A 144,179-nucleotide genomic window follows, 5' to 3' on the forward strand; every position below is an offset into this window, starting at 1 on the left:
CGGTCAATTGTACTGTTCCAAGGTCTTTCTACCGCCACAAAGGTGACCGGGGCCCACAGGTCCGTCACCTTCCCCACCTGCGCTCTGCATGAAAGACCCTAATCCTCTAACCCATCTCTATGTACCTATTCCTGATAACTGCACTCCATTAATGCGATACATCCCCTCACCGGAAAATCCATTTGGTGCGGGATGTGACACCAGCGGCCCGTCACTGAGCCCACCTGGTCACCTCCAACCTTGTGATACCTTACCGGAAAAATCCATTTGGTGCGGGATGTGACACCAGCGGCCCGTCGCTGAGCCCACCGGGTCACCTCCAACCTTGTGATACCTCACCTCTCCAAGCGGCCCACACTGAGCGCGACTTGGGCAATTCCTACTTGAGCCGCCTCACCGAGACATTCCAGGCTCCCGACATCTTTCTGGGGCCGCCCGCCCCGACCCCGGAACCCTGTTCCCTTCAGGCCTACCGGCCATCCCACTCGCCAATGCCATAGTCACCTTGCAGCTTGTCGCATGAACGAGTGCCTCGTGCCACCACCACCTTCGCGGGCACACTACTGAACGGGAGAGAAATAGAAAAGTCAAGTATGGTCATTGGCAAATCATTAGCATTTCTGACACTACCATTCTGGTCCACTGGGTCTCATGCCCCCGTTGGACGCCCAGCGCCCGGCCTATTCCATTGTGCTGTCTGTAAAGCCTGCCTCTGCAGTCAGCGTCGCCCTACCTATCCTGCCTGAGAGGGCCGGGTATCCCAACACGCTCAGTCCCAGTCCCGCTAACACTACTCTGAACGGCCTGCTTTGGTACTGTTACAGACAGTCAACATCCTACAAGTACCCCGGCCTGTCCAACTCCTGTTGCGCGCCAGGGAAATGGCTCTATACCTTTCTATGGAAACGGCCCACCCGTTTTATCCTGTGTATTCCTGAGACAAACTAAGTGAGCCCGAGTGACTGTATAGTTTCATGCTCTTGGGAATCAGGGCCGTCCTGTTCCGGGGATGCCGGAAACTAGGCGGAGATTCGCGGTAGACTTCTGTGCGCTCGCTGAGCCATATAGCCTAATGTAGACGGAGAGGGAGCATGGAGGCTGTCTGCCTCAAATATAATCTATGATATGATATCCCAACTTGACGGACCCACCTAGGATATATGGGAACTAAATGCCAATTGAAGGCGGGGTCCTGAGTTAGCAGACAAGGCGACCAGACCAGTGAAATCTAGCTCCCTCTTTATCTCTCTGAATCTGGCCTACCTTCCAGGATGATAATTGACATGGGGGGGGTGGAATGAATTAAAACGCAGCTTATCCTATGGTTTCCACTCCTGAATTAGCAGTACCGTGTACCGTATGTATCTGATAGCCTATGAACCCCTGAGACTACTACGCAAGGTACCCCCAAGGCGCTATCCTCCTTAGTCTCCCGTACTAGCAATAAACCTCTTAACTCGATGGTAATGGAGCACCCCTGCCCAATTTAGATCACACAGAGCCAAACTTCGAATCCTGCAAGTTCTGCCCCCACTAATCCCTTTGTCCATTAATAAATACCCATTGAGAACCAGTAAAGACTTGCCCCCCCACGACAGTCTGCTCCCATTAAGTTCCTCTCTGGTCATATTGTGGATCGGCCCACCATATGCCCTACCAGCCAAACCCAGCCATCGGGAGCAAGATGTGAACTAACAATGGCCCTTACTTACATCCAGTTTTGATTACCGAAATTTTTCTAGGAGCAGACACAAAAATCACAGTAATTTAGTGGGGGTCCATTACATTGCTAAAACCACAATTTTCGAGGAGATAAAACTCGTCAGCCTTTTCCTTGTAACATTTACACCTCGAGAGCCACTCCTCCGAGGACATCTTTCACGAAGCATAGTTTAGAATGATTGCCAATACCGGACATTTTTGCATTCACCCCTTGGATGAAAACATTTCAGTTCCCCACTAAAGAAAAAGAACGCAGTAAATTATGACACCTTTTCCTCCTGTAATAAAAGTGAGTCTTTCGTATTTTTGCCACTCTAATCAACAGCATATCGATTTCTTGGACCATAGTGTGATGTTCCATTGCCCAGTACCCTTTTTTGAAGCATTATCCTGGGACCCTGGTAGGCTGATCCATTCGTGTTCTTATGGCACCGCAATAAGGATGCAACATTTCTCAAGACATACACCGAACATTATGACGTGTCAGGCACGATACTGAGTTCCTAACTACATCACTCATATCCTAGGTCATGCTCGCACTTTACATCCTATACCAGGGATAACTTTATATGTGGCCTATGTTAGCAGCTGAGGGTTAAAATTCCCTACATACTTCGTAACTACCTTCAAAACAATTGACAATGAACAATTAAAGAACTTACATATTTGTCTTTAAGACTCATGGGCAATGTCATGGACTCCATATGTAACCAAAGTGTGCGTCTCCGTTTCCATTTCTCCCTTTTTCAACTACAATTGTCGATCTTTCCATCCCAAAAAAGCCCTCGGAGTGACGAGTTTCACGACATAAATTAAGGCCATTTTGATACTTTCACTTGATATCCCATGTGTAAACTGCCTCCGTTTCCTGTCTGATACCCAACTATTTCGAAATACCGCTACAGAATGCATTAATGTCGTTTCTACGCACTATAGAGATCCACTATTACCATTGGGTAAATCCTAGTATTCAGTTAGCAACCTTTAATGTCTAAAAGGCTGAGTCAGCATAGCAGAAAAGCAGACCCGTTATCGGCCCCTCGCAGCATACCACGTCACTAGCTCTTTTCACTGAGTCATCCTGCTATGTCTGTGGGATACCACAGTACGAAGTCTCACATGTGCCAACTTTTGCCACGCACAACTCTCCAACTGTTATATTATGGCCCCTATCGCTCAAATTGCTGTGCGGAACCTCCTGGGATAACAATGGGTGACAGTGACAGCTTGATGTTACATTCGTACTATTTATAGGAACGCATCTTGCACTACGCCCTAACAGGTCTCTGCATCAGTGCCTAGAATATGGCTTTGTTGTAACTTGGCTCGTTTTGAACACGCAGAAATGAAGCACCTCTTCCCTACCTACTTGCTGCTGCAGCCACCCGTGGACCAGGTGGTGCCAGATCGGACACCGACAGACGGACGGAAGGGAGTACACATAGTCCCCAGCAAGCTGTGTGCTGTGGCGACACAATCCGCGCACAACAGTGTGTGGGCTTTGTACTGATATCACAAGCGCTACAGGGGAAGAAGGGACCCGCAGCCCTGGTTACTCTCCCACACGTCTCCTCAGTTAACACAGAAATAATTATCACTGCCTTGAAAGGACCTTGCGCTCACTAGCCTATGAAGTAACTCGCACACGGTGCTATATTTTATCCGCGATGGGACCCAGCATTAGTAGGTTGAGTGCCCGCCGCCGGGATCTGAAAATATCTCGCTCATCACAATCCCTCGCTAGTTATTAGTACAGAAATAATTACAGTCTAAATAAAGAAATGATTAGGAAAAAAAAACCCACAAATTCTAGGATGTGAAGCGATTCCGATAAGAATATCCGGTATTTTCTCATTTTTGAACATGAAAACCCGGCCCGTTTAGGCCCCACACCCGCGGTATACACTGTCTCCCCGCCATCTAACCACCATGATGGACGGCTCACTCAAGTGACCGCTGCGCCCTTCGGCGCGATTGCATAGTAACACACATGGACGCTCGAACTCGTTGAAGCTCAAATTCCGTGACTCATTCAGTAACCCAAAATTAAACCATCGTGAGCGTCGTCGAGGCTGGGCACAAGTGCCGCCCGCGCACCCGCGGAATACACTGTCTTCCCGCCATCTAACCACCATGCCAGACGGCTCACTCAAGCGACCCCTGCGCCCTTCGGCGCGATTGCATAGTAACACACATGGACGCTCAAACTAGTTGAAGCTCAAATTCCGTGACTCATTCATTAACCCAAAAACTATCGCGAGCGTCGTCGAGGCTGGGCACAAGTGCCGTCTTCCCCAATCTACTGAGGAACATCCGTTGTGATGCTGGATAGAGGCCTTTGCATCCCCGACTTTCACGTGCGTAACACCCGTGCTGTCCCTGTGACCAGGAGCTTCTCTCTTCTTCCGCTTAACTGATCTTTCTCTGGCCTTTTATATACACAAGATGCATGTGGACTCGCCTGAAAGCCACGCCATCCCAAGGCTTGAACCCTGGTCTCCCCTCCCGGATGACTGGACATTTAAAGATGCAGCCTACGCTTTAGGGCGGGAAACGCCGAAGCCCATCTGACTGCGATCGCCCTTTGCCTGTACAGGGCCATCCCGCCCCCCTCAGCCCGCCCACGTCGACCAGGAAGGAGCCCGTAGGCCCAGGAGCCCTGCCGGCAGCCGCAGACCACAGGAGCAGACTTCGTACCGTCGCCCGCCCCGGATACCCCTCCCGCAATCCGCGGCTACACACAAGGCCCCCTGGCACCCCCGACTCCCTACCTGGCGAGATGGACGGCTGCAACTTGACGCGCCTCTCCTCCCCGTCGCCTCTCGCCACGCGCTTGGCTGGGGTGAATCACACCCGATGAACCTCCAACTCCGGACGAGGGGATACGAGGAAATTTAAAACGGAGTTTAAAACTATCATAAGGGGCTGTAGGAGGGGAGGACACTTCTGGGAGGCCGCCACGATCCGGTGCGATAGAGGAAGGAGAGGCCAGGGTCCCTGCCCCAAGCACCTAAATAGGTCACCAGGCTCCGCCCTCAGTCGCACCGGAAGTGCGTCCTCCTGCCCCGGAAGTGATAAGCGGCCGGTCGCCCATTGGGGCAGACCGGCCGCCCCTATCTAGATCAAGTAGGTGGCGGGGGCCGGGGGGCCGGGGGGCCGGGCCCTAAGTGCGCGCTTGCCGATGCTCTGCTCGCGCTTGGCATACGCTTTTGATCCTGATGCAGCCACAACACGTTTCGCCCCTTTACATAGCAAGCCTGGGGCTTTCTCAATGCTTTAACTCTTTCTTTTTGGGGGTGGGGGGATTCCTAGGTTGAATTTAAGTTGTATAAAAAGTCACTTTTGAGATCCTCTCTCTTCCTCGCAATGTTTTTACACTCCGTTGCGGCAGGACCGCAAAGGCGGGATCACGTTTGGGCATTCGGCCTGAGACCGACGTATGACACAAAGTAAAACATTATCAGGAAGTCAGAGGATCACAGAAAATGACGGCAGCATAAAATCGCTCAGCGCTGCATGAGTGCCCACAAAAATCTTTGTAAGTGTAGGCCCTTTGCAGAGCATATGAAAATCAATCCTTATGTAAATGTATTGCAAGGAAACTGTTCAAAAGTATATACAATCATTTATTGTTGAAAGTGGTTGGTTAACTTCGTTGATGTATGTAATACCACCGTCATATATTTCAAACGCTCTGTCAAAACATAAAACACACCAGGTGCACTCTCAATTGTATACAAAACGTTTAAGGGATACATGTCTTGATGTACAACATTTCTATTTTCAAAAAGTGATCGCAAATTGAGAACTCACTTTTTCTGAATGGACAAGAATTGTGTGAACAGACCTATGTACTAATAGATTGAGTCACAAAATTCTGGATTGTAGTATGGGACAATCTAACCTACCACATCAATATTTATGAGGTACATCACAAATTGCAATTCGTTACGGTGGGCTGCCATCAAATGGTTGGTGCCCTGCTGAGGTCAGTAGACTATCATGTCTGTGATCACATACATTTAAGTCAAACAGGGCTGAAGATAAAAAGAAATGTTCATTATGTTTTTTTAAGTTTGTTTGAGAGTTGCCCGGGGTGCTCTGGATAATTGCCTCTTTTCCAACAAACCAGTTTTCTACAGTCACAAAGGGGAAGGAGCCCCAAGTAGCTCTCTACCCTTTTGATAATTTGTTACTACCCCAACCTGGGCATCTGTAATTTTTTTATGTTTTTGTGACCGGGTTTCAGTTGCAAAACATTGATACATACTATAATAAATCTCTATGTAGAAGGAATGCCTTTTACTTGCCCCTTCCACATAATCAGGCCCGGACTGGCCGTTGCGGGCACCGGGCAATCCCCCGGTGCGCCGCAAGGGTGGGGGCCGGTTTTGGGCCTAAGGGGCCGTTTTTGTTACAGGGCCGTTTTTGCAGCATAGCTGCGAAAGCGCCCCTGTAACAAAATCGGCCGAAAACCGGCCCGACAAAGAGCTCGGTCGCACCCCCAGGGGGCCGGCCGAGCACTTTGCCAGGGCCGGTTTTGGTACTCAGTCCGGCCCTGCACATAATAATTTATCATGCAATTCTAAACCCATTTGGTGATTCAGTAACCTGTTACCAGATTGCAAAATGGATTTAGTACATTAAAAGAAGCCATTTGGAGGTCACAAACTCTGTGATTTGGTCAATTGCAGGCTTTACAAAAACGGTTCTGAACACCTGGCCCGAAGTGAGTGCCATCAAAATGACTACAGCCATAAGCTCATGGTTATACGTTCATCTCCATTTCCAACCCTTAACATATAGACTTCTTCAATCTGCAAGCGGAAGGTTCTGCATTCTGTGGGGGGTGACAACAAGCCTGCTGATCTGGTTTTCTACATCAGCTTGAGGTGCACATTTTTTTTTCTTTTCACTCTTGGAAAAGAAACAATTACTTGTAAAATTATTTTACAGCATTAGCTGCCAGGTTTGACTCTAAAGTAGAATGTAGGGACCCTGGCGGAACCTTTAGATGACTTTCATTGGCCTCTAGTACTTCCGGGGGCTAGTATATGGAATTCTGTACATCTACGGCGTTACTATTAAGGAAGTTCAAGTTCTAACCTTGGAAGAGTTTATCTTTGTATAGTGGTGTTCTATATTTCATTTGGTATTTTTATTGAAGCAGCGGATATTTCCTTGTTCTCTGTGTTCTGGACACATATAATAACATTTATAAAAACCCATATAAGCCACAACTGGAACCATTTGAAATGGGTGGACTGGAACTCTCATGGTGATGCTGGTTGGACAATTTCCCCCTCATTGGACTGAATTACAGATTTTAAAGAACAGATTCAGGAAAATGATGTTGCCGAATCATTCAAATGAAAGCTCTAAGGAAAGGCTGGTTTGCACATTTGCTATTTTATTTTAAATATATGACAAGACCTAGGACATTAAAGGCAGGTTTGTTCTTTATTGAAGTCCCCGCGGGGCACAGCTGTGAACCTTACACACTTCACCCAATTTCTCCCATGTCAGCTTAACCTCAACTAACATCTTGTTCAATGCCTTCCGAAGGGCGCTCAGGATACTGATAAATATTGGAGCAGTTTGACACCTCATCTGTGATATGAAGAATTATATAAATAATAACATTTTACAATACAGTTGAAATCCTTCCTCCAGAAGTGAACAGAATGGGCTGGCGAAAGTGCTGTACCGAGAGCGGACAAACCAAAAATGCTACAAAAACCTATTTGGCCGAGATCCACACCTAGTTTTAACTGAGGACGACAATGACACCCTTGAAGCCGATATCACGGCTATGGAAATAAGGGAGGCGATAACTAGGCCCCAGGCCCAAATGGTCTCCCAGCCGAATTCTTTAAGATGGAGGCAGACCTTTTAATACCTCACCTTCTGGCACTGTATGGAGACGCAACCCAAGACGGTGAGCTCCCGCCGGACCTAAGAATGGACACGATTGTGCCGATCTATAAACAGGGCAGGCCGTCAGACGCCTGCGAGTCGTTTAGACCGATCTCTCTCCTCAATGTGGAGGTCAAGTTACTGGCTACGGTTCTGGCACTCCGATTACGCCAGGTGATTTCCGGACAGGATTCCTACCGGATAGGGCGACAAGGCAAAACCTCAGACGGACTCATAACTGGCTCATGGAGGTGAAGCAGAGGGAGGACCCACATATGTTCCTTTCATTAGATGCCGAGAAGGAGTTCCATGCGGTCCATTGGCCCTTTCTGGAGGCAACACTGATCAAGTTTGGAGTCGGCCCCAACTTTCGAAGATGGGTGGGCCTACTATATACGGATCCCAGGGCTCGGGTACAAATAAATGGTGTATTGTCGGAAGACTTCTCTGTCCGGAGGGGGACCCGCCAGGGATGCCCCCTGTCCTCGCTACTGTTCGCCCTCACGGTCGAAATAGTGGCGTGTAATATTCGTCAAGCGGAGGGGGTACACGCAGGACCAACAGGAGGAGAAGATCTCGTTATATGCGGACGACATCCTTCTATACGTGACGCAGCCGACGGTCACGATCCCGGCGCTGTTTGAACTTTTAGATAGGTATGGCTCCTTCTCAGGCTACAAAATAAATTGGCACAAATCACTCTTATATAGCCCACGCCCGGAAGAAGATTGGCCCCCACTTCCGGGAGCCTTACAGGTCACCCAGTGTGGATTTAAATATCTGGGGGTCTACCTGACAACTGAGAAACAAGTTTCCTATCAAAAAAATATGCTTAGAGTAATTCTGAACTTTGCAGAAGATGCCCTCCGATGGAAGTCCTTACCTTTGACGATACTAGGCCGAGCAGCAATGTTCAAAATGATCACGTTGCCACGATTTCTGTATGCCTACAGAACAAATATTTTCCCCTATCCCGACAGACGTTCCAGGCAATTAATGACGAACTGCGCGCCCTTCTCTGTCTGGGGAAACAACCTAGAATAGCCCTAGCTACACTCCAACAAAATCAATATAATGGGGGGATCGCCCTGCCGGATGTGGAAGCCTATTACTGGGCTGAGCATCTCGTACCGATAAATGAATGGCTGCATGCACCGGCGGACCACCCGACCTACAGGTTAGAGAGGGCCAGCATGGCGCACCGCACTAGTCTGCACTATTTGTACGGGGGAACTGGGAGGCGACGGCTACTACCGGCCACACAGCTTACCATAGATACATGGGACATGGCGACGAAGATGATGGGGTGGACACACAAACCGACTAAACAGACACCGATTTGGACTTGTACGTGGCTGAAAGAACTGCACAAGCTTGCCGGCTTTGTTGGGTGGGACGCCATAGGGATTTCAACGCTTGGAGACTTAGTGAAAGGGGGAGAGCTCAGGACATATGAGTCCCAGAAGGCGGAATATGGGCTAACCCGAGCGCAGTTCTTCAAATATGCGTGACTGCGTCATGCCTGGAAGGCCGAGACGGCGCAGGTATCACAGCTACCTGAGTATGCCCCCCTGGAGGGTCGACTGCTACAAGAACAGGTTCCCAATTAACTGGTATCCTTGACATATAAAACATTGATTAATAATGCACCGGACGGGTTAAGGAAATTGAGGAAGACCTGGGCGCAGGACGTGGGCGATATGGACACCATAGACTGGGAGACGGCCCTGATGCACCACAGGGAGGTTGCGATCAAGACCTGATTACGTCTCATCCAATATAAAACACTGCACAGGGTCTATTACGACAGGGTTAGAATGCACCGCATGGGTAGGGCTAGCGATCCTTGCTGCTTGAGATGCGGATGACCGCAGGGAATATTTTTCCATACCTTGTGGGAATGCCCCGCCATAAACACTTATTGGACACATATCCTGGGTGAGCTCAGTAAAATCCTGGAGGTGACGTTACCGATGGACCCTAAGTTTGTGTTACTGGGAATCACTATGGAAATAGATCTGACTCGCCAGCACCTGATCTTTGCCCTGCTAGCCCTAGTGGTGGCAAAGAGAGATTTGGCACGTGAATGGGGAGCTCCATTGCCCCCAAAGGTGGGAGATTGGCGGAGAGGAATGGACATGTATATGGCAGCAGAGAGAGTGACATATAAAGCTAGGGGCTGCCCCCGAAAGTTTGACAAGGTCTGGGTGAAGTGGAGGAAGTACCATGGATTTGATGCAGGGCTGGGCACTGCCTGAGAAGCTACTGGAAACATTGGCCAGGACGTTGCCCTTGGTCCACGGCCTGTGGCTCAAGAAACTGGGCATACAGTTGCCCCCTTTGGCAGAGGACACATGTGGGGACATGGTGCTCGACGGGCCAGGAACGGACAATGCTGAATTGATGCAGGCACTTCTAATGAAGCGGATGAGCGGCGGGGGGACGGGAGGGTGCTTGGTGAGCTGGAAAATTAACTGTGATGTGCCAATTATTTGTGATTTGATTCAAAATGCCAAAACAAACAGTTTTTAAAAAAATGCTACAAAAAAGCAGAGCAAAGGGGTTCCAGTATCAGGTGAGTGAACACACGCCAAACCTAATGTGCCATAGAGCACAAGTGCTACGTATCCATCATGTACCGCTGGAACACTGTCGTTTCTGAAAGAAGTCCCCAGACATGATTGGACGTGAGGTGTTGGCAATCAGCTCCCCGTTCATGATTCCTGGGCTACGTCAGTAAATTCCAGCCACTCTCTGGGGATGAAGAAGAGGCATGTAAGAGGTGCTGAAAAAAGTTGTACTAAAGTAACAATCTCTAAGAAGAAGCCAGAAATGAAAGAATTTAACCACATAAGAAAAATAGTGCATATAAGAATTAGCCCCTGAAAAAGGTTATTAGAGTGTGTGACAGAATTTTTAAAGTGCAGAACGCCCCGCTGGGGTCTCTTCGTGTGGGTCTTAACTCTGTCCAAGCAAAGTGTAGGTCCTCAGCTTCTTCCTGAAGTCTACTCAAGTAGTGCGTTGTTTGATGCAAGGTGGAAGACCGCTCCAGAGTAGTGATGCCTGGACAGAAAACGAGTGACCGACACAATCATCTAGATTAAATTTGTGTACCCGTAGGCTAATCTATTGAATGCTGTGAAGATTACAAAACTTGTCTAATAGGTTGGTGCCTGCTGATTGAAACAACATTTTGGAGGTTCCAAAGAAAATGTAAACTCCCAGATTAAAGAAATATATAGAGTTACATGATGTTATTTTATTAACTGATTTCTAGAAAAGTTATCATAAATTGTCTGTTGGAGAAAGAACTGAGTTGCTTTTGACGGATGGATTTAACAGATCACATATATATCAAAGTGTTTTCAGAAAAGCAGAGGCCATGCAGTCAAAACCATTGAACAACTCAAGAGATCCAATAAACAAATTCAGAACGTGGGTGCCTCAGTGAGCAAACCGCAAGAGTAAAGGTTCCAATTGACAGTATGGAGAGGGCTGGTCTGTCTGCTGAGAGTAAATGGAACGTTCTGCAAGGTCATTTTACGGCCAGCGAAAAACTTTGTTGAACAGTTTTAGACACGGTTGTATTAAATACAAAGTGCAACAAAGGAATTAGATTGCAGATATGAAAATGCCATGCATGAAAGCCAGAACATTTAAGAAAACAAAGACTCTGAACTGAAGAACTGCGCCTAAGGAACGCTCATATGGGGGCGGGCAACGCTCCCACGCCCCAACAGAGGAACCGCCCCTGGTCACAGACACAGCATGTCAGTGGCTTGCTAAAAGGAGCTGCTCAGAGGAAAGTGAAGAAAGACTCCTGTGTCCAAGATAAAACACACAGGCCAGTTAAATACTGTAAATCCATTCCAGCTGGAAGAGAAACTGGAGGAATGCTGTGTTTTGGTGAGGTGACTGTATACTGCTGCAGAAGATGAAAGGAAACAGGTGCCCAGAGAAAAGGGCACATACATGAAGGAAACAAGCTAATGGGAAAGCTTGACTTGGAAACAGAACTGAAAAAAGAGGAGAAAACCGAGGGCACTTTGAGCATTTCTAAAAAAATTGTGAATTGCATTTAAGAGGATTACTGTAGAGTCTTGAACAAACTAGGGGCCATATTATCAAGAAAGGGCGATACATTATCGCCGCTTTTATCGGCAGGAAACTGCCGCTAAAGCGGCGATAATGGGCTTGATAATATGCCCTTGTGAATTCCCATAACAGCTCAGGTTATGGTGTTAACCTGGGCTGCTATGGGAATTCACAAGGGCATATTATCAAGCCCATTATCGCCGCTTTAGCGGCAGTTTCCTGCCGATAAAAGCGGCGATAATGTATCGCCCTATCTTGATAATATGGCCCTGAGAGCGGAAACCTGAACTCCAGAATTATGTGCAGTTGCTGAAAATGTTGTCTGCAGCAATGTTTTGTTGAAGCAGTTTCTACAGTTGATTGGGCCACAGCCGCTATGTTTTTAAGAAGTATGTTTCTTTGCATATCTAAGGTAAAACTAATTGAAAAGAATATGATACAGCAAGAAAAAGAGATAGATTCTTAGCTGATGATTATAACTAGGGCTCCCGGTTTTATGGTATTTATTTTTTTAACATTTCCGTCTATTTATTCATATTTATTTTTGTTCTGTTTTATCTGTATTTTTCCATATTTATTTAGTGTTTTGCATAAAAATGAAGTTGTAAAATGGTACCTTTCCATCTTTATGTAACTGATCGACATGCACCCCTACTTTGATGTCTGTCGTGTTTTAGCTATTTAAGCTGCCAAATATTACATAAAAATACATCCACTGGTAAATATTAGCAACATACCACAAATGTATGTTGACATATTCCATTATTTAAAAAATGTCATCCTGTTTTTTTCATTTCCCATGCTGTTTGGCTGTTGTGAAAGACAGCACGGAGGTTCACTTAAAGAGGCACCATTTTTTGTATTTATTTACTTTAAAAAATAAATGCAGACAGAAAACACATTGTTTTCTCTCTGTATTTATCTGTAAAAATCTGTAATAATGGAAAACAGGGAGCCTTAATTATAACGTAGTTTTCAGGCACGTGACAGGAAGATTGGGTAGCAGATTATGGATTCGATTGCAAATACAGCAAGCTCATAATTATGTGAAAAACTCTGCAGCCGCAAAATCACATCATTCCAGCTGCCCTGTGTAAGAAATGGGGGTCTCTAGTTGGCAAGGGGTTGCACCTTTGTCCAAGTAGGGACCCTTCTTCCTATTCAGGATAAGGGAGTTACACTCCTAAAATAACCCCTGCTCACCCCCTTGGTAGCTTGGCATGAGGGGTCAAGCGTATCTTAGAGGCACTGTGTAAAGCATTTGCACAAAACAAACAGTAATACAATGTAAGCACTACAAAAGGACACCACACCAGTTTAGAAAAATAGCCAATATTTTTATATATTTAAAACAAGACCAAATACGATAAAAATCCACAATATGGTACTTAAAAAATAGTTAATTCTCAAGATGTCTTTAAATTGCAAAAATACGTTGAAAACAAAGTTCGTACGAGTCAGTAGCTCGGTCCGAGCCTACAGCAATGCTGAAAATAACAGAGTCTCGCAGTTCCAGCTGACCGCGTCGGTACGGGCCAGCAACAGCGTGAGCAGACTCGTTAACAGTACCTTTCTTAGTGCGGCTCACACGGAGATGCGAGTCGGTCTTGGCATCCGTCGCGGTTGCGATGCAAAGTGGAAGCGGTGCAAGGTGCGGGGTCCTCTCGATGCGGTGCGAGCAGCAGCTCGGTGATGATCGGTCAGACGGCATCGGTGAGACCAAGGCTTGCGGTGCAGGGTGAGACAGTGCTCGATGCAGTGCTGGCAGGTTGCGGTGCAGGTGACAGAGCCGGTAGTGGCATCTGTCGCGGTTACAGTGCAAAGTGGAAGTGGTGCAGGGCACGGTGTCTTCTCGATGCAGTGCAGGCAGCAGCTCGGTGACGATCGTGCAGACGACGTCGGTGAGACCAAGGCATACGGTGCAGGGCGAGACGGTGCTCGATGCAGTGCTGGCAGGTTGCGATGCAAGTGACAGAGTGCTTGGCGGGAATTGGCGCTGGCGGAGCCAGACAGCTGTGTGCGTGACGAGGCGATCACGGGTGTCGAGCCAGCAGCGATAGTGTCGGTAAAACCTGGTCAGCGATGTGAAGGGAGGTGGTGCTGGCTGTGGTGCCTCTCGATGCGGTGCAGGCAGCAGCTCGGTGACGATCGTGCAGATGGCGTCGGTGAGACCAAGGCATGTGGTGCAGGGCGAGTCTGTGCCGCATGCGGTGACTTCAGGACACAAGGCCAGCGACAGAGTCGGTCGCGGTTCCCTCTTTTCTGTGGCAACTGAAACAGCGGTTCCAGGAGTGGTACCCCGAGGTTGGTGAAGTCTTTGTAGTCCCTGAGACTTCTTAACAGGAGGCAACCTCGGTTTCAGGCCCTTGGAGATACTCAGCACAAGTAGAGAAAGTTCAGTCCAGTCCTTTCACTGCCCAAGGCAGAAGCAGCAGCTGCAGGCCAACCCAACAAAGCAATGACACAGCAAAGGGGCAGTACTCCTCCTGGCAGCTCTTCTTCTTGGCAGGTTCCTTGATTCCAGCGAGTTCTCTGAAGTCTTTTCTATCCCTGAGACTTCCAACAGGAGGCAAGCTCTACTTCAAGCCCTTGGAGAAAACTCTAACAGCAGGATGATGAAAGCACAGTCCAGTCCTTTCCCTACCCAAGACAGAAGTGAACACTGCAGGCCAACCCCTCAACACGCAGCATATGGGCAGTACTCCTCCTCCAGTGGAATGTATTTGTGAAGACCCGCTCTGAGGACACAGCTCACAGTAGTCACACTGGCTCCTGTATCTCTCAGAGCCACCACCATTTGTCCATTGATGATGATACACTGCCTATACTTGGAAGTATTTGTGGCATGTGGGCTTTTGGCACCATCTCTCCATCCCCCAGGGGCACTAAGGTAACCTCTGTCCTCTCCGTCAAGGTAATCGGGACCACCTCTTCCCCAAGCGCTACACTCACCAATCCAGGTGTCTGCCCACTGGTGGGGCTGATCCTTATTTAGACATTTGGTGACTCCCTTGGAGCCCCCATACATGCAGCACTGGGGAACAAACCTCCTTGTCTGCTTATCATATAACCCCTGCCCAGGCTACTTACTGTTCCCTTAGGAATTATTTTGAGGGTTGTTAGAGTACTCCTTGTTTTAAAAATGTTCTCTCCCCTCTATCGTCTGTTGGGAACCCTGACCACCCTTTTGGGAGTCCCCCCAGATACCTTCTTGTGGACCCTGGTGCTGAGCCAGTGGTCCTCTTCCTTAGCAAACTACCCGGGATCAGTGAGCTTACTATCCACTATGTGTTGGCGCAGCTGTGAAAAACAATTACTGATTATGTGCTCTCTTTCAAATAGATTGTACAGGCCCTTGTAATCACTCACATCACTGCCCTTCACCCAACCATCCAGTAAGAACCAGAAGGAATCCACGAAATCGACACAGGACAGCTTCTGTCTGTCCCTAATTATTTGCCTGTACTTTTCTGAGGTAAGCCATTACTTTCTGATAAGGGTGTCCTCCATTGGGGGGATACCTCATCCTGACACCCTTTACCAGGGCCAGTGGGGCATCCCTCACCTCAATAGGTGTGTGCCTCCTGAGACTGCCCCCCAATCCTCCTCAGGGACCCTATGCATCTCCAAGGCAGCTTTATAGGCTTCAAACCATCTATCTATGTCACCGCATAACAAAGTTAGGTACCAGATCCTTTGGAATGTAGACCCTCATGTCTCCAGAGGGCACTGTCAGTACGATGCCACCATTTCTGCTGGATTCTTCCTGCCTGGCTCTGATATCCAGCTCTCTGGGGCTCCTTTCATGAGCCAGACGCTCTCAGGTCAGTTTTTTCTCCGTGGCTAGTTTCTTTTCAGCCAAAGCCATTTGAGCCTCAGCCTTTCTCTCTTCTACTCCTAAATGTCATTTGGCTAGCTGCAACTTGAGCTCCCTCTCAGCTGTTCCATCCTACAGCTTCTCGTAGGACAGACAACAGAAAGACACACTGCTCTCTGCCTGACAATGGTATCCACTCCTGGGGCTGAGTTGTCCTCTCACGCCAAGTGCAGGAGTTGTGACATGTGTCCCGGTCCTCCTCCCAAACCCGGTCCAGGTCCTCCTCCTACTCCTCCATCACCCTCCTCCTCATCGTGGTCCTCTGTTGTTGCCAGCAACTGTTGAGCTTTGTCCAGGCCTTCAAAGCCTTCTGGAGCTCCATCTTGGTTGGAAGCCCCCTTTCCTTACAGAACTGATGAGCTCAAATTTCATTCTTGCAGGTATGGTCACAGGTGCATACATGTAGAATGGGAGTTGATTTGGAAAAAGCAAAAAGATCCACTCGAGGACAGCTGTCTGCACTGAGGGTAAGATGAGTTGCACTGGGCCGAGGCTTGCTTCATTGTCAAAGAAGCCACCGGGGCTGCCTGGGCCTTGCACTGTGCTGCATCGGTGCCGAGGACTAGATACTTTACGCTGGGCCAGTGCCAGAGGTGAGCTGCTTTGCGCTGCGCCAAGATGCGAGGATTTGCATCATCATCAAAGAAGTCTGTTGTATCCCTGTGGCATGGAACAGGGGGCCTGGCAACGGACCCATGTAGACTTCCTGGAGTCTGCACAAGCAGCCTGGATTCAGCAGGCCAGCCCACAGTGGCAGGAGAGTCTTGGTACAGCAACAGCAGTCTTTGGTCAGCAGAGCAGGGTTTGGGTAGCAGGGCAGACATCACAGCTGGGCAGTCCCTCCTGGCAGAGTCCACAGCTCCAAACATTATCTGGAAAGTTCAGTCTGAAGGTTTACTGTTAATACCTAGTTCCCACTTTGAGGTGGGAAAAACGTCTAGAGTCCTCCCCTATAGAGGTGTCTGGAATTTCCTTACTCTGTGCCCTGGCCCCAGCTTGTCTGGGGCACAAAAGACTAGTTTTAAAACCCTTTGAATGTATGCTTAGGCACAGTCTTTGTGATGTGTAACTTTGGTAGGTGACAGCCTCTCCCCCTCATCCTGACAGAGATGGCTCATTCTAGTAACACCTGTTCCCCCTTTGGCTCACTGTGTGGGAGTAATACACCAAGACCAACTGCCAGCTACGCCTAGTCATGTGACCCAGGATACAAGCTACATGCACCAAATGGCTGGGACAAGAAAATGCCTGTTTCTAAAGTGGCATTTTCAGAATTGTGACTTAAAATCCGATTTTACCATTAAAGAGGGTTTTAAATTACAATATTTTAGAACCCAAACTCGGCTTTCCTAACTGCTCCCTCCCAATTGAAAGTTATAACTTATTCAGTGCAATAAGGTATTCCAATGTTATCCTACGGGAGAAGCAGGCCTTACAGTAGTGAAAACCGAATTTAAGAATGGATAAGTACCATGACATGTAAAAGGTAAAAGTACATATCCAACTTTTTAAGTGCACTGCACCCTGCCCTATGGGCTGTTTAGGGCCTACCATAAGGACGACTTATATGTAATAAAATGGAATGTTTAGGGCTGGTGAAAGGTTTATTTGGCCAGGTAAAAATGGCAGTCTAAAACTTTACACACAGGCTGCAATGGCAAACCTGGTACATGATTAAAGGGTTTTTTAAGAGGGTGGCACAATCAGTGCTGCAGACCCACTAGTAGCATTTAATTTACTGGCCCAGGGTACATGTTTTACTACTTTACTAGGGACTTACAAGTAAATTACATGTGCCAATTGGGCAGCCGCGGCCGGTAGTGGGAGTACCTGCTGGGCGGTGACGTGGGGAGGGGGAGGGCAGGGTGGGGGTAGTAATGTATGGACTATGGAGCTTTACAGGTAAGTAAACATATAAATAAATAAAATGAATTTCGTTGCGGGCACTGCATCACCATATGCGATGCAGTGCGTGCGACGAAATTTGTTTTATTTATTTATATTTTTACTTACCTGTTGAACTCCGTAATCCATACATTACTATCCCCCACCCTCCCCACATCACCGCCTGGCAGGTACTCCCACTACCGGCCACGGCTGCCCAATTGGGTGTAAACCAACTTCACCATGTTTAAAGGAGAGAGCAGAAGCTCTTTAGCACTGGTTAGCATTGGTAAAATGTGCAGAGTACAGAGGCCAGCAAAACAATGAGTTCAGCAAAAACAGGAGGAGTAAGGCAAAACGTTTGGGGGAAGAGCACACTAAGGCTGACAGGTCTATCAGCCCCAAGCACTATATTTATGGGCATGGTTTTGTTGGTGGTTCTACAGTGTGCACACAGACAGGAGTGTGTGAGTGGCTGTCAAGTGGGTAGTCAGACACAAGGGGGGGATGTTTGTAAGTAACATCTTTCATTACTAGTGGATGACGTTGATAGCTTCTGCAGGTGAGTTTATGAGTGTCACTGGGCTGGTTAGCGGCTTCCGGGATGTACATGTACTCTGCTGGTCATTGGCAGTACCTACATACACATTGGTAAATGACATTGGTGAGGTATACGTAAACTAGACACTGATGCTGTGAGTGGCATGCCTGTTCACACAAAGCACCTCTTGCAGTTGGTACCATAGGGGTACATGAATTGCATCGACAGCCCGGTTGTAGTCAGCATCCCACACAATGTATGGAACGCCCCTCAGCTGTGGTACCAGCTCATATGCATGTCGTATACACATGTGGCCAATCATGATAGTTACAGCCAGCGCCACCTAATGCAATACCAACCTCCATGGAAACAAACTGTGCAGACTGGAAATGTCCACTCGGCAAGGCATGCAGTGACATTGTAGGTGTGGTGGTAGTGACTGCCCTCCTAAAGCATGTACTTACCCAATGTGTGCACCCACTTCCTGGCCTTGCAGAAAAAAATAGTCTTCAGCAAAGATACCCTGCTCTGGCACTGGTTCGCTGCCCGGTAGAATTGCCTGGTACATCATATGCCTCTGGTCTGCCACTGTGGATATGTTCCTCCTTGCTTGGCAATCTATTACGTACGTTAAGATCTCGATACGCCCCTTCGCGATCCATATACAGCCCAACAGGCTCCCCCTCTCCCCGCCATATCTCATCCCCCACGCACAGCCATCCACCACCAACAGGAAACTCAATTCTCACCCCCTACCCCTCCCTCCAACCACCTCACCTCCCCCAGCCACAGCCCCCGACCGCCTCCTACGACAATCACCTCCCCGCCAACAGGCAGCCCCCAGCCAACGAGCCTCCCCTCGAGTCTCCCCCCACCTCTCAAACCTCCCCTGTCTAATCCTCCTCCTGTCCCTCTCCCTATCTCTCCCATGTCTAAACCTCCTCCTAGCCCTCTCCCCACCCCTCCCTCGCCCTCTACCCCGATCCCTATCTCCCAACCCATCCTCTCGAACCATAACACGCTCGGCCCCACTCCTGATGCCCACAACCCCTCCCTTGATTCCATAACAAAGCGTCTCGCAGCCCTTGAAAACCAGGTCGACACTATCACCCAAGGCTTAATAGAAATCCTCTTTAACCTCGGTATAGCCTGTAATCTCCACAAACCCCCTCACCGAACCCCCCTCCTCGCCAACATCACCCAGGGGCCCATAGAAGCCCTCAGTGCCCAGCCTATCGATCCCCATCCCAAGGTCCTGGCTTCCGGTCCCCAAAAATCTGAATCAACCGGATCCCCATGCACCAGGCCCTTGACCTCTATCTCATCTTCCACCCTAGCGGGCTCAAAACACCTGACCTCCAGGCCGCTTAGATCAGAAGCTCCTATGTCAGACAGGGAAGCAGCCTTACTAGCCGCTAACTACGACTCTCCCATTGCAGATTCACCTAAATCCAAAATCCAAGTAATCACGGGTCACCGGAAAGATCTACCCATTTTCAAACGACAGAGATTACCAGTCCTCACCGCTATACCTAGAGAGACTAAAGATAAAACCACTAGCAATCAGGAGAAAATCACCAACTGCCTTCTAATCAATTGCAGATCGGCCTCACTACACGCAACGGACTTAGCCGAAGCTATCCTCACTCATGACATCGACGTTGCGTTCCTCACTGAGACCTGGCTAAATAAGTCATCTCCTCCCTGCCTAGACATGCTGGTTCCACCTGGTTTCTCCCTCATCTCCAAAGACAGGATAGAACAACGAGGAGGTGGGGTCGCTATCATCCACAAGGACAGCTGGAACATCACAGAAACCTCCTCCTTCGAGTACGACTCATTTGAATGTCTATCCGCCGTCATCAAGACCAAAGACAACGACTCTCTACTGTGCCACCTACTCTATCACCCCCGGGCAGAAACAATGAGTTTGGAGAACAACTATCAAACCTGATTGCACAAGACACACTCGGCGATTCCAAAAACTTAATTCTTGGTGACTTGAATCTCCGATGGAACGAAACTCATAACCCTCTAATCAGATCTCTATCCAGCCTCCTCGCTGATAACAACCTTACTCAACACTGTACTGAGGAGACACATTACAAAGGAGCCACACTGGATGCCATCATTGCACAAAAGAATACAATCATGGTCAACCACTTACTTCCCGTTGACTGGTCAGATCATCATATGATCTTATTTCATATTAATCACCCCACCATCCCGCTTAAACCTCCTCAAGACCCCCTAAATGGTCGAGAAACCTCTCCCAAGTACCCCAAGATATCCTAGAAGGCCAGCTTAGTTCACTTCTTCCAGACAACACTCTGCACCTCTCGCCTAATGATCTCATCGACCACTACAACTCCGAGCTAGTCTCCATTCTCGACAATCTAGCTCCTCAAAAGCTCAAAAGAAGCCGTGCCACCCCATCTAGAACCTGGTTCAACGCGGACCTCAACGCAGAAAGAAGAATCCTGAGAGCCAAAGAAAGAAAGTGGAGAAACAACCCAACCGCCATCCTTCGCCTACAACTAAAAACAGCCCGTAGGAAGTATAACAACCATATCAAAAACAAGAAATCCAGCTTCTTCCGAGAGGCATTAGTCAAATCCAAAAACAGACCGAAGGAGCTCTACAACATAATCAGACATCAAACATCCAAGCCTCTGCCCCCACCCCTGCAGGCGTCCAAAGAACTATGCGATAACTTCGCCAACTTCTTCAACGATAAGGTCTTAAAAATCGAATTATCTCTAGACATCAACAACTTACACCTCCAGAAGAGCAACTCGGCTATCCCACAGGCCCTCCCATCCGGCCCCTCTCCCCTCCTTTGGCTAAGCTTTCGCCCTGTCCATCTCGTTGATCTCGACCTCCAAACCATCAGCACACATCTCAGACCCCATTCCTCCCTCACTAATCAAAAAAATGAAGCTCACCTTAGCACCTATCTGGGGCAAAATCATAAACAGCTCCTTACAAAGCGGAGTGGTCGCCGATTGCCTAAAAATGGGGCAAGTCACTGAAAGTCTGCTGAAAAAACCCGGTCTTGACTCAACTGACTTGAACAATTTCAGACCGATATCTAACCTCCCACTGCTTGCTAAAACACTGGAACGCTGCGTACTCCTGCAATTGACGCATCATCTGGACAACATCAATCTCCTGGACCCCCTCCAATCCGGCTTCAGACAAGGCCGCAGCACAGAAACCGCGATGCTGAACATCATAGACGACCTTCATGGTTCTCTTGACGCAGACAAGTGCTGCCTCCTCATACTCCTTGATCTCTCCGCAGCTTTCGACACGGTGGACCATAAGCTCCTCATCAAGACTCTTCAAGTAAGAGCTGGCCTCGGCGAGGTAGTTCTCAAGTGGTTTTCCTCCTTTCTACATAACCGCTCGCAAATAATAAAAATGAAGAACTTCACCTCCGAAACCCAGCTAGTCAACAAGGGTGTCCCCCAAGGATCAGTGCTTTCTCCTCAGCTCTTCAACATCTATATGGAACCGCTCGCCAAACTACTCAGGAATGCCAACATCCACTTCCACCTCTACGCGGATGACACGCAGATCTACCTGGAAACCTCTTCGCTTAATGACATCCACAGAGTAAATGATGTCCTAAATGATGTTCAAGATTGGCTGACAAAGAATCACCTGAAACTCAATCCCGACAAGACCAAAACACTTCTCATCTCAAACACAGAAGACAACCCCCAAATCATCGAGTGGCTGAATTCGATCGATGCTCTTAAAGGTAATCTCACGCTAGCTGACTCCGTAAAATCTCTGGGTTCCACCCTAGACCTCAAACTAACCTTGACAAACCACATTAAGAACTCGGCAAAAAGTGCATTCTTTAATCTCAGACTTCTGAACAAAATCAAACCTTACATTCCCAACAAGGACCTCAAACTAGCCACACAATCTCTAGTTCTATCAAGACTGGACCATGGGAACTCGATCCTAACAGGCATCCCCAAATCGCACCTGGCCCCACTAAAAACAACACTTCAAGCGGCAGCGAGAATGATCACAGGCTGCAAAAAATCTGACCACATCTCCCCAGCACTCAAAGAACTCGAATGGCTCCCTGTGGAAATGCGTAGTACCTTCAGAACGGCCTGCCTAACCCACAAGGCCCTCCATACCGGAAAACCAGAATACTTGGCAAACAAGCTCAAAAAGGCAGGCCAAGTTAGAAATTTGAGAAGCTCTAACTCCCTGCTGCTCATCCTACCAAAAACCAGAAAGAAGAGAACTGCGGACTGCTCCTTCACAGGAAATGCCCCCAAAATATGGAACTCCATCCCCTCGCACATCAGAACTATACCGTCCTATGCGGAATTCAAGAGCCAGCTCAAATCCTTGTTCCTTATCCGTTCCCTAGGTTGTGGGTAACTAGGATCAGCAAGCATCCCCAGAACTATGTGGTATCTCTGTATCCTATTACCAAGAAGTCCTGCTGTCCGAACTTTTCCTCCTTCCAAATTGTCTTTCGTTGATCGCTTTTACTTGTTACGTGTCTTGTTGTTCACTTTTTCATTCCCTTTACTGTAAAGCGCTCTGCTACCTTTGGGTCTTGTTAGCGCTATAGAAAACTTCTAAATAAATAATAATAAAAAATAAATATTACAATACCAAATGTTTTGTCAAGTGCTGTAATGTTTGTGTTGAATTGTATTATATTTTAATTATTTGTATTTATTTATTTAATTTTTGCTGTAGCACGAACCTTGACAACCTTGTCAATGCAATTGAAGTATTGGCCACAGATTTATAGGGAATCTGTAATAAGGCATCATAATGTTATAATATTAACTTACATGCCTACACAGCTGATAAGCTGTCTGGTCAGCAGACACTGGTTCAGGCTTTCGTGGTGACTTCAGAAGAAATTGATGGACGGATGTTCTGCTGATGATGATGCTGTGGGGACCCAAGGTAACCGCTTCTGAAGTCTGTCGCAACTCCGCTACCAGTCTAGGCATTCAACACCAGAACTTTCTGCGTATTGCCCTTACCTGTCCTTTTGGGCTATAGAACCCCCACTCTCGATAGTACCACCTGAAAAGCACAGAAAACTTCACATTGTGCAAAATCAAAATGACTGTATCTTTTAAAAACAAGTAACCCACAGAACCATAGAGAGCCAGCCTTAAGATGAATAGCTGGTTGCTAATGATGGCCAGTGGTTGCTTGTGAAGTCACAGGCAGTCTTCAATCTCCTTTGTGTAGGGCACCCTACAGGTAGAACCCTCTACGCCTACCAGCTCGCACAAAGTCATATTACCCTGTGTGTTCCCTCACATCTGCTGGCGTTTGTAAGCTCAATTATACCTACATATTGAAAGACGACTTGGCCATCAACTGTTCGCTGTGCTGGGCCGCATATACAGGAACACCCCGCCCAACGATTAACTTCCATAAAGATTCTCTCCCTGAACATTTAGCGGGCCTCCTGACCATGCATGCTTCTTCTCTTCGTCAAAAGATGCATTGGCCAAGTACCTTACTTCCAAGGGTAGAGGTGGCCAAGCGCAGTAAAGGACTGTTTACGTCACATTACGGGAAGGAGCTACAACAAATGAGGAAGTAAAGGGCCAACAAGTATGTGGTAATGTTTTGAATTGTATGATGTAACTGTGATTCAGTGGAACTGCATCACAGTTAAAGTTCCAATGATAACCAGTATTGAATTGTACAGCTGAAGGTTGCTGCATGTAAATCTGTACTCCATTAAAGATACTTCAAGAACTAATTTGAAGCTTCCTGCTTGGATTACTACATATTTTGGTGACGAGGACCTGCTCAGAGGGCAGGAAAGAGGCACAACCTTCACCCCTGGAACACAGCTAAATTAAATTAGAGCTATTGAAGAAGGAAAAAATTCCCGATTTGTTTTCTTTGAATTCATCTAACTGTGAGTGTTTATTTTTGCACTGTTTATATTACTAAACGCTATTTAAAATCTCAGTTGTTGCATGTAAATCTGTACTCCCTTAAAGATACTTCAAGAACTAATTTGAAGCTTCCTGTTTGGATTACTACAAAGTCTTTGATATTAATCCAATGAGAATCCGACACATCATTGACTTGCCTGATCAGTTAGCGGCCTCGAGGGAAACATGTAGTGTCCTCAACGCATCTCCACAGACTTCAGTATGTTAAAAATCATCAGCACAGAACCACCCCGCAAGCTGAGGTCACGATATTGTTATGTTGCTACAAAAGTGCAAGAAACATAACTTTTCCCCCCATAAATACAAGCTAACTGTGTACATGATCTAGGTTGCCCAGGGGACTGTGACCTCCCCCTCTCAGGCAATCCATAACTTTTAATGGTTGTTTCAACTGTTCTTGCCCATGCAAGCTACTGGAAATATTGTGCTTGAAATCAAAAATAGCATAACTAGGTCTCTCTATTCTTGCACTCTCGCTCCCAGTATGATGTGGGACACATCTGCATGGCTTGTGCGCTTGAAAGCAGGAGTCAGGTGTTCATCTGAACTTCATCCAGCTGGGGTTGGATTTCCCTAGCCCTCCAAGCTGGTTCACTGTCAGATCTTCCAGCTGGGGTTGGATCGCCCGAGCCCTCCGAGCGGATTCACTGTCAGATCTTCCAGCTGCGGATGGATCGCCCGAGCCCTCCAAGCTGGATTGCTGTTAGATCTTCCGGCTGGGGTTGGATCACCCAAGCCCTAAAAGAGGGATCATTGACGGATCTTTCAACTGGATCCTGCTGTACAAATGATAGACAAGTGCCTCCAGCCGGGTGTGAAACCTCTGAAAATGTTCAAATGATGCAACATCCAGGAAACTTCCAGCCCTTAGTCAGTGAATTTTCACACATATAGGAAATAACTTCACACCCCAACCTTAACTCCTATATCTGCAAATAGCTAGTTTAAGGAGGAAGTTCCATCCAAAACGTTTTTGGCTATTGAATGCCCAAATATACAGAATCCAAGTAAAATCCAGCCATTTGATTTTTTCCAATGTAAATTCTGTAACTATTTTTCAGCTTTAGCAGCTGAAACACTTGGCAGCCACCATTGTCTTGCCACCTTGCTATTCACTGCACACTGTGAGTGGACGAGAGGCACATCTTACTTACTCTTTCTCTTTCACTTGGTTGGGACAATTGTCCCTTGGAAGATCCACAATCCATGCTGCAGACATTTTACTGATGTGTCTGATGTTCAACATAAACATTAACTCTTCTCTACTCCCACTCCCCACACATTCCACCCAAACCCCGCGGCATATTTACAAGGGCATTGCGCTACTGGAGCGTCACTTTTACAGACGCTCTGGTGGCACATTGCCCTGCTCCATATTTACATATTTGTAAATATCGTACCCTTTCACGCAGGTATCTGCGTGAAAGGGGTGTGCAATGGGTGTTGCTATGGGCGTTCCACCGCAACACCCATTGGTTTTTGACTCTGCTCCAAATTTTACAAGGATGTGTAAATCTGAGGTAGCGCCAAAAACTAACACCACTGAAAAGCAAGCGTTAGAGTGGCGCAACAAGGAGAAATACTCTTAATTGTCCTTGTTTTTTGCTCTTTTAAAGAATGTTTATGTGCTGGAAGGTGTCCCTTACTGCCCATAAATAATCATCCCTACAATGCAGGCACCCTTGCACCATGACGCAAGGGTGCCTGCATTGGTGCTGGGCCGCTTTTTTAGCGATGGCGCAACGGAAAACACAGGGTGCACATTATTATTGTGAAGACAACGCATCCCTGCTTTTTTTAAATGATGCAGCACGGCGCTGCATAATTTCTGTGTGAACATGCCCTTCTCCTCATTCTGGAGCTCCTGTGCTGATCCTGTTTCTGATGAAGGACACCTAAAAGAAGCTCACAGTCTTCCTCCTCTCCGAAGGTGTCAAAGAAGCCTACCTACATCTTAATTTATCTTCAAAACCTGCCCCTGTGCAAGAAAGACACTCTTATTCAGCCAACTTCACCTGTGGCATTTTATATTTTATTTTCCAACCAGATCCTTTAAACCCTCACTCTATTGCCACTCCAACATTTTTTGCTACTGATCCTCACCACAACCCATTACTAAAAGGTCACCTGAGGATCATTTCACCTCTCAACCTATCCAAGAACTCTCTCCTCCACTTGATATATAAATCCCTTAAAAGAGAGTCATATGCTGTGTGACAACAACAGTCTCTGCAACACCCTTCAATTGTGCTGTTGAAGAATGGATGCTCCCGCGTGCGAAACCTCTTATCCTCATTCAACCACAACTATCTCTCCTCCCAGCTGATCTTCCCTCACCAATCCATGGTGCATCACCCCCACAGCGCTCTTGGTTAGAAAACCAATCTAATTCAACTTCCTTCTACAAATGTGAGTCCACCAAGACACAGATCTTGATCCACCAAATGTATCTATATAACCCCTACTGGAGAGCAACCCCCTCTCTAGTTCTGCAACTACATATTTAATGAAGACAGCGAAATCTTACTCTCATTTGAAGATCGTAAATGTTTCCTCAATCCTAACTGAACTGCTTCTGTGGCATTGAAGATGGAAGGTTAAGACCTGTGTGATCAATAACCGTGCAAGGCCAGGCTCGCCTTCTTCCTCTCTTTGGCTGTACCCAGATCCCTTCCATTCTCCCCAACTCCATTCTCCTTTCTCCCTCCGACCACAGCGTTGATGTTAACTGTGACCTGCAACATTGTGACATTGTCTGTGACACCATCTCGTTGCTCGTTGACATGAGCATGATCCTTATGATCAAAATGATCCACTCCTTGATCCACCCCTACTTCACCTTGAACTCAGTCGGCGCCACGATTGTGTTTCCAGCGCTCTTGGCTTCAAGCCCTAGAAAGTCTTTACTACACCACCTGTTTCCTTTTACCTTGCTGGGTCTAACTTCCCCAACCTCCCCTACAGATATCAGTCAGGATGGATAAATATCTTCAAATAGTCAAATCTAATCTAAACTTGGCCTAATCGCAACCTCCATACTCCTGCTCATGGCCTCTGCTTGCAAGACCAATACTACCTATTTAACTATGAGTCCCATACCCTGTGCTTCCTCACTACTCGCTCCGTTTTCACTAATATCGCCCCATTGCTGGTCTGCTAGCCCTTTAATGGCACCACATAATAATAATAATAATAATAATAATAAGCAAGCTTATAAAGCACATGGCTACACTAACTAGTGTGTCCCCACGCTGCTGCCCAAACTCGTCAAAGAAGCAATGATGTGACACGGCTTAGAGGAAACCTATAGGCGGAAGAGCCATGTTTTTAGTTTTTTCCGAATTAGTGACTCCGATGGTTCCTTACGGAAAGAGAGAGGGAGGTCATTCCAGTGCCAATGACCTTAAGAAGGCCCTCAGAAACCACTCACTGCAACTAGAGAATACATCCTCCACCCCAGCCCCACCATCCCCTGGGATGAACCCACATGACCTGTGGTCATCATCATGAGCCCAAGGACTGTGCTGCTTATGAGATCTTGCTCTGTCTGATGATCACTCATTAATTCTGTTGCAAAGCCTTGTAAAATGAGAAGATTAGATTGTTGTAAACTGTGCATCATTTCCAGTCAAGATGTTGCATATAATAAATAAATATAAATCATAATGGCTAACAGTTACATTTCAGCACCCTTCGTCTAAACATGGTTTCCAAAGAGATCTTACTAAACATAAAGAACATTTAGTCGTACATCATACATGAGTAATCGACCTGCTGCGCCTAGTCGTCATGGCAGTACATAAAGGAGCAGTCACATCTGTTCTTCAGCGAGCGATACTTTTCTTAAGATACCTTTTCATTACCCCTGTTTCTAGTAATACACCTGGTATGAACCTCATGCCTATCAATAAATAGTACAGCAAGGCAACTCATGGTGGCATTAAAACTAAATGCCATTTATTTCTCCTTCTTGGAATAATAACCTTCTAGTTTTAACTAGTTGTAAGACAGCTAGCAATGGTTTCAACTCAATGTCTTTGCTGAGGAACATGCAGATGGAAGAACTAAAGTGACATTGCATACTTGTTCTAAAACAATGCATGATAGGTATTATCCCCCACTCATAGGTCTTTAGACAGCAATGTCACGGGCATTGCTTCGGTGCATGTGTATGACATGATGGTGCACCTCTCGGTCTCCGGTAAGGGTCCAGCTGGTGATTTCTTGGGATCAAGGTCCCTCAGATGGCTTTGCCCATGATGAGCACACTCATGAAGAAGACCATGATGAAGAAAACCCACATAAAGAATCGGTCCATGACCTTGGCCACTTTCTTCCACTCTCCAGTCCTTATCTGAGCCGCCTTCTGCTCCCGGAAACAGTTGGCCATATACTCAATGTTTTTGAGGAGACTTTCATTATGGCACAGGCATTGGGTTTTGGGGCAGCTTTTATACTTGCCCTCCTTGCCACTTCCGCACAGAAATTCTGGATCGCCCAATTTGTCGCTTTCTTTCAAGTTGCTGTGAGCTCCGTTGGCGGCTTTGCTGTTGCCTCGCTCCAGCTCATCTGCTTTCTCTGACGCTTTCGGTCCAAGGTTCTCAGGAAAGCTTTCCGCCTTGGGTTTGAACTCCTGCTTCTTGGCTTGCCCATTCATCACCTCCACCTTGGGCATCGTCTCAGGTTCCGGCTGAGACTTTGGACTTTTACAACTCTCGCCCACCTCGTAGACGAAAAATATCCGAGACATGTACTGAAGGATGAACTTCTTGGCCCACTTGGGGACGGGCTTAGCCTCTGGACCGCAATGGTGAATGTTCATAATGAATATAGTTAGAGCGGTTGAGGCTGTGATCATCGTCATTGTTGCGATGTAATACTTGCCTAGAACAGAAAGGATAATAACAAGTTACTGGTGTATTCTCCACATGATCTATATTTCTTGTCAAATCATCAACACAAGCACTATCCGCTTCTGCAAGACCATTCCCATGATGTACCACCTGTCGGCTAACGCACAAAACGATTCAAACAAAATAGTGACAAAAAGACCTAGGGGCAGATTTACAAGCCCGTTGCGCCACTTTTGCGTAATTTTTAACATGGGAAAAGTGATGCAAGAGTGGCGCAAGGGGCTTGTAAATCTGAACCCTAGAGTAAATCAGACAGTGAGAAGAGATCTAGAGATGATACGTCTGTGAGTAAAAAAATCATTGTTTAGAGAGGACTTCCATACATAAGGCAATGTGGGAAAGAACCAGGTAGAATAGGGCTGTGCAAAAATAATTTACATAAAGTTCTGGGTGTAGAAGAACCTTTTCCTATTTTTGATTATTTAAAAACAAAAATCTTTTGTGTTTTTTACAAACCTGGAGAACATGGATCCATCTTAATCCTTTTCATTGGTTAGGAATGCATTTTAGGAAGCTGGTGACCTCAAATACTGTGTCAGCCACTAAAAAATGTCTTTCCAGCGTGGTGGTTCCTGTACACCGGTGAGGATTGTGCATCTATTATATTTTAATAGTTTCAGAAAGTTAAACAGGAATGGTTCTGCTGTTAATTTACATTTCTTTACTTCAAAATATATCTGTACACGCTTAAAGTTTTTACATGTGATATCTTTTTTCCCAGAGCCATTTTTTCATCTGGCCCTTGACGGCACAGCTGTCAAACAGGCCTATTGTTGCTATCAAACTTAGAGTGCGTTTTTTTTTTTTTGCCAACCTTTTTCAGGCATTGGCTGGAGACTTTGTCAATCAAATCTGGGCTCAGTCTATAGGGCTCAGCCCATAGGAGTATTTCTTTATCTTCTAATGCTGTGAGTTTTTTTGGATGAATATTTTCACCTCCAATGAAGAGCTTGCATTGAAGTGCATTTTATAACTATTCCTCTGTGTGACGGCTCATTGATACTTGCCCCCACGTCTTTCGCTTTCCCTTCTTGTGTCCACTCCTGCTTGCTCCCTCGCGGTCCTCCCCCTTTTCTATGGGTCTTGCTCCTCATTTGTCCTGCCCACACCTCCCTCTGATTCCTCCCTCTCTTCCTAATCCCCCATCCTTTCCTCTTACCCCTGTGTGTTGCTCTTCTTTCACCTGCCGGCACCCCCCTCGCATCCCCCCCCACAGTTTCTACCAAAATACTGAGGGGCAGATTTACAAGAACTGACGCATCTCTGCATATCAGCAGAGATGCGCCAGTTAATTTGCGTCACACAAAAAAACCCTTGTGCCACCATGGATGCATGCATTTATAATGCGGCGCACCGTGGCCCAAGGATTGATAGATGCGTGACGCATCTATTGGCATAAAGGCAATGCATTGCTGGAGTCGTGTCGCAAGCAAAACCCAACTCCAGCAATGCTTCGGAATGCCTATTTCTATTAAGCTGGGTCAGTGATGCAGTGGCATCGTAAAAGTGACTCTGTGAAATCTTGTAGTTTTCACTGCATCACTTTTATGAGGCTTTCTTGCGTCAGACACCCCACCCTGCATACATAATAGCTGACGCTGGTATAATGTAGCGCAGGGCTTTACACCGTGAGGCATCTGCCTAGATGCGTCACGTTGTAAATGTGTCACAATGTGGTGCATTGTTTATGACGCCGCTGTGTCACAAAAGTGACGCAACGGCGGCAAATTAGTGTCACAAGGGGCTTGTAAATCTGCCCCTGAGATTTTAATATTGACCTACCAAACTATTGTGGGCAAAATATTGACTACCCAAATATTATGAAACTAAGTATCTATAGGTGAGTATAGATTTACTCTTCTCAACTCCACATATGTGTCCTGATATACATATCTTCAAGGTATGTACATTTGAAGTTAAGAATAATACCTCTATACTTGCTACCCATACTTACCTCTATATACTTAATTTCATAATATAATAGTATTGATATTTTGCACACCATATTTTCTTTGGTCGATATTGTTATCCTCAATATTCTGTCACAATCCTCTCTCCTGCCCCTCCCTCTCTCTGTGTCTCCCAGTGCTTAATTTGAGCCGGTGGTATCCGATGCTGGCACCAAGACTTAATGGTCAACACCGGAGCTTGACAGTTTGCCACAAGGTGGCGCTGTCTGGCTCACTTTGAGATTACCACAACAGCAGTTAATTATTAATTAAATATACATAAAAAAATGACTACGTGCCGATCAAGCCATTCTTTTAGCTTTGGGGGCCTAAAATAGTCCGAATTGTCAGACTTGTAGGAGTGTGATGGTTAGTAGTTGTGTTGGTACTGTCATTGGCAGCATGGTAGGGGCAATGTGTGGTGGAAGCTGCAGTAACCTCCTGACAAGAGCCCTGGCACTTGTTTTTTTTTTTTACAAATTAAGCACTAGTGTCTCCCACTTCTTTTCCCCGCCCCCACCCCAAACCACCACCATTACATGTTCCTCCTTCGCACCATTACCTCTTTCCCCTGAGTGTTGCTTCTAATTCTCCCAAGATCCTTACCTTATTGGAGGACTCCTTAATGCTGCTTGGGTAGGATACTAATTTTCATCCTTTTAATGCCTGTTTAAATTAAAACTTGCTTCCCATCCTATCTTGTTTATTCATAGCAACAAAAGGTGCTGGGTATTGAAGGACCCTCTGCCTTCATTACAGTCCGGTTTTATACCTATTTGAAATTAAGGTTGGCCTACAAGAGACCCATCATTATAGCTGTTTGTTTCTGTGAGTAGTCGAAACTAGGTTAACCGCTTACAACAAAAATGTAAAAAATACCACACAACTAGGTCAAGGGCATCCATTCGTTGATCAACTCACCTATCAGTGGCACATTTTCAGAAGGTGGCATGCTCTCTGCCACCAACAGCTGGAAGACAGTGAGCGCAAGGAGGACCGTCACGCCCAGGGAGACCTTCTCCCCAGAGTCGGCAGGCAGGTAGAACCCCAGGGGTGCGAGGAAGGAGATCATGACGCAGGGCAGCAGGAGGTTGAAGATGTAGAAAGAAGCCCTCCGCTGCAGGATCAGGGTGTAGGTGACATCTGGATAGGGCTCCGAGCAGCAGCCGTAGGTGATGACGTTCTTCTTGGCCGGCATGCCCAGCACCTCCCACTCCACGTTCTCCACAAAGTCGGTCAAGTCGCCGGTGTCCAGGCCGTTGAGAATGTCGATCTGGTTTCCATTGTAAGTCCACGAGCCGAAGGTCAGGCGACACTGTTGGCCATCGAAGGGGAAGAAGGAGACGTCCACCTTGCAGGAGCTCTTGGTGATGGCGGGCGAGTCCCACATGATTTGCCCGTCATACCGAATGACGACGTTTGTCTCCATCGAGCCCGTGAATTGGTCATCTGCGCTGAGGGTGAGAAAAAACAGAGACGCAAAGATGGGCCAAAGGACATCACTATACAAAGATAGGATAATGGTAAAACCTCAGCTCCCCAACCATGCAAACATCATCCCTTTATTATAAACCCACTTCAGTGATAATGTCATCCTCTGGACCTTAACAATACAAATATAGCATCTCTACTCTTCATCAATTGAGTGCTGTGACCAGGAGGAGCATTATTATTGATTAGGTACTGCCCATTGGTTCAGGTAGTTTGGTTTCTACATAGGTAATGATAGGGCCATCCTATGAATAATTAAGGGCCTAATCTAGATTTTGGCGGACGAGTTACTACAACATAACGGTGACGGATATCTCATCCGCCAAATTATGAATCCCATTATGTCATTCATATCCTATAGGATTTATATTTTGACAGACGGGATATCCGTCACTATATTGGCAGATTAACCCGTCCGCCAAAATCTAAATCAGGCCTAAAGTCTCCAACTCATGCAGACATCATCAAACAAAGGAACATCCTGGAATGCCTATTGCTGATGATTATTAGAGATGCAGAACTGGGATAGAGAGACCCCTGGCTGTCTCTTTAATTTTGTGCTTAGGTGGGATTACCCGTAGAACTGGTCAATGGTGTGATTTACTGCCCACACAACCATTTACGATTACCAGTCTGCAAATGCTGCTACTGAGCCGATAAGGTTGGTGTGGTTTCTTCTACTACTTTCACGCTCTGAGAACCTCTCCCCTGGGATCTGCAAGCTCTCAGGGCATCTATCTTCCTTACACCATGGTGGGGCCACTAGAAGACCCACATTTGCCCTTCTGTGGAATACTCTCTGATATAAATATTGTCTGACATAAATATTGTTTCCTTAATATTGTTTACAAAAATATTACCCTTTGGTGATTCTGTATTGAAATTTGTGACCTACAACCCAAAAGATATCACACCCCGAGGAGTGGGCAGGGATGGACTCTCCATACAAAGGAGGTCCCCGTCGATGGACAGAAACCCACTGGAGTGCTGCGGCAGAGGCGTTTAGCACCAGCGACACACTCCTCAAGGTACTAGCAGTCCTCCTGTAATACTTAGCAGCTTACACTGAATATATGCTACCAGCATTTACGTAATCGGCCCAAAGATGAATAATACGGGGCAGCACGATGGACAACAACTCGAAAGCCGCGTGAAGCCCAGCCAAGGACGCAGGGACCTCCGCTGCACCAGTGGCTCCAAATACCTTTTTTGCCCCACATGAGAATGTTTGAAATAACTTTCCAAGCAAGAAAACTCTGTGTGATAACCATTTCCAGCAAACCCAAACCTCATGGCTTGATCCCTTCCAGCCCAGGACACAGCCTTCCATCACTGAAGGCTTCCATCCACACTTGAACCTTTTCTTGCTGAGATTTTAAAAAGGCACTTAAAGTAAACTTTATTTTTAAAAACATAAAACCACTAAACTATATTAAATAATACGACAGTTTTTAATCCTTTTCGAGTGTTATTGTTTTTCCCATTGTCACCTTGTTACTTTACTTGTTTAAAATTTCCTTTAATGTCCCTAATTTTCTCTGGGCCTGATATATGGCTGGGTAAGAAAGTGATGTGCCTGCGGGAGTACAGTGGAGGAAATTCTACTGGTGGATTCTCCTCTGTTGTGGCACAATTCTGCGGCTCTCATTCTGCATGAGCTGAGAATAGCAATGGGGACTCTTGCATCTGAAATTAACAACAAATTCTGCAGTGTGGTAATTTCATTGTATTCTGATCTGTGCCCTAGTTATCCCCTGTGGGAATCAGTTCTGTGGTAATTCCTCAGACGGTAATTTCACTTCTAAAATAACACCCATACACTGTGGCGTTCCTCAGGGTTCGTCCCTGAGTCCAACTCTTTTTAATGTTTATATGTCCCCCCTTGAGAAGATTGTCATCCCATTTGGTATCAAATTACTAACTTACACGGATGACACTCAGCTGGTTGTATCCTTAAGTCAGCAGGACCATTCCGCTACCAACCTCTATTCTTGCCTTGGGGACATAGCCAAATGGATGGATAGGTCCCATCTGAAATTAAACAGTGACAAGACGGAGGTCCTGGTCCTGGGCAATCACATTTTCGCCCAGAGACCTTATGGCCTCCCTGCATGCGTCCACCCCCAACCCCAAAGGATGAAATTAAAAGTTTGGGGATTTGGCTAGATGAAGGCCTCACCTTTACCACCCAAGCCAGAAAAACCGCTGGTATTTGCTTCGGCCTCTTACGCACCACCTGAAAAATTCTACCTTTACTTCCCACCCAGTCCCAAAAGTTGTTGATTCAGGGACTTGTATTGTCCCGTTTGGATTACGGCAATGCCCTGTATCTTGGGGCCCCTAATAAGGTGATGGGAAAGCTCCAGGTTGTGCAAAGCGCTGCTGCCTGACTTCTTACGGGCACGAACAGTCGGTGCTCAGCCAAACCAGCCCTCAAGTCACTTCACTGGCTACCCATTCAAGAAAGGGTGCATTTTAAGGCCCTCTGTACTACTTACAAAATCCTGCATGGGAAAGCACCTCCCATTCTAAACAAAAGTAATAGAACCCTTCGTTCCACACACCTGCACCTGACATATATACCCAGGATCAAGAAAGTTCGATCTGGAGGTCGTCTCTTTTCATATAACGCCTCCAAATTGTGGAACGCATTGCCATTATACATCCGGGCCCAGCCTAATTTGCTTTCATTTCGCAAACTTCTGAAGACATGGCTGTTTCCTTAAACTATCCTCTGTCATCCTTTCTGCTCTATCACTAGCACTGGGACGCTCACGGGCAGCCATGCGCTCTACAAATCTGTAAAATAAATAAATAAATAAATAAATATCCTGATTCTGACCCTACTTTTTGCCAGGATTATCTGATGAAATGTCTGAGGGAATATACTGGGTTAGTTGGAAATCTGATTCATCCAATAACTTCAGTTAATACATTTGGAACTATGGGCCTTAGTAAGAGAGGGACTCTTATCTCTTAAAAGTCTTATAATAGTACATTTCTAGGACTTGGCCTTAAGCTTGGCCACGCTACCAAGAGGAGAGCCGAGGGAAACCTTAGAGCGTCTTTGGTGGGGCACTGTTTTGATGAGCTAAGCCTGGGTGTTGTCGAAGCTTAGCTAGTGATTATTAAGCCTTTTTCATCTCTACAAGTCCTAGAATACCCACAGTGTGGCGTCATGTGTTGTCTACGGTACTGCAAACAAAAAGTTAAAAACTGACTGTGAAATTAGGGTATATTATCCTAGATTATATTTTAGACTTTTTCCTAAATTCTCAAATGGTTCCAGAACTCTTCCTGCAAAGTCTTTACTGCTGCAGCTTTACAGGATTTCTCAGAAGCATACTCATTGACTCATATGTAAATGTATCTAAGTGTAACAGGTTATAGTCACCCATGAGTTCACTTCTGTTTATAGTTACATCTGTTACATTTGCGGATGAGCAAATACTCAGGCATTTGAGCGCTCCTGAGAAGCTAAGACCCATCAATAACATAACGTGGTTTTGTAAAGCACACATTCACCCCTTAGATTGTCTTTGTGCTGAATTACAGGTGTTTATGAGATTAAACACAGCTTCCTGCAGTGGAATGGATTTGTCCGCCGAGTCACCGGACATGGCTACATACATGTAGCAGGCGCACAGGCATACGCTGATATAACACATAACCTCATTGGCTAAATTTTGTGATTCTCCACTGGGAAAATATTTTTGCCACTGAAGGAACCACTTCCTTGCTACCCTTAACCAATTTTCGTGGTTTTACCACCCTGTCCATGTACTCCCTAGAGGGCTACTGCTGCCCTCTGCAAGAATATATCTCTAATCATATCCAGGGTGGGAACCTCCCCACTGAAAGATTGAGCATGCCCAGAAACCAGCAAAATTGTGGGAGGTCACTAACATAGACACGTCTCCACCCGGTAACACCAACAACCCACTTTGAAATCAAAGATGCTCATTTGTATAATGACCTAATACTGCTATTAGTGTATGTGTGAGTAAATCCATTTAGGTACCAAATAAACCCTTAGTTAAGATTAAGAACACATATTTACCTCGCATCAACACTAGGCGTCAGTAAGAATGTGGCCAGAGATAGAATTGCATGTCATTAGGGTTTGACTGCAGCAACTAAACGGTTAATGGTGGATGCCCCGCCCCCTATGCTTTCTCAGAAGAGATGTGATGCCGACAGGGACTTAAAAGCACCCTGTGAAGCCAAGGGAAAAGTCTGAGGGCCTGATTTGGATCTTGGCGGATGGGATACTCCGTCACAAACAGTTATCTAGTCCGTCGTATTACAAGTTCCATAGGATATAATGTAATGGTAATTTGTCGGACAGGGTATCGTTCTCGTTTCTGATGGAATAACCCTGTTGGCCAAACTCGTAATCAGGCCTTAAGTAATGGCATGCAGGGTAGCTATCACCATTGGTGCATGGTTGCGACAGCCGGGGGGTGATGGGATTCTGGAACTACAGAACAAGACATATCCATCTGTGGCACCAGCCCACCAGCCCCTCCTGAAACACCTTGCTTATTGGAGGTCTCTTAGTTAAAGGACCCCCGGCTCCCAGGAGCTAACGAAGTGCCACAGCTCTGGGAGTAATTACCGAGTTCACTCGTGTCCCAGCGCTTGAGTTTCGGTGTCAGTGGGGTGTCGTTGTATGTAGTGTACATACCGGAGGAGAGATGGGAGAAGGGATGGATTTCAGCTGCGTAACCCGGCCCAGGTGTTCGGAGAACGGGTGGATATCACAGACCGCAAGAGGTGAACCTGATGCTTCTTGGGAGACCAGACACCAAGATTGGGTTACTACCTGGGGGCCTGGTTTCTCTCCTTGAACTTTTGTACACAATTTAAACAGGAATGTATATTCTGGTAGTGAAATAGATGTGAACCACCTAAACAGCCTCTGAGCATACTTTCACTATTACAGCATAGGATAAAATTAACTTTACTTATGTGTATATATATATATATATATATATATATATATATATATATATATATATATATATATATATATATATATATATATATATATATATATATATATATACAATGTACATACATATACACACACACATATACACACACACATATATACAGATAAATAGATAGATAGGTAGATAGATAGATAGATAGTTAAGATAGATAGGATAGATAAGATAAGATAGATAAGATAGATAGATAAATAGATAGATAGATAGATAGATAGATAGATAGATAGATAGATAGATAGATAGATAGATACATAGATAGATAGATAGATAGATAGATAGATAGATAGATAGATAGATAGATAGATAGATAGATAGATAGATAGATAGATAGATAGATAGATAGATAGATAGATAGATAGATAGATAGATAGATAGATAGATAGATAGATAGATAGATAGATAGATAGATAGATAGATTACTCCCCCTACGTGACGGTATAAGGATATTGCAAACTCACCTCTGCAGTTCATGAATAGACAGAAGAATTTATACGGTTGGAGTTCTCCAGGGTGACTTGAACTACCCTTAACCCTGCATGTCGAAGGGGGTCACTCATTCTGGATACTGAGGGTCACTAGGATGACGCCATTCCCTGGATGCAGGTTTATCTGTGTAAATTTACACCAGACCCACAAAATCCACCATCGCCCCACCATTTTCAATTATTATAAAACAAATTTTGCTTCTAGCTCTACATTCCCAGTTCATGGACTTCTAAAGCGCTTTTTTTTCTGCATTAGGAAACAGACTTTGCATACTTAAATGTAATTCACATAGCATGGAAACAATGATTCCTTCTGTTTCAAGAAAGTGGTTTGCTCTGCAGTTCACGCAGATTCATGTTTCCACGACAGACGCTGTTCTGAAAGCTGTGGGGTCTTCAGTCATTGTTCTAGAAGCAGCAGCTATTTCAAGAGCGCTCTTTGTCTTTAGAACAATCCCAAACATGCTGACGTGCTTCCTAAGGTTTGAAGTCTTGATGTAAAGAAGCTTCCTTTTATTATTATTAGAATTAGCACCCCTGAAAAAGCACCGGATAAAATCAGGCAGCAAAAAGGCTCCCTGGTTCAATGATGACCTTAAAAAATCCAAGAAGCTATGCCGCACCCTGGAGAAAACATTGAGAAAAAACCCAACCACCGACAACATGGCCACCCTCAAGGCAGCCACCCGCAAACACCACCAACTGATTCGATCCGCCAGGAAATCAGCATTCAAGGATCGTCTAGACAACAACACCCACAACAGCAAGGAACTTTTCAACATCGTCAAGGAATTCACCAACCCCACCGCAGCATCTAACGACATCACTCCCTCCCAAGACCTCTGCGATGCGTTATCCTCCTTCTTCTACAACAAAATTGCCGCCATTCACAACAGCTTCAAGAACACTCCCAGCGATCAACCCTCCCCGCCCCCCTCAGATCCCACACCGCTAACTAACAACCTCAGAGCCTGGAACCCAATCACTACTGAAGACACCATCCGCCTAATGAACTCAATCCACTCTGGCTCACCAACCGACCCCTGCCCCCACCACATCTTCAACAAAGCTGACTCCATCATCGCACCCCATCTCCGTGATGTCATCAACTGTTCGTTCAACTCTGCCACCTTCCCAGAAAGCTGGAAACACGCCGAACTCAGCGCCCTCCTGAAAAAACCCACAGCAGACCCCTCTGAACTTAAAAACTACCGACCCATATCCCTCCTCCCTTTCCCCGCCAAAGTTATTGAGAAAGCCGTCAACAGCCAGCTCGCCGCCTTCCTTAAATCCAACAACTCCCTCGATCCCTCTCAATCCGGATTTCGAGCCAAACACAGCACCGAAACCGCCCTCATTGCAGCGACAGACGACATCCGAACACTACTGGATAACGGAGAAACAGCAGCCCTCATTCTACTCGACCTCTCCGCCGCTTTCGACACAGTCTGCCACAGCACCCTTATACAACGCCTCAGCAACATCGGCATACAAGGAAAAGCCTTGAGCTAGATCATCTCATTCCTCGCCGGAAGAACTCAAAGAGTCCGACTTCCCCCATTCAACTCAGAGGCCACTGAAGTCATCTGTGGAGTACCACAAGGATCATCACTCAGTCCCACCCTCTTCAACGTTTACATGAGCCCACTCGCATCCATCGCGCGCCAACACAACCTCAACATCATCTCTTACGCCGACGACACCCAGTTAATCCTTTCCCTCACCAAAGACCCTAACACCGCCAAAACCAATCTTCACGAAGGCATAAATGAAGTAGCCGAATGGATGAAACATAGCCGCCTAAAACTCAACTCAGACAAAACGGAGGTGCTCATTCTAGGATCTTCCCCCTCTGCCTGGGACGACTCTTGGTGGCCTTCCGCCCTGGGCACAGCACCCACACCCACAGACCACGCACGTAACCTTGGCTTCATACTAGACTCCTCTCTCTTGATGTCCAGACAAGTCAACGCAGTCTCATCCTCCTGCTTCAACGTACTTCACATTCTCAAAAAGATCTTCCGCTGGATCCCCCTCGAGACTAGAAAGACTGTCACCCACGCACTGGTCACGAGTCGACTGGATTATGGTAACACACTATACGCCGGAATCACAGCAAAATTACAGAAAAAACTCCAACACATCCAAAACGCATCAGCGAGACTCATATTGGACATCCCTCGCCAAGATCACATCACCGGACACCTAAAAGACCTCCACTGGCTTCCCGTCAACAAGAGAATTACGTTCCGTCTTCTCACCCACGCACACAAGGCACTCTACAATTAGGACCCGAATGCCTCAACACTCGACTGTCCTTCTACACACCCACCCGCCAACTAAGATCGTCAAATCAAGCCCTCGCCGCAGTCCCGCGCATCCGAAAATCCACCATGGGTGGCAGATCCTTCTCCTTCCTAGCTGCCAAGACCTGGAACTCACTCCCCACCCACCTCCGCCTTACTCAAAACCACATCTCCTTCAGAAAAGAACTTAAAAACCTGGCTATTCGACAAATAATGAACCCCTTCCCCAAGCGCCTTGAGACCCTATGGGTGAGTAGTGCGCTATACAAATGCCCGAACTTGAACTTGAACTTCCTACTAAAATACATACATGGGAGTATGAAATGTACTCTAGTGCTCTGGGCTCTTTCTGGGTGGACTTAGAAGCCTCCTGGGCCCGATAGAGTGAATAATGCAGTGGACACTGAGAGCAGACAAGTTGAAAAAGAGAACTGGGATCTGTGCTTAATTTGTAAAATAGTAAATGCCGGCACCTTTTCAGGAGGCCACTGCAGCGTGCACCACCCATTGGCCCTGCCAGCGCCGCCAGTAACAGTACCAACACAACTACTTAGCCTCACACTCCTACTAATGTGACAGACAATTCAGACTATTTCAGGCCCCCAAAGCTATAAAACTGATGTGAGCAGCAGGTATTATTCATATATAACGTATATTGAATTATTAAACATCTGTTCTTGTACTTATCTCAAAATTAGGCAGACAGCACCACCATGCGGCAGACTGTCATAGGTACCCGAGTGCAGGCACCGAGCACTGGATCTAATTAAGCACTGACGGTATGCAGAGAGTAATAGGCAAATGTTAAATTAAAAGAAGTGCATTGTGGAGGTAAGGGCATTTTTACACAATAGCAACCCTGTGATTCCCTGGAAGACAGATTCATTATTTGCAGGTGAATGACCTTGGTTTTTTTTTTAGGTTTCGCTGGAGGGCGGAGCTCTTAGCTCCGCCTCCAGAGAAATCTCTTGATTTCCAGTAAGGAGAATGGAATACGCCCCCCTGTCCCATTGGCTAGCTCCATAAATGGAGGCTAGCCATTGGAACAGAGATCTGTCCGTCAAGGCCGGACCAGATTCGGGGGCGTTCCCGAGATTTTTTCCCAGGGCGGAGTTACGTTTTTTCCCGTTCCCTCCCCTTTCACTGATGCGATGTCCATTTCCGCCCCCCCCTCGCTGTCCTGTGCACGTTTCCCGCCGTCCGTGTCCGCTCCCGCCCCCTCCCGCCGTCCGTGTCCTCTCCCGCCCCCTCCCGCCGTCCGTGTCCACTCCCGCCCCCTCCCGCCGTCCGTGTCCACTCCCGATTGATTGTTATCTAGAGCCGGTGCCCACCCGGCATTTGCCCGTAAAAATCAGCCCCCGCCTGCCTACCTAAGGAGAAGGGCCGCTGCGCTGCCCGCAGCGACCCGGAAGTGGTTGGCCGGCCGGCCAATCCCAGCGCGGCCGGCCGGAAGTGCCCGCCCCCGCAGCCCGGGGGGAAGAAAGAAGAAGCATGGCGGCCGGTTTGCAGGGCTCCCGTGATGCGAGGGAGCCCTGCTGCATCTAGGAGAAGAGCCCAGGAGGAGAGGAACCCCGCCCGCGGCCCCAAAGCGACCGCCGGAGGAGTGCTGCAGGGAGCAAGGCTCCCGTGTGAGGAGGAGAGCCCCGCCAGAAGACAGTCGGTGAGTGCGCGAGCTTGATCCGAAGGTATCAGAGCGCTTCACATGAGCACTAGTTGCATTACAGACGGACAAATGCATTGGGGGGGAGGGTCCTAAGTAAATTGCCCACAATCACAGGATGCTGTGTCCCAGTCGAGACTCGAACCCGGTTCACCAGTCTCGAGGTTGACTGCTCTAACCGTTTGGCCACATCCTCTTCCGGAGGACGTAGAGCTCAAGCACTGAATGCTAAGTTCCTAGGTAATGGGACGAACAACTCTGTGGCACATATGAAGCTAGTGTTCAAACTTTGGCAGCAAAGGTCATTCAATTATTTTAAATTGTGGAAATTCTCCACGATTGTGCTAGTTCTCTACTCGGGAAATATAATTCTGATTTGCAGCACCTTCTTGTTTAGGAATTCGCGATCAGCTCTAAACGTTAGCTGTCACGGGTCCTAAAGTGCCCCTGCGATTACACTTTCTTAGTCTGCCTCCTGACCTCTCTCCGTTCTGTTTATCTGCAATGTCCAGGCTGGGCTCGACTGAAAAGAGTTGCCATCTGGTGTCGTAGTTGACAAAGAAAAACACGTAACCAGAGCTATAGGAGGAATGTTTAAAGGGCGAAAGTGGGGGTCAAAGGGCTCTGAAAGAACACAATGGGGTCATCCTGATTCCATTTTACCCTGCATTCAAGGTGGACATAAATGTATACAGTTATCCCCAAGGCAACTGCAAAAATGTCAAGAGCACGTTGATTTAGACGCTACTAAAATTAGGAACTTGAACACTAATCACACAAAAAACAAAACAGCTGCCAAGTAAGCAGTCCAGCAACTTTACACTAGTGTTATTAGCATTGTTTATTTAGACAGCTTAGAAATCCACGAAAACAATGTGAAATTAGGTGAAAAATGGCCTTTTCCAATATAGTTCAGTTTGAGACTTGCTTCTTGTGGAAGGGTAAACAGCACAATCCTACGGAATAAATACAATCATAGCCCCTCTGGACACTAACGAACTGTGGCTACTATTTATTTGCCAATTTGAATACGCAAAATGACAACCGTGGGTTATCATTATGGCAAAAACAAGAAGCTATTTATTTAAAATTCAATGCTAGTTTAAATTGTCAGCAGATTTTCACTTCAGTTGCAAAGCTTTTTACAGGAGCACTCTCTAAAACGGATCACAATCATAGCACGGTGATACCTTGAGAAGAAGACTGCAGGATAGGAGCCAAGAATGTTTATGTGGGATTACTGAAAGGTGGTCCACATCACCAAGTTCTACATTGTTGTGGCTCAATTTGAATAGAGAGACAACGCAACACAATTTGCGCAGACAGAAAAAGAAGAAATACGTATGCCATTATATTAAAGACACTTAAGTTACTGTACTCAGACTTTCCTCTTAAATGATCAATGAGTACCTCAGTTTGGTTGGGTGAACCAATCTTTCACCCAACAAGATGGCTGCTTTTCTGGAAAGCTCCTGACCCTTCTCACTGTCAGAGTATATTCCAAAATCCGAATTACCCTGGTGCAATATACAGAACTCAGTTGTTCAACAAAAGTATGACAAGAATTAAGAAATGCTAAAGGAGTGGCCCTCTTCCGATCCCCTTCAAATGCCGGAGCAGTAAGTAAACCATTCATGCTCATCTTCGACTCAATGCCCTCACTGGCTTGGATGGAGCCAGTCAAGGCCACCACACCACACCACTGAACACGGCCCCGTGACAGCAGGCAGAACAGAGGGAGAGGAGGGTGAGAGGGCTCCTCAAGGCCCCAGTGCAGGACAGACAAACGCACAGTGTAGAGCTGGAACTCTGGGCTATGGAATGTGCTGCTACAAGAAGTAGGGAGCAGTATTCGCCCAAACCAAAACCTGCAACAGACAGGACTGGGAGACATTGTGTCAAAGGACAACCAGTGCATAGGCATTTAGGGATTATCCACGTGGTGAATGGTATTCTAATTGCATTCTTCTGATGGGAGATGATCAGTCAATGACGGAAGCAACACAGGTGCATTGATGCAACTAAATGAGTTCTACATGTAAGAGGAGGCAATATCAATAACCATAGTGCCTCATAAGTGAATCATAAATCACAGATACCTTTGGTACTGGATGAACTTATCAGATTTGTATACTAAAGAAGTCCTATTGTGGTAAAGGCACAACAGCAACAAAGGAAGAACCTATCTACATAGAACCACGCTCCCTCTACGAGCTTGTGCTCGTGCATAAATTGCTTAAGAATAAGTGAAAGTGGCATAGCTGAAAAGATTTGCTGCGGAACTGGACATCAAATCCTTCATGAAACAAGGGAAGGTTATAGGCCTGGTCAATCAATGGTGCTCACTAACCTTTTGGCTTTACAAATGTTTGTCAATTCGATTCCGCATTGCCCCAATTAAAAAAAAAAAAAACACATAACTTAAAAAACAAAGGTCGCTACAGCGTCAGGATATAAACGTGGGTATCATTTTTGGGAAGATTTACATAACCCGCTCCAAGAGGGCAAACAAACTTGATGCAATTAATCACGCTTGAAAAAGCGCTGAAGAAAAACGTGCATCCTAGTAGGAAATTTGAGATGGCCATAGTCCCAAAGCAAGTAAAAACATTTTAGCAAGAAAAAAACAAGCATTTACAATGCAACGGTTTCGCCTTTGGAAAAGTTTGAGCTATTGGCATTGTAAATGACAACATTTGTATTTGTGTTGGTTTTGAAAACAGATAAATAAATGGCATTGTCCTTTACATTGCCAATCGCTCTAACTTTTCCAAAGGCGAAACCGTTGCATTGTAAATGCTTGTTTAAGTTATATTTCTAAAGCATTGCTTATTCTTTCGTGTTAATGTGTGTTAAAATATGATATGAGCTGGGAAACAATGTTACTAAATGTTCTACACACATCTGTTAACCGCATAATTTGCCTTTCATTGCCTTATAATTGAGTCAACCCTGCTGCACAGTGTGGCACTTGGTTGCTGTTAGTGACCTTGGTTGTAACACTGGTTCTTCAGTGCTGGGTTTCATGCTCTGTCTAATTCAATTATCTTTCCAGGTGCAGGTTTGTAGCAAAATGGTACTACAGACCTAACAGTGCATTGCCTCCCTCTGGCAGGAATTTGCACAGCCTGTGCATGTGCGGCTGCTCTTCCGGTCACCTTCAGGCATTCTCTCTGGGGTTTTTGTATACCTCCCATTTTCACTATTTCCCATTTTCACCAATTTACATTTTCAATATACTTCAAATTTTCACCTGCTAACAGCGTAATATAAAGTCAGTGGTTTTCATCTTTTACCAGTATCGTATTCGTTTGGCTTCTCATGAGTATTATAAAGTTTTTCCCCCTGTTTTTTATTTACTTGACCTTCATCTGTTGCTGCTTCTACAATGGCCTCCTTTGTTTTTCACGATCACTTGTTCCACAGCATCTCACCGCCTCTCCCAGCCTCCCCCGAGGGCTTCAATCTCAGCAGCTTCCTCTCGCCCCACGGCTGGGGCTTTGTTCTGGTGTGTTTAACCTTGTACTGTTTATATTATGCAGCCCAGTGATTGGTGGTCGATAAGTGTCGCCCTAACATCGGGATTACTTCAAAAAGGTTAAACTGAAGCTTGGTGCATTGCGGGTCTGCACTGCCTCGGGCTGACGTCACAGCAGCCCCTCTCTGCAGACAAAGACCTCCTTCCTCTTTGTCGCAGCAAACTAAGGGCAGATTCACCTCGATCCACGCCGCCACCGCGAAACAATCTCCCATGATGCATCTGTGAACTGACAAAATGTCTGCTTTGTTGTATTGATGCGACCCGCGCCAATGACATCATTGTTTCCAGGCAAATGCTACAAAAAAGTCATGCTTGTATCATGTTGAAAATAAGTTAGCATTGTGCCATGGTGCGATGGCACAGCTTGCAGTGTCTTGAGGGAATTCTATCTCTGAAGCCAACCCTTGCACAATTCACCTCTAGCACGACGGCTCAAGGGCACATGTACAGGTTTCCTTGCAAAACTGGCGCGTTACACATAGAATTATCATGCAGTCTCCTTTGGCCCATTGTTTGTGCATTCATTTCAAGTGCCACAGTACTCCATGGCAGGCCAGGGCGTGGCTTGAGTTGATAGGAATTTGCGTGGATTGCCAAGCGGTGTGTGTGCTGTTCCTCCACTACGGCCACTTTGCAGGAATTATCAGCAGTTTCCCGCTCACTTCATCTTTGAGTGCAAAGTTGACAACACGACCCAATAGTAAGCCTGGGCGTAAGTGCCTGCTCTGGAGACTTCGAGTCAATGCATAGATCCTATCTTAGCATCTTCCGTAGGGGGCATATGGTGCTCCTAAATTGACACTCCTAAATTGACATATGGCACCGAGGTAGGGCAAAACTCTGCTGCGCCTCGGGCTCCTCTGGCCATGGCCGGTGTGGCCACCCAGCACAGCCGGCGCACATGCCCTGATAGCCAGACAGACCCCTCTACTCCCTCAGGGTTGGTTCAGATGGGACACTGCCTAACTTCCACCATCCCAACAGGGCTTCAGTTGCTCCATCTCATGTATCCCCTCATTGTCAAGGATTGCGGGATCCAGGGAGTTCTGACCCCTGGTACAGTTTTGGTGCAAAAGGGGGTGGTGATGGTACAGTTTGTCGAGTCTTGCGACCGCAGGCGCAGGTGACATAAGCGCTGCGGCATTAGACAGACTCAGGACACCAGTTTATGGTTACCGCGTGGTCCGGACTAACCCTTGCCGGCCACGCCTACTTTATTTATATTCCTACTGCGTGACGTAGCACGCCCGCACACACGCACCCTTACGTGCGCATCTAACTAGACCGTTGACCGCGGTCGCAAACATTACATTCCTTTTAACCTTTATTTAAACAAACAATAAGCATAAAGTCATTACTGGACCATCCGGCCTTTTACCAGTCTGACGGGTGGAAAGTTCCTGATCAGCCCACGGCAAGGTCCACCAGTCGGGAGGATGGGGCCGGATTTCTTCTTAGCCCATATCCTGCCGCTTCTCCCCGGGACAGCGCCCTCCGCGGGGTCTCTTCAGGGGATCCCCTTGCATCCCCATGGACATCCGGGGACTGCTGGTCCTGGGAGTTTCAGTGACTGCGCGGCTCGCCACCATGTCCTCACCCAGGGCATCACTTTCACCCCCTCCCGGACTGTTGGGTCCCTCGGTTTGATTGGACATTTCTCTCTCTGGTTCCTGCCCTTGGGGGCTTGGGGGGCTTGTGTAGGCTTTCTTGAAGAAAGATATATTGCGTGTGACTGTTTCCGTTCCTCTTTGAGCTGTCACCATGGTGCCTGTGCGGTGCATGACTGTCCATGGTCGGGGTTTGAATGGGAGTCGAAACCTGCTTCCTGGGTATCTGTCCTTTACATAGACCTGGTCCTGTTCTCGGATTGTTGGTTCTTTGGCCCTTCGACGGAAACTGGCATAGTCATTGGACCGAGCTCTGTTGAATAGGGTCTTCCTTGGGTCGACGTTGGTTGTGGTCCAGTTTGGGTGGCTGGGAATGGTGTCTCTGACTACCCACCCCATTGCAGCGAGTCCTGGAGCTGCTTCTGTGGTGCAATGGGGAGTGAGCCGATACTCTCTCAGGAATATGTAGATGGCTTTCTCCAGGGGGGCTTCCTCTGCATGGGCAATTCGGATCACTTTGTTCAGCGTGCGCATGAACCTCTCTACCTCCCCGTTGGCTTGAGGCCAGCGGGGAGTCACTTTCCGGTGATGGATTCCCCAGTCCTTTAGGTATTCTCCGAACTCTTGACCCTGAAATGGCGGTCCTTTATCCGTCTTGACACACTCGAATATGCCATGCGTGGCGATTGCCTTCTCAAACTTTGCAATGACTTCCTTGGCAGTGAGAGTGGTCACGACTTCCACCTCAGGGTATTTAGTGAAGTTGTCTATGATGACAAGTACGTATCTTCCATCAGGGAGGTGCCCAAAGTCCGCACTGACGCTTTCCCATGGTCTCTGCGGGTTGTCTTCGGTGATGACCGGGGGTGGACGTTCGGGTTGCCCTGCGGCCTGGCACCATCGGCATTCTTTGACTGTCTGTTCTACTCTGGTGTCCATGTCCGGAAACCACACTTTGGCTCGGAGTCTACTCTTGGTCTTCACTATCCCCTGGTGTCCACGGTGTGCTAGCTCAACTGATTGCTGGGCGAGGCTCTCCGGCATCACGATCCGTGGTCCTCTCAGTAGGCACCCTTGGCTGTCGACCGACAGTTCGTCTTTGACCCTCAGGAATGTCTCCAGGGAGCTTCTTGCTTGTGGTGTCCTTTTGTTCAGCGAATCTTGGACGGCTCTCCAGTCGTTGGCTTGCAGGGCCTTCAGCACCAGCTGGAGTACTTCATCGTTGCGAGTTGCTTCAATGATCATTTCCAAACTCATCGGCAGGGGCCTTCATCTCTCCAGCACGACTTTCACATACTCTTCTGTTTCCTCTGCGTCCGCTTTTTCCACGTTGGTGGCAGCTCGGGGGTGCCGTGAGAGGTAGTCCGCCGGGTTTGTCGCTCCTGGCTTGTACTCCACTTGATAATCATACTCCTGCAGTTGGAGAATCCACTTTCCAATTCGGGGCGGCGGTTTGGACACTGACCATCGGAACAGCGGGATCAGGGGTTTGTGGTCGGTTGACACTGTGAACGGGTGTCCATAGACGTAGACGTGGAAGTGTCTGCAGGCCCAGTGGATCGCGATCACCTCTCTCTCTATCTGGGAGTATCGTTGTTCCGTTTCGGTCAGCGACCGACTGGCATAGGCGATGGGTGCCCAGTCATCCTCTCCTTGGCGTTGTGTCAACACGGCTCCCAGGCCGTAAGGGCTGGCATCCACGGCTATGTTGGCAGGCTTCGCGGGGTCGAAATATGATAGGGTTTTATCTGCCGACAGCGCGGCTTTTGTGTTCCGGAAGGCTGTCTTGTTCTTCGCCCCACTGCCAGGGGGTGGTGGTCTTGGTGAGCTCTCGGAGGGGTCGCGTGAGATTTGACAAGTCCGGGATGAATCTCCCACAGAAATTCACCATCCCCAGGAAGCTTCTCACTTCCGATATGTTGGATGGAGCCGGGGCTTCTGTACATCTCTCACCTTGTCCGGGTCGGGGGCTACTCCTTGATCCGAGACAGTGTATCCGAAGAAGCTGATCTTGTTCTGGAGGAATTGACACTTCTCGCGGTGCAGGGTCAGGCCCGAGTCCTTGATTCTCCATAGTACACCTCTCAACCTTTGGTGGTGTTCTTCCATCGAGTTCGCATATATCAGCAGGTCGTCGCTGACGTTCAGGACTCCCGGGAGCCCGCTCAGAACTTCTCGGATAGTGTTCTGGAAAACTTCCGCGGCACTGGAAATACCGAAGTTGAGACGTCGATACCGTCGGAGGTCCACATGGGTAGAGAAGGTGGTGATGTAGCGGGAGTCCGGATGAAGGGGGAATTGGTGATAGCCTGACCTGAGGTCCATCTTGGAGAACCACTTTGCTCCATTTAACTCCCCTAAGATGTCATCGATTGTGGGGGTAAGATGCCGCTCCCTCTTGACAGCCGCATTGGGTAGGCGCATGTCCACACATATGCGGACTTGACCAGGCTGTTTGGGCTTGCGCGCCACCACGATTGGAGACACCCACGGGGTAGGTCCACTGACCTTTTCAATGATGCCCTGTCGTTCGAGGGCTTCTAGTTCCTCCTCGACCTTCTTCCTGAGGTGGAATGCTATTCTGCGATGTCGGAGTGCGACAGGTTGGATGGACTGGTCAATGTGGAGTGACACCTCCTTCCCCTTGAGGCATCCAATGCCTCGGAACGTGTCTTCAAACTCTTCTAGTATCGTGTCCAATTCTTCTGCTAGTGCGGCCATCGCGAATGATATCAGTTGGAGTTCTTCTGCCGCCTGCCCGCTGATGAGCATGCTACTGCCCTCCTTGTTGACGTAGACGGTCGTCGGGACTTTCCTGTCTTGGTGCTGCAGTTCCGTTTGGAAGCAACCGATCAGGGGAATTGGGGTCTTCTGTCTGTAGGCGAACACCCGGATCCTTGCTGCTTTCAGGGTCGGTTTGTCTCGTAGTTGGTTGTATACGTTCGCCGCCATGAGCTCAATCGAGGCTCCCGTGTCGATCGTAGCTCTTACTTCCTGCTGGTGTATCCTTATGCGACACTGTGGAAGGCGCCTCTTCCTTCTCAGCGGTTGGTCAATGGCGAACACGTAGTGGACCGGGTAGTCATTGGAGTCATCGTCCATGTCTTCACTGTCCTGGCTTTCCCTTATGGCGTGGGCGGCATCGTTCTTCGGCTTTGTGGATCTACACACTGCTGCGAAATGGTTTATCCGTCCGCACGAGCTGCATCTTTTTCCGCGTGCTGGGCAGTCTTGAGCGCGGTGGGGCTGGCCTCCACAGTATCCACATTCTCTGCGCTTTTCTTGTGGCTTTTTTCCTCCCCATTGACGTGATTTTGGTCGGACGACATTGACTTGTTCGGCTGTGTTGACCTGTTCTGCCTTGACTGGCCGATGGAGGGCCGCCTCCATGTGTTACGCCCTCGCTTGCGACAGTTCTTCGGAGCGCCCAAGCTTCAGGATGTCCGCTAGCGGTTTTCCATCTTCTTGCAGGATCTTCACCCTCAGGTTTGATGAGTAGCACCCTTGTATTATTTGGCCTCGTATCTCCTCTTGTTCATCGCGAAACCCACAGGTGCTAGCGAGTTCTTTAAGCCTGCCATGGAACGCGTCGAGCGATTCTTCGGCTTCCTGTTTGGCCTGGCGGAATATGAACCGTTCATAATCTTTGCTGGTCATGGGCTCGAAATGTGCGTTGAGCCCATTGAGGAGTGTGACGTAGGTCTTTGGAGTGGCCTCCACTAGGGTCTTGTAAATCCTGTGGATATCCTTCCCTCCCAGATGAAGAAGCAGCGCCCTGCGGTGTTCCCTTGCAGTGCCCGCGCCCTCAAAGTAGAACTGCAGACGCTCCGTCCAGTCCTTCCAGCGTGGCGCAAGGGACGCGGGTGCGCCGTCCACCACAAATGGCTCTATGGGAGGAATTAACGCCATCTTGGCACGTGGAGCGGCCTAGCGTGGGGCCTAGAACAAAGTGCCCCTGCCGCACCGGTTCTGCCACGTGACAGGGCGGCCTCCTTTGTGTGCGCGCTGCTGGGCTGTCCACTCTGGGGCCTCACGCCCTGGCAACGGTCCCCTCCCTCGACTGTGTAGGGACCGATGGCATTGGCAACACATCGCAATTTCGCTGGGGGCGGTACTCACGCCACTTCCTCCAGGGCCGAAATGCCAGCTGCGCTAATCAGGGCACGCCACGCCCATCGGCCGTCCTCTCATGCGGCAGGAGCATCGGCGGGGATGGCTGCCCGTGGCCGCTGATGTGCGTCGGTAGCAGGCGAGGAGCAGGCAGCCCGGTCTGGGCTCGCCGAGCACGGGGCCAAAATGCTTGCTGTGGGCCCTTAGACCGCTGGGGCAGAGCCGAGGTGGAGCAGCGAAGGGCACAGCATGGGTCGACGGACCCTCGTCGCCAGTGTCGAGTCTTGCGGCCGCAGGGGCAAGTGACATAAGCGCTGCGGCATTAGACAGACTCGGGACACCCGTTTATGGTTACCGCGTGGTCCGGACTAACCCTTGCCGGCCACGCCTACTTTATTTATATTCCTACTGCGTGACGTAGCACGCCCGCGCACACGCACCCTTACGTGCGCATCTAACTAGACCGCTGACCGCGGTCGCAAACATTACACAGTTCACTTCCACCTCCTCACATACAGGAAGGACACGCAGAAGCGCCATTGTACCATGTACAGGGCTGTAGAATGAGCCGCTCTGAAAGGACAATCTCCAAGACACAGGAGCTCCAAGAGAAGCGAATCATTTGATTAAACATGTGCATATATCTCCGTAAAGATTTACACCTGTGTTACTTCTATAACATGGCACACAGATGTGTCACACGTTCCCTGGTCACTTCCCTTACATCCTCCTTAACTATCTATGCAAGGTCAGAAAAGGTTTAGTGGCTTATGACGCTTTGAAAATATAGCAATGGCCCAGAGTGCCTCAAAGTCATGCCAACCAGTGCATGGCCAACCATACGCTTGCCCACCCTAGCTCCAAATAGAAATTAGCAACTTAAAAGAATGCCAGTGGAGGTTCGACCCCCGGCCATTGTCTGAAGCCCTGTTTAGACAGCACCAATTGTCACCCCCCCCCTCAGTTTTAGAAACAGTAGGGTTCCTCTTTGCTGCCAGTGCATGGGACCAGCAGTTTTAAAGGTGGTTCATGTTCTGGTCTTCTTCCATCAGCATCTTCATTGGAGCCCTACATTTTAAAGTCAGGACATTTCTGGCCTGGCCCTTTTTTTGGTGGTTAGACCCTCACAGGGCAATTTACGTGGTGAAAATTCTTCCCTCCACTCCCTGTAACGCCGACGTGATCTGCAGTGGGGGGTGCCGAGGGTCGGCGATCCACCCTAAACTATGGAGAGCCCACTCAGGAGAGAGCACAGCTACTGGAAGTGTAGCAGACCTTACAGGCAGAGTGGAGTGACATGTCTGCTCCCTCCCCCCCTGAGGTCAGCGTGTAGTAGAGGGTTGGTAAACCACTTGACTATGGAGAGCTCACTGAGGAGAGCGCGTACTCAGAGGAAGGAAGTAACAACCATCACCCGCAGAGTGGGGGGGCTTGTCCGCTTCCACTCCTCCAGTGTCAGTGGGTGGTGGAGGATTGGTGAACCACACTTGACTATGGAATGTACACTAGAGAGAGAAGGTATCCGGAGGTAGGAAGTAGCAACCATCACCGGGTGAGTGGAGGGGCATGTCCGCCCCCTTCTCTCCTGGGGTTAGTGGGTGGTGGAGTGTAGGTGACCCACACTTGACTACAGAGAGCGCACTCAGGAGAGAGGGTAGCCGGAGGTAGGAAGCAGCAGCTACCACCGGGTCAGTGGAGGGACATTTCCGCTCCCACTCCTCCGGGGTCAGTGGGTGGTGGTACAGAGGGGGAACGCAGGAGAAATTGTGGGGTGAGTACTCAGCTGCAGCCAAGAGTGGGAAGCTAGATTTCGAGACAACTCTTGCATGGGTTGATATAACGACCCAGACGATAGGTCGCGATAAGTAAAATTTGGGATCCAATGTAAAACTCATGTTGTAGAAAGAAATGAAAAATACATAAGGGACATTACAGGTCCAATTGTGGGGTGTTCGTGGCCAGTGGAGGTTTGAGGTGAAGCAAAGAGACTTTCTATTTCATCTGTTTCTAGGAGCCACATTTCCAAAAAGACTAAATGAATGGGCTGCTTGATTTTAATATAGCACTACAATTGACACTGAAAAAAGACTAAAGGATGTCGCTTTAACAGGAAACAGAAACAGGGCTTTTCACTGGTATGGCAGACAGGCTGCAAAGATATGACTGGGCTCCTGACTGTTGGAGAATAACCAGAATACCTGCATATTATGAGAGATGCATCAAGGGACCTGCATGGGCCTCATAATAGGAGTAGAAACATTAAGCAGATCCATGGCTACACCTTTTATTAACAAGCCATACTGATTGACAAAACATGGCAAGACTTTCAAGCCAAGCATGACAAAGCTAAATTGCTTTTAGGTTTCAGATCACAGAATACTACTTGTCCGTCCTTGTTTTCAGTTCAGGCCAGTGGGTGCCTCCAGACTCAGTGGGTGTCTCCAGAAATCCGTGGGTGCCTCCAGAAATCCGTGGGTGCCTCCAGACACCAGTGGATGCCTCCAGACATCAGTGGGTGCCTCCGGACATCCATGGGTGACTCTGGACAACCGTGGGTGCCTCCGGATATCCGTGGGTGGCTCCGTACATCCATGGGTGGCTCCAGACATCTGTGGGTGGCTCCAGACATCCATGGGTGACTCTGGACATCTGTGGGTGGCTCCGGACATCTGTGAGTGCCTCCAGATATCCGTGGGTAGCTCCGGACATCCTTGGGTGGCTCCGGACATCTGTGGGTGCCTCAAAACATCCGTAGATGCCAGACATCAGTGGGTGCCTCCAGACATCAGTGGGTGTCTCCAGGCATCAGTGGATACCTCGAGACATCAGTGGGTGTATCCAGGCATCAGTGGATACCTCGAGACATCAGTGGGTGTCTCCAGGCATCAGTGGATACCTCGAGACATCAGTGGGTGTATCCAGGCATCAGTGGATGTCTCCAGGCATCATCGGGTGTTTCCAGGCATCAGAGGATACCTCCAGACATCAGTGGGTGTTTCCAGGCATCAGTGGATATCTCAAGACATCAGTGGGTGTCTCCAGGCATCAGTGGATTCCTCGAGACATCAGTGGGTGCCTCCAGACAGCTGGCTTTCCACCCTTTGCTGGTCTTCATTTTTTTCAGGGCCATGTCGTATGTTTTTTTAGGTCAAGCCTAGCACAGCGCACATGCGCTGCCCTAGGAGCGGGCCTCTTGAAATCACTCAAGACTTTCACTAAACTCGTGTGTGTGGCTTTTTATTTTCCACACATTCTATTGGCCTTTGCATGTGGTTTTCAAAAACGAAAGCACGCAATTGACCAAAGGCGGGTGCATGTCCCACCTTTTCTGTAAAGGTTCACTCCCATGGCCTTTGGGTCTCGGGAGCAAGCAGCGGCGTGCAGTGTGCCAGCTGCATTCCTGGATTAGGTTACTCATTAACCCAGCTCGGTCGCTTTCACTTTCGCGGCCACATTTGATTTCAGTTCCATAAACAAATGTGGGGCTATCTCAACGCCTTTCTGCTCTGGCGCTGCCTCTCTCCCCTATATACTCACAGGAACGTGCTTGTTACATTCCGTGCGCCATGTGCGCTTTCACTTTGCCAACTTTTGCATTGTTTGGTCATCCGATCCGGTGCTTGTATTTAGTTGATTGGTTTCGTTCTCAGCTCCGTGCTTTCAGATCAACCAAAACCGAGCAACGGCGCTGGAAGAAGGCTCAGGGTCAGCCCCCACCCCTCCTCCTCGCACTATGTACTGAAACTTGTTTTTCCATGAAGTGATGAAGGCGCTTTGAAGGCTGACTGGAATCTTTAAGTATACGTGTGAGCAGATACTTTAAATGCTCTGAGAAGGCCATGTCTAAAATATAAGAGCACACGTGTCCTTGATGGTTTCTATCAATTCATGGCACTGCGCTCACATGAAAGTCCATTCTGTGCGTCGGTGGATAAATTACGCTATTTTTACCCTGCCATGCTTTAATATACACGAATGGAGTTTCTTCGTTGCAAATGCTTGCTAATCTCAACACAGCCATGCGGAACATGACTATATTTTAAAATATTGTGTTTTATATGCTCCACATGCGTTCATCGTGTTGAACTCTATCTTGGTTTCTCTGTGCACGGTGTTACAGTTAACGCTCTCGGTCGGTGCGTCATGGTGCACGTGTTACTTCCAGGTATTTATTTACACGTATGCTTCTCAGCCCGTCTGCTTGTTTGATCTGGTGTATTGACCGCCCGGACTTTAATTATGGAGCTTCCATTCTTAATAAAGGAACGACCTGTGTTTAGCAGAGCAAGTCTGGGGCTGCTGCATTCAACGAGGAGTGCTAGCCACCACTCATCCTCCGAGTGCCCAGTGTTAGGGAGCTTGACTGCAGCTTGGAAAACGCAACAGTATCTCCCCAAAAACTACGGAGCATGTTAGCAAGAACCTCGTTAAAATTATCGCCATTTTAGCGGCAGGAAACTGCCGCTAAAACGGTGATAACGGGCTTGAAAATATGCATTATAGAATTCCAATTGAAGCCCAGGTTAGATGTCCTGCACATCTAACCTGGGCTTCTATTGGAATTCTATAACGCATATTAGCAAGCCCATTATCGCCGTTTTAGCTGCAGTTTCCTGCCGCTAAAACAGCGATAATTTTAACTAGGTTCTTGCTAATATGCCCCTCCTGTTTTATCTTGCCACTGCTCCCTCTCTGCTGTTGACGTACCTCCTGTCGTACGTCAGTCACATCTTGTATTGAGCACCGTCATCGGAGAGCACTGGTTACCTTAAGATGTCGCCGTGAGATACCACAGCATAGATAAGGGGTTTGTCTAGTGTCTGACTTGCACAATCACAAAATCTGAGATCAGTCAAAGCTTTTCTACTTTAACAAATTATGGGATCCTAGGCAAATATTTTATTTCACTTTTTCTTCATTATCACTTATTAGAGCACTGATCCTAATGTTACAAACGTCCGTAGGTTCCAATTTTGGATTGATATAACCATACACATATTCAGAAATTAAGCTATAATGAATCATCCAGGATAATGTGCTGAAAGGCTACACACTTATAAGGTCCCAAAGGCGAGACCTATTGGCTATGCCAATGCTTGTTCTTACATGGGAATAACTTTCATTTCAGAAGAGCAGTGGTGCTGCAGAGGTGAATGTATGGCTGTACATCAGCGGGGCACAGTGTTGCCTGGTTTCCATTTCACACGCTGTAAATGGAGTCTGGATTTTCCGGATGTATGACGTTACAACGCACACTTTTACAACGCATACCTTTACAACGCATTTTTTACAACGCAACATCCATTACAACACATTCCATTACAACGCATGCCATTACAACAACATTTTTAAAACTACATTTACAACGCATTCCCTTACAACGCATAACATTACATTGCATGTTTGGTAAGTATCGGATAGTGTAGGGGTAAAAATTACTATTCTAACTACAGGGGGTGCAACAGTAGGGTAAGTGTTGGATAGTGTAGGGGTAAAAATTACTATTCTAACTCCAGGGGGTGCAACAGTAGGGTAAGTGTTGGATAGTGTAGGGGTAAAAATTACTATTCTAACTCCAGGGGGTGCAACAGTAGGGTAAGTGTTGGATGGTAATGTTATGCGTTGTAATGATATGCGTTGTAATGACTGTGTTTTAATGACATGCGTTGTAGTGGTGTGCGTTGTAGTGTCATGCGTTGTAATGGTTGCGTTGTAATTGCATGCGTTGTAATGGATGTTGCGTTGTAAAAGTTTCGTTGTAATGGTAGTGCGTTGTAAAAGTTGCGTTGTAAAGGTTGTTTCTTGGATTTTCCCATTGAGACCCAGAGCTCCAAGTAGCAGGGTTAGACTTGGATTCAAAGGACCAGACAACAGAGTGTCCCTGTGATGGAGAACCAGAGACTCACCCTAACCCTTGTCATTGTCAAAATACCCAAACCAAAAGCACTTAGCTGCTAGAGGCGTCCCCGATGGGAGAAGGCGCTCCTTCCATTGCGCTGGGTGCCAGGGTGGTCCGTCACCTGAGCCCTGGCTGTCAAAGGCAGAAGAGGCGACATGATGCAGCCCCATACCAGTCCGACCTACTTGTTATATAGGACGATGTCGGGTCTCCATACATAACTACTAGGTATACGGATGGTATCGAGTCCATCATAATCGTCCTTATTCCAGCGCAGGTAGGCATCGAACCACACCTGCCGTATCCACAGGTAGGCCATCAGAATTTGGTTCCGTTCGTCCTGGGGAGAGGGAGACAAAAGAGATGAGTTATATTCAAAGACGATATCCGAAAGGAAGAGAAAGAGAACATGGTGGAAAGAAAACTAGAAAACAAAGCAGGAAGACAAGAAAGAGAAAGAAAGAGAGAAACAAGTTAAGAAAGAAAGAGAAACATGCAAAGAAAGAAAGAGAGAGAGAGAAAGAAAGGAAGAGAAACAAAGAAAGAAGGAAAGAAAGAGAGAAACACGGAAAGAAAGAGAGAAACAAGAAAGAGAAAGAAAGGGAAAGAAAAAGAAACAAGCAAAGAAGGAAAGAAAGAAAGAACAAACAAACCTAGGAACAAAAGAAGAAAGGAGGGAAAAAAGAAGGGGGAAGGAAAGAAAAAAGTGTGAAGACAAACAGCTGTCTTGTGCATTGCAGTTCATAGAGGAGAGGACATTGCACCCTTACGAGCAAGGGGGTGTAGCACACAGGCTTGAGCACCCTCGGGGATCGCATTAGGAGCAAATGAAATCAATTTAAAGGTGTAAATGCCAAATGCTTTATGTTATGTTAGGTTATGTTATGTTATGTTATGGTATGGTATTGTATGGTATGGTATGGTATGGTATGGTATGGTATGGTATGGTATGGTATGGTATGGTATGGTATTGTATGGTATGCCATGTCATTTCATCAAATTATGTGTATGTGTGGAGCGCACTATCACTCGCGAGGGTGTCCTGGTGCTGTGAATCAGGAGACGCGGGGGCCGAAGCCAGGGCCGAGACCAGATGACGAGCCAGGTCTTCAGTTTCTTGTGGAATTCAAGAACCGCGGCGATGCTCTGATGAGCCGGGGACGTGAGCATCATTGTCAAAGAGTGTGATACACAAATGTGCAGCGGTAAAAACGCAAAGGCAAAATGACGTGGTGGTCACAATGGCGTGCGATTGTGACAGTGTTTCTGCTAATATATCCGCATGCAAGTACACCAAGAATTGAAAGATCAATCCGGGGGATGGGGGGTGAGGGGAGGGTGTTTATTATTTGCAGGAGTGATCAAGTGATTTGCTCACGCAATTGTATCACCATTGTCTTTACAGCAACAGAGCGATGGGTTCCTGGGTCATAATGCAAGCAAGGGGAATGGGTACCCAGCACCATTGTTAAATAGAACAAGCATTGGTAAAGCCAATAGTTCTTCCCTATGCAAGAGCTATTGGCTTTGGCAATGTGTTTTAGTCATTATGTACACCAGTGTGGCTGCTGTTCAGCATGGCTAAAAGTTAGAGTCCTGGAGTGGGTTGGGGCAGATTGGAGTGGGGTAGATTGGGGATGAGTGGAATGGGGTAGATTGGGTAGAGTGGAGTTGATTGACATAGAGGGGAGATGGGTAGAGTAGGGTAGAATGGAGTGGGTGGATTGGAATATGGTAGATTGGAATGTGGTAGATTGGGGTGTAGTGGGATAGACTGGGGCGGAGTGGGGGTAACCTTAGACTAAAGTGGAGTATATTTGGTAGACTAGAATGGGGTAGATTGAAGTGAGGATACATAGGAGTAGGGTAGATTGGAGTAGGGTGTAGTGGGATACATTGGGGTAGATGCAAGTGGAGTGGGGTAGATTAGAGTGGGGAGCTAGGCAGATTAGCATGGTAGATTGGAATGGGGTAGCTTGGGATGTAGTGGGATTGGGTGGGGTGTATTGGAGTGAAGTGTATTTGGTAGACTGGAATGGAGTAGATTGAAATGGGGGTAGATAGGAGTAGGGTAAATTGGAGTAGAGTGGAGTGGGATACATTGGGGTTGATGGGAGTGGAGTGGGGAAGATAGGGTAAGAGTGAAGTGGGGTAGGATGGAGTGGAGTTGGGTAGATTGGAGTGGGGTACATTCGGGAGATTATAGTAGGGAAGAATGGAGTGAGGCAGATTGGGGTAGAGAGGAGTGGGGTAGATTGGGGTAGAGAGGAGTGGGGTAGATTGAGGGATGCAGTAGATTGGGCTTGGGTTGGGTAGGGTGGAGTGGGGTAGATTATGGTAGAGTGGGGTAGATTGGCTTGATTGGAGTGTGGTATTGGGGTAAATTGCATTGGGATAGATTGAGGTGAAGTCGAGTAGATTGGGCTGGAGTTGGGTAGATTGGAGTGGGGTGTGATCAATTGGAATGCCATAGATTGAAGTGAGGTAGATGAGGGTAGAGTGGAGTGAGATATATTGGGGTAGATTTTAGGAAGAGTGGAGTGCATTGGAGGGGGTAGAGTGGAGTGGTGACCCCCCTGTGGAAGTCGAAACCCTGGTTCCTGATATTATTGGAGATGAGTTGCGACTCACCCAGGATGCTCCCTTGGTCTCGGACGATGCTCCAGGGCCCTCACGGAGAACTACATCCGATGGTAACATCGGAGCAGTTGCCCCTGATGGCATGGAGGCTTTCCGGCAACAATGGTAAATTTCAGACAAAGCTTCCGAATTCTTTAAGCAAGCCTGGGCCCTTTCCACAAGGAAGAGATACTCATTAGGCTTGTAAATGCTGGATACAATAGTACCTGGAACGGTACATGGATCCCATGGGTGCAGAATTATCCCATGTTGTGAATTTCCTGTCCGATAAAGCTTCAGAAGGTTTGTCATACCAGTCAGTACATAATTTCAGATCGTCAATTTCTGCAGGCCATAGCCAGGTGGACGGAAAACCGGTAGGTATGCACCCAGTGGTGTGTAAATTACTTAAAGGAATTAGAGTGGCTAATCCCCCTAAACAGAAATATTCATTCTTGTGGGATGAGTCCCTGGTCATAGCCCTCTTTGACAAATGGCCGATTATTGCTCTGTTATGCAGGAAGCCATTATCAGCTAAATTAGCTATGCTTTTGTGTTTATCTGCCTGCAGACGTTCTTCAGATGTGAGAGCTCTGGATCTTACAGGTAGAATATTCACTCCAGAAGGGGTTTCCTTTAACATTATTGGCAGGACAAAAACATTGTCACGTAGTATAGAATATAATGCTTTTCCCAGTAAGGTTAAGTTGTGTGTAGTTCAATGCTTAAAAGCCTATGAAGAATGCACACAGTCCTTGCGACCAGAGGGGTCAACACAACTGTTAATTGCCTTGCAAAAACCATTCAAACCAGTATCAGCTCTACAATAGCCAGATGGTTCAAATCAGTCATGAAGAAAGCTGGTATTGATACCCAAATATTTGGGGCACATTCTGTACGTGTTGCCATGGCATTCAAAACTTTTATTTTGGGTTCAACTATTCAGGACATTATGAAATCTACAGATTGGTCATAAGAATCTACATTTAAACAATTTTATTATAAACCAGTGGGTGATATAGCTACTGTGGTAATTGATAATCGTTAAACGAGACCCTCCGGTTCTTTAAGAGAATAAAAGATTTGCTAGCATTCGCGCCAAGAATTTTCAATTCTGTTAGGACACGGAGGCGAGCATTATCCCACCTGGTTGTATTTCAATGATTCTTGTAATAAAGTGCATACCCGAATGTAGTATGCATTTTGCTCAACTGAGATTACGTGTTTTTTTTATTTCATTTATTCCAGGTTCAGAAAGGAAAGCAGTGTAATCTTTCTTCTGGTTGAAGAGGTTGGACGACATCCCATTTCTTGGTTAAAAAAGTTATTACACATTGGGGGATAACAATATCGGATTTTCAAGATGATGTACACACTTGGACTAAAAAACTATTGAGCAAAGAAAGAGGCTCATGAAAAGGAGATGGTGGCTCTTATAGGGTCTTATGGGACATGATTGGTTGCAAGAGCATCATGGGAAATGTAGTTCTATTTTATGTTGAAACTTTTTCATTGGCTGCTGTGACATCCTTCCTTGACCACCGTGAACAGAGGGTCAAGTTGGGTGACTTTCTTTCCCCAGTCAAGCCTGTGCAGTGTGGGGTGCCTCAGGGGTCGTCCCTGAGCCCCACGCTCTTTAATATCTATGTGGCACCACCTGCCAGGCTTGTGAGATCATTTGGGCTGGAAGTCCTATCTTACGCTGACGACACCCAGATTATGGTTTCCCTCTCGCAATCTGTAGACATCACGGCCCGGAACTTCAGGAATTGTATGGAAGCAGTGGCGGGTTGGATGATAAGGAACTTCCTCAAATTAAATGGGGAGAAAACGGAGGTTCTTATCTTCGGAGGCAAGGAAGAGATCTGGTCGATGGAGTGGTGGCCTTCTGCTCTTGGAGCTTGCCCTACGCCCTCATAGTCTGCCCGCAACTTGGGTGTAATCTTTGACACTAAGCTCTCCTTCGACAAACAAGTCAGCAGGACTGCCTCAACCTGCTGTGGGGTCCTAAGAATTTTGAGGAAAATTGTACACTATCTTTCCATCGAGGCCCGAAAACAGGTCACTGTGGCCCTCATATCCTCAAGGCTAGATTACTGCAATTCACTATACCTAGGAATCAGCAAACAACTAGTCCACCGCCTCCAAATAGTGCAAAATGCAGCAGCCAGGTTCGTTGCTGATGTCCCGAGGCTTTCATCAGGCTCCTCTATCAGGAAGAATCTGCATTGGCTCCCCATGCAGGCCAGGATAGAGTTTAAGGTCCTGTGTCTCACCCACCGGGCCCTGTATGGATCCAGTGCTGAAGACATCAGACCCCTTGTGTCCCTCTATATCCCCAGTAGGGCACTTCGCTCAGCATATAAAAATCTTCTTTCTGTACCACGAGTCATCAAAGCCAGGTGGGGCGGGAGGGCCTTTTTCTCCCTCGCCCCCAGGATTTGGAACATACTTCCGGCTGAGCTCAAAGGACAAACCTCCTATCCTCTCTTCCGAAAGGCATTGAAGACTTGGCTTTTCAGGGAGGCCTACCCATAGCCGGTTCACCCCTTCTCCCTCCATACAGTTAGTACCATCCTTAGCGCCTTGATGCCTATGGGCAAAGTTGCGCTTTATAAATCCTTACTCAACTCAACTCAACTCAATTTAACAGTAAAGAAAGAGAAGCAATAATCTTCGCCTCCGAGTCCTTATTAGAATTGAAAATTCTTGTCGTGAATGCTAGCAAATTTTTATTGAGCGAAAGAAGCCAGGAGCGGATTACCGGCACGGGAGAGCCGCCCATTACCAGGGGCGTAACAAACGCCCCCGCAGTGCTGGGGGGCCTCACTCTCTACAGTTACTGAAGGGGGCCCCAAGGGGCCCGGTCCCTTCAGCTCTTCTGGGAGCTGTGAGAGAGGCTTGCGCTGAAGCAAGCCTCTCTCCCTCTGAGTCTGAAGCAGGTGCAGGCTGAGCCCCTCGCCCCCTCCCTCTGACTGACTGACAAGAGAAACAAAGTATCAATATACATTGTTTCTCTTAAGTCAGAGCCAGGCAGGCCCGAAAGAGGGTGGGGGTGGGGGCCCAGAGACAGCAGTCTCCACGGCTCCTGTGAGGCAGCACAGAGCCCGGCCCCCACTCTCTCCTCTCATAAGCAAAGCTCACCCCACAAGAGAAGAGGAGGGACAGGGCCAAGGATGGGGTGGGGGCCCCACCCCACAAGAGAAGAGGAGAGACAGGGCCAAGGATGGGGTGGGGGTCCCACCCCACAAGAGAAGAGGAGAGACAGGGCCAAGGATGGGGTGGGGGCCCCACCCCACAAGAGAAGAGGAGAGACAGGGCCAAGGATGGGGTGGGGCCCCAGAGAGCAGAAGGCAGCACATAGCAGTGCTCGGGACCCGGACAAGTGTGAAAATGGGGGCCCCAGAGAGAGCAATCTCCAGGGCAAAGCTCACATGAGAAGGGACGAGGTAGCAAAATGGTGCCCTCAGGTAAGCACTCTTGTTTGAAGCACCATGTGGGAGTCTGCAGGGAGAGGGGAAGGGGTGCACAGGAGGGTGCACGGCAGGGGGGAATAAGGGTGCAAGGTAGAGAGGAGAAGGGTGCAAGGCAGAGGGGAGAAGGGTGCAAGGTAGAGAGGAGATGGGTGCAAGGCAGAGGGGGAGAAGGGTGCAAGGCAGAGGGGGAAAAGGGTGCAAGGCAGAGGGGAGAAGGGTGCAAGGCAGAGGGGGAGAAGGATGCAAGGCAGAGGGGGAGAAGGGTGCAAGGCAGATGGGGAGAAGGGTGCAAGGCAGAGGGGAGAAGGGTGCAAGGCAGAGGGGAGAAGGGTGCAAGGCAGAGGGGGAGAAGGATGCAAGGCAGAGGGGGAGAAGGGTGCAAGGCAGATGGGGAGAAGGGTGCAAGGCAGAGGGGAGAAGGGTGCAAGGCAGAGGGGGAGAAGGATGCAAGGCAGAGGGGGAGAAGGGTGCAAGGCAGATGGGGAGAAGGGTGCAAGGCAGAGGGGAGAAGGGTGCAAGGCAGAGGGGAGAAGGGTGCAAGGCAGAGGGGGAGAAGGATGCAAGGCAGAGGGGGAGAAGGGTGCAAGGCAGATGGGGAGAAGGGTGCAAGGCAGAGGGGAGAAGGGTGCAAGGCAGAGGGGAGAAGGGTGCATGGTAGAGAGGAGATGGGTGCAAGGCAGAAGGGGAGAAGGGTGCAAGGCAGAGGGGGAGAAGGGTGCAAGGCGGAGGGAGAAGGGTGCAAGGCGGAGGGGAGAAGGGTGCAAGGCAGAGGGGGAGAAGGGTGCAAGGCGGAGGGGAGAAGTGTGCAAGGCAGAGGGGAGAAGTGTGCAAGGCAGAGGGGGAGAAGGGTGCAATGCAGAGGGGGAGAAGGGTGCAAGGCAGAGGGGGAGAAGGGTGCAAGGCAGAGGGGGAGAAGGGTGCAAGGCAGAGGGGGAGAAGGGTGCAAGGCAGAGGGGGAGAAGGGTGCAAGGCAGAGGGGGAGAAGGGTGCAAGGCGGAGGGAGAAGGGTGCAAGGCGGAGGGGAGAAGGGTGCAAGGCAGAGGGGGAGAAGGGTGCAAGGTGGAGGGGGAGAAGGGTGCAAGGCAGAGGGGAGAAGGGTGCATGGTAGAGAGGAGATGGGTGCAAGGCAGAAGGGGAGAAGGGTGCAAGGCAGAGGGGGAGAAGGGTGCAAGGCGGAGGGAGAAGGGTGCAAGGCGGAGGGGAGAAGGGTGCAAGGCAGAGGGGGAGAAGGGTGCAAGGTGGAGGGGAGAAGTGTGCAAGGCAGAGGGGAGAAGTGTGCAAGGCAGAGGGGGAGAAGGGTGCAATGCAGAGGGGGAGAAGGGTGCAAGGCAGAGGGGGAGAAGGGTGCAAGGCAGAGGGGGAGAAGGGTGCAAGGCAGAGGGGAGAAGGGTGCATGGTAGAGAGGAGATGGGTGCAAGGCAGAGGGGGAGAAGGGTGCAAGGCAGAGGGGGAGAAGGGTGCAAGGCGGAGGGAGAAGGGTGCAAGGCGGAGGGGAGAAGGGTGCAAGGCAGAGGGGGAGAAGTGTGCAAGGTGGAGGGGAGAAGTGTGCAAGGCAGAGGGGAGAAGTGTGCAAGGCAGAGGGGGAGAAGGATGCAAGGCAGAGGGGGAGAAGGGTGCAAGGCAGAGGGGGAGAAGGGTGCAAGGCAGAGGGGAGAAGGGTGCAAGGTGGAGGGGAGAAGTGTGCAAGGCAGAGGGGGAGAAGGATGCAAGGCAGAGGGGAGAAGGGTGCTAGGCGGAGGGGAGAAGTGTGCAAGGCGGAGGGGAGAAGTGTGCAAGGCAGAGGGGGAGAAGGGTGCAAGGCAGAGGGGGAGAAGGGTGCAAGGCAGAGGGGAGAAGGGTGAAAGGTAAAGGGGAGAAGTGTGCAAGGCAGAGAAGAGAACGGTGCAAGGCAAAGAGGAGAAGGGTGCAAGAGAGGAGAAGAGTGAAAGGTAGAGAAGGGTGCAAGGCAGAGGGGGAGAAGGGTGCAAAGCAGAGGGGAGAAGGGTGCAAGGTGGAGGGGAGAAGGGTGCAAGGCAGAGGAGGAGAAGGGTGCAAGGCAGAGAGGAGAAGGGTGCAAGGTAGAGGGGAGAAGTGTGCAAGGCAGAGAAGAGAACGGTGCAAGGCAAAGAGGAGAAGGGTGCAAGAGTGGAGAAGGGTGAAAGGTAGAGAAGGGTGCAAGGCGGAGGGGGAGAAGGGTGCAAGGCAGAGGGGAGAAGGGTGCAAGGCGTAGGGGGAGAAGGGTGCAAGGCAGAGGGGAGAAGTGTGCAAGGCAGAGAAGAGAAGGGTGCAAGGCAGAGAAGAGAAGGGTGCAAGGTGGAGGGGAGAAGGGTGCAAGGTGGTGGGGAGAAGGGTGCAAGGTGGAGGGGAGAAGGGTGCAAGGCAGAGGGGAGAAGGGTGCAAGGTAGAGGGGAGAAGGGTGCAAGGTGGAGGGGAGAAGGGTGCAAGGCAGAGGGGAGAAGGGTACAAGGCAGAGGGGAGAAGGGTGCCAGGTAGAGGGGAGAAGGGTGCAAGGCAGAGAGTAGAAGGGTGCAAGGAAGAGAGGAGAAGGGTGCAAGGCAGAGGGGAGATGGGTGCAAGGCGGAGGGGAGAATGGTGCAAGGTGGTGGGGAGAAGGGTGCAAGGTGGAGGGGAGAAGGGTGCAAGGCAGAGGGGAGAAGGGTGCAAGGCAGAGGGGAGAAGGGTGCAAGGCAGAGGGGAGAATGGTGCAAGGTAGAAAAGGGTGCAAGGCGGAGGTGGACTAGGGTACAAGGGGAAGGAGAGAAGGTGCAAGGGGGAGAAAGGTGCAAGAGGGAGGGCAAGAAGGGTGCAAGGCAGAGGGGAGAAGGGTGCAAGGGGGATGGGGATGAAGTTAAAAATTTGCCCCCCCTGGAAACATTTCTGCGGATGCCCATGTGAGGGAGAGTGGGAGAGAGTGGAGAGAGAGAGAGTAGAGAGAGAGAGTGGAGAGAGAGAGTGGAGAGAAACAGTGGAGAGAAACAGTGGAGAGAGAGAGAGTGGAGAGAGGCAGTGGAGATAGAGTAGACAGTGGAGAGAAGGTGGAGATAGACAGTGGAGAGAGAGACAGTGGAGAGAGAGTGGAGAGAGAGAGTGGAGAGAGAGAGTGGAGAGAAACAGTGGAGAGAAACAGTGGAGAGAGAGAGAGTGGAGAGAGGCAGTGGAGAGAGAGTAGACAGTGGAGAGAAGGTGGAGATAGACAGTGGAGAGAGAGACAGTGGAGAGAGAGTGGAGAGAGAGAGTGGAAAGAAACAGTGGAGAGAGAGTAGACAGTGGAGAGAGAGTGGAGAGAGACAGTGGAGAGAGAGTGGAGAGAGAGAGTGGAGAGAAACAGTGGAGAGAGAGTAGACAGTGGAGAGAGAGTGGAGAGAGACAGTGGAGAGAGCATGTCGAGACACTGGAGAGAGTGTGGAGAGAGAGACAGTGGAGAGAGAGCGGAGAGAGAGACCGTTGAGAGAGCGTGGAGAGAGAGAGAGTGGAGAGATTGGAGAGAGAGGGTGGCGAGAGAGAGAGAATAGAGAGAGGGTGGAGGGAGACAGTGGAGAGAGAGTGAGTGAAGAGAGAGAGAGTGGAGAGAGAGTAAAGAGAGGGTGAAGAGAGAGTAGAGAGAGTGGAGAGTGGAGAGAGAGTGGAGAGAGAGAGAGTAGAGAGAGAGTAGAGAGGGAGTGGAGAGAGAGTAGAGAGAGAGAAGGGAGAGAGGGTGGAGAGAGAGAGATAGTGAGAGAGTGGAGAGAGAAAGGAGATAGAGAAAGTAGAGAGAGGGACAGAGGAGAGACAGTGGATAGAGAGACAGTAGAGATAGAGTGGGCAGAGTTGAGAGAGAGAATGGAGAGAGTGTAGAGAGAGTAGAGACTGACTGACTGACTCAGAGACTAAATACTGACTGACCAAGAGACTGACTGACTGAGAAACTGACTGAGAGGGAGAGAGACTGGCTGACTGAGAGAGTGACTGACTGACTGACAGAGAGAGAGAGAGACTGATTGAGAGTAAGACTGACTGACAGAGAGAGAGAGACTGACTGACTGAGACTGACGGCGGTAGAGAGAAACTGACTGAGAGAGAGACTGAGAGAGAGAGGCAGAGACTGACTGACCAATAGATAGACTGATTGACTGTGAGAGAGACTGACAGAGAGAGACTGACTGAAAGAAAGACTGACTGAGTGAGAGAGTCTGACTGACAGAGACTGACTGACAGAGAGAGAGAGACTGACTGACTGAGGTAGAGAGAGAATGACTGACTGAGAGAGACTGACTGACTGACTGACTGGGAGAGAGAGAGAATGACTGGGAGAGAGAGAGTCTGACTGACAGAGAGAGAGAGACTGACTGAGAGAGAGACTGACTGACAGAGAGAGAGACTGACTGCCAGAGACTGAGAGAGAGAAAGAGACTGACAGGCTGACAGAGAAAGAGAGACTGACCAACAGAGAGAGAGAGACTGACTGACAGAGAGAGACTCACAGAGAGAGACTGACAGAGAGAGAGACTGACTGACAGAGAGGGTCACTGACTGACAGAGAGAAGAGAGACTGACTGAGAGAGAATGACTGACTGAGAGAGACTGACAGAGGGAGAGAAAGACTGTCTGGAAGACTGACTGACAGAGAGAGAGACTGAGAGAGAGAGACTGAGAGAGAGAGCCTGACAGAGAGACTGACAGTGAGAGGGACTGACAGGGAGAGGGACTGACTGACTAAGAGAGAGACTAACTGACTAAGAGAGAGACTGACTGACTGACAGACTGAGAGAGAGAGAGAGAGAGAGAGAGACTGACTGACTGACTAAGAGAGACTGAATGACCGAGAGAGAGGTAGACTGACTGACTGAAAGAGAGATACTGACTGACAGAGAGAGAGAGAGACTGTGATGGAATTGGGGTCAAAGTATGAAGCTATGCAATGCCTCTTGCTATTGTCTAATAAAAATGTATTATCAAAATGTGCTCTTTGTAGTTACATCTGCTTTTGAAATACTGCATTGTTGCTTTGTCTAATGTTTTAAAACGGAAACGAGAAGGAGCAGTGGATGCACTTTTGTCAAAACTGAACGATGAGTGGGCCCGATGTTGTATATCATGGCAGGAGTCTGCATCAGGAAACCCACCTAAAATTGGGCAAACTTCCCCGGCCTACTGATGGCAGGGACCCTGTAATGAATGGACCACCACGTATGATAGCCTGCTGGCAGACTAAGCCCAACCTTTAACTCCACCATCCAGAGTTACTTATAAAGGCTGGATTGGTGACAGTGGCGTAACAATCGCCCGCATCCCCTGCAGTACGGCGGGTCGCTGGCCTGAGAGCTCTAGACTGGCACGGAGAATGGGAGGGGGCCCCCTCCATGTAGTTTGCAGGGGGGCCCCCTCATGTTTCGTTACGCCACTGCCCATTACAAAGGTAACCAAGGCAGCGAGCAATTCCGCCTTGGAAATATTTTTTGTTTAAGAGCTGCCAAAGATCAAGCGGCGGCCCGCAAACGACAGAGGTGAAGTAAACTACGGGGGCAACTCCTGGGCAAGTTCTAGCAAACATTGTGAATTTGCATTCAAAAAGAAGCCTTGAGCACTATGGGGAGCGACCCTCGGGCACTTTCCCTAACAAAGGACACAACTAATGTACAAGATATACAGGAGTGACCCCATGGCATTATAAACAACTGCAAATGTGAATGTGAGGAAGAGCTCACACAGGCCCATTTTGGCTCCTAGGCAAGGGCTTTTAGGAGCAGCAGTTCCCCTGCAAACATTAATAAAAGCCCCTAAGACACACATGGACGGCCCAGGAGGAGAACGTGACCCGCAGGGCAAAAGGGCAGTTAGCAGCTTCACTGGATGCGGATATACTGTGCGATCCACCCAGCCGGAGAGGGCACCCTTTACACACACAGCAACGGGAAGTGCCATCTTAAGCACCGCATGAACCTAAAAATTCTGTTTCAGGCGGTGCTTAACCCCTTCGACGCTGATGACGAGCTGGGCTCGTCATGAGGTAGCCTCCTCGCACGCTCATGACGAGCCCAGCTCGTCATGTAACATGCACTTTACAAATTCTCAGCATACGAGCGGAATTCCGCCCGCACGCATCAGGTTAAGATGGCACTCGCCAAGGTAGAGTTGCCAGCAGCAGAGTTCAGCACGCATTCCTTCCGCATTTGGGCAGCTACAACAGCAGCAAAGATGGGGTAACAGCTGAGGGCATCAAAGGGATAGGCAGGTGGTGCCTACAAGTGGTACCTGAGAATCCTGCAGGAAGGCGGGTCTTAGAGCCTGGTGCTGTCCAAACACCTACACACACAACCACTGTACCACACCCACTGTTCAGCAAGCTGTCACCGTTTGTCTTGGCAGGACACCGAAGTACAATGATGTGGATTGTGACGCACTTGTTGGACATGGGGGGGTAGAAGCTTCTCTCCCCAGACCCAACAAAATGAACAAAAGATGGATGGGGACATCTGGAATGAGCTGGGAGCAGCTGGGGGGCTACATTGGAGAGATTACATGAAGAGCACCCATCTGAAGCATACCTGCATATTGTGCACCGATGAGGGAACGACCTGGCACAGTTGTGGGAAAACGAGCTTCTGGGGTGCATCAGACATGGCCTAACCAGGGCTTCCAGGCTATTTGGCAGCACCAACTTGATATGGTCGTAACTTGTGCCCAGGCAAAAGTGTAGGGGAGCCTGATTCACTAGTGCTCTGGAAAATCCAGAAAGAAACTCAACGTGGTGGCTGCGAAATACTGCACGGCAAATGGATGGGAAACTTTTAGGCACGGCCTAATCAAGTTGAGGCACCCAGAATACTTCAGTGAGGACAGGGTGTACCTTTCAGAGGCTGAAACAGAGGTATGCTGGGCCAGCCTATAGCCAGTTATGCCACTTGTGGGGTGCCAGTAAACAACAAACAACCAGATGAGGGAACTATCTGAAGACGTAAGCCAACACGCAGCGTGGCGGTTAAAGGAGTTAAATAAATGGGGGCAGATTTACAATAACTGGCGCATCCCTGCCTATCAGCAGGGATGCGCCAGTTATTGTGCGCTGCAGCTCCGCCACCCTGGATGCGCCGCATTTACAATGCGGCGCACCATGGGGCAAAAACAGCACAGATGCGTCACGCATCTGTGCCGTAAAAGCGGCGCATTGCTGGAGTTGCATCACAAGCGCAACGCAGCTCCAGCAATGCTTTGGGGGCACTATCTCCACAATACTGCGTCAATTCCTACGCCTGCTTCAAGCAGGCCCAGGGTTTTGACGCAGCATGGGCCCAAAAGTGACTGAGTGAAATCTTATAGATTTCACTCAGCCACTTTTGGGGGGCGTTCCTGCGCCAGAACGCCCCCCCCCCCCCTGCGATGGAACGCCTCCTTCTGGCGCAGGGCTTTACAACGTGATGCATCTGGGAGATGCGTCATGTTGTAAATACCTCGCACCATGGAGCATCTGGTGAAGTAAAAGAGGTGCAGGGAGCTTGTAAATCTGCCCCAAGGAGCTTAAGGAGGTCTGAAAGGCCACACCCGAACACGGTGGGGTGGTTGGCCAGGTACTTACCTTGGGATGCCTCACAGCAGGGTAAGGCTGTCAGAGATGGGGGGAGGACACAGAGCATGGCACTCGCAGGCCAGGCCTGTCGCTCGGCGGACCACACAGAGTAGGCGAAGGTAGCAGGTTGGGCCTAAAAAGAGATTGTGGAATTACCCCCCTCACACATGGTAAAACTCCAGTTCAAAGACTCCGGCTGACATCAATAACTGTCAAAATGATTTATGGTGGGATTTATGACTTTATGACAAGAGAATCATATTGCAGTCTGTTTTGATTTACGGCACGTTTTATGATGACAATGTAGTCTAAGGGCGTGATTTTGATTTATGATGCCAATTATAATTGAAAATTATCGCTCTATGACAAACGGGCATGCAGGAAGATGTATGGCCCCCTAATAAAGTTCAAGCAGGGTACCTATTGTTCAACCGTGGAGATAATAAAGCTGAGGCCCAAAAAACGTCCCAGCACATTCTGCATGCAGTGTTTCTATTCAGAATGGGAGTGGCCACGTGCGAAGTTTATCAGTAGCGCCTCAGTGCCCGAAGCATGCTACTGCCCCCGAGTCTCGGCAATGACGCTGAACATCCTGTGATTCTGGGCAAATCACTTAATCTCCCCGGGCCCGATTCACAGAATGAATTTAAGACTCAATCCTAAACTTACTACTATTTTGGTATTCACAGAATGCACTTACTAATTTTGATATTCACAGAGGTTAGGATTTTGTCTTAAGTCTGTCTTAAGTCTGTCTTAAGTTTGTCTTAAGACAAACTTAAGATAAAATCCTAACTTCTGTGAATACCAAAAGTAGTAAGTGCATTCTGTGAATACCAAAATAGTAGTAAGTTTAGGATTGAATCTTAAGTTCATTCTGTGAATCGGGCCCCCCGTGCCTAACAAAAAATGAATGTGTCCTAATGTAATGCAATTGGTGCTATGTAAAGCGCTCTGATATCCGATTCAGGTCAAGTTTGCGCTATATAAAAATCTGTAAAAAAAAACCAAGCATTAGAAATGCAATCGGGCTCGGATTTATTTGAGTTTGAGCTAATGGCATTGTAAATGCCAATGTATTGTTGCTATGTGTTATGGAGTGTGTTCATGTGGTGTGTACTGCCAGTGATCTCCTTGTGAGTGTGAGAATATTGCACCGTTACTGCCTGTGTTGTCCTTCTTGTGAGTGTGAGAAGCTTGCACCTCTGCTGCCTGTGGTCTCCTTGTGAGTGTAAGAAGCTTGCACTGCTGCTGCCTGTGATGTCCTTCTTGTGAGTGTAAGAAGCTTGCACTGCTTCTGCCTGTGATGTCGTTCTTGTGAGTGTGAGAAGCTTGCACAGCTGCTGCCTGTGAGTATGAGAAGATTGCATTGTGCATCTCTGTGCTGTGCCTGTTCTTTATAAGGGACTCTTGCTCTGTTGCTGCTGCTGCCTTGGCAAAGTACCTGCTGTGAGTGTGTGAGGGAAGCTTGCACCGCTGCTGCTTGTGATGTCCTTCTTGTGAGTGGGAGAAGCTTGCACCTCAGCTGCCTGTGGTCTCCTTGTGAGTGTAAGTAGCTTGCACTGCTGCTGCCTGTGATGTCGTTCTTGTGAGTGTGAGAAGCTTGCACCGCTGCTGCTTGTGATGTCCTTCTTGTGAGTGGGAGAAGCTTGCACCTCAGCTGCCTGTGGTCTCCTTGTGAGTGTAAGTAGCTTGCACTGCTGCTGCCTGTGATGTCGTTCTTGTGAGTGTGAGAAGCTTGCACCGCTGCTGCTTGTGATGTCCTTCTTGTGAGTGGGAGAAGCTTGCACCTCAGCTGCCTGTGGTCTCCTTGTGAGTGTGAGAAGCTTGCACCGCTGCTGTTTGTGATGTCCTTCTTGTGAGTGTGAGAAGCTTGCACCGCTGCTGCTTGTGATGTCCTTCTTGTGAGTGTGAGAAGCTTGCACCTCTGCTGCCTGTGGTCTCCTTGTGAGTGTAAGAAGCTTGGACCGCTGCTGTTTGTGATGTCCTTCTTGTGAGTGTGAGAAGCTTGCACCGCTGCTGTTTGTGATGTCCTTCTTGTGAGTGGGAGAAGCTTGCAACTCAGCTGCCTGTGGTCTCCTTGTGAGTGTAAGAAGCTTGCACAGCTGCTGCCTGTGATGTCCTACTCACTACTCTACTCTACTCACTACTCTGCACTCACTACTCACTACTCTACTCACTACTCTACTCACTACTCTACTCACTACTCTACTCACTACTCTGCACTCACTACTCACTACTCTGCTCACTACTCACTACTCTGCACTCACTACTCACTACTCTATTCACTACTCTACTCACTACTCTACTCACTACTCTACTCACTACTCACTGCTCTGCACTCACTACTCACTACTCTGCACTCACTACTCTCTACTCTACTCACTACTCTACTCACTACTCTACTCACTACTCTACTCACTACTCTGCACTCACTACTCACTACTCTACTCACTACTCTACTCACTACTCTACTCACTACTCACTACTCTGCACTCACTACTCACTACTCTACTCACTACTCTACTCACTACTCACTACTCTGCACTCACTACTCACTACTCACTACTCTACTCACTACTCTACTCACTACTCACTACTCTGGACTCACTACTCACTACTCTACTCACTACTCTACTCACTACTCACTACTCTACTCACTACTCTGCACTAACTACTCACTACTCTACTCACTACTCTACTCACTACTCACTACTCTACTCACTACTCACTACTCTACTCACTACTCTGCACTCACTACTCACTACTCTGCACTCACTACTCACTACTCTACTCACTACTCTACTCACTACTCTACTCACTACTCACTACTCACTACTCTACTCACTACTCACTACTCTGCACTCACTACTCACTACTCTGCACTCACTACTCACTACTCTACTCACTACTCTACTCACTACTCTACTCACTACTCTACTCACTACTCTGCACTCACTACTCACTACTCTACTCACTGCTCTACTCACTACTCACTGCTCTACTCACTACTCACTACTCTGCACTCACTACTCACTACTCTGCACTCACTACTCACTACTCTGCACTCTACTCACTACTCTACTCACTACTCACTACTCTACTCACTACTCACTACTCTGCACTCACTACTCACTACTCTACTCACTACTCTACTCTACTCACTACTCTACTCACTACTCACTACTCACTACTCTACTCACTACTCTACTCACTACTCTACTCACTACTCACTACTCTACTCACTACTCACTACTCTACTCACTACTCACTACTCTACTCACTACTCAACTCACTACTCAACTCACTACTCAACTCACTACTCACTTCTCTACTCACTACTCTACTCACTACTCTACTCACTACTCTACTCACTACTCTACTCACTACTCACTACTCACTACTCTGCACTCACTACTCACTACTCTACTCACTACTCTACTCACTACTCTACTCACTACTCACTACTCTGCACTCACTACTCACTACTCTGCACTCACTACTCACTACTCACTACTCTACTCACTACTCACTACTCTACTCACTACTCACTACTCTACTCACTACTCAACTCACTACTCAACTCACTACTCACTACTCTACTCACTACTCACTACTCACTACTCACTACTCTACTCACTACTCTACTCACTACTCACTACTCTACTCACTACTCACTACTCTGCACTCACTACTCACTACTCTACTCACTACTCTACTCACTACTCTACTCACTACTCACTACTCTGCACTCACTACTCACTACTCTGCACTCACTACTCACTACTCTACTCACTACTCTACTCACTACTCTACTCACTACTCTACTCACTACTCTACACTCACTACTCACTACTCTACTCACTGCTCTACTCACTACTCACTGCTCTACTCACTACTCACTACTCTGCACTCACTACTCACTACTCTGCACTCACTACTCTGCACTCTACTCACTACTCTACTCACTACTCACTACTCTACTCACTACTCACTACTCTGCACTCACTACTCTACTCACTACTCACTACTCTACTCACTACTCACTACTCACTACTCTACTCACTACTCTACTCACTACTCACTACTCTACTCACTACTCATAACTCACTACTCTACTCACTACTCACTTCTCCTCTCCCTACTCCCTACTCTGCACTCCCTACTCTGCCCTCCCTACTCTGCCCTCCCTACTCTGCCCTCCCTACTCGGCCCTCCCTACTCGGCCCTCACTACTCTGCCCTCACTACTCTGCCCTCACTACTCTGCCCTCTGCCCTCACTACTCTGCCCTCTGCCCTCACTACTCTGCCCTCCCTACTCTGCCCTCACTACTCTGCCCTCACTACTCGGCCCCCACTACTCTGCCCTCACTACTCTCCTCTCACTACTCTGCCCTCCCTACTCTGCACTCCCTACTCTGCACTCCCTACTCTGCACTCCCTACTCTGCACTCCCTACTCTGCACTCACTACTCTGCACTCCCTACTCTGCACTCCCTACTCTGCCCTCACTACTCTGCACTCACTACTCTGCACTCACTACTCTGCACTCACTACTCTGCACTCACTACTCTGCACTCACTACTCTGCCCTCACTACTCTGCCCTCACTACTCTGCACTCTGCCCTCCCTACTCTGCACTCTGCCCTCACTACTCTGCACTCACTACTCTGCCCTCACTACTCTGCACTCTGCACTCCCTACTCTGCACTCCCTACTCTGCACTCCCTTCTCTGCACTCCCTACTCTGCCCTCACTACTCTGCCCTCACTACTCTGCCCTCCCTACTCTGCCCTCACTACTCTGCCCTCACTACTCTGCCCTCACTACTCTGCCCTCACTACTCTGCACTCTGCCCTCACTACTCTGCCCTCACTACTCTGCCCTCACTACTCTGCCCTCACTACTCTGCCCTCACTACTCTGCCCTCACTACTCTGCACTCTGCCCTCACTACTCTGCACTCACTACTCTGCGGGTGTGTGGTGGTGGTGTGCGTGGGGTTGTGTGCGTGGGCATGCGGTTGTGTGTGCGGTTGTGTGTGTGCGTGCGTGTGTGCGGTTGTGTGTGTGCGGTTGTGTGTGTGCGGTTGTGTGTGTGTGCGGTTGTTTGTGTGTGCGGTTGTGTGTGTGTGTGTGCGGTTGTGTGTGTGTGCGGTTGTGTGGGTTAGTGCGGTTGTGTGCGGTTGTGTGCGGTTGTGTGCGGTTGTGTGCGGTTGTGTGCGGGTGTGTGGGTGTGTGCGGTTGGGTGTGTATGGTTGGGTGTGTATGGTTGGGTGTGTATGGTTGGGTGTGTACAAGCCACATCTTTCACACTGAGCTCTGTATATAAAGGTCATGCAATTTGTACATGCGATTTTGAAAGTAATGTATTTCTGAGAGCAGCACCCATTTTTTTTTTAGATACCTGCTTACAAGATAAACCATATCTTCTTTACAAAGTAAAGGAGGCCTTCCCTTTGTAGGGAAAAACAATATAATTCTGTTAAATGAGTGAACGAAATGCATTGGGGCAGAAAAATAAAAGGGAAATGAAGCAGGAGTGAAGTGTGCGTGAAAAGGAGAAGGCTGTTAGTGCAAGAAATCAGTGGCTAGGCTTGTATGAGAAGCAGGAGGTGTGGGAAAAGGTGTGAGGGGGAAGTGAATGCGTGGGATCTGCGAAGGCTTTGTGTGAAAGGGAACTGTTGACATTGGTCACAGGAGGATGTACCAGTGTCTGCTTGGGCAGTGAGTGAGTGATCTGGGAATGAGTTTGAAAAACTGGTATAAACATTAGGGTGAAGCAAGTCTCTAATGATAGGACACTGAATGATAGTACAATGAGTGATCTGGTACAACGACAGTAGGAATCTGGTAACCGGACTGTGAGAGTAAATGTGAGGCTCCCAGTGAGAGGAAAGCGAGGTGGAGTGTTTTTTTTATGAAAGGGTGGAGAGAGTGAGTCATGGTGACGAGACAGGGAGCGAGTGAGGAATCTGGCAATAGCTGGGAAGATGCAAGGGATCTGGTAACAGGACAACGAGAGCTACTGCAAGGGGTCTGTTATGAGGGCAGTAAATTAAAGTGATCTTCTATTTTGACATTAAAAGTTTGAGTTCGGGTGAGTGGGCACGAGTGCTTATCAAAGCACTTTGCTTGTTTTTTAACTTTCAGCTGTGCTGCATAGCAGCCAGCCTGCTGTACAACATGGCTAAACATATCCCTGACAAAACCAACAGATTTTGTATAGGAGAGTCCTATTTGCTTTGCCAATGCTTGTTTAGCCTACCTCAGTCAAAGAGCAGGCGCGGGTTTGCCGGCGCGCACACAGAGCTCAAGGGAAAAAAAACACATCAGTGCACACGCTCCCAGCACCATCTGCCTTCAATTACCGGCACCTCGGACAGCTGGTAATTGAGGATTTATGTATTCTTCTGCGCGTGTCCGAACACTTTATGCAGGAAGTGGACATTGCAAAAATTCCAAAGCCCTATGGCGTGCTGCCTTACTTAAACACAGCCTTGCCTGGACCAATTACCATTCACATGGAAGAATACCACACGCAAAAACCGCGCGCTTTCTGGAATGCGGCAGCCCACAGCCCTTTCTGAACTTTTTATAACATTAGATCTCGGAAGCCCCGCCCCACTTCGTGTGACGTAGGCCCGAGCCCTAAAAAGGAGGGTCACAGATACATTCTCTCACACAAGGGACAAGACAGTGTTTCTGGGATTTTCAGTCTGTCATGGTGAGAGGTTAAAATGACTTCCAGCCCAGGCCACTGGCACAACCCAAGGTGCTCGCTGGACTGCGACAGCTCTGCCGCAGGACATCACTTACCACTGCGGCTCCCTTACGCGCTTTTTCTTCCTCTGCATAAAGGAGGCCCCATGGGGACATTGAATTTCAGATGTGCTGAATGTGGCGCCTAATTGGGTTTTTAAATCTTACCTCCCTGGAGGGTAATGGTGGTGGGTAATTGCTGCAGTGCTGTAAACACGTCACAGCTCAGCGCAGGGGCGTAACACAGGCCCCTGCAGCCCCCGCGTTGCGGGGGGGCCCTCACCCTCCAGGGGGCCCCATCAGCACCGCACCTCTGCTGGGGAGCTCTAGCTTGAGTCCGGAGGGGGCCTCTTCACTTATCCTGCAGGGGTGGCCCCTCAAGGTTTGTTACGCCACTGGCTCAGCGCTAACCTTGTCTTGGCCCCCAACATCTTCCACCCTGACTACTATTCTCGTTCCTAGGAGGGTGTTTCCCTTCCTCCCCATCCAACAAAATGTGGTTTGTACAGTGAAGTCTATCAGTAGCAGGCTCCAGCCCGAAGGAGGGCTGTGAATGCCCAACCCAAGGCTGTCTAGCTTTGATTCACCATCATGACTCTGTCTTCCAGACCCTCTGCTTCCTGTCTCTTCATCTCACTCTTGCAGGTTCTTTTTCATCCCTGCTTTCTCCATTTGTCACAGTTTTGATTTTTTCCTTTTGTTCCTCCTTTTTATGCCTTTCTCTTTTTTGCTCTGGGTCAAAATCTGATGATGAACAGTAAGTCCTGGTCCCCAAAAATAAGTGCCGGAGCCACCAACTTCGACCACCGGTTCAAATTAAGCGCTAGCACATGGAAAGTATGAGTAGACTGCTCTACAACTCTGAAGTAACTCTCTCTCTGTCATAAAAAAGTATGCTGTTTCATCAATCGCACCTTTCCCAACATCCCACAGGTATGTACACACCCCCGGCAACATGGAATATGGGGGTCTACGCCATCACCTCCCCCAGTCTCCTCAGATAAGGCGGTTGGGCAGGTGCAGTGCCACCATCTCCCTTGCTTCCCCACCATCCATGGGTCACCCCAGACCTGAGGAAGGGGAGGAGTTGTGAACCCACCACCCTTCCCTGCCTGCCCTGGGCCTGTAACTACCCTCAGAAACAGTGCATCGCTGCCTCTATCGACAGGGGGGCAATCATGCTGACAAAGACATTGGCTGTCAGAGCAGTGCTCAGAGAGGGGGAGGGAGGCAGAGTGCCCGCTATTTTATTAAATATTGGTGGAGGGTCACACAAGGGATCTGGCTGTACTGTCTGCAATAAAACATTTTATTGAATATTTCGTAACAGAAGCCACAAGAGTCGTGTGGAAGGCTGGAAGCATGTCACGCAATGTATTATTAAACTTTTGTGGAGGGAAGGAAGGCCCAGAGAAGGTGTCTACGGGCAGGAAGTTGGTCTCTTGTTTATCCTTTCTAAAGGCAACAAGGAGAGAGGAAATGATGGAGGGAGATGGGAGTGGTGGGATCTCATATATATATATCTATATATATATATATATATATATATATATATATATATATATATATATAGATATATATATAGATAGATAGATAGATATATATACATATATATATATGTGTGTGTGTGTGTGTGTGTGTGTGTATAAGTAGCTTTGAAATAATCTATAGGATTAGTGAGTTGATTATAATATCTTACCATATATTTTTAAAACAATTTCATAAATTCACTTTGAAACCCACAGGTAAAGTACAATTATGGTTGCAAATTCAACATGAAAACTCACTGAAATTCACAAGCGAGGGTTGGCTATACATCCGTAACTCACCCAACTGCCAGGGAAGCCTTAACTCACGCACCAAATGCAGTTCTCATGTCCTCATCTTTGATGTGACAGATGTCATAATAATCTTACAGATTAGATTACACATCATATTACCTTTAATTCCATGAAAGAGATGACTGTGAATGTAATATTATTGATCAGTTTAAGTATGTGCTGTTTTATTACTATGTAAATGTTTTCATTGATTGGTACCGTTATTGTGACGCAATATGCTTAGTATTTGGTGTGGTCAGTAGTTTTTCGGCTTGAATTCACAACAATAAATGTACATTATTGGTTTTTAAGCGAATTTCCGAGGTTGTTTAGGTTTACATTGAGGCTCTACCCATAACCTCACTTTAACATTGTTTTTGTCAGTGAATTTATGTTTTTTTAAACATATATTGCGTTTGACTTCTGTGAACATACAACCGAGCTCTCTGTACATGTCCTTCCATCCTTGAAGTGAGCTTGGGTCAGAAGTGCATGTTTCATCAGCTTCTCCATTGCTCAGGGGACCTACCCTTCTGATTCAGATAACCACCTGCCGGATGTTGTTGGCCTTTGAACGGGGTGCAGTGGCGGCTGTTATAGGACTGTGGTGGTGCGGTGGGTGAGGGGCAGGCGGGAGGAGGCTAAAAAACAGAAAAAGAAAGAAAATTGCACTTACCTGGACTCCCTCTTTCCTCCATTCTTCTTCCGTCGGCAGGAATAGGAAACACCCAGGCTCCCATTCTCTGCCAGCCAATCACGATACTGCTGATAGCAGCGTCGTGGTTGGTCTGAGCGCCGTGGTTTGGCCGTAATACTATTTCAGTTCAATGTAATGCAGCCTGGGGGGAGAACATGCAAAGTGCATATGACAGGCTGGCTGGCCCAAGATGGCTGGCCAAATCGTCATGCACACTCAAGTGCACATACCACTCCTCCCCCTGCTGGCTGACAGCCCACCCCACCCATTAAACAAAACCGGGCCAGTACCATAAAAATAAAATGATAATAATAATGTTATGTTATTCTCATTTTATTTGTCTTGTGGGGCGACGCTCCTCCGCCTTGGTGAAGAAGCCGCCACTGACTGAGTGTCACAGTCTCCAGCGTTGGGTTTGTCGTAGGAAGTAGTGATTTTTGTCCTGCAATCCTTTACATCTACTTTGTGTAACTACTCCCAGCGTTGTGCAGCATTAAAATGTTGATGCACTGATATGTCTCATGGTTTTGTCGTGCAATTCTGTGATGTGTTCCTCTCTTGGATATCCGCTCCTGGTCACTGGCAGAGTGCACTGAGATCTATTCACCCTATGTTGTGGGTTTAAGTTGCTTCTGCTTATGGTACAACCCTTCTTCCCCACTCTGGATCTTTGCCTGAAGATCAGCGTCTCCTATCTGGTCTGGTTGACCCTTTAAAGATATTCAGCTGCTATTAGTGTCAGCCATCAAGATTTTTCATCTTATCGTCTCAGAGTTTGGACCTGAGTTTTCATCCTGAGGAGCTGGTGCTGCATCATTCCCTGGACATTGGGCCCGATTCATAGAACTAATTTAAGACAAAATCCTAAACTTACTACTTTTGGTATTCACAGAAGGCATTTAGTAGTCTTAAATTAGAATTTTTTCTTAAATTAGGAGTTTGTCTTAAGTTAGGATTTTGTCCTAATTAGGATTTTGTCCTAAATTAGGATTTGTCTTAGAAGGATTTTGTCTTAAATTAGGAATCCTAATTTAGGAAAAAATTCTAATTTAAGACAACATCCTAATTTAAGATAACATCCTAATGTAGGACAAAATCTTAATTTAGGACAAAATCCTAATTTAAGACAAAATCCTAATTTAGGACAAAATCCTAACTCAAGACAAAATCCTAACTTAGGACAAAATTCTAATTTAAGACAAAATCCTAATTTAAGACAAAATCCTAATTTAAGACTACTAAATGCCTTCTGTGAATACCAAAAGTAGTAAGTTTAGGATTTTGTTGTAAATTAGTTCTGTGAATCGGCCCCATTGTTCCCAGAATCTTTTCCTATTCCTGCTTAAATCAGACTATCCTCTCTAGCAAAAGTCCAACGTTTACAATCGGGGGAGTCGTAATGTCCTTTACTGGACATAAAAAGGCGATATGAATGTACCAGGATCGCACATCAGCCTTCAGGGAATCAGGAATGTTGTTTTCTGACCCAGGTCACAAGGGCAAGAGCCAATTTTGTTTTGCCACCTTGAGTTGGCGGGTTAGTTTAGCAGTGATCTTAGATTATGAGCCAGCATGGCCCTGGTTTCCAGATCCAGTTGTATGTCTTTCCTCTCAGGCAAATATGACACCCTGGCCTGAATCTTGTGTTATGACCCTGATCGACATCTGTAGAGTGGCCTGTTGGGCTTCCCCACACACACATTCGTTTCACACTGTGGGTTAAATGTGGGCACCATTGGCTCTGCTCAGTGTGGAATGGATGCCCACTGTGTAGCATCAGTTTGAATCAATGCTATACCCTATTGGCCTGATTTACAAAGCTATTTGGACATGTATTTTAACTTACACATGTAACTGGCTTCATTTTCTAGCCAAGCAATTCACAATTGGTGAATCTTCACAATAGTATCGCAGTGTGGAGTAATAATACTCACAGGTAGATCCCCAATTAGGCGTATGGGGTGGGATTTTCCAGGGAGGGGATGTCCTTAAAAGGCACACAAATTCATGATTTGATGGGTATTATTCGCACAACTTTCAATGATCCATTCCGTCCCTCACATTCGCACATTTACTCCTACAAATGGAGTAAAGTCACCCACATGATAGGAACATAAGGGGGAGTCCACCAGGGTTTTAGGAAAGTGGGGTTTAAGAAGGGGACCTGTCTTCCCAAGGAATAAAAATGATAAAAACTTAAATGTACAGTTACAGCAATGCAAAACCATTTCTGCATTACATTATGTACAATCTCACATGCAGGGCTTCCTACATGTAGACATAATAAGGAATACCGTACACATTCCCAGGAGCCCTCCTGGACACTTCCAACAGTGGTAGCTTTCCATTCCTGGCAGTAGTGAACCAGCACCAGTGTGAGCAAATGAACACGTGGTGCAAATTTACGAATTCCTTTGTGAACTGGACCATGTGTGGGCTCAATCCAGAAGACCCTGCAATTTACGAGTAATCAAATCAAATCAAAAATCCTTTATTCGACTGTCATAGAAGCAGTCATAAAAGCACATAAGTACATTGTTATACAATTCATTCAAAAAATTTTATAAACATTTTTAAAAGTAAGCAATTCACGAGAGAGTAAAAAATGCAGTAGACCAGTAAAAATAAATGTGCCTGTTCAAGACATGATTTCGTGTTTAGTGCAGGTCGTCTTGGAATCATCCTTCCATACTTAATCTGACCTTCCGGGCTGTTTTTAAAAACTTACAGATAAAAAAGGTGCTGTCGTCATGCAACATCTGCAGATATAAAAGTGCAGGCTTGATCTGTACAAAATTCAACTTTGTAAGCAAGGGTTTTAAAAACATTTGTCTTGGAATCGAATAATAAGGGCACAGAAATAAAAAGTGAGCCAGGTCTTGCGGAGACAGATTGTCGCAGCCGCAAGCTGGCAACACTTGACCTCTATGCGCTCCACTCGGCACAGCTAAAAGCAAGTGATAAAAACCAAATCGGAATCTGCTCAACAGAAAGCGGTCGTTTCTAGAAATGTTCCATGATAGGTATGGTTCACAGAACACACATGTCTTTGTTAGTATATGGTTCCTAACACTGGACTTCTTCATCTCGATGTCTTCCCTGACAAGTTGTCGTTTTAACAGGAAAGTATTTTTTACAAAATCAACATCATTCTTTGTGGTATGCTGTGGTGTTAGGTATAGATCCAATCTGCCCAGGTCTTTGCAACAGTTTCTAATATAATTCATCCAGGGTATCTTAAGATGTCCTTCCCAGGTGAGGGCTTCAGCAAGGATACTATGTGTCAGCGGTATAGATGCATTGCGCCAACAGTTTAACCAACAGAGCAGGGGGTTTGCAGCAATTTTGTCTCCTAGGTACGGTGAGCCCAGTTCCTCATGTACAGAGAAGTTAGCGGTGCTTTTAGGTAAGCTCAGAACCTGTTTCAAAAAATTATTTTCTAGTGTTACCAGAGCTTCTACTGAAGAGAAACCCCACAGCTCACTCCCATAACATGCCACTGCGACACTTTTTGCCTGATATAGTTTCATTATGGCGGACACTGGGGTGTTACCTAATTTGCGTGCAAAGTCCAATATTCCAAAATTGGTTCGTAATAACTCGCCTTTCTTTTTGTTTATAGCAGGGCCCCATGAAAGTTTGTGGTCAAATAGTACCCCTAAATATGAAAATGTTTTTGTTAGCGGTATACTTTCCCCGTTAACCGAAAAGGGGTATCGTTTTTTGGGGGTTTTTCCAACCGTCATAATAAAAGATTTGGAATTATTAATATTCAGATCACGTGAGGACATGAATTGGAAGAAAGAATCCAACAACTTTTGAAGTCCTAATGCGGTTCTGGACATCAAAACGGCGTCGTCCGCGTATAGCAGGACCGGCACCCCTGTTTTCCCAATACGAGGGTAGTCTGTGTCAGTTTTTACCAGATAGTCCTCGAGTCCATTAATGTACAAGTTAAAAAGGAGAGGTGCTAAAATACAGCCCTGTCTGACGCCCCGGTTAATATTAAAATCTCTCGTTACTTTCAAGTCTTTTGTGTACCGTACATTAGCACGTGTGTCGCTATGTAGGTCAGCCAGGAAATTGATTAGATTATTTTCGACGCCCATGTTTTGCAAGATTTCCCATAGTTTACTCCTATCTACACAGTCAAAGGCCGAAGAAAGGTCCATAAAGGCCATATACAATGTTCCATCTCTTGCTTGGGTGTATTTACCACTTATTAGGTATAGATTCAGACACTGAGTAGTTGTTGCATGTCCTGGTCTGAATCCATACTGTGCTGGGGTCATTATATTATTTTTCTTGGCCCAAGCATTCAGCCGGTTTAAGAGTACCCCTCCCACTACCTTCGTAACAGAGTTTATCAGGGAGATAGGTCTATAGCAAACTGCTTTTGTTCTGTCGCCCTTTTTGTATACCGGGACAATAGTGGATGCTCCCCAGGATTTAGGGGCTCCCACTTCAGCCCCGGCGTTAATGACAGATGTAAGGATTGGGGCCCATAAGGTGATGTTGGATTTAAATAGGTCTGGTGGAAGACCGTCGGGGCCCGGGGCTTTGTTGCTAGAGAGACCAAGAATCCCTAGTTCAATTTCTTTAATAGAAAAATGTAGAGGGCTGCTTTCGGGGGGATGAGGTGATTTTGTTGTCTGTGGAGCTTCGCTCTTAAAGATAGAACCAAAATGGGTGATCCAGTCATTCTCTGGTATGACTGTGCCGAGACTCTCAGCGGTCGGGTCGTGAAAAAGAGGTTTATTAATTATTTTCCAGAACTTTGAGCTGTTGCCCAGAATTGAGGGATCGAGCAGAGATTCCCATGTTTTAGTTTTTATAGATTTTTTACATGAGGCAAGTGCTTTTTTGTAATCTGCTCGAAGGGCCTTTACCAGTGCTAGATCTCTCGATTTGTTTTTAAGAGCAGCCTTTAATTTGCGGTTAGCAGAAGAACAGGCATGATCGAACCATCGTGGGTGTTGAGCAGGTGTTCCCTTGGCAGTTACAGTCAGAAAAATTTCTATCCTTCTGGACACCACTGCAAAGGCGGATAGAACGCATTCAGGTGAAGCAGAGTCTGTGGCACAGAGCTTAAGTTCAGGTTCACAGTCTTTGACAACAGTCTCATACAGTTTGTCACTATTTATCAGATTCCATTTCAAGCGACGGTTGTTATTAACCGACTTAAGTACCCCTGGATCCTTGATATTATTTTGGAGTACGAAAGAGTCGCATTGTAGCCCGAGATGTAAGGGGTTGTGATCACTATAGGTGCTCACAAGGATATCGAACTTTAGAACCTGTTGGGCCACACCGGCAGAAAGAAGGATGTGGTCTATGATGGACCCTGACTCAGATCCTTTATAGGTGGGATTTTCAAAGGTAAAGGAGTCCTCTTTCAAAGATAGTGCCATGGTCATATTCGTGGAATCCATTAAAGTGTTCAATTTTGATCCACGTTGGCAGTGTGTGAAGTGGGGGCCTGTTTTAAGACCACAGCCCAACGATCCCAGAGTTGTCAACAGAGGGTTACCGCAAATATGCGTATTGAAGTCGCCGAGGAGTATTTTATCCTGTGGTAATTTTGTCCAATTTTCAGCTAGACAATTTACAAGGTTGTCGATGTTACAGTCACTTGGATTTGCGACAGAATTATAGAAATTAATCAAAGTTATGACTTTTTTCCCCCTTCTGAGTGTCAGGATCTGAATACTCCTGCTATCCATCTGCACATGATTAATCTGCATTTTAAGGGACAGACTGATAAATATTGCCAGGCCCCCCTTTGCCCTGCCACTAGGTGAAGGGGATGCGTGGACGAAAAAACTTTGGAATCCCTCGATGAAGGTGTTGCCATTTATCAACCAGGTTTCCTGGAAACACAGGATGGTGTACTTCTTAACAAAGGCCACCCATAATGGGTCATTGATTTTAGAGGCCAATCCGGCAATGTTCCAGGACAGTATTTTGATAGGGTTAGAAGTAATATGCTCTGATTTAAGTTCTGGATTTATGCTGGAGTGGGAGCGTGGTTCTGGGATGGTCCCTGTCACATGCTTAGACCTTGAGTTCTCAAGTGATGAGTAAGGTTGTAAAGCTATGGTTTTAGATGGACTACCTACTTCGTTCACTGACGGAGCATGAGCTTGATTTGCTCGGGGGCTGACTATGTAGCTCGATATCGTCGTGGGGGTGGAATTTGCTAAGCAAACTACATAGGAGGTGGATGTTTTTACTGCGTTAGTCTTGCTTTCTGAGGGATTCCTTGCTTTATCGGGAAGTGTATCTTGGAATTGGGCAGATGACAGTCAGTCAACCTCGTCCAATTGGTCGTGGTTGTAGAGAACATCGTATCTGTTAGCAGTAGGAAACTCATATTCATTAAATTGTACGGTAGCAGGGTTATAGGCACGGTAAAAGCCGTGCCTTTGCCGTTCAGCTGTTTCAATTGATTGGTGATTGTATGCTTTAATTCCCCATGGGTGAGTGTATGGGTGGAGGTCTAAACCCATTGGGCTATCAAATCGGGGTAGGGCAGGGACCAGCCAGGGTTGGAAATTTGGCTGTGTCATATGGCGTCCTTCTTGGGTGTAGTTATATTTGGTTTTATTCCTACATGTATCTGATCGGGCTGGATAGAAATAACTTAATCCCATAGTCCTAATCAAGCTGTTTGTCCCCGGGCTCCTCCAGTCTGCGATGAATTTTGCCGGTCCTAGATGTTTAAAGGTGACCACAATACAGTCACCCTCTGTGGATTTAAAACGAGTGCCCACCCACTCTACTCTTTTAACTTGGTGTATAGTGCCTATTATATTTTGAGGGAGAGGCCTATGTGTAGAGAGCCATTGCATTACTTTGTTCCTCAATCCCTCCCGCGTTTCCTCCCTGTTGACATCGACTTTGGGCACCCCAATCATGACTATTGTGTAGGGGTTAGCCTGTGGAGGTAGATTGATATGTGATAGTGAGCTTGTTATGATAGGTTTAGTAGGATGAGCTCCTATTTCTTTTGATTGAGTGTTATTTTTAGGAGAAGCCGTGCAATTCTTGTTCTTTAGTGCACCTGTATTTGTTTTTGGTGGATGTCCCTCTGTAGCCCATTCACTGTCATCATCATCCTCGTCTATTTGGTTATTTGGTTTATTGAATGTAGGAGTCGTTATATTCACAGTGAGGTTGGGGACTGTTTGAGACTTTAATGTTAGGTCTATTGTGGGTAGGCTCTGTGATTGTGATTTATTTTGTTTTTCTGTGTTCTTTACTGAGTTGCCATTTTTTTTGGAATTTTTTACATTAAGTGTAGTTGATGAGGGAACAAAAAGAGAAGAAATGTTAGTTGTTTTGAGCAATCTAAGAATACTGGAAGATATATCATTTTGTGTCCTCTCAAATTTACTCAAAGCCTTTTCTATGTTATCTATCTGATGACTAATAGGTTGAAGAAGTATTTTAATTAAAGTTTCAATCTCTCTCATGAAGGGGAAACTCATGGTACTCTTCTTATCAATGTGACCTGTTTCCTCATTGACTACAGAAATTCCTGAATTGGACTTAGATTTTCCATCTGTGTCGTATAGATCTGGGGAGTTTGGAAGGGGTCCCCCACGTTTTGGTCCAGTGGGTTCCACTAAGCTTTTCTTCTGCCACATGTCTTTGAGAGACCGTTTGGGTTTACCCGGAGGTAGGTGGATTTTCCTCATCGGGAATTTAGTTCTAGACTTTTTCCGTTTGATCTTTGGAGCTTTGTGATGTTTTAGTGATTGTGAATCTGTTAAAACAATGACAGGTAAGGCATTTTCCTCGGCGCGAACTTCCAGTGTCGAGGGAATATCCGTTGTCTGCTGATCATTTTTTGCGATGTTAGATAAGATCATAAGACTGTTATCCTGATTATTTGCTAATGACTCCAAGGAAAAAGAGCTAGAGGGTTTTTCCTTAATGTGTGATCTAGGTAATTCCGAGAATGATTGCATTAGTAGAGACTCCTGGGATGAGATAGAGACATCCTGATTTTGATCATCATAGGTAGTATGAGCAGACAGATCAGGGAAGCATAGATTAGGTGTCAAGGAGAGTCTCCTCTCGGTGTTCTGAATAGCATCCGCCACAACGTTGATAGTTTTTTGCAGCATTATATCTATGGCGGTTATAGTGGGCAAAGGTGTACTCACTGTTTTTAGTCTGCTGGTAGATCTTGTCGCCATCGGTGTTTTAGTTGTTTTGGTCATCTTTGAACAGTAGTTACTGCCCCTTTCCTCTACGAAGGTACTGGAGTGGGGAAGTACTTAGGGTGGTGGCCCGCCCCGTCTCCTTCAGTCCCCTGAGGGCCACAGAGGGCCCGCCCTTTGCCCGGGCTTAGCCCGGCGCGGCCCCGCGCGCTCCCGCGACGCGGGAGATGAGGTCCGTTTTTATTCGCCTCCTGGCGCGCTCCGCCTCAACGCGACTTCCGGTCGCGGAGGCCGCTGGGAGTTGTAGTCTTCCCACTCCCCCACTCTGCGGCAGCACTGATGGTGAGAGGCTGCGGCGGGGGGAGGAGACTGGCAGCGGTGGAGCAGCGTCGATGGCGGCAGTGAAGGCGTTTTGGCAAGGGCTCCCAGGTAGGAGTGACAGCGTTTCTCCCTGATTTGGCTGTAGTAGCATCTTTGTTACGCTGAGACCTACACTCCCGTGTCCAGGCCTGGCCTGTCTTCTCCCTCGTCTGGTGAACCAAGTGGATGTATGACGTTACAACACATACATTTACATTGCGGTACATTACATTGCGGTTTTTACAACGCAAGTCGTTACAACGACTTGTGTTGGAGGGCGCTGGACTTAGGAGTAGTATAATTTACTATTCCAACTCCAGTCTACGTACAGTAGGGAAGGTGTTGGATAGTAAATTATACTATTCCTTGTCCTAGAGTGCCATCCAGCGCAAGTCGTTGTAACGACTTGCGTTGTAAAAACCGCAATGCATTGGCATCGCAATATAATCCCCGCGTTGTAAACGATGTTTCCCGAACCAAGTATGGTGGCTTCTGCCTTTGACGGGCGAAGCAGAGTCTGGTTCAGCGGGGTGTCCACCGTGTACTACCCAGTGCTCCTGTAGTTGGTGAGGTCCTCGGCATCCATGATTTATTTTTTATTTTTTAAATTTAGGCGGTAAAGGTGGTGGTCTCCGCGGGTGGCCATTTTCTTGGTTAGGAATGAATCGACGAAGAGTAGGACTCAGTGTAATGAAGATAACAGTGAGCAACCTGGACAGCTATTATTCGTTCAAAGATCTTCAATATCTAGAATGTTATTACCCTACTGCCTCTTACGTATTAAACACCCCATATAGTTATTCTACAACACAGAAGACATGTTCCGTCGTGTGTTCTCTCCTACTGCCACATGCATGTTCACTAATCAGGTTACTATAAGCCATAGTACATATATGTGAGTTGTTACTTCATTGCTGTTAGATCTTCTCTGCTCCTTGTGCTGATGCAATATATTTGCCCTGTAACATTTATTAAACTAAAGAAAGACAGAAGTTGAGGTCTCAATTCAAGTCCATGCATTCTTTTTTAGGGAAACATTTCCAGTGGGAAACATCTGGAGTCCACTCCCTGTCACTTCATATGATCTCCAGATGTTGAAGCTACCCGCTGTGGAACAGGATTTCTTCTTCATTTGCATAAATTAAGAAGAAGCTGCACAAGTGTAAGGTGGATCTTAATAGAGGAACAAGGCTGAAAAACTGTGCATGACACAGGAAAGAGTAAAACACACAGATAAAGATGAATGGAGAAATAAAAGATACTTGTGAACTGCTGTGACAAAGAAACGAAATACCCTAAAATATATAAACCACATTCACAGATGTACAGAACTGGGAAGGGCTCCACCTGTTGGCCTCTTGTGACTGAAACCTCGTTGGCTACCTCTGTAGGGTCCACAAATGAGGGCAAATCTTAACCCAAGTTGGCAAATCATTGAATTGGCTTGTTCCTGATTTTGAATAAATAATTCCAGTGTAAGTGTTACAATGGAAGGGGATTTAGTGAGCTAAAGGACCAAAGTTTATGAAATTACAGGGGCCTTTCCCCTTAGGAATTTACTGAAAACAATTTATGTAGATTGTAATTTGAAGTTCCAATTAGTCTCGCTGCCTCATTAATCTGGCTTAAACTGTCCTTTTTTGCTCTGGATGGGTCTCTTTGATGGCATAGGCCTTTAGGGCAGGGATGACAAATACTGGTCCAGGAAGGCTGGAACCAGGGCAGATTTTAAGCAATACCACTGGCTATGATGTGTGTTTAGCCTAATTGGGCACAAAGGACTGATTATTTGTCACTCTTAGATGTCCCCTAAGAGTGCGAAAATGTGATTGCACATATGCAAATGGAGTATCCTGATTCAAAAAATCTGAGTTTGCTTGCAGAAAGAGATTTACTGACATGGAAAGGTGGACATTTTCACATGATTGAGTTTAAGAAATGGACAGAGGCGCTCGTGGTTGGCGGGTGGGCTTGGGGGGTCACGAGGGGTCAGAGGAGGGTCCGCACGGGGGGGAATAAAAATAAATAGAGTTACCTTGAGGTCAGTTCCCGCATCTCTGCTCCTGCTCTCCTGCCTCCGACTCCAGGAACAGGAAGTAGGGAGCCAGGCTCCCTCCCCTAAGCCAATAACAATGATGCAATGCAGTATTGTGATTTGTCTTAGCGCCATGACAGGGCGCTCAGCCAGGGACTGGAGGGGTGGGCATGTTCTCCATGCAGGCTGTAATGAAGCCTGCATGCAGAACAGGGAAAGTGTGCATGACTGTTTGTTTGGCATTCTCAGGCCTCCCAAACCAGTCATTGTGCACTTAGGAGTGGGCAAACCACTCCTCCCCTGCCCTGCTCCAAGAGCAGAGCAGCCCCTCCCGCAAAGCAGCAGGATATGAAGCATAAAATGATAACTCAAAGTTATTATAATTTTATGTTTCTACTTGACATTGCTTAAAAGCAGTGGGGCGACACTCCTCGCCATAGCGGAGAAGCCGCCACTGGAAATGGAGTACAAGGGGAGGAAAAAGGTGAGAAATAGAGGATGGCCGTGCAAAGCTCTTTTAAACCTACACTAAGTTGCACTTTGTGGGCAGTAATAAAATCTTTGCAAGTCATTTCTCACACAATTTTACAACTAGAAAAAATAAGTTTAAGTGTGCAATTGATGTGTGAAAGAAAGCCATACTCTACACACTAAGAAGAGATAGCAGATAAAGTAACATTTTAGTGTTGAACACCCAAAGTCCTTTTTTTGTGTCCATTAATGTCCCGCCACCTGAGTTTTCTCGCCCGACACTCAACGTTTACCATGTCGATGATCTGGGACAGCGTGATCTGCAGCGTCACGTTCATTGACTTGTCCATGTCCTCCACTGGCCGCAGCGCGTTCGAGTAGTTGGCAAACAGGTCTTTCATGAGTTTGTAGGCGTACTTCCCCTGGGCCCCCAGGCAGCCTGCAATCAAAAGAGCCAAGAAGGTAAGTATACTGAAATTTAAATCAGGTTAGTCGACTGCACAAGAGTCGGTTCAATTCAATGTGTTTTACGACTATTGTCGTTAAGAATGAAGCAAACAGTAAAAAAGAATACATACATTTTTTTTTAAAGAATAAAGCAAACAAAATTCAATCAAATATGTGGTTGATACAAGACAAAGCACAAGGCCGCCATTATACATTACAAGAAGCAATATCTCAAAATGGAGTTTGCCACAACAGTGGCCAACCCACCCTTTATATCATATTTAAAGAAAAGTATACCTAATGAGCCGCTATGAATGTTTAAGTGTCAAAGTAAAACAACCAATTAGTGCCCCATTTGAAATCAAGAAACTGACCAGAGTATTGTTCGGTCAACGAGAGAATGTTTTCATCCTAATCAGTTTGCTCGGCCTACGGTGGCTGGTAGGAAGCAAAACACTTGGGGATAGATGTACGCAGCATTTTTGCATTCGCAAACGGCCCAATTTGCAGAATCGGGCCGTTTGAACTGCAAAAAAGCATTTTCTAATGTACAAAGCCTAAATTGTGATTGGATAACTTGTTAATGAATCACAATTCAGGTTTGGAAATTCAGTATTTGGAAGGGGCGTGTGGAGGGCATCCCTTCCTAATACTGAATCTCATGCACCAACGTTTTGCAACCAAAATACTTTCGCAAAGCATTCACAATTTACTCCCTCCTTAAAGTTGGAGGTAACCCATTCGCAAATGGGAAGAGATCCCCAAGAGACCCCTTCCCTTGTGAGAACGGTTGGAAAAATATTTTTTAAGAGCAGGCAGTGGTCCCAGGGACCACTGCCTACTCAAATGAAACTTTAAAGGAAATGTTTTTTCTTTTTGAACGCATCCTGTTTTCTTGTAAGGAAAAAAGACTATGTTTTTTTAAAAAAAGATTGCTTTTTTAAAAGCAATCACAGACATGGTGGTCTGCTGACCCCAACAGGCCACCATCCCTGTGATGGAAGCAAATCATAGTGGGTCGCAAATTGCGACCTACCTCATTAATATGCATGAGGTAAGTCTATTTGCGATCCTCTCCAAATCGCTAAATGAAACTCATTGAGTTTCATACATAAGACATAGAGATTTCCTAATAGTGATGTGCAAAAAATCGCAATTAGGTAATTGCTATTGCTATTTTGGTACATCTAGCCCTTACTCCCTTAGTTAGAGTTGGCATGTGCTGGTAAACCCTCTGATTTCAGGAGGAAATGTATGGTAGAGGAATTTCCACAGGTGGTATTGTCTCCAGATATGGCACTTTTTGACCCTTATTGCATTAAAGGGTCCCGTGGGGCCCCGCAGGCAGGGACATCTTAAGGATTGGTAGGGAGGAGGCCCTGGGCCAATTGTATTTTAGGGGCCACGTTTTGAGCAGCTTTGAATTTATGATCCAATTTCAGCTCTTCTTGTCCTTTCTGGCCTGGTCACTGACAGTGCATTTGTCCAAATTCTAAATGTGTTTACATCTAATATTCAGGGATAGTTATGTGTGTTTTCAATATTGTAATACGGCAAGCAGCTCACTAATATTACAGCAAATAGTTTCTGTGACATCCTCCCATTTCATATATGTAAGATCATGTTTTAGTCTAAAATAAACGTTTTTTATGGATGTTGCATGAAATAAAAACACATTTCTCTGCAAAATGTCAATAATAGACTCTCACACATCCCACACATTAAAACTACATTAAAGAGAAACTGTATTGAAAAAAATCTGTTGAAGAATTATTCAAGGTCATCAGTGCAAGACTCTCTGCAGAACAGAGCTGTATATATTGGGGCCCCCCCTCAAGGGGCTGGGGCCCTGGGCCAGAGCTCACTTTGCCCATGCCTTGAAACATCTCTGCCCGCGGGTACAAAGTCAAATGGTACCAAGAAGTGCGAGGTGGTGAACTTTTGCTATCGTAGAAGAACTTTCTGTCCCCTACCCAGAGAACATGAACAACTACCGCCCAGTCTCCGCACTTCCATTTTTTAGGCAAAGTCATTGAAAGTTGCGTTGCTTCCTAGCTCACTTCACACATTCGAACAAGCAACCTCCTAGACTCTCTCCAATCATGTTTCTGCCAGGGCCACAATATAGAAAATGTGATCCTACAATAGTCGACGACTCCCTTAGACTCCTCGACTTCAGGAACTCCTGCCTCCTGGACTTTTCCGCTTCATTCGACACTGTCAGACATTGGAACCTCCTTCACACTCTTGAGCAATGCATGGGCTGTGGAGGCAGTGTCCTCAATTGGTTCTCCTCTTACCTCTTTTTTTTTTTACCTAACCAACCGCTCCCTAATTGTGAAAATGAGCACCACGTTCTCAAGGCCAGTCAATGTACATCAAGGGGTCCCCCAAGGCTCGATCCTCTACCCAACCCCTCATTAACCTGTGCCTATAACCACTATGTGTGATTCTCAGAAACGCTGGGATTCTCTTCCACCGCGACGCTGACGGCGTTCAAATATACATGAAAATCTCTTCCCCTGAAGACCTTGCCCTCCTTTCAATCACGCTCCTAAAGATTCCAAACTGGATAGCTAACCATCATCTAAAACTCAACCCAACTAAAACAGAATTTCTTTTGATCTCACCTCCGAAAGCAATAACCCCACTACAGGAATGGATGGCCAACTTTCCCACTCTGAATGGCTGCCCTGTCATTATCCAGAGAGCTAGATCCCTTGGAATCACCCTTGACAATCATCTAAACCTCCACAGCCATATCACAGCCATGGCTAAAATGGCACGACACCAACTCAGGCAGCTGCGGGGTGTCAGACAATTGATCCTGGAACAAGACCTCAGAACAGTGGTGCAGTTTCTTGTCCTTTTCAGACTAGATTACGGAACTGCCCTTCTCTTATGCATTCCCACAGTTCATCTAGGCCCACTGAGAGCAATACTACATGCAGCAGCACGCTTCGTGTAAGGTCTCAAGAGATATGACCACATTTCCCTGCCCCTGCTATCCCTCCAATGGCTTCCCTTGGAAGTACAGGCCCAATTCAAAACCGCCCACATTACCCACAGAGCACTGCACCACTCCTCACCCTCCTATCTAAAGGAGAAGCTGAAAATCTCCGGAGCAAATAGGGGTTGTAGAAATGCCCAATCTGTGCTCCTGGAACTCCCACCTTCAGTCGAGAACGGTGCATGAGCCAGTCAGTCTCTGGCAGCGCCACAAGAATCTGGAACTCCTTACCTCCCTCCCTGTGTCTGCATAGCCACCTTCAAAAAGCACGCCATGCTCCTCCTATTTGACAGACACCTGGGTTAATCACCCCCAGGCATACCCAAGTACTCTATCCAGGAGACAAAGTACCTTCAATTTGTGTCCCCACCATCTTAATCAATGCTTGAACCGTGTACGTCCATTGTCCAACAGCTGCATTTGTCCTGGTTGCAGCTACAGATGCAAATGTCTGAACACAATTATTGTAACTGTAACTTGCTGTACTCTTGTATCATACTACTGTTATAAAGCGCTCTGACGACTTAGGCCATGTCCTCGCTATGAAAAATAGCTCAAATAAAAAATTAAATTAAAAAAAAGCTGTATTTACTGCAAAAATGCCAGGCTCGTGCATATTCCTGGCATAGGCTTAGGACCTGTGCAGCCTAGCTCCTCCCCTTTCAGGGGTGTAGTCATGGGAGATGACGTACACCGTGCCACTACTCTCTGCCACCCCAAAGTGAGCACATTTTTAAATAACCAACGCTGGGCTGCTCTTAAATTATTTTGGTGTGTTTGGGAGGGGGGGTGTGGGAGTTGTTGCAAGTGCGGTCCCTTGCAGAGCCGTCTTAATGCATGGGCATGCTGGGCAGTTGCCCAGGGACCCTACAAGCATAAGGGCCCCATGCAGACCAAAATGTAACCCTAATTTTCGGTGGAAATGTTTATTCCTGTGAGTAGTTTTGTAGGCAAGGCCCAGTGCACTCCTGTCTGGGGATGCCTACCTATCCTGGCACCTGGAAGGAATATGTCATGAAAGAAAAGGTGCATTATTAACAATTAATTAATAATAGTTGCTCATTAGGCCTCTTGTAGGTGTCAGTACTGTGAAGAAAATCAACACATATAGACGTTCAGCAGTGATTTAAAACAAATACTTGAGAACCGCAGTGGTTTACAACGAATGCACACAGGACCAGTGAATTATACCGAAAATTCATAAAAATAGCAGCAAGTTTTTATAAATACATAAAAATTCAGCAGCGACTTACAATAAATATATAACTATAAAAATATAAAACAAGCATCACAGAATTGCTGCAGATATAAGTCACCCGAGAACCTCAGCAGTAGGCAATGGTTTGCACTCACAGCCTGAGTTCAGTGCCTTGCACTCTACACAGTTCTAGATCTGTGTGAAAATACTAACTTAACACATACACACTGCAATAGTCGCTTAAAAACAGCAATGACCCCCAACAACCATGTTTATAAAAACATAGCGGCATATTTACAAGGGCATTGCACCACAGGAATGTTTCTATGTTTGGGACAAAATCTTTTTATTGGTTACTAGCTGTACCCGGCCACGTGTTGCTGTGGCTCAGTCTGGTTAAATGGAAGAGAAAGAAAAGAGTAAGCGCACGTTTCTAATATGTTTAATTTCACAATACTTGTGGGTATACAATATGTTTTTGGGACTATTGTCTGTATGTGTCCCTTGTAGTTGTCGCACAGCAACCAAATCGATAGGGTCTGTTCGGCCTTTCGATTAAAAACACGCGCGTAATAGACATGCGCGTATTCGAATCCAACGTTGTGTATATATAAACACGCGCTTAATGGAATCCAACGTTGTGTGAAAATTTCAAAGCAATCGGTGAAGAACTTTCGGAGATTTACGATTTTGAACAAATGAACATTTACATTTTTATTTATATAGATTACGATACGCAGCATTTGTAGCTCAACTGAGCACTGTTCATATGCCAAGATTTACAGATATCTAAAAGTAAAACACAGCTTTTCCACAAGTTCTCAGCATAGCTTTTGCTTTTTCACAATTCCCAGATATTGTTGGCCCATCATCACAGCGCCTCAGCTATACAGCTTTAGGAACGTCACTTTTATTGACGTTCCTGTGTCATAATGCCATGCTCCATATGTACACGGTGGCGTTAAGCCAAGGTGGCTAAACGCCACTGTGTAAATATGCCCCTTACCAAAGCAGTCCACTGCTGCAAAGGGGCGGGCAATGGGTGTTGCTGTGTGCATTCCACCTCAATACCCATTGCTTTTTGACACTGCCCCCTATTTACAAGGGTGGCATAAAAATGGGGCAGCGCCAAAAATAAGACCATGGAAAGCCTGGTCTTAAACAGGCGCAATGAGCTGAAATCATTAATTTCTTCTCGTATTTCTGTTTCTATGTGTGCTGAAGAAATCACCAGCAAATCAACATTCATGATTGTTCGTGTGCAGGAAGGTGTCCCTTCCTGCACATAAACAATCATTAAAAAATTGTGTTTTGCAACTTCTATTTGTGCTACATTCTGCAGCACACATTGAAGTTACAAATCGCCATTAGTGATTGTTTGTGTGCAGGAAGGGACACCTTCCTGCACGTGAACAATCATTCCATGCAATGCAGGCACCCTTGCACTAAGGTGCAAGGGCGCCTGAGTTGGCGCTAGGCAGCTAAATTCTTGATATGGCACATCAATGCGTTTTAAAACTGTCGGAGCGCGGCGTCTGCAGTTTTGGCTTAACACTGCCCTCTGACAGTTTCTTTTGAATATCCCTATTAGAGTTACAAAAAGCGCATTATATGTTCTACTTCACACCCCGTGTAAAATAGTTTTCAGGCAACAGTTACAGCAGAAATAAAGTGCATTTCACCAACTCAAAGCTTTAAGGGCATCCTAACAAGTAATACATAATTTCCAAACATATAGATGGCCTGAGTCTGACATACATAAAGTTAGTTGCAATACCCTTGTCAAAATGCTTTAATATATGTTTTTCTAAGTGTTTAAATTACCATCCTAATATTCTGGCCAAGATTCCTTAAGTGCTAACCACTGCACAGGCTTATAAGAATTGATTGCGAGGCCTGGCTCAAAGCTCTGTGGGGCCCTCCAGACTCGTCTTCCAGTTTAGCACTAAATATTAATAAAGATAACGCATGGCATCTGGCGCCATCTAGGGTATGGCTAACTGAACTGCCTCATTGTAAATTAAAAAGGTAAGCTGACTTACAAACAGGGGCGGCTGGTGACATTTAAAAGTGGTGTGGCGTAAATACTGCACTATGGCGAGCGAGTGTAGCGAGCGAGCCGAAACCACCCACAGGGGGTTTTGAAAAAAGAGTGGGCAAATGGTGCATTTTCAAGCAAATTTGAGAAAGAGTTGGCTTGGCGAACACATCTCTGGGAGTAGCCAGAAAAGTCTCTTTGCACTTGCACAGATACATAGCTTTCCCTGCATTCACATAGGCACACTACTCACCCTGCATTCAGAGACCCATTACTCACCCTTCCCTGACACATCACTAAACCTGCATTCACCCATCCACATAACTCACCCTGGACTCACACAGGCACACTGCTCAACCTGCACTCACACAGACATCACTCACCCTTTGCTGCACTGCACTCAAAGATGCACACTGTTTCGCTCTCCCTACACTCACAAAAGTAGACTGCTCACCCTGCACTCAGAAGGGCACACCACTCATCCAGTGTATTCACACCACTCAACCCTCACTCATGAGGGCATACAGCTCATCCAGTGTTGTACTCATAGTCATACAGCAACATAACCGTCTAATTCATAATACACATTTAAGAAAAAATAACTGTATTATTATAAAGGACTGGGGGTGATCGAAAACAATTAACTGCAGTTACTTTTTCCACTCAAGATTGTTGTATCATGTATTATACCTCTCATCTCTTTCCAACGCAGTCCCTTACTATGGGGAACACTCCCAGCACCGAACAGACACCTAAAGTAGGGCTCCTATGGAGGTACGCACGAGCTTTCGTATCAAGCAGTGCATTTGCGTATACAGCAACAATCTTAAACACAGGTTTAAAAACAAACACAATACATTGCATTGGAATTGCAATTGTCGAGTTTCTACACATCCAGAATTAAAATATAAACAGCACAAACCTACCCTGTAACATCCCAAGAGATGGAATACACTACACAAACATATAGCAATTGAAAAGAGGACAAACTAATGCACAGGGACAGCACAGATTACAAAGCAGTGAGTAGATGAGTTAATCACTCTCTGATGGCAAAAATAGACTTATGCTTCTCATTTTACACATCAATCCAGTAAATGTAACAGGTGTTTCGAGCCACTCCAAATGATATCATGCACAATCCCAGAAGAAGCAACCAACGAGAATCACTATGGGCAACCACACCCACGTGTGACGTGTCATAAAATAGAGTGGGACTAAACTAACCCTGGGCAAAGCACTACGCTGCGCTCGTGTAGTTTGCGCTACTTCGCACTACGCGATCTGCATGTAGCACAGTGCAAACACGTGTAGCGTAGCGTAGTGCAGCGGTCATTTTTTCCTTGCTCGCGGTCCTCAACGTCAAGTTGGCGACTGCGAGCAAGCAAAATGACATCCCAGAGAGACTTTTTCCTCGTTCACGATCAGCAACATCAAGTTGCCGATCGCGAGCGTGGAAAATAAACTTCCCGGCGAGATTCTCAACGCGGGGAGTTCAGGTTTCTCATTGCGAGTGGTCCCGTATGCTCACGATGAGAAACTACCAGTCTGCGTTGAGAAAGCTGCCGCTTGAGTAAAAATCTACTCGAGCGGCAATAAACTACAGCTCGCACTGTGCAAGATGCCGTTTTCAATGATTGCACAGTGCCGGATGCTTGTCTGCACTGTGCAATCATTGAAAACGGCATCTTGCACAGTGCGAACAGGGGACTACGCAGTTTGCGTAGTGCTACTCGTAGCTTGCGTACTGCGAAGTGCACTTCGTGTAGCTACGTGTAGCGCTACTTCGCGAACTACGCCCAGCCCTAGACTAAACGACAAATCAGTTTCACAACCGGGGCTGGACACAGAAGGTGCATTGTGAGCAATGAGATTAGAGTCACTAAATTCTAATTCCCATACATTAAAGATACATTTTAAACGTGAGATTATGGGTCACAGTCTCACACAATGAACATATTTTGAAATGTACCGATACCCAAAAGGGTCATGTTCGCGCTATATAAAACTCAATAACTAAATAAAATGCCTACTGTTCCCCAGCACACCAATAGAAGCACCAGGCTGATGATAACTCCAGCCCACACATACATATGACACATTTTACTACTTTACTATCCAGACCACATCATGTGCTCCTGTGCAATCATTGTCAGTGTCTGTAAATTGTAAAAAATAACATATCATGCGTCTTATTGAAAGCGGGACATTTGCATCAATGGGACAGTTCTGTGTCACTTGACATGTGTTACAGTGCAGAAACATATGCAGTCAGTCAGGCAAGAATGAAAGCACATTCCTTTGTAATACTTTATTCGATAAATATATCATAAAAGTACAAACATAAAAATACAAGATTCAATTTACCAAGTATTACTACAGTTTCATTAAAAATTAAAAAATCATCACTATAAGGGGAGGTCTATAAGGAATTTACATTCTTGGTGTAAGTCTGATCAAACATTGCATAACAACCTTGACCGAATAAACCAAGCACTGGCAAGGTACTTGGCGACCCCACAAACAATGTACATAGAGGTAGTGTTAGTTAAGATGATACGTAGAGCCGATCTATAATCCCTAACCCCCAGCTCCCTACACACAGGTTTTAACTATTTTCCTCTAACCTGCTTATAGGCTTTACATGCGAACAAAAAGGGGCCAAGGGATTCTTCCAGACATGAACAACCTGGGCAATTTAAGTCATGCACCCTCCTGACCTTCCACCCTTCCATGACTTTTTTGAGGGGGAGGGTACCATATCTTAGTTTCAAGAACAAAGTTCTGTCTCCAGGGGTCTGGATGAAGTCCAAGAATGGTTCTAACTTTCTGAAGGGTTTATGGTCAAGAAAGTTATTCGTCAGGGGTCCCCAACTTGTATTATTGAGGTCCTTGGCCTCTACACAATCTCAATATAATTTTGTAACAATTTGTTTTGCAGGAGGGGACTGTGAGGCCCAAAACTCAGCCAAACCTATAGACTCTACCAACTTCTTTAAATTGCTGAGCCACTTTATTTTGTTGGATATATTCAAAATAATTAACTCGTCCAACACTAAGGCATATTTTGCTAATTCGGGGGTCCTTCTAAGGCGCACCCAGAATAGCAAAGGGCGGAGTTGAACTATTTCTGAAATTGACCTTTTACCCATATCAAGGAATAACGGTTTCAGAGGGGTCGAAGGAGGGAGTGAAACTATGTCTCTCATAAACTTGTTCTCTGCGATAACCAATGCCTTAGTGTTCTCGGCACCCCACAATTCAGAGCCATACACTGCAGAGGCTAGAGCTTTCCCCTCATAAACAGCCAGGGCAGGGGCTACTGGTCTACTAATAGAGAGGCACTGGTTCTTCAATATGGCACCAGAAACTCTTTTAAGGTTTAGGACCATTTTTGCTATATGGGAGTCCCATCTCATGTTGTTACATAGCCTGACCCCAAGATAGTCAAATTCGTCCACCACCTCTAAGGAGGACCCGTTCAAAGTGAGGTAAACTTTCCTAGGGTTTCTTTTAGCAGATAACACCATCAGCTTTGTTTTCGTGGTGTTAACCGTTAACCCACGATCTTTACAAAAGTCACTGAAACGGTCAAGCAGTTTTTGGAGACCCTTAGGGGTCTTGGACATCAGGAGGGTATCGTCCACAAAGAGGAGTGTGGGGGTTTTCTCCCCAGCAAGGACAGGGGCATCCACAGGGTCCTCCCTCAAATGGTCCACCACCCCATTTATAAAGAGGGAGAACAGTGTCGGAGCCATCACACATCCCTGCCGCACTCCTCTATTGACTTGTACCCTCCCTGTCAGTTGACCCTGGCTCCTTTCAGCACATTCCAGAAAACGGCGACGAGTTGGGTAAAGATGTAAAGTAAATTGTCTTGTGTTATTACCACTCCCAAGGTACCACAGTCAACAGGTGTTTCAGCTGAACTTGTCTGGGTTCAAATGAAGAAAAGAACGCAAGACACCAAAGGGTGACATTTAAGCTTATACATTAGCGCTTCTTTACCGCAATGGTAACTGTTTACTGGGCAGACGGTGTAATGTGGCCACCCGCAGAGAACCCTATGTAGGAGCCGAGCACATACCTGATCTGGAGGGCTGCACGGCAGTGGGCACCCTTCTGACCTCACATCCCCGACCCCGACCCTCGGACCCCAGAGTCCCACATCCCACTGACCCTCGCGATCTCCAGCTCACGAGGAAAGGCAGCCTGCCCGTCTCACTCTTCAGTCCTTGATGCATTTAAGAGCTGAGCCCCAGTGCAGTGATATTCGTGTAGGACAGTTGCGACTCGCAATACGCGCAGGGGGGGTGCGGTCGCGCGAGGTTGGGAGGCCGGGGGGGAGTTTAAAAATAAAGTTTAAAAAAAAGGTGAAAGCTTACCTGAACGCCGCCGGGTCTGCGCCACATCTGCTGTGTGTTCCTGTGCCGGGGTCCGCCGCCGCGTTGGGGTCTTCGTGAGTGGCTGGTGCACCGTGCAACCCCTCTCAACCAATCCAGACGCTGCTCCAGCAGTGCCAGGATTGCCTAGAGGACGGACTGTCTCCGCACATAGGAGACCGGGGGCTGCGGCCACTGGCCAGTAGCAGCCCTCACCCTCGCTCGCTCTCCTAATGCAGGGCACTGCAGGCTATACTAGTGCGCATATTTGGGCTGGTCAGAAAAATGATCAGCCCAAACCTGAACATGCGCACTGGGCCTGCCCTGCTGCTGTCACTCAGTTAAGTGAAGTCAACGACAAACCCAACCCTCCAGTGCTGCCCCACCCCCTTCAGCGACGCGTCCTCCTGACTGACTCGGATTTTGAGTCAGGACGCGCTTGGCGGTGAAGTTAATCTTCCTTCTTGGCCATGTGGTTAGTGGGGCAACACCCCAACAGACCTACCGCCACTGCTTACAAATACAGATCTCTAATACATTTTACTAACAGATCACGGGGCCATGGAAAGAGCGGGCCTTAGGCATTCTGTCCATTTTTTGACTCTTGTGACTTCCTACCAAGTCTCTCAAAAAAGAAGAGTGTGGGATATTTGATGCTCAATCCCTTCTTTATCTTGCATGGTTTTGTTGACTTTTTCCAGTGCTTGATTTGAGCCAGTGCTTTCCAGTGCTCAGCACCGGCACTTGATTGGTTTCTGGTGCTCGGCACCTGCACCTAATTGCCAACACAATACACAGAACAGTCTACCACATGGTGGCGCTGCTCATCTAATTTAGAGATGAGCAGAAAAACTGTAGTTTAGGACTACAATATACATTCAAATTGCTAATACCTTCCTCCCCAGCCATTCCTTTAGCATTGGGGACCTGGAATAATCTGAACTGTCGCATTTACATGTGAGAGAGATGGTTAGTAGTTATCTTGCCCGCGATGACAAGGGCGATGGGTGGTGCAAGCTGCAGTGGCCTCCTGGTCAGAGCCCTGGCACTTAATATGTTACAAATTAAGCACTGACTTTTTCTAATCAAGCAGCATCCACTGTGAAAAGAGAAGACTCTCGTATCACTGATATGCAGGACAAACATCACTACTTCCAGGCGAAAATACACATTTAATGACTACAGATGCCGACATGTGTACTGGAAAAATAAGCATTGTATAGCACCAGGCCCAAGGAACAGCGACGCTTTGTAGATTGAGAAAGGGGTGTGGCCTGTATCTGGGATATAAGACGCAGCGCTCTGTCTTTTCTTCGGGGTCAATAATCAATCGGAAATGAATACCATAGTACTCCAAAGTACTTTTTTTAAAACAATTTTTACAAAAAGCTGGTGTATTTTTCGGGGAATTCAAACGTTGATATTGATACTTTCTTTTTAAAAAAAATTGTGTATAAGTACCACCATTGCCTCCTGGAGCTTTACTCTTTTTCCTCACCCCTATTTTCTTCCCTCCTTTTAATTACCTAAACCTGTCACTTTCTTTTTGTATTCATTTTCTTATTGAGCAAATTATGCAGCAAGAAAAGTTAAATTGTACGGCAAAATGAGCCACATTTTGTGATAACATTACTTCATTATTCTGTCATGTTTACACTTGTTAGTACTGTCTGGGCAGTGGTAGCACCTCATTTTAACACCGACACATAGAGCAATAAACAACCAGTGAACCCTTTCAAACGACCTTCCTCTGCGTGGCAACACACGTAACTTCGTTTTTAGTAACTTTTGAACTGCTTGAGCTAGAAACAATTTTTTTTCATAAAAATCTGCAAATTATAGAGCAGATGACGGATTATGTGGCAAATGCGGTTAATCTATAACTATGCAAAAATCGCTGCGGCTGCACACTCGCATAATTCCAGTGCCCTCCCTATAGTCCAATTCAGCAGTGCTCGATGGGCTGGTCTGACAGATCACTGTGTGGGCGGGTTTTTTTAGCAGTTTGTGGGCTCGTTTTATGCGCTGCTGGGCCGGTTTTTACTGTTGATTTCCCGAATATTAAAGTAAACATTGCCTGCTGTAAGCACAAATGCATGCAGTCGCCCATAAATTGCAAAACACGTATACAGCTGGTCTTTGCAAGGTCAAAACTGCCCCAATTTGCAAATGTGGGACATTTTTTAGCTACCTGATTCACTAATGTGGGACACTTTCATTTTGGTTCCTGGGCCCTATTTCTTGCCCCACTCTGACGCTGTATATTTGGGTGAGGAGAGTGGAGCGTTACAGGAAGCAGCGATCAGTCTTTTGATGGTAGGACGATGGAGGAGAGGTTACATATTAGAGGTTACATTTACCCATATTCATCGTGACTGCCCGGCCCTACTACAGTTTAGGAAAGAGCTGAAGACCGACCTCTTTTAAGAACACTACATCACAATGCAGTGACAGTGCTTTCCCACTCTCAGAAGCCAGCTACACCCCTCCAATCAGTAGTTGACTGTATTTTATATGATTGTCATGTTTGGCTTTGATCCCGTAGAGCGCTTTGATGCCTCTCGATTGAGTTCTCACTATACCACATACATATAAACAGGTGATGTTAGACAGGTCCGGACTGGGAACAAAAAACGGCCCTGACAAAGTGCTCCCCCTCCCCCCCACCCCCCGGGTGTTAGGGGTGCGGCCAAGCTCTTTGCCAGGGCCGGTTTTCGGCCGATTTTGTTACAGGGCCGATTTTGCTGCAAAAACGGTCCTGTAACAAAAACGGCCCCCAAGGGTCCAAAACCGGCCCCCACATGTTCGGCGCACCGGGATATTGCCCGGTGCCCGCTATGGCCAGTCCGGCCCTGATGTTAGACCTGACATCCTTGGCATGATGTTCTTCCAAACTTTGCCTTCACTCCACCCATTTCCTGAATTAATTTTTGTTGGCATTAGAACTCTGCACACTTTAGCACTGCTAACCACACTGCTAAAGTGCTTGTGCTCAGGGGCGTAGCTTAAGGTGGGAATTGTGGTGCTACACCCTCCTAATAAATGTATTCTGTACTAAATAGTTGGGTACCCGTGCTCTATGTTGGATATGGTGAGGTGTTTAGCAGATTTCACTTGGGATTTTGACATAAATAGGCAGACACACACACACACACACTCGACTGTTTTAAAGATCTTAAAAATAGTTTTTTTTACAAAATATTGAGTTATAAGTACCCCTCACAATCTGCACTCCTCTCCGCTCCTACTGCTCCTCAAGGGCCCCCTCCTGTCACGCTTCTTCTATGATATAATTTAACCAGTGTGATTGTTGGGAAATATGAAGCTCACACTCACGTGACAAAATAGGCCTCCTCCTAATTGACACATTTAATTTACTTGTAAGCCCCTGGTAAATGGCACGACATGTAGCCAGGGCCTGTAAATTAAAATGCTACTAGTGGGGCTGCAGCACTCATTGTACCACTCACTAAGGTAGCACTGTAAAGCATGTCTCAGGACTGCCACTGCAGCCTTTAGTGCAATTTTAAACTGCCATTCCAATCTGGCAAAATAAACCTTTTGCCAGTCCAAAAATGTCCTTTTTAATACTTATAAATCACCCATAAGGTAGGTACTAAAGGCTCATAGAGCACGGTGCATTGTATTTAAAAAGTAGGACATGTGTAGTTAAGTTTTACTTGTCCTGGCAGGCAAAAACTCCAAAGTTGTTTTTCACTCTTGTGTGGCGTATCTCTCCCATTGACTAACACTGGGTTACCTTATTATTATAAGTGTGAACTTTGGGTTGGGAGCAGATAGAGATATGCTGTTTAGACTAAAATGTATTCTAATTTAAAATCCTCTTAAATGGTAAAGTCAAATTTTAAGTCCCAATTCTGAAAATGCCACTTAAAGTTGACATTTTCTTATCCCAAAAATATGTGCCTTCTGCCAGTGTCCTGGGTCGCGTGGCAGTGAATGGCTCTACTGTTGAAGTTTGTGTATTGCTTCTAGACAGTATATCAGAGGGGACTAAGGTGTGGACAGGATGGGCCATTCTTGGAGGATGAATGTTAAGGAGCTGTACCTAGCTTGTCTTCATCCCAGTCCACACAGAGTGACTCCAAGGGTCATTTGGCTGACCTCCTGTGTGAGCTACACGGACACAACAAGTTTCAGATGTCTCTATGCAAGTGCCCTACTGACCTGCTGCAACTGGGCTCGTACCCTGCTGCTAGCATCTGCTCGACTGAGTCCTGATTCCACAGATGTGCCCCCCAGGTCCTGGACCTGTGGCTGGCATCAGAGAGAACTCTTCCTTGCATAATTGAAGGTTCCATGAAATTTGGTGCGAAGCCCCGCAAAGCCTCACCGTACAGCTGAAAGCTTCATCGGAACCGACGCCCAGCAACACAAAGTCTTGCAGCACAGCTGAGAGCTTTATTGGATCCGACAACAAGCAACACGAAGCCTTGCAAAGCCTCGCTGTACAGCTTAAAGCTTCATCAGAGCCGACGCAGAGCGACTTAAAGCCCCACAAAGCATTGCTATGCAGACCTCGCATCAAATACATAAGGTACTTTTCCCCTCGGCAAAGATTTGGTCCTGTGCCTGGCCTATGTTCCCTCGCAGTCGGCCTGAACTTGTGACTTTGTCCCTGTCTAACACAACCACATACCCTCAGTTGGTGCTTTATGTTTTTTGTGCTATTTTGACCTAAAACTTCCAAATTCAATATCTCCCATCTTGCAGATTGGATTTTTTACCACTCTGGTATCATTTTGTTTATTAATCCCTACTCTATTTTTCCAAATTGTTTGTTTTTCATTGAGCCGTGTTTTTATACTTTATTAGTTTGTGTGCTGCATAGCTACTTTACACGTTGCCCCACAATGAAGCCTGACTGCTTTAATACCAAACTACCAGAGGGTTAATCACAGGTTAATTTAATGACTTTGGTGGTTCACCCAGACAAGGATTGTGGTTGTTGCCTGAGTGGGGCTTCGAGCTCCTAAACCAATAACCTCATTTTTTACAGGTGAGTTTTTAGGTCATTTCTGAAGCGCCATAGGGGATGTGTGCTTGCATGCATGTGTGTTGGGGGTGGTTATTTCCATACTCTTTAGATATAGTCTAAAGCCTGGTCACTTGTGGTTGCTTTATATTTAGAGTATCACAAGGGATGATATGTATATTATGCGGGAGATGTTTTGTTGAAAGAAAAGGCTTGATTTCCCACTGTGTGCACAAAAGCATTATTAAAAAATATTGCTTTTCTGCACCTCTCCGTCCGTCACTTTATTGAATCAGTCAGAGGCGTCCTCTGGTCTTCATTGGATCAGTGCCCAAACTCGATGACACAGTTATCAATCAGAGTGGCAGACCACCTAAATAATTAATGTATTTTTGTAGGAGAATCTGGTATCTTGACTAGTGCCCCTCCCCTCTCACCGCCCCCGTATGTGTCCATATGAGTGTTAAACTAACATAGAAACCCGTCGACTGCGGTCCTGATAGGTATTTCATTGAATTCTACGATTTTTGTTTGTTTAGCACCTGCATCACTACCAGAAGCAACAGAGCAAATGATATATTTTCATATAACTTATAAATATAATATAAACAACAATAAATACAATCCAAGATATGAGTAAGAAACACAATGGACCCAAACATCAAGAACAGAATCAAGGCGCAAATGGGGCATTTTTACAAATGGCAGAAATACTACAAAAAAGGAACAGATTAGAAGTGAAATTCCATTATCTGCCAAAAGAAAAGCCACAAATAGAGTGAAGCGATACCAAAGGGGATGATTGAGCAAATCAAACACTCACCCCCAGTCAACTGATCTGGGTTTAATCCATCATCATTCTTTAGCTCATTCCACCACTCCAGTTCAGACATGGCCATATGCAAATCAGTCTGACCCTGTGCCTCATAGGAACAGGCCAGCCCGAACTGCAAAGCCATGTCTATCCTGGACCGGAAACAAGCATCCTGGGACCTAATCAATCGTCATCAGCCAGGCTAGCTTGAATCCAGTGGCAAATTGAGCAAGAGATGCACGTCTGAGCATACCCTGCCAATTTAGGGCCAACAAAGCGATACCAAAGGGGATGATGGACAGAGGGCTTGAGCAAATCAAACACTCACCCACAGTCAACTGATCTGGGTTTAATCCATCATCATTCTTTAGCTCACTCCACCACCCCAGTTCAGACATGGCCATATGCAAATCAGTCTGACCCTGTGCCTCATGGGAACAGTCCAGCCCGAACTGCCAAGCCATGTCTTCCCTGGACCGGAAACAAACATCCTGGGACCGGTTTCGGGTTCATAACGCTCATCAGCCAGGTTATCTTGAATCGCTTTGTTCGCCCTAAATTGGCAGGGTATGCCAGACGTGGGTACCTTGCTCACTTTGCCAATGGATTCAATTTACTCCGGCAACAGCTCAAAATCATGGATGTCAATTCACCAAAATGCCAGAGGTAGCAGAAGTGATATCACTCTACACTTGGCCTCAGTAGCATCACAGTAAGTAATGTCATAAGACGTCTGACCCAGAACCTTCTCAGGAAGGGATGTATCATGCCTGTAACCATGATGGCATCACAATAATTGACATCACTGACGTTCCATATTTATTGCATGATAGAACATAACACAGATAAATGTTTATCATAGATATCTATAATTAGGGTGTAAACATTATTTAGTTCTCTTTATCTTACATTAAAAATTATTTGTTTATTTGCTGAGCCACAAAACACAGAACAACACTGGGAACCTACATTATTTGTACCGCAAATTGTCATGATTTATTGGGTCTTATAGTGCATACATTAAAGAGAAATGTAGTGGTAAATCATAGTAGAGCCAACAAAAGAGAATAAAAAAACACTGATAGGTATGCCCACCTGTATTAACTGATGAAGTCCTAAACAAAGTTCTGGCTGAATTGACCTCACTTCTGCCTGCCAGAAGTTCACAGTGGGACTCCTGGCAGGGGCATGATCTATTGCAGAGGCTGCACAAATAAATCCCCTAGTATTCCCTTTTCCAGCATAGAAAGGTTCATATTCATGCTCCAACCGGGTGCATGAATACTTTTCTGGAGTTGTAAGATGGTGCTTGTATACAGGGAAAATATTTTTATAGTTGAAAAAAATAGAACAAATAAATGCTCATTTGTCCATTGGAGTTCGCCACGGAGGACACCGTAAAGTGACAAGGGATTCCAACCTAGCAGATCATGTGATTTTGCAAAGAATGTGGGTGCAAACCTGCTTTGCATGTGGATTTCAACTGGAATTCTGAAATCCCAAAAAGTAGAAAAACTACACGGACATGTAGATCTAAGATTGTGAGTATCGTTTTACTATTTTTTTGTGAGTCTGCCCTCATACATTGACTATGAACCTTGCTATTGGCTTACATTGTTCCCCATTTTTTTTAACTGTTTTTATTCAGTTCTTGACAATCAATTCATAACATACATTACAGAAAATCCATAAAACAGAATGATAAGCTGAAGAACAAATAATATAATATTACATCATCTCGAGAAAGAATAAAGCCTGAAGGGGGAAATTTCACATCGAAAACATACATAGAAATTTAATCAAAAAACGACCCCCATATTTTTTCAAATTTGAGCAGTCCCCCAATCCTTTGTGCATAAATAAATTCACTTTTCCTTACTCTCTTCATTTTCTCATACCATTCATCTATAGATGGAACTACATCTGACTTCCAATACTTAAGAATCAGAGGAGATCTAGCCACCGCAACTATAATATACACCAGTTTTGCCAGTGACTCGGCCAGATTAAGGTCTAGATCAACACCAAATATAATCAGTCTTTCATAGTTAATAATCGTACAATGCAAATGAAGTGCAAGCAGAGAAAAAATGCCCTTCCAAAAGGCCCCTATTCGGGGGCAGTAGGCTACTATGTGGGACCAATTAGCCTGATCTGGTCGAGGACATCTAAAACAGGTGAACCACGTATTACTGAACATTCTAGAAATTACTGCAGGTGTATAATATAGCAGCCATTTACTAAAAAACAGCATTCGCCTCCAGTTAGCGCCTCTCAATACCGAAAAATTAAACTTATTTAATGTTTTCCACATATTGACTGTGAGGTTAAGACTTTCATGTTTCTGCCATTTTTTAGTTGCTTTAGTACTCAAGCCCTCCTCTCTACTCTGCGCTAAACTTCTTCTCCATTTTCCTGGTTTCATAAATAGTGAAGACCAAAAGAGATCGTTGGATAGATCTGAGGCATGGCTAATCTGTGCTATGTCAGTTTGAGCAAAAACTTTATATAGTAAATTATATGAACCCATAAGAAGAAAATATCCCCCAGTTAGGGAAAGCATCTCGTTAGGAGTTAACCAAGCTTCATTTTCTACAAAATTCACTAGTGAAGTAAACCCTGATCTAACCCAATTTTGTATAATTTCTGGCCCCATTTTTATACCAAGGCCTAAAATAGCATCAATAAATGGAGTTTTTAAACTAATGAGAGAAAGAAAGTATCTCTTCAGCATGGCGTCTCGTTTTTAAAAAAAAAAATTCAAAACCTTATATCTGACTAGTTTAGGAGATTTGGGTATGGACAATGGAGAAGAGATTTTGGCTTCTTTACATATTATTTAAAAGAAAAAGTTTAAAAATAATACCTTACTCGACATTAGATGTTTAAAACTCGAGAGATACTGTGCAAAATAAGCAAAATAGTAATCTCGAAGGTTTGGGAGACCGAGACCTCCTTGTTCTTTTTCTTCATATAGAGTATTAATGGCGATTCGAGGTGTCTTTTTAGCCCAGACAAAGGCTGAGAACATAGATTCAATTTTTGAAAAGAAAGAGCCCGGTAATGAACATGGAATAGTGGAAAACAGAAAATTGAATAGGGGAAGTACAGACATTTTAATTAATGCCACACGGCCAAGAATGGACAAGGGTAGAGTATTCAATCGTAAAAACATGTCGTAAACTTTTTTTATTAAGGGTTCGAAATTCAAAAAATACAATTCGCTTACAAACGGCGTAAAATAGATGCCCAGATATCTTTTGGGTCTATTATTAATACAGTTTTGAAAATCCGGGTGTAGTTCGGGAGTTATACTGCCACAAATTAAAATCTCTGTTTTCCTCTTATTAATTCGATACCCTCCAAGTGCTTTAAATTCTGCAAAAACAGAGAGAGCCTGTACTTGCAAATGCATCTTGAGTTTAAGGAGAAGCATTATATCATCTGCATATAATTTGATTTTATCCATAGAGGCCATAGGTGGTAAAATATCTATAGAATTCCTGATTGCCACAGCCAGAGGCTCTATGAAGAAGGCAAAAAGAACAGGGGACAAAGGACATCCCTGCCTTGTCCCTCTTTGGACTGAAATTGAGCCCACCATAGATTTATTAATAAGCATATGGGCTTTTGCTCCTTGATACAGATTTTTAACTAAAGTTATAATTTTTAAGGGGATTCCAAAAAATTGTAAAATAAAGAAAAGTGTATCCCAGACCACCAAATCAAAAGCCTTTTCTGCATCTAAAAGAAAAACCAAAGCCGGCACCTTACATGTTTCAAAGTAATCTCAGGCCTCTACCAAATAGTGAGTGTTAGTAATGAGTTGCCTACCTGCAATAAAGCCATTTTGATCTGAATGTATCAGTTGCGGCGAAATATAATTAAAACGTAATGAGAGTAATTTAGTGATGATTTTATAGTCCGCATTTAACAGAGTAATGGGTCTATAAGAATTAGGGTCATTTGCTTCCTTCCCTTTTTTCAGGAAACTAACCACAGTCCCATCATAGAATGATGATGGAATTGGGCCACCTTCCAGCATAGAATTGGATAATAAAAGTAATAATTTAGAGAGGGATGTGAGGAAAATGACAAAAAAATTCTGCAGGAAAGCCGTCTGGTCCACATGCCTTGCCATGTGGCAGACTTTTAACTACAATCTGATCAAAGGAGAAGGATCACTTGTCCTGCATAACTCTGGGTATGCGGAAACGGTTCTTACAAGTCCCAATAAAAAACCCTCATTCACGTGTTGAATGTTGGTAACGTTAAGCGGTATATCTTTGTTCTCCGCTTTCCCTCACACATGTTTGCACAATCATCGGGTTTAGTGGTTATGCAACCTCCACCAGAGGAGATACCCTTTTGTTAATACAGTAGTGACCAGTAATGGTGCTCGTGAAATAGTGAAGGAAAATTAAAAGTCTCTATAGTCCAGATACAGTTATTTATTCATTCTGGTTTCGAGAGGCAATAAAAACGATGTAGGTGACTTAGAGTTAGTATGACTCAATCACACTAGAAAAACGGTGTAGGTCAACATGTTTCAGCCCTCAGTCGCCAGATGGTCGGGTGGGCTTTCTTCAGGACCAGGGGGTGAGGTGTATTCCTAAGGATTGTTTAGTGTATCTGTGTTGAGGAACAGCTATTAATGTGGTTCCTAAGGTCCTAAGGTACCTGTGAAAATAAAATAATCAAAAGGTTTTTTTTTTTTAGGTTATCCAAATTTAAGAATATCCCATGGACATCTAAAACACAGTGGTATAATTAATGATAAAGATAATACTTCTAACTCAACTCCCTATGTCTCAGATAGGGTCAACTCTCTCATATCTGGCAAATGTGGTGTGACTTCGTTTTACTAGTACGTCCAGTGGCAGAGTGGTATCAATTATCGTACATTATATGTCTGGGCGAAATGCATGATCTCTATTGTAGGAAGCCATTTTCTATGATCAATAATTCCCTAGTTCAGTGTGACACGATTTGATAATCATTACCAAACTGTTAATACTCATTCCACCTGAATTTACATGCGTGTATAAGGAATTATTTGACTAGCGCTCGGTGTCACTTAATACATTGGGCACTATCATACAGTCGAAGGCGCATTTCATATACCTTCAATAGCATTCATTCTAAGCGTTGCGTTCATATAACCCATACTGCTGAAGGCGCATTTCATATACCTTCTCGTCCGGTTTGAAACACATACATTCCGGCTCAGTATTGTAAGGGATTGGCAGGAGGTTCGAGGTTAAGAAGGCGTATTTCATGGACCTTCAAGGGTGAATCACTCACTCGTTTGGTGCAGTCATACCATGCAGGAACATTTTATATGTCCATTCAATTCACGTACCTTCGAACGGTTTTCATGCAAACCTCATCAGGATCCAAGTGGGTCAGCGGGGCCTGCTATGAGGACAGGTCATATTTTAGTTTACATACCACAGTTTGTAATACGTTACGGTTTTGTCGGCGTCGAGTCTCCTGCTACCTGCGGTTTCTCCGTAGTCAAACTGGTTCTGACTCTGCCACTGATGGTCCCGGAAACAGAATTGCTTCCGGGTTCATGTATTTATGTGTGAATGGCAGTGTAGAAAGACACGTAGTGTTGCCCCTAGTCTTTTTTCTGATGTCGCGATTCTTATATCGTGTACTCACATTATCACATTGATCTTGATTAATAAGATTTCATAATTTTCAGCGAATTATCATGACTGTCTTAATTTACAGCTGAATGGAATACACCTCACCCCCTGGTCCTGAAGAAAGCCCACCCGACCATCTGGCGACTGAGGTCTGAAACATGTTGACCACACCGTTTTTCTAGTGTGATTGAGTCATAATAACTCCAAGTCACCTACATCGTTTTTATTGCCTCTCGAAACCAGAATGAATAAATAACTGTATCTGGACTATAGAGACTTTTAATTTTCCTTCACTATTTCACGAGCACCATTACTGGTCACTACTGTATTAACAAAAGGGTATCTCCTCCTGGTGGAGGTTGCATAACCACTAAACCCGATGATTGTGCAAACACGTGTGAGGGAAAGCAGAGAAAAAAGATATACCGCTTAACGTTACCAACATTCAACACATGAATGAGGGTTTTTTATTGGGACTTGTAAGAACCGTTTCCGCATACCCAGAGTTATGCAGGACAAGTGATCCTTCTCCTTTGATCAGATTATACTTAAATATAGGGAATTGAAGGATCACGGATTCCTCCCCCCCCCCCTTGATTAGGAGACTTTTAACTACAGCTTTTAGTTCATCTGCCGAGAACGAAGATGCCATTGCCACTTGATCCAAATGAGAAAGAGTGGGTAAATTATGCTTGTCTAAAAAATTGTTTAATCTATTTTGATCCGTAATATGGTATGAAGCATAAATTTTCTCGTAATGAGACAACATAATCTGTCCTATCTCTGCTGTATCTGAGGTATCAATATCATTAATTGGAGATTTAAGAGATCGAATTAAATTAGCTGCCGCTTGTTCTTTGACCTTCCATGCCAGAAATGTACCCGTAAAATTGCTGTGTTCGTATGTTTTTTTGGGCTTGTCTGCAGATGATTTCTTCACCCTTCTCAAAATAGTGTAGACTCAACTTGCGTTTTGCAGCATTAAATTGATTATGTAGCGTGACAGATGGATTATGGTACATTTGCTCTACCAAATCATGGATATTCTGCTGTAATAAATTCTTTTTATCCCTAAAAGCAGCTGACTCCCGCACATCCCTTCCGATAACGATCCCCCGTATGAACGCCTTAAGTGAATCCCATACCACATGAATAGGGGCGGTCCCCAAATTTCGCTCAATAAAGTCATTTATTTCATTTTTCAAGAGGGTCACCCAAGTTGCATCAGTCAGGTATGATTTATTAAACACCCAACGCTTTACAACGTTAATACTCTCCTCGAACATTAATTCTAGTATTAACATTGCATGGTCTGAGAAGCCGTTATGTAGAATTCTTTGATGGCTATTCTTGAATTTTGAGGAAATCAGCAAAAAATCGATGCGAGAAAATGACCTATGTCTTCCCGACCAGCAAGAATACTCTCTTTTATGGGGATTTATAGATCGCCACAGATCAACAAGATCTAAAGTCCTTACGTTATTCGAGATTGTCTTAAATGCTTTAGGTTTTGATTGTTTTTTACCACCCGTACTAGAGTCTAGATTGAGGTCCATTAGTATATTAAAATCCCCCCCAATCACAATATCTCCTCCAACCATCAAAAGAGACTGAAACATTTCCTCATAAATTTCCGAATTATAATTAACTGGAGCATAAAAGCTTACGAATGTGATGGGGGAAGGCCTGTTCTTGAATTTACATGTTGCCCAACACCATCGACCTCGGCTCCCTGCCTTTGATTGCAAGATCTCTATCTCCTTATTCTTATTAATAAAAAGTGCAACTCCCCTCTGTGACTCTGAAAAGAATGAAAACCCCCGATACAAGGCCCACCCTTTAAACATAGAAAAGTTGTCAGCTTTCGAGAGAGGGGTGTGTGTCTCTTGAAGAAGAATGACTGCGGGATTTTCAGTCAAGACCCATTTCTCTATTGCCCGCATTTTATTTTTATTATTTAGACCGTTCACATTAAAAGAAACGATTTTTATACCCTTTTTAACCATTTATACCATTTTTAACCATTCTAATAGTGTTTACTTAAATTGATAATATGATTACTCCCTCTTTGCATATCATACTCCTTTTTTTTTTACCCAGCAGACTACACTTTGTTCTAAATACATCACAATATCAACTTTTATCTTCAGCAAACATACCCAAAAAAAATAGAAACAGAATTTTTGCCAAGAACTGCATTTTTTCTATTTTTTCCCCCCCTCCCCCTTCTTCCACCTGTGGCACCCTCGTCGCTCTACCTCCTCCCTCCCACGCACACCACAGGAACCTCTCCCTTCTATTGGAGGTAAATGTAAATGTAAATGTAAATGTAAATGTAAATGTACAGGAATTTATATAGCGCAAATCACCGAGCGGTTTCTAAGCGCTTGCTTAGGGAACCCGTCCTGGTATTCCCCTGTGAGATAACCCCGGCAGGGTATCCGCAAGATGAAAGCCAGGCATCCCGCCGCGAGAGGCCGTTGTGGAGATTAAGCAAGCTATTGCCCAGAGTCGCAGAGTGTGAACCCGTGAATCGAGTAGGCACTGGAGCGAGAATTGTCGAGTCCATGGACATTTTAGGATTCAAGACCCCGCCGAGCCGAGAATTGAACCCTGGTCCCGGGCTGACCTCTGCTTCCAGGTCTGCCTCCTCTAACCAGTGAGCCACACTTCTCCACAGGTGTCGTGTTGATACACCCCTTCAGCCTTCCTGCCCTACCCTACCCCCACCCCACCATAGTGTATAAAATAAATGATCAGGTGGAAAGAATAAATGGTTGAAACGAAAATCCGATTATCACATGCAAATAGTCTGTCTTATGTCCGAACTTACCCATTTTGAATCCCGTGTAATAACTCCTGTGCTGCCTCAACGTCCGATAACATATAGAATTTGCCTTTGAAGAGCACTCTAAGTTTTGATTGCTGAGCAATCATTACTTGTGCCCCATGGGCTTTAAAGAGATGAAGAATTTTAACAAATTCTTTCCTACGTCTTGCTGCCACTGCAGACATATCGGAGAAAACCCGGCATTTCACTGTGGCATTCACCGGAAACTGTCTCTGACGGATTGCTCTGGAAAGGATTTGCTCCTTAACTCTAACATCTGCAAAGTTAATGAGGATAGTCCGAGGTAGCGTGGAATTTAAGGGGAGATGTGCAGGAACTCGATGAGCTCTGGTAATAGTTAAATCCCCTTTGTGCGCCGGTATCACCCACTGTTGGAGAAATGATGAAACCCATTGAAGCATATCTGACCCCTCAATTCCTTCGGGGACCCCCACAATGCGTAGGTTGGATCTTCTGTTGTAGTTCTCCAAATCATCCAGCTTATTCTCAAGGGCCCTAGATGTTTTGGATGCATCTCCAGATTCTTTCTTAACTGCAACCATTTGATCCTCAAGAGAGGAAATCCTTTCCTCTGCCTCAGTTAGACGAGCAGGAAATGTAGACACTAGCTCTTCGATTTTGTCCATTTTGTCTAACCTTTGATGAGTTGCTGACAGCTCCACATTTTGTGATCTCTTTATCTCTCTTAGTTCATCTAATATTACTCTTTCCTCTCCTCAGCCCCCACAATTACAACCACACCCTCCATCCAAACAATTTCCTCTGTTTGTAAAAAAAAAACTCTTCCTCTCATGCATACCAATCTGACTTCGGAAACCTTTACTAATGTGGCAATAGCCCAGAATCATTCGGTGTCTACAAAGGATTCTAGGTTAGCTGTTAGCACCCCTACAAATTCAGCTCCACCTGTACAACTTGATTCAGCAGTACTCTCTCCTGCTTCTGCATCTGCATTTTCTTCTGATCTAAAGCAAATAACAGTTGATTCACTGGATTCTGCTGCTCTAGGAAAAGAGAATTTAATGAGTACAGTATCCCAATTTCCATCTATATCTGATAAAAATCTGGTTCCGGAGGCAGCAGGTTCTACAGCCCCTCTATTAGAGATGGATACGGAAACAGAAGGAGAAATGAAGATGTCCGTAAAAGACATGCTTAACTTAATATTAGATCAACATTGTTCCCCATTGTTGATTAATGTTTATGTATGTTGATTCCTAAGGCACTATCATACGTGTGAAGCACAGAAGTGAAGATTTTCAAGTATTTACAATAATAGAACATGGCAGCAACTTGTTTAAAAAAGTGTGCACGCTTTAAAGCGTTGCCAAAAACATTGGTAAATTTAGTAGGTCTCAAAAACAGGTGTGCCCTCTGAATATCAACATTATTGAGGACAGAATATTGAAAATAAAATATCCACAGATAAGTACGTCTAGATTTTCTATGCCTAATGCCACATGTGTACCTATGCGGTACACATATCTTCAAGGCACGTAGAGATGGAGTTAGGAATAGTAACACTATATGCACTTACTTTTCAACTTTCTGTCTCTTGGTATTTGTCCTCGATATTAGTATGCTACAATATTGTTGGCGTAGAAATTCAGTAGTACAAGGAGAGATCTGTTGTATTTTCCACTGCAGTATTAACAACCACCAAGCCACCACTAGAGAGAGTGCTGTGTTAGGGGAGCATTGAAACACACCAAGATTACGCGACCCCCTGCCAGTTTATCCAAACATCGCTAATTTATAGTCACTACAAAAGAGGCCACAGACAAGTTTCGTTTTCACTATTTAAACTCTAGCTTTAATTATACGGCCTGTCCTACCTTTCACATTGGCTGCTAGCTTTGCAGCAGGCATTAAGCATCAGAATTCAACACTAATAACTTATTAAAGCACTTAGTTTAGCAGCGACATCATTACATTATTACAGGCAACTATAGACATCGCAAGTAACTTGTAAGAAAATTAGAGACTACCTTTTGTGCAGGGATTGCAAGCTTCCATGTATTATAAAGTAATCATAGGAAAGTCATGTAATCTAATGTAGGCAAAGTATTTTTTATAATCATCTGTAATTATATGTAGAATAAAACCATTTATTTGTACATTCTATTAAATGGCAGATTAATGAGACTAGTTACTTTTCTTAATCTAATATATCAAATGTAGGAAAAGTAACCAGAGTAAAATGCTTCTCTGATCTAAAACAAAGTCTAGAATAATTTCATGTTATCTAATGAGAGGTGAAATAATCAATGTAATTTCCTGTGTGTTTGATACAAAATAAAAGAGCCAGAGTAATCTTTTAGATCTATTACAGGAATACGTAATTTCACCAATTGGTGGATGGATGGTTACATTTATACAGCGCACACTACAGACTCCCCCTTTTGGCGCTGATCTGCCCATTACTCGCCCTGAGTCCCAAACAGGAGTATGAAAAAGGAAGAGTTTTTATGCTGTTTTGAATTGTGGAGGGTTCTTCTCGTATACTGCATGATCAGATGGGCATTTTAAGAGCCCGGTGCACCATTTTAAGAGCCAGGTATGAGAAACTCCCCCAATGATGCCTTTGTGTGTGATACACAGGACCAACAACTGTACTTAAAACAAAGATTGTATTTCCAAGCTACATGGTCATAGTTTAGCAGTCCACTTGTTAATCTTACTCCGCCATTTTGGGTCACCAGTTTCTTCACTAGTGACTGCTCTAGTAGCCAAGCCCGCAGGCGATTGTCATTGACTAGACACACCTGGGCACGCATTTACCAGAAGGTGTCTCTTGTAATCAGGTGCTTGGTAATTTAATCCAACGCGGAGTAATCAGAGCAATGTGTAAAACAAGGCAGAGTAATCGTAGCAACGAGTAAAACTATGCAGAGTAATCAGAGCAATGTGTAAAACACCGCGGAGTAGTCAGAGCAATATGTAAAACAATGCAGAGTAATCAGAGCAATGTGTAAAATAGCGCGGAGTAATCATAGCAATGTGTAAAACAATGCAGAGTAATCGTAGCAACGAGTACAACTATACAGAGTAATCGGAGCAATGTTTAAAACAACACGGAGTGATCATAGCAATGTGTAAAACAACTCAGAGTAATCAGAGCAATGTGTAAAACAATGCAGAGTAGTTAGAGCAATGTGTAAAACAATGCACAGTAATCAGAGCAATGTGTAAAACAACGCAGAGTAATCGTTGCAATGAGTACAACTATGCAGAGTAATCGGAGCAATGTTTAAAACAACACGGAGTAATCATAGCAATGTGTTAAACAACTCAGAGTAATCAGAGCAATGTGTAAAACAACGCAGAGTAATCAGAGCAATGTGTAAAACAACGCAGAGTAATCGTAGCAACGAGTACAACTATGCAGAGTAATCGGAGCAATGTTTAAAACAACATGGAGTAATCATAGCAATGTGTAAAACAACTCAGAGTAATCAGAGCAATGTGTAAAACAACGCAGAGTAATCAGAGCAATCTGTAAAACAACGCAGAGTAATCGTAGCAACGAGTACAACTATGCAGAGTAATTGGAGCAATGTTTAAAACAACACGGAGTAATCATAGCAATGTGTAAAACAACTCGGAGTAATCAGAGCAATGTGTAAAACAACGCGGAGTAATCAGAGCATTGTGTAAAACAACGCGGTGTAATCACAGCAATGTGTAAAACAACGCAGAGTAATCAGAGCAATTCGTAAAAAACCACAGAGTAATCAGAGCATTGTGTAAAACAACACGGACTAATCACAGCAATGTGTAAAACAACTCAGAGTAATCAGAGCAATTCGTAAAAAAACACAGAGTAATCAGAGCATTGTGTAAAACAACACGGACTAATCAGAGCAATGTGTAAAAGAACGCAGAGTAATCAGAATAATGTGTAAAACAACACAGAGTAATCATAGCAATGTGTAAAACAATGCGGAGTAATCAGAGCGTTGTGTAAAACAACGCAGAGTAATCAGAGCAATGCGTAAAGCAATGCAGAGTAATACAGGATAATCAAACAAAATAATCTCCTTATGTGACCTGTTAGAGTCTCAAGAAATCAGTAATCTTCTGCTGTAAAGGAATTGGAGTAACCTATTTCTATAATCCAGTACAGGATAAAGTGAACTGAGTGATCTTCAGCAATTAATGACAAACTAATTAAAGTCATCCTCTGAAATGTAAAACACAGCTAAGAAATCAGAGTAACTTTATCTAATACAGAATCAAGCAATCGTTGTAATATTTTCTGACTTCCCATAAAGGCAGAGCAAACAGGATCTTCTGTTTTTTAATTCAGAATAAAGTAATCAGGATAGACCGGTTAAGCAATTTAGTAAAATGTGAAGTCATCACAATCCCTTTCGTTGTCACTATGCTCGGTAAAGCTGTCAAACTAACTTTCTGTAAACCAATCAGAAGCTAAAATGGTGAAGTCATCTCCTTGTGCAAATCTGCACTCAAACACAGGGTGTGAATCAAGGACAATAAAGAGTTTCTTTATTCAGTAACTAAATCCAGGGGAGGAATCCTTTCTGAAATGCAGGGCGGTCTAAAGAAATCAGACCAGTTTCTGTCTGTAATTCAGTGAGAGGTAATCTGAGTATTCTCTCAGTCTAGTGTAATCCAGTAATCTCACTCTGTAGCGCAGTGTAGAGTGACGATTTGAGGGAAATCTCCATCCCTTTGATCCAAGGTACTGTAGAGTAATGGTCATGAATAAGAATAAGAACGTAAGGGGTAGAGTTTTTATGAATGGGGAACCCCTAGAACAGACGAACAGTTTTAGCTATCTGGGTATAATACTAGGTTCTAGGCTCCAGTGGAAACCACACATGTCACATCTAAACACCAAGCATGCTCAGTTGACTGGTGTTTTAATCAGAGAATTTAAGTCCTCAGCTACTAAACCACTGGCCCCAGTACTTAAAATCTACGACACAAAAATTAGATCATCTATGTTATATGGAGCAGAACTTTGGGGGGTCTCTGACATTACGAACTTGCAAATGTCACATAACAAATTTCTTCGCTGTATAACAGGGCTCCCACAATCCACACCTATTGTACCACTACGATTGGATTTGGGGTGCAATAGCATACAGGACATCTGCAGATATAGACCTCTAGCATATTGGAGGAGACTGTGGGTGACACCTGAACTTTCTCACTATGCGTTAGCTCTGCTGGAAACACGCAATATGGACACAGGGGGCAACATTTTATGGTTCAGGAAGGTTAAATCTTTACTTAAGGCCTTAGGTATGAGAGAGCTATGGGATAACCCCCAGGAGAGCATATTCCCTTCAAAAACTAAGTTAAGGGAAGCTTATTGGGCGATGGTATCACAGGAGGTGTTTCAGTCACACACTGATCCTTCGCTTACCAGGGTCTTCCTGGAGCTGAAACATACTCCTCTTTATGAGAGATATTGGGACTTAATCACATCGCCTTTTGATAGGAAATTATTCCATCAATTTAGGGTTGGGACCCTTCCTCTCAACCAAGTTACCAGTAAATGGTCTACAAGCATAAATGATCATTTGTGCCCCTTTTGTATATTACATACCGAAAGTATAGCTCACGTCCTGTTTGAATGCCCAGAGTATAAAGCTCCACGTCTTAAATGGATAAGGTCAACCTGTATCCAAAAGGGGATTCAGACTGGGACAGCAGCTCTGAGGATTTTCCAGACAGATTGTTCTGATGTTTTTGTGATTGCACTAGCAAAATTCTTAAAGTGGATGTGGCTAATCCGCAGTACCAAAATGAAAGCATTGTAGCTCATATAATTTTATTATGGTATGAATTGTGGAAATTCTTTTAACAATCTTTTTTAAATATTTTTATCCAAACATACTATTTATGTTTTTATTGGTCAAGATGAAATACCCTGTTTTTGGAACTAACAATTTGTAATTTCTAAAGATGTCTTTCCTGTAAATATTAATGCTTGGTAATGTATTTTTTTTTAAATGTTTGTGTCTTTTATGACTCAAAAGTCGAAATAAAGACTAATTGAATTGAATTGAATTGAAAGTAATTGTAATCTGTAATTGTAATCTGTAATCCCCTGCAGATAAGTAATTTACACAATCCTCTTTTGCGATGGGATACATGGAATAGTAATAAGTGTAACAATCTTTTATCTATCATATGGTGAGGTAATCAGTGTAATGTGTTGCTTTAGTATGATGCCGTTTGTCCTTCTGCTGCCTCCAGTGAGCCCGCCCTCTGTGTAAGGAAATGTTTTATGGCTGCTGTGTGTAAGTAAAATTTACGCCGCTGATGTCTATGTTACACCGGTTGTGTGTGCAAGTGAAGCTGGCCCTGCTGTAATGAGTATAAATATGAGAGGAGCATACACTACTGCACCAAAGCTGTACCTGTTTTGTGTGTCCCAGGGAAGCTTGGGAAATGTTTCTCACTATCCAAAATACAAAACTATTGACTTTGTCAGTGCTTGCTTTTTTATTGTTGTCTGAATCGATTTAATCTGTTAGTCTATGGAGAAGTTATCTTCCTGAACCATGCTGACTTCAGAGGTTGTATTAGGGTAGGGAGCAAGCTTCTCTGCTGCCCCTCTCACACATACACCCTCTGTCTCTGTCTCTCTCTTACACACACACACCCACACACACACACACACACACACACACCCACACACACACATACACACGCACACACATACACACACACACCCACACACACACACACACTCACCCACACCCACGCACACACACACACCCACAAACACTCTGTCTTTCTCTCTCTCTCTCTCTCTCTTACACACACACAGTCCAGTGAGACCTTCAGCCCCCACTGGTTGTCAAAGAGAGAACACATATTTTGGGACCTGGGCCCCTTGTAGCAGGCAGATCTGAAGCCCTGGCACTTGTGCATTCCCTCGACCTTCCATATGGAAACAAGATCTTCCAGAAGCAGCCAGGTGCCCCTTGGCATGCCTGCCAGGGAAAGCCACATTTGGAGCAAAGTGTTGTGCTGCAATCACCATGTGATTGCAAAGGGGCCCATTCACACACAGGGAGCAATCAAGGATGTCAGTTATGGGGGAAACAGATATCCAGCACAATAGGGTCGCTTTGTACAGGTGAAAGGCCTGTGCCCCTGCATGACAGGTCGCCCACTGTAAACAGTGAATGTGTTGGAGGGCAAGAGGTGCCCGTCGATAAAGCTGGAGATATATGCGTGAAGGCGAAACATATGCATTTTTGTGGCTTGAGGACAAGGCCACTAGATTTGTACGATTTTATGGCCATACTGTTTTCTGCATAACTATGGATTTGCCACATAATCCAACTAATTTTCAGATTTTAACCCAAAAAATGTTTTTCTTGCTCAAATGGATCAAAAGCTACTAAAAATGCGGTCGCTCGTGATACCACGCATCGAGAGGCTTTTTGCAACGCAGAGCCAGGTCCCCTTTCTGTTGCTAATAGCAGTATTTAGGGTTAAACTGATATTGGTGAAGCAGATCAGTTGCCCATAGAGTTAACGTGTGCAAAAATTAGAAATTAGTAAATACTGCTTCAAAATGTGCCACATTATGTTGCATAATTAGATTTTTCATGCTGCAGAATATACTCAACACTGCCCCATTTATGCCTCCTGTGAGGTGCAAATGCAGGACCAGAAGGACACGCCGGGAGTAATTGAAAGAGAGAAAGAGCAGTGTTAGCCTGAGAGTGTGAGGGCGCTTTCAGTCCGCTGTGATTCCTCCCAATCACTATCTACACAAATGATCCCATAATCCGCGGATGAGCAGTGATTAATTAAGATATCACCATGTTAGAACTCTCCTCTTACAGCTGCCTCTGGGAGCACATATCATATTGTGCTGATATCACAGATCTATGCCTCTGCAGCTCCTGTGGTTGAGATGACAAGAGGCCCCGCTGAAGGCTCACATTCTCTCTCACAAGTGTGCAGAAATGCTGTCAGACAGAGCAGGGCTCAAAGCATGGCTGGGAAGGAAGATTAAACCATCCTTGTTCGATCAGGTATCAGATGTTAACTTCCCTTTCCCTTGTGTCCTGGCGTGTAATCATTATCCAGTTGAAGCAGCGTATCGCCATCACTCCTGGAGCCGAAACATGTTGTAATGAAACGCTTGTTGTTGTGCTGACTGGAGAGATTCATAGATATGCAGATGTGTCCATTGCAGAATAGTGTGGAGAGACAACAGTCATAAGCACTACTGTTGTGCCATCCAGACCATTTTCTTTGACTCCTTGATATTCACCAGGGGCCTTATGTATGAGAAATGACGCATCGCTGCGTGAAAGCAGCGATGCGCCACTTCTCAGTGCGCACTCCTTGCGACAACTTGATGCGTCATATTTAATGTATGACGCATCATGTCGCAAGGAGTTACAGATACGTCAGTATGTCTGACGTATCTGTAAGCGCAAAAAGTGATGCCTTGCTGGAGTGTGTCACAAAAGTGACGCAACTCTAGCAATGCGTCCTGAAAGGGCCTGCGTCAGTCTCACGCCTGCTATGAGGCAGGCGCAAGATTTTGACGCAATGGCGTCCTAGAAGTGGCGCAGTGAAATCTCATAGATTTCACTGCGTCACTTCCATGACGCTTTCTTGCGTCAAAACACCCCCCTTGCGTACATTATACCTGGCGGAGGTATAATGTGGCGCAGGGGTTTACAAAGCGACGCATCTACCTAGATGCGTCACTTTGTAAATATGGCAAAATAAGGCGCATTTTTTACGCCACTGGGGCGTCACAAAAAGTGACGCACCGGCGGCGTAAAAGTGGCACACAGACTCATAAATGAGGCCCTATCTGTTTTGTTCTTTGGCAGAGTTTAGGCGCTCCAAATCGAAAGGGGTACCCAACCCACCCTCTAGTTTTGAGCGGTTAGCCCCTTTCACTCCCTCTACTCAAGCCCTGGCTGGTGGCAACTTGTTACAGGTGTCGGTGCCTATAGACACCCATTGGAGATGCTGCTGGCCTCCCCATATAAATGAAGTCCAGAGGCTTGGTGGCAGGGGGCTGTCATGTTAGGTCTGACTTCACAGTGCAGCCGTCTGCAAGACGTATTGTTACCAAGCCCACAAGTCAGAATTTGGAGGACGGGGTACTCTGCCACAAATGGGGAGAAGTCCCATGTACACCAAACCATGTGTTCACCCGCTCTATTTTGAGTTTGGCCGACCATCAGGTTTCCAAGGGCGATGACCCCAGTGGGTCTGCTGTTAGAAACCTCCTCTGGCGGCCTGATAGAGCAGGCGTTGCCATTGTAGGAACATTAGATCGCCCGCTCTATTTAGAACGGACATTCTGAAGTTCTTTTTTTTCTATTTGGGTCTGTCAGGAAAAATAAGGCAGTCCTGAAAAGCAAAAAATGCAAATGAGCCCCACATCTTGGAAGTATTTTATTTTTCAAAAACAAACTCCCACTTCGGGTTTAGTTGTAAAAAACAAAAAAGTCTGCTGAGCGTCGCCCTAAAGCACAGCGGCTGTTCACAAAACTATCAGTACCTTTGCAGGAGCTACCGAGGTGGCGGCTCCTGTGAGGCCTCAGAGATCACAGCAGGGCCAGTGGTGGTCTCTAGACAGGTGGGCAGTAGCCAGTCTGGGTGGTGGACATAATGCCCTCTGCCATCCTGATGGTTGGGCGGCCACCCGCCAAACTATGAATCAAGACCCAAGTCTTTAAAATATACACAGAGTAGGCTTTGGCCATCGAGAGGAGCAACACTGGCCCACCTCATTGTTTTGGCTTTTTGGTGTATCCTTCCATCCTCCAGGAAGGCCTTCGATTGGTATTTATGAGGGACTCTTTTCCATCTGGAAAATCCTCATGTTGTTTGTCACATTTAATTCTTTAACTCCTGTATGCATTCTACACAGAAAAGTATCTTTTTTTATTAGTTTTCCCCCATCTTTGGCTAAGCCAGTAAGGCAAGCTTTAATGTGGTAATCAAAACAAAAACAGCATTTGTTGATGCTCATTTTTACATATGTTGGCACAATAAAGCCAGATCTACTGGCTTTGCCAATGCTAGTTTAACATTTAGATATAATATACGCACACATTACCTGCAGAGCTGTGATGGGTCCATCACAAACTTCAGAGAAAATGTGAATGGTAAATGCTTTGCAAAAACCACCGGTGCGTCTGTTGTTAGGGTTGCCCTCAGCTGAAAATGAATATTTAGAAGGATGGAGAAGGACATGTTGGTGAGTCAGCGCGTGGGTACGTTCATATTGTTTGATTGATAAAAAGGCATCTCAGGGTGCTCTCTCACAAGTTTATGTTTAAAGTTTGTCAGAGTATTTTGGGGAAGGGGTTTTTGAAACAGTTCGGGCATGAGTTACGTAGGCAGCTGAAAAGGAGTGAGAGCCTGGAGGAATATTAGCAATGCATCCTCTTAAAGAGTCTGGTCAAGATTTAAAGTTAATATTGAGTCCTCAGTGTTAGAAAGGCGACCCGGGGGAGGCAGAAGATGTCTGACTGACCACCCCTAGGTCCACCTCTCCGTCGAGAAGTAGCCGAGCGTTTACCGAGAGGCCTCCTGAATGAGGGTCCTCTCCTAGGATCGTACAGCAGAGTAATCACAACACTACAGATGGACACCACACAAGAGGTCAAGTTCTTAAGCTTTTATAGCTAGTAAAAGGTTGCGGGTTCTTGGTAGTATGTACAAGCAGATCGAGGGATCTGTAAAGTCTCGTAAAGGGGGGTAAGGTAGCGGGACAGTCTTACTCTGGGCGGAGGACGGGATACCCTACGCACAGCTCTCAATCCTTGAGCCGGGGGGTTCCGAGAGGTCGATCCGCGGCAGCGCCAGCAGGCTAACAGATGGTTCAGCAAGGTAGGCCGCGGCAGCGCCAGCAGGCTCTCAGATGGTTCAGCAAGGTAGGCCGCGGCAGCGCCAGCAGGCTCTCAGATGGTTCAGCAAGGTAGGCCGCGGCAGCGCCAGCAGGCTCTCAGATGTCTCAGCAAGGTAGGCCGCGGCAGCGCCAGCAGGCTCTCAGATAGTCGTCGGGTTACGGATGAGTTCGTCTGGTGTCGGCCGTGACAGCGTCAGCAGGGCTTCCAGTCCAGGATACAACTGGCGTCCTACTCCGGGGCGGGCCCAGATATAGGACGGAGGTCCTTTGATGTCCGGACCCTCGCGCCTGGGGGCCAGAGGGGCCGAGATGATGGTGTCCAGACACCCAGCAGGGGGGTGGAGCCAGCGCCCAGGGAGGCTGGAGGGCGATCGATACCAGGCGTCCGGGGACGGCTGGAGGGCCATCGAAACTCCTCTCCCTCCGGATCTGTCGAGTGGCCACTCGACCACCTGGGTGGATCTTGGAGCCTCGATGTCTGGGCTTCGCTGGGGCCGAGGCTGGGGCCGAGGCCACGCGGTCGTGACGTGGTGGGCCCAAGATGGAGTCGGGTCCGGCCTCGTGCTTAGGTCGTGAGGGGCCTACGCTGGGGCCAGGCCGATGATGGGGGTCCGGGATGGTAGCCGGATCGGTGGTGCTGGGGCGTGCAGGGTCGGGCAGAATGGGCCGCCCGAGGTCCGGAGGAGGGCGGATGTCGTCCGGGGCCCACCATGCGGGAGGGGTAGGACCACGCCATGAGGCCGGGTCCAACACGCGTCCCCCCCAGCTGAAGGCAGGGGAGAGTCACCCACTTTCTTGGGGATTCTCCTCGCCGAGGCGGAAGAATCTGGACAGGCCGTCGGCATTGGCGTGGTCGTTGCCGGGGCGATGCTCCACAGTGAAATCCATCCCCTGCAGAGAAATGGACCAGCGCAGCAGTTTCGGGTTCTCGCCCCGCATCTGCATTAACCACCGCAGGGGCTGGTGGTCGGTCTGGACTCGGAAGTGGGTGCCGAAGAGGTAGGGCCGGAGCTTCTTGAGGGCCCACACCACGGCAAAGGCCTCCCTCTCGATGGTGCTCCACCGCTGTTCTCTTGCCAGGAGGCGTCGGCTGATGAAGGCCACAGGCCGGTCGATTCCTTCGGGATTAACTTGGGACAGGACCGCCCCGATGCCGTGCTCCGAGGCGTCGGTTTGGACTACAAACTCTCTGCTGTAGTCGGGGGCCTGGAGCACAGGGGCGGTGCACATGGCAGTCTTTAAAGTCTCAAAGGCTGTCTGGCACGCGGGGGTCCAGTGCACCTTCTGGGGTAGTTTCTTTGAGGTCAGTTCTGTGAGGGGCCCCACAATGCTCCCGTAGTCTTTTATAAATCGCCGATAGTATCCGGTGAGCCCCAGGAAGGCTCGGACGGCGGTCTGGGTGACCGGGGGCTCCCAGGACCGGATGGCGTCTACCTTTGGTTGGAGGGGAGCTACTTGACCGCTCCCTACTTGGTGTCCTAGATAGGTCACGGACCCTTGGCCTATCTGGCATTTGCTGGCCTTGATGGTTAGTCCAGCCCGCCGGAGGGCCGTCAGGACTTCCCAGAGGTGGGACAGGTGCTCATCCCAGTGAAGGCTGTACACCGCAATGTCATCGAGATAAGCGGCGCTGTATCCCTCTAGTCTGGCCAGCACCTGGTTCACTAGTCTCTGGAAGGTGGCCGGTGCATTTTTCATGCCGAAGGGCATTACTTTGAAGTGATAGTGGCCATCTGGTGTCGAGAATGCCGATCGTTCTTGTGCACCAGGGGTAAGGCCGATCTGCCAATACCCCGCCGTGAGATCGAAGGTGCTGAGGTATCTGGCGGCCCCGAGGCGATCGATCAGTTCATCTGCCCTGGGGATGGGATGTGCGTCGGTCCTGGTGACGGCATTCAGTCCCCGGTAGTCAATACAGAACCGGAGCTCGGGCACTGCTCCGGGGGAAGCAGCTTTCGGGACCAGGACAACGGGACTGGCCCAGGGACTGTTGGAGGGTTCGACTACCCCCAGGGCCAGCATCTTGGCCACCTCGGATTGGATGCAGGCCCGAACCCGGTCGGGCACCCGAAAAGCTCGTTGTTTCACAGGGGGGCTGTCTCCGGTGTCCACATCGTGGACACACCACCGGGTGACTCCCGGCGTGAGGGAAAACAGATCCGCAAACTGCCCCAGCAGCTTCCGACAGTCTTGTTGCTGTTCTGGGGTCAGGGTAGAGGAGAGCCGGACCCCTTCGAAGGAGCCGTCTTTCTCGGTGGTGCTGAGGAGATCTGGTAGTGGCTCGGAGTCGTCTTCCGCTCCGTCATCGGTCGCCAGCAGCAGGCTCAGTTCGGTGCGTGCAAAGTGCGGCTTGAGCCGGTTAGCGTGTAGAACCCGGAGGGGGTTCCTGGGGGACTCCATGTCTACCAGGTAGGTGACGGGGCTCTTGCGCTCCACCACCTTGAAGGGCCCCGTCCATTTGTCCTGGAGGGCACACGGTTCAACCGGGGACATGACCCAGACTTGCTGGCCCGGCTCGAACTCGATGGACAAGGCGTTCTGGTCATACCAGCGTTTCATCTCCTCCTGACTGGCTTCCAGGTTGGCCTCGGCAAGTTCCCTGAACTTCCGAGTCTGATTGCGGAGGGTCAGGAGGTACCGGTAGACATCCGGTGGGGCATCTCGGACTGCTGTCTCCCAGCCTTCCTTGACCAGGCTAAGGGGGCCTCGACCCGGGTGTCCGTACAAGAGTTCGAATGGGCTGAACCCCAGGGATTTCTGGGGTACCTTTCGGTAGGCGAACAGGAGGCAGGGCAGCAGGACATCCCATTTGCGCCGGAGGGGCTCTTCCAGGCCCTTGATCATTCCCTTCAGTGTCCTGTTAAAGCGTTCCACTAGTCCATTTCCCTGGGGATGATACGGGGTGGTGAACTTATAGGCGACCCTGCACTGTTGCCATAGGGACCGCATATGCTTCGAGATGAAGTTGGACCCCCGATCACTCACGACTTCTCGGGGGAAGCCGACTCGGGAGAAGATGCTCATGAGGGCTCGGCCCACCACGGGGGCCGTGATTGTTCGGAGAGGGATGGCCTCAGGATAGCGGGTGGCATGGTCCACCAGGACGAGGATGAAACGGTGCCCCTGCGAGGTGCGAGGATCCAGGGGTCCTATGATGTCTATTCCCACTCACTCGAAGGGGGTGGTTACCACAGGGAACGGCTGGAGCGGGGCTTTGACTTTCCCCCCGCTCTTCCCGCTGGCTTGACAGGTCGGGCAGGTCCTGCAGTGGTTCTGTACATCAGTTCGCATTTTTGGCCAGTAGAAATGGGTCACCAGGCGGCTGTAAGTTTTGTCCTGGCCCAGGTGCCCGGCGAGGGGCACATCATGTGCTAAGTTCAGGAGGAAGTCCCTGAACCGGAGGGGTACAACCAGCACCCGACCGGCCCCTAGCTCGGCAATCTTCTGCTCACTGTAAAGGAGGTCGTTGTCCCAGTAGACCCAGTGGGACCCCGCGGGGTCTCCGGCGGCTTGTGTAGCGGCTTGCCGTCGCATCCCCTCGAGGGAGGGGCAGGTTTTCTGTTCCTGCCGGAACTGTTCGCGGGTGGGGCCACCTTCTTGGCGCCATTGAGCGAGCTCCGGGAGGCGGTCGATCTCTGTGAGATCTTCTCGGTCGGGCCCTTGGGGGCCGGGCCCGGTGTCGGCGTCCTCGGGGATGACGGGCGGCGGAGGTGCGGGCCATTCTGGCTCCTCTGTTGGAGCTTCCCCCGCTGGGGCGGAGGCTCGGGCGGACATGGAGCGGGTAGTCGCACAGACCCACTCGGGAAGGCCTAGCATCCCCAGGTGCTCTCTTCGTTCGACGCCGGCCCATGGGGAACTTTCCAGGTCGTTCCCAAGGAGGCAGTCCACGGGGGCATCGTCGCGGACAGTCACTTTCAGCACGCCCGACACTCCCCCCCACTCGAAGGGGATGCGGGTCATCTGACACATAGTTTCGGAGTTATCTGCGGATCGGACTGGACACAGGACGTTAGGAAGGATCTGTTCTGGGGTCACCAGATGGCAGCGGACCGCTGTCACGCTGGCCCCAGTGTCACGGAGGGCTTTGGTCCGGCGACCGTTGATGGTGACCCACTGGCGGTACTTCTGGGTGTTGCCGGGGATCGGCCCTCGGGGGATCATGTCGTGAGTACCCAGGCAGGCTAAGGTCATGGCGGCGGGCTCCCACTCGGCCTGCTCGGGGTCGTCGTCCTCTTCCTCCCTTCTTTCTTCACCTAGGGCAGCTGCCGTGATCTGGCGGGCTGGGGGCCCGGTGGTGCCGGGTCGCTGGTTCATCGGGCAGAGGGGGTCATTCGCATAATGCCCCTGTCGCTGGCATCTGTGGCACGTAACGTTCGGGCGGGGCCCCGGCCTGGCTGGGGGGGCCCCTCTCCGGGCCAGGGACGGCGACGTGGAGGTAGGGGATGACCCCTGGGGGGTGTCTCGACCCCGGCTCTGGCCTACTCCGCCACCTCGTGGGCGGTGGTTCCCCGGGGACCCCCGGCCGTAATCTCCCATCATGTTCCGGGGAACTCGGGTGCTGGCCCATCGGTCTGCCTCGACAGCGAGTTTTCGTGGCTCAGTCAATTTGCTGTCGAGGAGGTGCTGCCGGAGTTCGACGAAACAGTTATTGGACAGGTGTTCCCATAGAATGAGGTCGACCAACTGCTGGTAGGTGGTGACCTGGCAGCCCCGAGTCCACCCCTCGAAGGCTCTACTGTAATAGTTCACGTATTCTACCCACGTGGTACCGGGGATTTTTTTGCAGTCTCGAAATCGCTGCCGGTTCATCTCGGGGGTGAGTCCGTAGCGAGTGAGGAGGGCGGTCTTCATGTGCTCGTACGAGGTCCTCTCGGCATCAGGGAGCTCCAGCAGGGCGTCTCTCCCTTCGTTGATAAATTTCCCCCACAGGCCGGCACCCCAGTCCCATAGGGGTACTCGATGGGCGGCCATGGCGACCTCGTAAGCTTTGAACCACTGCTGGATGTCGTCGTTCTTATAGTACTCTTTGACGACATCCTTGGGTATGTGCACCTTCGTGTCCCCTGGGGGAGGGGAGGTCTTACTCCCGGAGGTGGTAGTCTCGCCTGCCTTGGTTTTAAATTCTAGTTCTTTGAGGACGCGCTCGTGCTCGAGCATGAGTTTCTTCTCCTCGAGGTCTCTTTGTCTTCGCTTTTCTTCCAGGTCTCCTTCTAGCCGTAGCTGCTCGAGGGCTAGCTTCCTTTCTGCCAGTTGGATCTCTCCTTCTTGTTTGAGTCGAGCCAGCTCCAACTCGTGGAGCCGGTTCCTCTCTCGTCTCGGGCGTCTTCAGGGGAGAGGCCCGGGTTTGGGTTTGCGGGCCTCTCTCCCGCTGGGTTCAGCTGAGCCTCCGGGCCTCCGTTCGGGCCCGGGTTATCTTCCCTCGGGGGTGGCGCCTCCCCGGCGTCCACCCAGGCCTGCAGGGCCGATTTGAAATCTTCTTTGGTGCTTAAGCCAGTGGTAGCGATGCCTAGATCTTTGCAGAATTGCTTCAGTTCCTTGTGACTGTAGTCTTCCATTTTCTCCTTCTGGAATTCTGTGCTCATGGTCGCAGTGGGTTTTTCTGGGTAGTGAGTGAATCACTCTCTGTACGATCTGCGTGGGCTCGGATCCCACCGCTTGCCACCAATGTTAGAAAGGCGACCCGGGGGAGGCAGAAGATGTCTGACTGACCACCCCTAGGTCCACCCCTCCGTCGAGAAGGAGCCGAGCGTTTACTGAGAGGCCTCCTGAATGAGGGTCCTCTCCTAGGATCGTACAGCAGAGTAATCACAACACTACAGATGGACACCACACAAGAGGTCAAGTTCTTAAGCTTTTATAGCTAGTAAAAGGTTGCGGGTTCTTGGTAGTATGTACAAGCAGATCGAGGGATCTGTAAAGTCTCGTAAAAGGGGGTAAGGTAGCGGGACAGTCTTACTCTGGGCGGAGGACGGGATACCCTACGCACAGCTCTCAATCCTTGAGCCGGGGGGTTCCGAGAGGTCGAGCCGCGGCAGCGCCAGCAGGCTAACAGATGGTTCAGCAAGGTAGGCCGCGGCAGCGCCAGCAGGCTCTCAGATGGTTCAGCAAGGTAGGCCGCGGCAGCGCCAGCAGGCTCTCAGATGGTTCAGCAAGGTAAGCCGCGGCAGCGCCAGCAGGCTCTCGGATGTTTCAGCAAGGTAGGCCGCGGCAGCGCCAGCAGGCTCTCGGATGTTTCAGCAAGGTAGGCCGCGGCAGCGCCAGCAGGCTCTCGGAGGTTTCAGCAAGGTAGGCCGCGGCAGCGCCAGCAGGCTCTCAGATGTCTCAGCAAGGTAGGCCGCGGCAGCGCCAGCAGGCTCTCAGATAGTCGTCGGGTTACGGATGAGTTCGTCTGGTGTCGGCCGTGACAGCGTCAGCAGGGCTTCCAGTCCAGGATACAACTGGCGTCCTACTCCGGGGCGGGCCCAGATATAGGACGGAGGTCCTTTGATGTCCGGACCCTCGCGCCTGGGGGCCAGAGGGGCCGAGATGATGGTGTCCAGACACCCAGCAGGGGGGTGGAGCCAGCGCCCAGGGAGGCCGGAGGGCGATCGATACCAGGCGTCCTGGGACGGCTGGAGGGCCATCGAAACTCCTCTCCCTCCGGATCTGTCGAGTGGCCACTCGACCACCTGGGTGGATCTTGGAGCCTCGATGTCTGGGCTTCGCTGGGGCCGAGGCTGGGGCCGAGGCCACGCGGTCGTGACGTGGTGGGCCCAAGATGGAGTCGGGTCCGGCCTCGTGCTTAGGTCGTGAGGGGCCTACGCTGGGGCCAGGCCGATGATGGGGGTCCGGGATGGTAGCCGGATCGGTGGTGCTGGGGCGTGCAGGGTCGGGCAGAATGGGCCGCCCGAGGTCCGGAGGAGGGCGGATGTCGTCCGGGGCCCGCCATGCGGGAGGGGTAGGACCACGCCATGAGGCCGGGTCCAACACTCAGAGAGTAGAGGCAAGATTTAAAGTCCATATTACATCCAGTTAAACAATATAGGCACGATTTAAAGTTAACAGTACATCCTCTTAAAGAGTATATGCAAGATTTAAAGTTTTCACATCCTATTAAAGAGTTTAATCAAGATTTGAAGTTAATATTACAGCCTCTTAAAGAGTTTAATCAAGAGTTGAAGTTAATATTACATCCTCTTAAAGAGTATAGGCAAGATTTAAAGTTAATATTACATCCTCTTAAAGAGTATAGGCACGATTTAAAGTTAACAGTACATCCTCTTAAAGAGTATATGCAAGATTTAAAGTTTTCACATCCTATTAAAGAGTTTAATCAAGATTTGAAGTTAATATTACAGCCTCTTAAAGAGTTTAATCAAGAGTTGAAGTTAATATTACATCCTCTTAAAGAGTATAGGCAAGATTTAAAGTTAATATTACATCCTCTTAAAGAGTATAGGCAAGATTTAAAGTAAATATTACACCCTCTTAAAGAGTATAATCAAGATTTGAAGTTAATATGTCATCCTCTTAAAGAGTATAGGCATGATTTAAAATTAATATTACATCCTCATGAGTAAAGGCAAAATTTAAAGTTGAACTTACATTCTCTTAAAGAGTATAGGCAAGATTTGAAGTTAATATTACATCCTCTTAAAGAGTATAGGCAAGATTTAAAGTTAATATTACATCCTCTTAAAGAGTATAGGCAAGATTTAACATTAATATTACATCCTCTTAAATAGTATAATCAAGATTTAAAGTTAATATTACATACTCTTAAGTAGTATAATCAAGATTTAACGTTAATATTACATCCTCTTAAATAGTATAATCAAGATTTAATGTTAATATTACATCCTCTTAAATAGTATAATCAAGATTTGAAGTTAATATTACAACTTCTTAAAGAGTATAGGCAAGATTTAAAGTTAATATTACATCCTCTTAAAGAATAAAGGCAGGATTTAAAGTTGATATTACATCCTCTTAAAGAGTATAGGCAAGATTTAAAGTTAATATTACATCCTCATAAAGAGTGAAGGCGAGATTTAAAGTTGAACTTACATTCTCTTAAAGAGTATAGGCAAGATTTGAAGTTAATATTACATCCTCTTAAAGAGTATAGGCAAGATTTAAAGTTAATATTACATCCTCTTAAAGAGTATAACAAGATTTAAAGTTAATATTACATCATTTTTAAGTGGATAGGCAAGATTTAAAGTTAATTATATGGACATACATCATAGAGCTGTATTCAGGTGGGACAAACAATGTGAACGCAGATTACATTGTAATGCAATCAGTTAGACCAGGCTGTGGGAACATAAAAGCAAATAGGAAGAAGTTAAAGGGTGGGAGATGCCTCGTTAATAGCAAGAGTTAGTTCAACTGGAATGTGCTTCTTTTTCTATTTTCAATGTCCTGGCAAGATCCCCTGTAGGGAACACTTATGAGCTTGTGAGGCGTGGAAAATGAGTTGTTGTGCCGACTCTGCTTATGGGGAGATCAAGAGCTACATTCCCACTGTATATGTTCATGTGCATACATACAGTGCTGAATTTTTCTAGTGATGATAATAAGGAGGCTTCCATGTGGGTCTGGCATGACACAGGAGGAGCCTTCTCTGCCTGGGAGGAATGACGGTGTTCCTGCTTACAATTCATGTTTTTTAATTTCTTAAACGTATTTGATTTATTTAGGATGTTGTGTATCTGTAGTTTTTCAAGCAATATATTACTCATGTAGGGTGTGTACTGTGACAAAAGCTGCCTCTAGATATCTGGGCGAGTTCACATTGGTGGTGGTTGTTTATAACAGGCCACGTTTGAGAGCTGTGGAGTCCAGGGCACAAGTGGAGTGAATTTCACACAGTTCCTGTCCGTGCTTATAAAGGAATTCTGAATACATGCTCATCCAATCTTTGGCCTCTCTACAGAGCAATGGTCAGATGTGCCAAAATGTAAGTGTGACTCTGTGTGGAAGTGTGCGAAGGAGGTACATAACTGTGAAATATTGCCTGGCTGAGAGATTTTTTTTAAAAAAGGAAAGCTCGTAAATAGTGGGTGCGTTCTATGTGGGAGAGATCCAAGAATGGAGATCCAAGAAAGTATGAGCAGGAGAGACTGATGAACGAGTGCTCAATAGGAAAGAGATGACGTTTGTGATATGCAGATGAAAGGTTTCAGAAAGATATCAGGATAAAAAATTGAAATTGTGTGAAGAGGAGAATGTGAGCAGTCGCAAGTAGGTAGTTATAGTTAGGACCTGGTTTCCTTTGGAAAAGCTTTTTTTGTTTTGCTAATAACTTTGGCGCCGTTTGACGAATCTTCACAAAATATTCGAAACTAGTTTGCCATCCACTTCAGCTGCTGTCTGGAAGGGAAACATCCTTTACAAAGCAACTTTTACAACGCACTACCATTACGACGCAACTTTTACAACGCAAGTTATTACAACGAATTGCGCTGGGGGGCGCTCTAGGATAGGAAATAGTTTAATTACTATCCAACACCTTCCCTACTATCCACGGGGACTGGAGTTGGAATAGTAAATTAAACTATTCACTATCCAGCGCCCCCAACGCAAGTCGTTGTAACGACTTGCGTTGTAAAACCTGCGTCGTAATGGCATGCGTTGTAAAAGCATGCGTTGTAGTGTCATACATCCATCTGGAAAGAGTCTGGTGATTCATCAAGGGGGGGATAAAAAGGGGGGACCCAAAATGGGCTTTCTCCATGCAATTTCACAACTACAGGCCGAACAATTGAACAGAATTGTAACAAATTTGTCAGGAAGACAGATTTTGGTCCTGAAAGACTGCCTATTGTGATTTGGTGTAAATCTGGTGAGAAACATCCATAACAACGCAGTCATTACATCACACTGCTTTTACAACGCAACTGTTACAACTCAACTGCCTTTACATTGCATGCCATTATATCGCCGCACGCATGCCATTACAATGCATGTTACTACAACGCATTATAAGGTAAGTGTTCTAAATAAATAATCCAAATTGTAGACCAGGTGGTAAGTTCCAAGTAGTTCTTTTATTAAGTTTCAATTGTAGTTGTAGGAAGATGAAGATAAGATGGAAATAAGACAGAAGTATAGTCCCACCAGGAGCAGTCTCCCTCTGCTCAGCCTCTCATCCTCAACTGACACTCTTTCCACCAGTCCACACACCAACATTCCATGACATCACACAGCATTCTCCAGCTATGCAGACTGAACAGAAGAGAGAGGATTGATGTAAAGAAAGAAGAGAGGAATTAACCATTACAACAGTAAGTAATAGAGATATTTTATTTTTAGGTGGGTATGGGCTTTGGGGTAGATGGGAATAGTAATTTTTAACCCTACACTATCCAACATTTTCCCTACTGTTGCCCTAAAAGTATTATGCATTGTAATGGTATGCGTTGTAATAGTATTGTTTCACTGAGCACCACCAGCGCTAACGCCGGACCTGTGCTGGGTACGTCGATGATGTATCTGGTCCTCCCCGCTTACATATGTCATTCACTACCCACATGACCATCGCCACACATTAAAATCACCAGCACGTGGCGGTCTGCTGTCCCGCTCCCAGCTTTGTACGTGATGTTCTACTTCCTTGCATCCTGATCAAAGCAAACTAGTTGCATCCTGACCCAGGGCTGGCTTTAGCGCGGTGCGACCAGTGCGCCCGCATGGGCTCTGACCTGGAGGGGGCCACTGACCTCAAGGGGCTGCGCTGTGTTTTTTAATAACATAAGATTTAAAAGCAGCTGATGCAGAGGTCCTTGTGCGTTCAGCTCTCAGGCAGCAATAACATTGTCAGGATAACTCTTGTGATTAATGTTCCAGCTCGAGAGCGAGATTGCAGTTTTGTCTAGCGGCAGTTTTGACGCGACATAAAGTAGCGCAGAGGGTTAATGAGCCTGATGCAAAGAACAGATCTGTATTTTATGTGGATAGCGGAGTGGATTAGAAAAGCCAGCCTTTACCAGCACTTTAAAAACAAATTAAATGTATTAAAGAGAGGGGCTATGGAGAGATGAGGGCGTTTTTGCCAGGTGTTAGTGAGGGAATCTGAAGAGGAGGTCATGGGGGCGGGCGCTAAAAAATATTGCCGCTCAAGGTGCCACCAGCGCTAAAGCCGGCCCGGACCTGACCCATTAATATTCATGAGCGTGATTAGTCTGTATGACACCTCCCTCAGCTGAGTGGCATTACCAAAGGTTGAAGTGATACAAAATAAATACAAAAACTGTGACCGACATGGAGGTGAGCAGCAGCGGCTCCTCGCAATGGCGGAGAAGCATCGCCCCACTCACTGCAGAAGAAAAATAAAACTGTGATAAAATATTTTATCTTTGCTTTATTTTTCCCTGACTGTAGATGCTGCCGAGTCAAAGGCAGAGTTGGCCGGGCATCCTGAGTGACAGCCAGCAGGGGGAGGAGGGGTTCTTGGGCACTGGAAGTGCGCATGACAGTTTGGCCAGCCTTCTTAGCTGTATTGTACAGCCAGGTGGAGAAACAGCAAAGGCTACCAGTCACTTTCTGAGCGTCTAACCAAGCTGCTCAGACCAATCCTGGCGCTGCTCTCATGCTAAGAGCAGCGTCTGGATTGGGTGGGAGTGGCCCATGCACTTCTTCATACTTCTTCATCGAGGTGGCTGGCAGCAGGGCCGGACTGGCCATAGCGGGCACCGGGCAATCCCCCGGTGCGCTGCACGGGTGGGGGCCGGTTTTGGGCCCCTGGGGGCCGTTTTGTTACAGGGCTGCTTTTGCAGCATAGCTGCAAGATCGGCCCTGTACCAAAATCGTCCAAAAACCGGCCCCGGCAAAGAGCTCGGTGGCACCTTCAACCCCCCCACCCCCGGGTGGCGGCTGAGCACTTTGCCAGGGCTGGTTGCGGATCCCAGTCCGGCCCTGGCTGGCAGAGGGAGCGGCAGCGTGAGTTAAGTGTTTTTTTAATTATTATTATTTGCCACCTCCACCCCCCCCCGCGCTGCCCCACCAGTTTATTTTGGCAGCACCCGCCCCTGGAGATGAGGTGGCTCACGGGAAGGTAAGCGAGCGGGTGGAAGCGCTGGACCTCACGCAATTTCCCCATAATATTGAAATTATGTAAATCAATACAAAATCACATGGCCTTCATATATATCATTCCAGGTTGTGTTTATTTCTTTCTATAGATTAAATCTTGACCCTCTCTTACAAAATAAACAACCTTTCATGAGATTAGTGCTTTAGGTACTGCAGCAGAAATGTTAAAACAGCTATTAAAGCAAAAAAAATGTGGATCAAACCACCAGCACTAGCCTGTTTTAACCATAAAGGTAAGAAAAACAAATTCATTTCTAATACCATTAAAGTCGTTTTTAGGTTTCGCTGGAGCACGGAGCTTTAGCTCCGCCTCCAGGAGAAATCTGTAGTCTTCAGTAAGGGACACTTGAATCCGCCCTCTGTTCCATTGGCTAGCTCCATAAATGGAGGCTAGCCATTGGAACAGAAATCTGTCCGTCATTCACGGACCAGATTCGGGGGCGTTCCCGAGATTTTTTCCCTGGGCGTGCCCTCTGTGTAGTCATGCGGCCGTGGGCGGGGTTTATTTTTTTTTTGTTGACCAGGTTTTTTGGGCCATTCCGCGGCCGACCGCCAACAGAGAAAGCCTTCCCGACGCCCCTCCCGCTGTCCGTTCCCGCCCCCCCCCCTGTGCTTCATGTTTTTCGAGCGCACATTACCGCGGCCGTGGGCGGGGTTGCCGAAATGCCCGCTCCGTGCCGGGCCTCCGTTGTTCCCCAGGTGAGTGCTTGTTTCATTTTGAATGCTGTGTGGGAGGGCGCTATTCCAACTAAAGCTATAGTGTAACAACAAGAGTCACCGACATTTGGATCTGGAGAAATGGGTTCGAGCCTAAGCGTCTGCTCAACATTGTCTGCCAGCTTATCCCTTAGCCTGTTCCAGCTCAAACTCTGTTCCTGTTCTGCCCGATTACCCCGCTCCCGGTTCCTGCCTCATTTCCCTTCCCTCTTCCCCGTACCGTGTCCATTCCTCCTGTCCCACCTCCTTTGCCTGTTCCACCGCTTCACGTCGTAAACTGCGTTTTTGTGATCATTCGCTGTTAGACGCCGCCGGCTGCTCCTTCATTCCTGCCGCAGCTGCCTCGTCTTCGGAGCGGAATTACTGCTTCAATCAGTAGCGGTAATTCCTGCCGGTGTTTCCTTCAGCTCTCATTGCTCCCGCGGAGGCGGCCGTGGAATTTTGCATTTGTGTCTTTGTGAACCATTCAGTTGCCCCAGGTGAGGAGTTCCCCCCCTCTTGCACCTCTTCTTTTCTGTGGCACATTTCCCCCTCCTTGTAACGTGAACCTGATTCCTGATTCTTGGGATACAACATTTAGTACGTCCTCGCTGTATGTCCCACTATTCTTTAACAGTGTCCAAATTCACAGGGCATTCTTTACTTAACCGATTACGGTAATACCCAGCAGAAGCTACGCTTGGTTTATTACTCTTTTATTTGTTTGTGAGAACCAGTCCTAGAACCGCATTTGTGTTCCTGAAGTTTACTGGCCAATCAATTCTTTCCTTCACTAGGGCCGGCATTTTCCAGGCTTTTCTAGTAATTTCTACATACGGATCTCCCAATTGAAAAAGAAGTGACAGCAGGCTGGGCTGGCAGCGGCGGGAGGACAGTGCGGGAGCAAGATCCGAAGAAAATAAAAGGCCACAGAGCACAGGACGAGCAGGCTTCGGCGAAGACACCAAAGCACACTCTTCTGGACAGATAACCGAAGAGCTATTGGGACTGGGAGCAGGCTCCCCAGCTCGCTGGATTGAGGGTGCGTCTCAGCAGTATGGAGCGTGCAGGCCCCAGAGGCACTTCGAACCTGGGGGCTGGCGGTCAGGCACTGCACTAGTGAAGAGCGGTGTTGAGCCGCAGAAAGAGGTTCTGTTCAGAAACGAAGATAAGGAATCGCCATGGCCAAGTGGGGCCAGGGAGATCCTCGCTGGATCGTGGAGCAGAGAGCAGATGCCACCAATGTTAACAACTGGCACTGGTAAGTAGCTGCCACATGTCTAGATTTTTCTATGGCTAGAGCTGTATATTTTGGTAGAGGTATTGTTTCTAGAACATGTCCTCCGAATATTCGTTGCATCTTTATCGTGTATAGTTACGTTGATTTATAGGTGTCTAATAAATGATCTCATTGTCCCCAAGTCACTAAAAATAGATCCTGTAAGGTGACTACCAAAGGGCGGTGTTCCGGTGGTGCTGGAGAAGGGAGATTGATGGGAGAATGATCCAACCCTGTCGCTGAAAGGAGTTAAGTCGAGTGCTTATATGGGAAGCGGCAGCAGTCGGGGAGGTTATGCTAGGCGAAAGATACTTTTACAGTATCTTGTGTAGTGGCTCTCGCTAGAGGCGGCACAGTGAAGTTGGGCTTCTGTAAACGGGGTTACTACTCAGATGTTAGAATTGCTGTTCTCTGCTGCAATACAATTATTAGGAGAGTACCGGCTCTTTTCAGGAGCAAACCGGTACTCTGGATTCGGAATACCAGTGTTTCTGTATTTCCATTTTAGAACACTGTGTTGATCTCTTTTACATGCTTTGCGCGTGTCTGTGTACACGCGCTGTTTTCTTTTGTGTTCAATGTTTCTTTCAGGTTGTTTCATGCACGTGTTTGTTCTTTGCATTCTTAAGTTGTATGTGTTGTCTTTTGAATACTCTGATTCATGGCACAATCCTTGTGTTCCACACTCCAACACTGAATCGGGCCCGTTGAGTGAAAGCAGGCAAGGTGACAGTTGCTTGGAGTTTCTCTTGGCTTTCAGACATGTAACCGGAGGTGCTTCGTCATTTTGGAATACATCTTCTTTTTATATAAATCTACTTGTTTCATTAATACTTAACACACTGCTTTTGGGTTGTTGCTTACGTATTGGTTGAAAAGTTCTAGTGCGAGCAACCTATTTCCTGCCTGTTCGTCGCTCATCTCCAACCCAGTTGAAAGTATTAGCACCTCCTTTCATGGCATTGGCTTTCGCTCACACCTGCATGCTACATCTTAAGAGACTACTGTGGCAATTGGTCTTCTGCAATAGACAGCCTAGGTGTCCTATGTGCGGACATGGTGTCTGTTTACCCTCCTCCTAGGTGTGCCATCATGTTTTCATAACATCAGGTACTCTGACACTTAGAAAGCCTGGTCTATCAGCTGTCCTGTCCTCTCCCGTTTTTATTATTTATATTTTTTTGAAAGAGCCATAGGCGGCGCACAACAATAGTACAAATAGCCTTGATTCCATATTAACGACTCACTATACAGCTTGAATAAAAGCGTCAACAACATGTATATGCTGTCCATAACTCTGCAAACATTAATCACATAGTGAGTGATAGTCTTGAAAATATTCTAACCCCTATACCCCAAATTATCATGTACTTTATCTGGCCTCCATGGGTTATATATATATATATATATATATATATATATATATATATATATATATATATATATATATATTCCTTAGCTAAGACATAGTGGTCATTGCATGGGTGCCACTATGTTGAGACGCGGAGTCCGAGTATATATGAAAATAAGGTTTATTTAATGGTGACAGCACTAAGGCCCACACGCAGGTGGGAAACCCAACACTGGCAAGAAGCGTCTCAAAGGTTGGAATGCACGAACATTCCATTACATCACATTTATAGTGGAATGAAAGGGAGGATATGTCATAGAAGAGAAGGATAGTGATAGGGTGAAGGAGAGTGAGATAAGCAATAGGGATAGAGTGAGAAAGGTAGGTGGTGATTTCTCGCACAACACCTCCCCAATCACAAAGGGAAAACACTAAATTTAATACAACACAAACTCGTTGAAGTGTTTGGGTTGTTTGACTATTCTTCTATGAAGTGAATTAAGGTCACAATGAGAAGTACTAGTTAAAACATCTTCAATGAAGGAATTGGTATCTGGTTCATCACTAGATATAGAACCTTCAGAGTGTCTCAGACTTCTTGGTTGAACATGTTCACTAGTATTATTATAATTCACTAAACTTTCTGGTACAGATGTGGGATGGATTGTGGATGTAACAATTTCCTGAATATTGTGTCTGAAATCGTTATTTTACTGGGAGCTAAATTGCTATCAATATTGTTCCACAGCTCACTAGACTCTGTACAAGTAATGGGCAAACAATGTGGTAACGAGGGGCGGTCAGCGTCACTCCACTGACCTTCATTAGCTCGGTGGGTTACTGGAGGGGCGCGCTGTGAGGGGTAGGGGGGTGCATGACAAGCTGCCGCCTGCTGTCTGACATATGGTTAAGAGCCGTGCATGTGCGCACTGCTCCAGAGTGTGTGCGTGTCTGACTGCTCCAGTGTGTGCGTGCATGTGACTGCTCCAGAGTGTGTGTGTGTGACTGCTCCAGAGTGTGTGTGTGTGACTGCTCCTGGGTGTGTGTGTGTGACTGCTCCTGGGTGTGTGTGTGTGACTGCTCCTGGGTGTGTGTGTGTGACTATTCCAGGGTGTTTGTGTGTATGTGACTGCTCCAGTGTGTGTGTGTGTGTGTGTGTGTGTATGTGACTGCTCCAGTGTGTGTGTGTGTGTGTGTGCGTGTGTGTGACTGCTCCAGTGTGTGTGTGTGTGTGACTGCTCCAGTGTGTGTGTGTGTATGTGACTGCTCTGGTTGTGTGTGTGTGTGGGGCTCTGGGTGTGTGTGTGGCTCTGGGTGTGCCTGGCACTGGGTGTGTGTGGCTGGCTGGCTCTGGGTGTGTGGGGCTGGCTCTGGGTGTGTGTGTGTGTGTGTGTGGTAGTAATTGCTGTCTGCTGAGCTCGTCCGTAGGGTACAATAGTTCTCACATAGTACAATAGTTCTCACAATTGCGAGAGATTAAGCTATTGGCAATGTAAATGACAATGCCATTTATTTATCTGTTTTCAAAACCAACCCATAAATACAAATTTTGTCATTTACAATGCCAATAGCTCTAACTTCTCCAAAGGCGAAACCG

At 46.7% G+C, this 144,179-nt stretch overlaps 1 protein-coding gene across 1 annotated transcript; it reads right to left on the reverse strand.

Moving 5' to 3' along the window:
* Positions 1-27,936: 27,936 nt before the first annotated feature.
* CHRNA10 (cholinergic receptor nicotinic alpha 10 subunit) lies at positions 27,937-91,326 on the reverse strand. Its single transcript, XM_078656265.1, has 4 exons — positions 91,203-91,326; positions 57,166-57,320; positions 31,791-32,323; positions 27,937-28,891 (listed from the first exon to the last, which is right to left on the reverse strand). Exons 1-4 carry the CDS (start codon positions 91,308-91,310, stop codon positions 28,248-28,250), a joined length of 1,440 nt encoding a protein of 479 aa, XP_078512391.1. The 5' UTR covers positions 91,311-91,326; the 3' UTR covers positions 27,937-28,247.
* Positions 91,327-144,179: the final 52,853 nt, after the last annotated feature.

This window comes from Lissotriton helveticus, chromosome 8 (genome assembly GCF_964261635.1).
Source record: "Lissotriton helveticus chromosome 8, aLisHel1.1, whole genome shotgun sequence".
Classification (NCBI taxonomy): Eukaryota; Metazoa; Chordata; class Amphibia; order Caudata; family Salamandridae; genus Lissotriton; species Lissotriton helveticus.

Coding starts and splice junctions, on each gene's coding strand:
- CHRNA10 (XM_078656265.1), bottom strand. CDS start 91,310: ATGAAAGACCTGTTTGCCAACTACTCGAACGCGCTGCGGCCAGTGGAG. Junction 57,321..91,202: donor TGTCCCAGATCATCGACATG/GTAAACGTTGAG, acceptor CCCTCTCCCCAG/GACGAACGGAACCAAATTCT. Junction 28,892..31,790: donor TGAAAATGTGCCACTGATAG/GTGAGTTGATCA, acceptor TTTCTGTTCTAG/GCAAGTATTACATCGCAACA.